Raw genomic sequence first — 144,179 nt, 5'->3', positions numbered from 1 at the left:
TTTAGGAACATTTCAATCCTATTTTCTTTTATGTACATGTACGCACCCAAGTGTGCACATACACACACACGCATGTACATAGAAGATAAGGGTGAGCTCATAAAACGTAACTTCTAAATTATTGAGGTGGTAATCTTTTATCTCTAAAATCCAGACATTCGATTCAGGCAGAGCACAGTATTTTTCTCTTGCTCTAATCCTCTGTTTTTGTCGGGGAGGGAGAAGGAGTCATAGAGGAGGACAACCAAGAAGATTTAAAGATTTTCCCCAAGGGCTATATTTAGATGATAAATAGCTTTTACAAAGCTGCACATTTTGATGAGTTAAGTGTAAATTCATTAGAAACCTATGTACTTACTTTCCTCTAAAATTTACATGGACATAAAAATATCTCTCAACCTCCAATTTTCTTTTTTTTTTTTTCTTCTTGCCTCAGTTTTTCTATTTTTATTTATTTACTTATTTATTTATTTTTATTGTTGGGGATTCGTTGAGGGTACAATAAGCCAGGTTACACTGATTGCAATTGTTAGGTAAAGTCCCTCTTGCAATCATGTCTTGCCCCCATAAAGTGTGACACACAACAAGGCCCCACCCCCCTCCCTCCGTCCCTCTTTCTGCTTTCCTCCCCCATAACCTTAATTGTCATTAATTGTCCTCATATCAAAATTGAGTACATAGGATTTATGCTTCTCCATTCTTGTGATGCTTTACTAAGAATAATGTCTTCCACTTCCATCCAGGTTAATACGAAGGATGTAAAGTCTCCATCAACCTCCAATTTTCAATGACGGAGGGTGAGAAGAGGAGATAGATGGTGCTTAGTGCTCATGCTCTGCCATTTACTATATTCAGACAGATGGATGTTTTCAAACATGGGCTTTGCAAATTTGACCAAAATATGATTTTAATAAAAAGCAATGTATGAATTTTGAATAATTCCTCAACACAAATTTACAAAACAAAAATCTTACTTCGATTACTTACCAGAATGAAAATGTGTCCCACTTAGGACCAATTGTGCTTATGGGAATGAGCAAAACCAAAGTTATCAAGGTCATCTTCATAGTGACTTGACATCATTTCCAGAAATTGAATACTTTTAATTGAAAAATAACAGGCAGGCAACAGAATTTGTATCAGTATTTGCCACTTCTGAATACCTGCAATTCTTTCAATTAAATGACAAGAGGGAAGAAAATAGAAACATACATATGTTAATAATAAAATTGTAGAAAAACAAGCATGATGGATTTTGTGAATTTACATTTGGAGAGTTTTTAAGATGTGGCCAGCAGCCCTACATACACTTATTCTGACAAAGTTCATATGTTTTACAATGAGCATTATCAAGGTCGGCAGGGCTAAATTATGCCCAGCTGACCCCTCCCCCATTCCTAGACATGTTATTTTCTTATACCCTAAAAATAAAAAGCATGGTTATTAAAGGGCTCTCACATCACAGAAGAATCTTTGGAAGATTTGTTAGACTGTGTAAATTAATGTCTTTTAAAACTGTCTACTGGAGGGCAGCACCTGTGGCTCAAAGGAGTAGGGCGCTGGCCCCATATACCAGAGGTGGCAGGTTCAAAACCGGCCCCGTGCCAAAAACTGTCTACTGGACCCTGACATTTAGATGAACAACTCATCATGTCCAGAGCTGGCTTCCAAACTGTGAACTTCTCGTCAGTTTTCCTTCCTACCAACTATATCTTTTGGCCATCGAGGCTTACGAATTTGGATCTTAACCTTTTCATTCACCACATCCAATTTGCTGTCACCTATTTATTAGCTTCTCCTTCTAATTTTTTCTCAGATCTACCCCTCTCTTTCCTAAAATCCAGGTAAACTTTAATGAAATGACCTTTCATTTTTGTCTCCCACCTACAGGAGGCATACTACACATCACTTCCTGAGTAATCATGCTCATCAGCCAATTTAATCAGATTCTTCTCTTCAACGAAAATAACACTTAGGATTTGTGAAATGCTTCATAATCCACAAAGCACTTTTGCATTAATTAATTCATCTCATCTTCACAGCAAGCCTGTGAGGTGGGCAGAACAGGTATTAATATTTTTATTTTGTAAATGAGGAAGCACAAACTTGGAGAGGGAGCGCCTTGCCTGAGACCATGTAGACAGCTACCAACTGGAGTCAGGAGTCCAACTTAAGTCTTTTGACTCTGAGCCCAGAGCAATTTTCATTACAACACTCAGTCTACCATGACAGACATTGCCTAAATATCCAAATTACTTAAATGCCCTCCAAGCCTTTAGTAATCTAGTCCAAATTTGCATTATAACTTCATCTTCCATGACTACCTTGTAGAAAACTTCTTATCCAATCATATTAATTTACCTACTATCCATGAACTTGCTGGGCACTTTTTACTCCTACTGTAACATTTTAATCTAAAATCTTCCTCTAGCCAGTCTACCTATCTCCTTTTAAAATATAATTCACTTTAGACTTCACCAGGCTCTGGTTTGGGATAACTTCCTTCCCCATGGCGGGACACCTGGCTTTGGATTTTGCCTTCCGGCGCCTACAAGGCGGTGGAGGTGATGGGCCAGGAGGGCTGCAGGGCCAGGCTGGGTGACCCTTGGACCTAGCTAAGCTGCCAAGGCCCTCCTGGAAGGCCAGGAATGGACCCGGGATTGTGCCAGGATCTGAGGTGTAGGGCATTCCCCCATGGTATATGTTCTGTGGGGCTATGGTGTACTTGTGGACCTCAGGTTGGAGTGGGGCTAGCACTCAGCCCAGACCTGGAGCACAGAGCCATTTCAAGGGGGCCTCCCCTGAGCCCTGAACTCCCCTTTTCCCCCTGCCATGAAGCCGGAGCAAGCCCTGAGGAATCCCCAGACATCAAAGCTCTTCAAACAGAACTCCAACAGTTTGCCAAGCTCCGGAAGCAGAATTTGATCACCCTGGGGTAGACTCAGGCTAATGTGGGGCTCACCCTGGGAGTTCTCTTTCTGAAGGCATTCAGCCAAACCACTATCTGTGGTTTTGAGGCTCAGCAGCTCAGTTCAAGAATGTGTGAGCTGTGGCCCCGGCTACAGAAGTGAGTGGAGGAAACGGACAACAATGAAAATCTTCAGGAGATACGCAGAGACCCTCGTGCAGGCCAGAAAGAGAAACAGAATGAGCATCGAGAACGAGGGAGAGGTGACCTGGAGAACTTGTCCTGAGTGCCAGAGACCCTCCCAGCAGCAGACCAGCCACATGGCCCAGCAGCTTGGGCTGGAGAAGGATGTGGTTGACTGCGGTTCTGTAACCAGTGTTGGAAGGGCAAAGCGATCAAGCAGTGACTATTCACAACCGGAGGAGTTTGAGGCTGCTGGGGCTCCATTCCCAGGAGGACCAGTGTCCTCTCCTCTGGGCTCCTCTGGGAGCCCTCACTTTACCACACTGTACCCCTTGGTCCCTTCCTCCATCTCTGTCACCACTCCGGGCTCTCCCATGCATTCAAACCGAGGTGCCTGCCCTTCTAGGAATGGACAGGGGCAGGAAAAGAGGAGAAGTTAGGGAAGGAGATCCTGGAGTTTTCTACCAGGGTTTTGGGAATTAAGTTCTTTAATCACTAAGGAAGGAACTGAGACCGTAAAAGATGGGGACAGGAAGTTTTGAGGGAGCTGGTTGAAAGGAAGGTGAATTTCAATTATGCTCTGGATGTTAATCCCCACATCACTCATCATTTTGTTCTCTAATTAAGAAGCTGGGACACCACCAGGCGCAGCGGCTCAGCCTGTAACCCTAGCACTCTGGAGGCCGAGGTGGGTGGATCACTTGAGCTCAGGAGTTCAAGACCAGCCTGAACAATAACAAGATTGTCTCTGCTAAAAATAGAAAAACTGAGGCAAGAGGATGGCTTGAGCCCAAGAACTTGAGGTTGCTGTGAACTATAATGCCACCACACTCTAGTCAGGGTGACGGAGTGAGACTCTGTCTCAAAAAAAAAGAAAAGAAAGAAAGAAAAGAAAAGCCTAAGACAGAGTAGATTAAATAAATGAATAAATAAATAAAATGTAATTCACTTTAACTTTTGACATTTCATTAGCTGTCAATAATTTTCACTTTTAAACTCAACCTCTTTTTTAACTTCAAATCTGTATGTATAACCTATGTTCCTTCTTAAATTGTTGCCTTTTTAAACTCTCAATTTGACCCTTTATGCATTTTTGTCCAATCTACCCATACAGATTGTAATTTCTTGAGAGCAGAGCCTACGTCTTTGTTTGCCTTTCAGAATCTAACAAATGCAGTTTAAGAGATGTTGAGTAAACATTTGTATGCATTTAATTCATTTTGGTTGAGTTTTGTTAACAGATGGCTTTTATATTTGAAATTTTCATTTTGGCTTTATAAGAAGAGATCAGATACAGGTATCTTGACTGCTCCCAAGTGGTGCTTTCAATTTAATTTCATATATAGTACTTTAAAAATGTTTACTCACCTTAAATATTATATACTACTAATTATCAGCAAAAGAGTAATTTAAAATAAAGTAACCTTTTTTTCTTGGGTTATTTTAGAAGTCAGTTTTTTTATTGGACGCTATTTTCTGATTAGATGTAAACAGAGATGGTGTTCGCTGACTCTATGTTAGATAATCATTTGAAGCAGATATGTGTCATTAATCAATAATTACTAAATAGGCTGGGAAGATATGACAACAAACTAAATGAAAAGAACATAGACTTAAACTTTGTTTTTTCCTTTATACATATACACATTTGTATATGTGCTGCCGAAGCGAGCACTACGTATACACATTTACGTACATGTAAATCATCTTGAGGTAATTTCTAGCACAGCATAAATATGATAAAGTTTAGCATTTCAATTTGCCACTCAGTATAATTTTCTTTTCTTATTGTTTAAAAATACAGTGACAAAATTTTTTGAAATGCATCTTCTGAAAAGCCAACCATACTAATCTTGGTTTATTTTGCGATTATTCAGCCCTTAGTTCACTTTCAAAGTTACAACACCATCATTTGTATATCCAGAATAGTATTTAAATAACATTCTCTTGTCTACCTTTATGCACATATGGAGTATATTTATAATAGTGTTTTAACATCCTTGTCTACTATTCCTTCATCTATGTCATTTCTGGATCTATTTATATAGATTGATTTTTCTCCTCATGCTTCTTTGCACACATGATAATTTTTTCTTGGGTGCCAGACATTACACATTTCACACTGTTGGGTACTGGAGATTTTTGTGTACCTTAACTATTTAAAGACTTTGTTCTCAGATCCAGTCTTGGAATTAATTCAATCCTTTTAATAGCTTTGTTAGGTGGATCCAGACAGCCATTCAACTAGGTCTATTTTGGCCCTAATTCTGAAAACTTTGGTGCCACAGGAATCAGATGGTCTTTCCACTGTGGCTGATGGGAATACAAACTGTTTTTAGCCCTCTGTGAACTCTTGTTTGCTCTTGTCCAATAGTTCTTTTCTCCAGCCTGAGTGGTTTCTTCATAAGTATGTAACAGTCAATACTCAGATGAAGTCTAGAATGTGAACCTTTTTTTTTTTTTTTTGTAGAGACAGAGTCTCACTGTACCACCCTCGGTAGAGTGCCGTGGCGTCACACGGCTCACAGCAACCTCTAACTCCTGGGCTTACGCGATTCTCTTGCCTCAGCCTCCTGAGCTGCTGGGACTACAGGCGCCCGCCACAACGCCCGGCTATTTTTTTGTTGCAGTTTGGCCGGGGCTGGGCTTGAACCCATCACCCTCGGTATATGGGGCCGGCGTCCTGCTCACTGAGCTACAGGCGCTGCCCTAGAATGTGAACCTTTTACAGATCTCCAGAGTTCTTTCTATAAATAGTCCTCTTCAGTACTCTGTCTTGTGAATTCTAGCCACCTTGGCCTTCTTGAACTTGGAACTCTTGTCTTTTCAACACAGGGAGACTGCTGGGCTCTGCTTGGGCACCCCTCCTTCCTGAGAAGCAGCCTGGAGGCTGAGTGATTGAAGAGCTCACTTTCTTGCCCTTCCTGCAGAGGTCACTGTCCTGAACGGACTGTTGTTTCATGTCTCAAATCATTGCTGTGTATATCTTGTCTGGTTCTTAGTTGTTTATAGCAGGAAGGTAAGTCCAGTCCTTGTTACTCTCATCTTGACTGGAAGTTCTTACATAGCACTATGAAGGTAAAATTTGCCCTGGAGGTCAGAGTGAAAATGAGTTTTTCTTGTTCAGAATTGCCAAAGAACAAAAAATAAATAAATAAAAGAAAGAAAGAAAATTTACCCTTTCTAAAATAAGCCCTCCAGCAAAGGTATTCAGTTCAAAGCAGAAAAAAAAAAAAAAAAACCCAAAACATTGACTCTTTGAGAGCAAACTTTTTAGCTTATACACATGAGAAGTTAATTAAACATTGCAAAGTTAATTTACCTATCCCATTTCAAAATCACTTCAGTTTCTTAAAGGTTACTAAAAACATTGTTTCAATAGCCATAAATAGCGTCTGATCTACCACTAAAATAATGTATAAGTTGTGTTTTCACTTCTGTCATATGGCAGCAAAAACAAACAAACAAACAAACAAAAATAGTATGACTGCAATGCAATCTGCACACAGAGAGAAAGAGACAGAAAAAGAGGAAGAGGAATGAAACAAACAGAAACATTGGCCTGAGCAAGCTGGTAATTTTTTTTCTTGCATGCCCCACTTTGTATTGGTAAGACCAGATAATGAGTAGCACTTTTTCTTTGAAATAATTCATTAATCAGAGAAATGATCCTTGCTAGTGTTTAGATGTTTTACTTAATTTGGTACCTCTGGCCTGCTGCCCCACTCGTGCCAAAATTATTATTTCTCACCCAGCAGGTGATAAATAACAACTTCAGTCGTGATTAATACCATGAATCCTTCAACCTGACTAATGCAAAAAAATCTTGAGACCTACAGAACAAGTGGGTGATAATTGTTGTGAGAACTGTTGAAGCTCAGCTTAGTTTGTGAGGGAAGAAATCCATAGGAAATGAAGCGTTTGCTAGCAGTCCAGCTGATCCTAAGAGGCTTCATTAAGCCCATCATTCACCATCCACCATTTGAATATCAGCGCTAGGTTTTCTCTCTCTCAACACTAACTTTTAAGTATCTTTGGAGAAAAGAAACCACTAACTCATTTTTGCATACACTTAAATATTTACTGAATGGATGAATGACTGAATAATAAATGAGAAAACAAAATTTTTGCCCAAGTACTAGGCATTATAACATGGGTCATTTGAGAGCTACATATGGTAACCTCTTGTGATTTCTCTAATAATGCAATTGTGCACAAATGTAGTTTTGCTAAAATCCATAGCAAAATTAGCATTCTCTGCTGGCAAAAACAAAACTATTAGCAATGGCCAGTAACTAAAGCCACATGGTGCCATCAATTTAGTTATGATCACTTAACACTACATACCAGGGGAGTATACAAGTGGTTCTCAATCAGGCAGATGGTAAGGGGACTGGGTGTTGTTTGAAAAAGCTTCCCAGGATATTCTTTGCCTACTAATTGGGAAACTGCTTTAAATGGTACTCTATTTTAAGGCACAAGTCAATGGATTTATAATAGTGGTCAACCAGTTGAATATTGCCTATAGATACGTTTATTTGGCAAGTGAATTCTAATTCTATTTTATTTTACTGCTATTAGGTAGAGGGATGCATACTCTCATTGGCACAGCCCCCATTATCCCTTTTTGTCTTTTTCTTTTTTTTTTTTTTGAGACAGAGTGTCAAGCTGTCACTCTGGGTAGAGTACCATGGCATCATAACTCACAGCAACCTCCAACTGGGGCTCAAGTGATGCTCTTGCCTCAGTTTTTTCTTTTTTTCTTTTCTTTTCTTTCTTTTTTTTAGTAGAGATGAGGGCCTCACTTTTGCTCAGGCTGGTCTCAAACTTGTGAGCTCAAGCAATCCACCAGCCTTGGCCTCCCAGAGTGCTAGGATTACAGGCGTGAGCCACCATACCTGGTCTTTCTCAATTGTTACATGTCTGGCTTCTGAATTGAATTTGTGGTCTCTGGCTGAGTGGAGAGGTACTAAGCAGTAACAACAAAGGTTGGGGAGGGGTGTGAAATAAGAACTTGGATAGAGCCAGATGACTATGTCCAAAGATTTTGAAGAATTACAAATTATCTAAGCACCATCTTCTTCAGTTAAAAAATATTCTATCTTCAACCACAAACAATGTCTGGTGTGACATCAATATCATTTGAAAACTGCACAATGCTTTAAGACAGATGGAAACACAAAAAAGGGGAATATACTCCAGTCTGGATCACAGCATACCTCTAAAGAATAATTTTAGCCAGCATTTGAAGTAAGTGGAACAAGACCACTTTCCTTCATTAACCAAATAATCTCATAATTCTTAATAAAAAGTGAAGAACCTTGAATTAGAATTCTAGGTTATTGATTTATTACTGATTTTTCTGTTTAAATTAAGTGGCAATAGAAAAGCTAAATAAATGAATAACCAAAAATTGAATTGGTAGTCAAAAATCTACTCCTTCCCAAAAGCTTTGAAGGACAACTACTATTTTATATAAATTTCAGTGAAGAAAGTATCACCCAAATCATTTCTTTTAATCAATTCAATGAGGTATAATTTATATGCAACAAAATGCAGTTTGCTGAGTTTTAACAAATGCATACATCTTATTAACAACATCAAAATAATTTTTCCATTACCTCCAAAAGTGCTCCTTTGTGTTCAATCCAAAGAAAAACTACAAATCTGATTGTAGACAATCATTGATCTGCTGTCACTGTAACATTTTCTATTCTGAATTTTTTTTTTTTTTTTGTAGAGACAGAGTCTCACTTTACCACCCTCAGTAGAGTGCCATGATGTCACAGGACTCACAGCAACCTCGAGCACTTGGGCTTCCGTGATTCTCCTGCCTCAGCCTGCCGAGCAGCTGGGACTACAGGCGCCCACCACAACGCCCGGCTATTTTTTGGTTGCAGTTCAGCCGGGGCTGGGTTTGAACCCGCCACCCTTGGTATATGGGATCAGCGCCCTACTCACTGAGCCACAGGCGCCACCCTCTATTCTGAAATTTTATACATGAATAGAGTAGTTATTTTCATGTCTGCCTTCTTACTCTCAGCATATATAATGGTTTTGAGAGTCACCCAGGTTGTTGCAAGTAACAAGAGTTTGTGCCTTTTTATTGAGTAGTATTCTATTGTTTAAATGTACCATGATTTATTATTCAATGGACTTTTGGATTTTTTTTCTAATTCTGGGCTGTGAATTAAGCTTCTGCGAACATTCAGGCATTAATTTCTGCATAGTCATGGCTTCATTCCTCTGGGAAAATACTTAGGAGGGAGGCTGATACAGCAGCTCATACACTCTAGGAGGCTGAGATGGGAGGATCCCTTGAGATCAGCAGTTTGAAACGACCCTAAGAGTGAGACCTCATCTCTACTAAAACTAGAAAAAAATTAGCTGAGTGTTGTTGTGGGAGCCTGTAGTCCTAGCTACTCAGGAGGCTGAGGCAGGAGGATCACTTGGATACAGGAATGTGAGGTTCCTGTGAGCTAGGCCGATGCGATGGCACTCTATCCTGGGCAACAGAGTGACTCTGTCTCCAAAAAAACAAACAACAAAAAAAGAAATGTAGAAGTGGAATTACTAAATCATATAGTAAATGCATATTTTAGAAACTGCCCATTTTCAAAAGTACTTGCACACCAAAAGTGTATAAGAATTTCAGTTGTTCCATATCCTTGCCAACACTTGGTATTATTAAATTTTTCAATTTTAGCCATTTTAACAGATGTATAGTAATATCTTATTTTTAATTTACATTTCTCTGATAACTAATGGAATTAAGCTTCTTTTCAGGTATTTATTTGCCATTTATATATTTTCTTTTGTATAATGTCTACGTAAATCTTTTGTCACTTTTTAGCCTGGGTTGTTTCTGATTAATTTCTAAGAGTGCTTTGTTGTTCTTGATACAAGACCTTTAATCAGATGTATTATTGCAAAAATGTTATCCTAGTCTGTGGTAAGCATTTTTGTTTTATGACACATCTTTGTTTTGTTGTTGTTGTCGTTTTGTTTTTGAGGCAGAGTCTCTCTCTGTTGCCCTCAGTAGAGTGCCATGGCATCATAGCTCGCAGCAACCTCAAACTCTTGAGCTAAAGAGATCCTCTTGCCTCAGCCTCCCGAGTAGCTGAGACTACAGGAGCCCACCACAATGCTCAGCTATTTTTTAGAGATGGGAGTCTCACTCTTGCTCAGGCTGGTCTCAAACTCCTGAGCTCAAGCAATCCACCCTTCTTGGCCTCTCACAATGCTAGGATTACAGGCATGAGCCAGTGCGCCCGGTCATTGTTACACATCTTTGGAAGAGCAGAACTTTTTAATTTTGATTAAGTCCAGTTTTCCAATATTTTTCTTTTTTCATAAGTGCTTTCTGTGTCCTACCTAGAAAATCTTTGCCTACTCCAAGGTCACAGAGATTTTTTTTTGCCAATGTTTTCTTCTAGAAGCTTTAGAATTTTAACTTACACATTTAGATTTATAACACATTTTGAGTTAATATTTTTGTATGGTTGAGATAAGAGTTGGAGTTTATTTTTTACATAATGGTATCAAGTTGTTCCAGGACCATCTGCCTAACAGTCTATCTATCCTCCCACCCCCAACTGCCTTGGAATTATCTAGAGCAGTGGTTCTCAACCTGTGAGTCGTAACCCCTTTGTAACAATGAAAATACATGGCGGCATTAGGAAGGTTGAGAACCACTGGGAGTTTATTCATTTTCTCTATTGTGTTCCTGTGTTCCATGACATTTCAGATTTCATTTATTAATTGCTTGTCCATTTCCCATTTTAATGATTTCCACTTTTTATTAAAATATTTCCTTCATAGTACTTAATTGGAGCTTAACTATTCTTTTTCTAGATTCTAGAAAAAGTTGAGATCACTGATTGTCAACTGTTCTTTTCTTTAAATATGAACATTTAAAGCTGTAATTTTGCCTCTAAGCACTGCTTTAGTTGAGTCACACAAACTGGGGTATACAGTTGACTCTTGAACAACACAGTTTTAAACTGTGCAAGTACAATTATATGTAGATTTTCTTTCATCTCTGCTAGCCCTGAGATGGCAAGACAAACCCCTCCTACTCTTCCTCAGCCTATTCAACATAGAAGACAAAGAAGATATTATGATGATCCACTTCCACGTAATGAAATGTACATTTTTCCTATGACTTTCTTGATAACATTTTTTCTCTAGCTAACACTATTGTAAAAATACAGTATACACATAACACATTGGTAAGGTTCTGCTCCAAAATTTTGGGAGAGTCAAAAGTTATATGCAAATTTTTGACTGTGCATTGAACAACCTCCACCTTGTTCGTGGGTAAATGGTGTTGTATTTTCATTACTTATAAATTCAAAATATTTTCTTTCTTTTGTGATTTCATCTTTGACCCTGGGCTATTTTGAAGTGTATTGTTTAATTTCTACATAGTTAGGGACTTGGGACTTTCCATGACCTAACTTCACTCAACTATTTGTTGAACATAGTACTCAATAAGTAAACTAGTTCCAGGAGATAAGGGGCTGTGAATTGGCAGCAGTTCTTCATCCAGAGGATTTACTTGGCTCAGTCTCTGGCAAACTAATGGTGTTTATTGAATGAATGAAAATAAGCACTTAGGGAGATGTAAACACAAAACTTGATTAGAGCTTAACTATCAAGAGTATTAGGCTAGTGATGAAGTAAGAAATACCACATGGATATTGAAGAATTTGCTAAAACAATGCTTCTTAGGCTGTTCCATGAGAAATTCAGCACTCCTAAATTCTCCAAGGGAACAGATAATGGAAGCCTAATCAGTTGGAAACAAATGTTTAGCATCATATAGTCACATGACACCAATGAACGACATAGTAGATCTATTTAATACATAATAGGAATATGTTATTGTTTATACAATTACAGCTTTATATTCAGAAATATGTCCTAGATTGTTAATTCAATTTCCAGTCTATTTAAAACATTAACTATAATGCTGGAGGTGGCAGGTTTAAACTGTATTTTTAATACAGCCCCAGCCAAAAAAACTGCAAAAAAATAAAACATCAACTATTATCATGATAAATAGTTGGCTAAAGAGTGATCTTTTCTATTTAAAAGCCTAAACATTAAGAAAAATTCATTAATTGACTTAATTTCATCAGCTTTGGCTTTTCACTTTGAGATTCTGTGTGTGGGAAACACAGAGATTCTCTTATATGTTTTTCTTCATAGCATTTTCAACTTGTCTTTCTGTTCCTCTGTTTGTTGTGACAGTTCCAAATAATAGCCTTAATTTAAGTACATAACTTGTTTCAATAGGAACAATCAGACCAGGAATTCAAACTAAATATGTACAATAAAAAGGTAAAAATAGCAATATTCTTAACATTCTATCTTTATCTCTAGTTTTATCAGAGTGAAACAGCACACTGATGAAACTTGGTAAACCAACATGTCTGATTTAATGCCAAATCATTAGTTTTTCTGGTCTAAGTTATAACATAGAGTATTTTGTCTACATTATTGTTTTTAAAACAACTTTTGTTTAGTTGTAAGCCCTATGCAGTGAAAAACAATAAAGAACTAATCCTCCAGGATTACCCTGTTTCCCCGAAAATAAGACATCCTCCAAAAATAAGACCTACTTACAGGAAAGATAAGACGTCCCCTGAAAATAAGACCTAGCGCATCTTTGGGAGCACACCTTAAAATAAGACACTGTCTTATTTTCAGGGAAACAGGGTAGTACTGTGAGTGATATTTCCTTTGAATGTATGATTAAACCAAAATAAAATAATTACATGATCAATATTAACAAAATATACATGTTATTTGGGAGCAAAGAAATACCAAGTACCCTGTCCTCTCAGGAACACACATATTTCAACTCAATAACTGTTAATATTTCATATATTAAATATTTGGGCTTAAAAACCAGAAAAGTACTGAATAGTGTTCAACATTCCAAATTTAGGACACTGCTTTCAAAAGTCAATATAAATTAATCCATGACCTAATTTAGTAGCTTAGTAATCTGGCCTATTTGGTATAGTTTTCAAAATACTTGCAAATGCAAAGTGTTTGTTGGTTTGTTTGGATTTTTTTGTTATTGTTTTGCTTTGTTTTTTGAGATAGACTCCTATTGTGCTGCCCCGGCTAGGTATGGTGGCATCATCATAGCTCAAATTCCTGGGCTCACACAATCCTCCTGCCTCAGCCTCCTGAGTAGCTGGGACCACTATAGGCATGTACCACCACACCAGCTAATTTTTCCATTTTTAATACAGACAGTGTCTTGCTCTTGCTCAGGCTGATTTCAAACACCTGGCCTCAAGCAAGCCTCCTGCCTTGACCTTCAAGAGTGCTAGAACCATAGGCATAACACTATAACAGCCTATTATTCTGTTTTTAAGATATTGTCTTTAACAATTCCTGATAGGAGTTAAGAGGGAGAAGCACTGTTCTTATTTTAAATTATATGCTACACTGCAATTATTTGCAAATTGATAATTCATGTAACAAGAAATACTATAACTTACTATAACTGAAGTTACTTTAACATTTGTGGACAAAATTTCACATTGGAATCTAGTAAGATAAATATGGCGTTTTTAATCAGTAAATTCATAAATAAGGTTTTGGGACAACTGGCTAACCATTTGTATAAATAAGTTAATAAACATATACACAAATAATAAAGCCTAATCCTCAATGCCGTATTTTTTGCCTCAAGATAATTACAGATATGACTAACCTAGCACACAAATCAGAAGGCTATAATGGAAAGACTGGTATATGTTAATACATTTTAAAAGTTTAAATTACTAAATATATTAGAAAAATAATTTTCTAGAGAAAATAAAGTCAAAAAACAAATGAAAACTGAAGACAAATATCCACAAGTACTTAAAAAAATAAGGGTTAATTTATTTGTGATACAAGAACACATGTAAATCATTAAGGGAAAGAAATGATCTGATTGACAATGGACAAAACCAGAAATTACAAATAACAAAAAACCATATATGTTCAACCTCATTTTATGTAGTTCAAAATATAAAATCAAAGAGTAATGAGATACCGTTTTACACTTAGATTACCAATATTTAAATGTTTCATGGTGAAATACAGTTTCGTGGGGTGATGTGACTTAGCTATGTGACCATCAACAAATTGCTTCCTCTATCTGTGCCCCCTTAGCTTGCTCATCTCTAAAATGGAGATACTACATCACAGGTTTTTTTATGAAAGATAAATTATTTATTATCTGTAAACAGCATAGAATAATGCCTCATACACTGTCTTCATTAAATAAATGTGCCTTTTAGAAGAGTAATTTGACAATATACACTTTAAAACTTATCAAAACTAATGGGCAGCGCCTGTGGCTCAGTGGGTAGGACACCAGCCCCATACACCGAGGATGGCGGGTTCAAACCTGGCCTCAGCCAGCTAAAATAGCAGTGGCAACTGCAACAAAAAAATAGCCAGGCATTGTGGTGGGCGCCTGTAGTCCCAGCTACTTGGGAGGCAAGAGAACTGCTTAAGCCCAAGAGTTGGAGGTTGCTGTGAGCTGTGATGCCATGGCACTCTGCTGAGGTTGACATATGACATTCTGTCTCAAAAAATATATAAATAAAAATAAAAGGCCTTCACTTTTACTCCATTCAGTATGATATTGACTATGGATTTATTGAAATAACAGAAGATGTTAACAAATGGAAGAACATACCATGCTCAGGGCTGGGAAGCATCAACATTGTTAATGACTACCCAAAGTGATCTACAGATTTAATATAATCCCCATGAAAGTACCAATGTCATACTTTGAAGAACTTAAAAAGATAGCACTCTGTTTCATACGGAACCAGGAAAAAACCCAAATAGCTAATGCAATTCTAAGAAACAAAAATAATTCTGGACGCATCATGTTTCCACACTTCCACAGGTTATACTACAAGTCTATGGTGATCCAAACAGCTTACTTCTAGAAGCAAGCATGGGAAAAACTATTGGTGATAACAGCCTGGGAAAAGATTTTATGAAGAAGATCCCCTTGGCAACTGCAGCATAACCAAAAATAAATAAATTGGACATGACCAAGCTAAAAAGCTTCTGCATAGCTAAAGGCAAAACAACTAAAGCTAAAAGACAATCTTAGAGTGGGAGAAGATATTTGCATACTACGAATCTGACAAAGGGCTGGTAACTAGAATCTACAAAGAACTCTAATCAACAAGAAAACAACAAACAATCCCATTTTTAACTTGGCAAGAAACTTTAACAAAATCTTCTCTGAAGAGAAAGAACAAACATGAAAAAATGCTCATCATCCCTACTCACCAGAGAAATGCAAATCAAAACCACCCTGAGATATCACCTAACTCCAGTGAGAATAGCTCACATCACAAAGTCCCAAAGCTGCAGATGCTGATGCAGATGTGGAGAGAAGGGAACACTTTTAGACTGCTGGTAGGATTGCAAATTAATACAGTCTCTATGGAAAGAAGTATACAGAACCTTCAAAGAGCTAAAAGTAAACTTTCCTTTCGATCCCACAATCCCATTACTAGGTATCTACCCAGAAGAAATAAAATCATTTTATCATAAGGACATTTGCAGCTCAATTCACAATCACCAAGATATGGAATTAACCCAAGTGCCCATCAACTCAAGAATGGATTAATAAGCTGTGGTATATGTACACCATGGAATACTATTCAGCCATAAGAAAGATGGAAACTTTACATTTTTTGTATTAACTTGGATGGAGTTGAAGAACATTCTTCTTAGTAAAGTATCACAAGAATGGAAAAGTGAGCATCAAATGTGTACAATACCTAATATGAAACAAAAAGATAAACAACTATATGCTCACATAAGAGAAAAACACAATTAAATTCAAGAGGGGAGGGGGAAGGATAAAAGGGGTAGAGAGGATGAGGGAGGAGGATTGGTAAGCTTTCACCTAATGGGCACGATGTAGCAGTATTCAGCACACCCCCTGGGGGAAGGGTTCAACTACAACTTGAACTTTACCTCAGAAACGCAAAGAATGTAACCTAATCATTTGTGTCCTCATATTAATCTGAGATTTTTAAAAAGTAAAATGCACATGCCCTTTGGCTAAAAATTCCCACCATTAAGAATCTACCCTTTAGGAAGTGCACGTAGCTCAGTGGAAAAGGTGTAGGCCACATATACTGAGAATGCTGGGTTCCAACCCATCCCGCGCCAGCTAAAACAACAATGACAACTGCAACAAGAACAACAACAAAAAAATAGGCGGGCATTATGGTGGGCGCCTGTAGTCCCAGCTACTTGGGAGGCTGAGGCAGGAGAATTGCTTAAGCCCAAGAGTTGGAGGTTGCTGTGAGTTGTGATGCTACAGCACTCTACCAAAGACGACACGGTAAGACTCTGTCTCAAAAAGAGAAAAAAACAAGAATCTGCCCTTCAGAAATATTTACATAAATATTTAAAAATATATATTCAAGAATGATTATTATAATATATATAGCATAAACCATCTAAATGTGGTATTTATTATAATAAGGGCTGATTCAGGGGTCCTCAAACTACGGACCGCTGGCCATGAGGCGGTGTGATTGTATTTGTTCCCATTTTGTTTTTTTACTTCAAAATAAGATATGTGCAGTGTGCACAGGAATTTGTTCAGTTTTTTTTTTTTTAAACTATAGTCCGGCCCTCCAACGGTCTGAGGGACAGTGAACTGGCCCCCTGTTTAAAAAGTTTGAGGACCTCTGATTGGAACATTATATAGTCATAACCATAAAAAATGTCAAAAGAATATGTCTGTAACAACAATGAAAACAAGAAAAAGGGCTACCAAAGATGCAAAAATTTTGAAGACTCCTGATTTAAAAAGCACATAGATGGTATAAGATCTACATAGATAGAATTAAGTTTGGAGCAAACCAAGTAGTAGCAGAAAGTTATCATAAAAATGGTAACTCCACAGGTCAGTGGCACCTTAGACAAAGTGCATGACAGGATCCTAGGCATCCAAACGATGACTCAGGTGTCAACAACAGTTATTTGCTTTCAAGATGCTGTAGGGAGCAAAAACCTGGGATTAGTGGGACAGTGGAGGGCCCAAGTAACAACTAAGCCCAGGCAGGATAAGGAACATCATCATAAGGAACACAAGACCAATTGCCATCAAACTATTCAGACAATAAGAAGCAGGTGAAGTAACGTAACTAGCATCCACAGAGAAATGTAATTTTCAAAAGTAAAGAAAGATAAGTAGACAACTAAGAATTGTCAAACATATAAAGAAAACTAAGCCCATTGAGAAAGACCCCAAACTCAACAAATTATCATCCACAAAAAAAAAGTGAATTATGCAACCAAAGAAAAATTTGAAATACTATTTTCAGAGATTCATGAGTATACTGTACCCATGAAACAGAAATAAATAGAAATCTTGGAAACTAAAAACAATTGGTTTGGGTTTTTTTTTGGGGGGGGGGCGTTGTTTGTTTGAGATAGTATCTTGGTCTGTTGCCTGGACTAGAGTACAGTGGTGTCATCATAGCTCACAGCAACATCAAACTCCTGGGCTCAAGTGATCCTTTTGCCTTAGCCTCCCAATCTCCCCACTATTATAGCTAGAACCACAGGCAGGTGCCACCAGGCCCAACTAATTTTTCTATTTCTTTGTAAAGACAAGGTCTCACTCTTGCTCGGGCTAGTCTTGAACAACTGATCTCAAGCAATTTTCTAGCCTCAGCCTCTCAAAGTGCAAAGATTACAGGCATGAGTCACCATGCCCAGCTGAGTGTAATAAAAAATATTAATATTTCACTTTCAGCTTTAGTTAAGATCAGGTAATAGGAATTAGATTTACTCTTCCAGGATCGAATGGGAGGTCTAGGTTGAGTGCTTTGAGGTTTCTCCATACTTCCTTCCAGAAAGGGTGTAATAGTTTGCAGTCCCACCAGCAGTGTAAAAGTGTTCCCTTCTCTCCACATCCACGCCAGCATCTGCAGTTTTGAGATTTTGTGATGTGGGCCATTCTCACTGGGGTTAGATGATATCTCAGGGTTGTTTTGATTTGCATTTCTCTAATATATAGAGATGATGAACATTTTTTCATGTGTTTGCATCTACCCAGAAGGAAAGAAATCCTTTTATCATAAGGACACTTGTACTAGACTGTTTATTGCAGCTCAATTTACAATCGCCAAAATGTGGAAACAGCCTAAATGCCCACCAACCCAGGAATGGATTAACAAGCTGTGGTATATGTATACCATGGAATACTATTCAGCCATTAAAAAAAATGGAGACTTTACATCCTTCGTATTAACCTGGATGGAAGTGGAAGACATTATTCTTAGTAAAGCATCACAAGAATGGAGAAGCAAAAATCCTATGTACTCAATCTTGATATGAGGACAATTAATGACAATTAAGGTTATGGGGGGGAGAGCAGAAAGAGGGATGGAGGGAGGGGGGTGGGGCCTTAGTGTGTGTCACACTTTATGGGGGCAAGACATGATTGCAAGAGGCACTTTACCTAACAATTGCAATCAGTGTAACTGGCTTATTGTACCCTCAATGAATCCCCAACAATAAAAAAAAAAAAAAAGGAAAAAAAAAAAAAAGATTTACTCTTCCACCTGAAACACCTAAAAATCCAGACAAAATATATGAAACAATGATTCAAGACATTGGACATTAGGCAACAAAAGGCAGGGATCTCTTGAGAGATGAGAAAAAAAGTGAATCCTATGATTACCCCTGGATTCCTACTTTAAGTTTGTAACTATATTAGTAGAGGTTCTCTAGAGAAACAGAGCTAACTAGATAGATGATAGATAGATAGATGAGACTTATTATGGTAATTATAGAGGTTTAAAAGTCCTGTAAGTCTCCTGTAAGCTCAAGAACCAAGAAAGCCAGGGGTATAATTCAGTCAGAGTCTGGGCAGGTGAGGGTAGGGGTAGTGATGTAAGTCCCAGAATCCAAAGGCCTGAGACAAACTCTGAAGTCTGAGGGCAGGAAAAAATGGATACACTGGCTCGAGAAAAAGAGGCTAATACAACCTGTCTCCACATTTTTTGTCATCCAGGCCCTCCAGAGATTGAATGATGCCCACACATTGGTGAGGGTGGATCTTTTTTACTCAGTCTACTGATTCAAAGGCTAATCTCTTCTAGAAATGTCCTCACAGACACAACCAGAAATATTTTACTAGGTATCTGGGTATCCCCTTAACCCAGTCAAGTTGACACAAAATTAACTGTCACAGAAGGACAGGGCACACAGAAAAAGAACTAAAGTAAGGCCTGATTACCTCCCTAAGTTAAAGAAATAGAGGGAAAAGTCCACAGAAAACAAAGGCAGCTAGAGTTTCCAGGGCACAGTAGTGAGGATAAAAGAGAACGCCATAGATCTGCAGAGGATCCTTGCTGGAGAATCAGTGTTTAACAGGATTTTGGTCAGTGTATGTGAATGAGAAAACCAGCTGAGGCCAAAAGAAAAACACCTGAAAGAATTAAAGAGAGCAATACTGAGAGGTCACACATAGGCAAGAATGATCCCTATTTTCACCAGTGAAATTGAAAAATCTCATAATTCACAAGGTATTACATAGAATACAGAAAGTTCCAAGTTTACAATGGTTCAACTTACGATTGTTCAGCTTTACGATGATGTGAAAATGATAAACATTTATTACACTCCTTGACTTAAGATGGGGTTACATCCTGATAAATCAATCGTAAGTTGAAAAATACGAGCAGTGCAAAATGCACTTTCAACTTAGGATATTTTCAATTTATAATGGGCTTATTGTTATTTAACACCATCCTATGTCAGGAGCATTGGTATTCAAAAAATTCTTGTCTCAGAAGAGAAAACAGCCCTAGACTAAATGTTGTTCTGTTCCTACAAATTTAAAGAACAAAAACCAAAAGGATCAAAGTGTTTCTAGAAATTTAACTGCATTTCAGAATAAAGCTCAAGAATATATACAGGAATAGAAAAATATACAGCCTTCCCTCCCGAATTCACAATGTCTGGCATAAAATCAAAATTTACCAAGCAAGCAAAGAAACAAGAAAATATAATTTGTAATAAGGAGAAAAATCAACTAACAGAAACAACTCAGAATAGAATAGACAGAAATGTAACAATAATCACACGAAGACATTACAACCATTGTTATAACTATACCCAAATGTTTAAAACCTAAGAGAAAAGGTCAAACATATTAGAAACACAAAACTTACTGAAAAAAAATCAAATTTCTAGAGGTAAAAACTATAATGTCTGAGATGAAGAAAATACAAAATGGGATCAGTAGCAAATGAGATACTGCAAAAGATAAGATAGGTGAACTTAAAGACACAGTAATAGAAATTATTCAAAATAAAATACAGCCAAGAATGGGAACTCACAAGGCAGGAGTTTGGTGATCACATGCTGTAGAGTCATTCCCAAGAGTTATCATCTGGAGTGTTTCTTCAGTACTCTAAAAGATTCTGAAACCATTTAATTCCTATAAATTCCTTTCTGATTCACTTTCTAGAGTGAATTCTAATAGGATTTTGGTTTCCTTTTTAATATTTTAGAAGAAAGTCTATTTAAATAGAGTCACCATAAATTGTTCATTAAAAAAAGAAAAAAATTCCTGAATAGAACATAGGAGCTAGGTAAGCAGAGACTGGTTTTTGTAGGACTTAAAAAAAAAACAAAAACAAACAAACAAAACAACCTTTTATAAACACTATGCAGTTGCTAATTACACTTTTCTCAATACATCTGACATCAGATTCTCAGTGTCTTCCTCCACAAATCTCAACAAATAATAAACCAAATGTGCTTTGGAATTTTATAGTGTTCTTTGCTGGTTGAGATTACTTCTGATACATAACTTTAAAGGTCTCAGTTGATAAAGTAGGCAAAACTTAAAAGGGTAACACTAAAATATTTCGCTCAGCATCCTACAATGTTTCCAGTGACCTGTTCTCTAACTCAAAGATCTACCATAATCATGGGTTAAAATAAACAAGCCACAGGGCTTAGGAGTAACTTCTCATGGAAGACAATAAGATCTTCTAATTTTAATGTCCCATGAATGACAGGAATCCAAAACTGAAACCTGACTTAAACATATTGAGATTAACAATGCCTTAAACAAAGCACAAAAAGCTCAAATCACAAAGAAAAAAAAAAACGATCATTTTGACTATATTAAAATTAAGAACTTCTGTACATCCAAAGACATCATAAGGGAGTGAAAAGACAAACCACAGACTAAAAGGAGATATTTATAACATAACCAACAAGGGATTAATATCTATAATACAAATAGAACTCCCATGAATCACTAATAGACAAACAACCCAACAGAAAAATAGGCAAAGTCCTTATGAATAGCTACTTCTCTCTTCCTCACACACACACAAAAAGAAAATAGCCAATTAATATAAAAAATATGCTCAGTTAAATGGTAATCTGGAAAATACAAATTAAAACCATATTTGAAAAATAATTCCAAATGTTGGCAAAGATATAAATATGTGTGTAAATTGGCACAAACATTTAGAAAAACAATTTACAGTTATCTACTAAAATTAAATACACACATACCTAATAAAACCCACCAATTATACTCTTAAGTACATACCCAGGAAAAACTTTTGCACATTTGACCCAGGAGCTATGTAATAGGATTGTTTATAAGCAGCTATTTTTATATTATAATAGCAAAACTCTTTTGACACAATTCCAATGTCCACCAACAAGAGAAAAGAGAATAAAATGTTACATTTGCATATTACAGAATACTATACTAAAATTTAACCAGTGAGAGTTTTAAAATGTAGTATCATGAGAAAGAAGCAAAACACAGAATATTTACAACGTGATCTCATTTATATAAAGATCAAAAACAGGAAAAGATTGAGTCATGAGAATGGTTAACACAAAATTCAAGATAATGGCAATCTCCTGTAATAGGGTAAACAGCTAGGATTAGATGAAATTGGTTAAGTGTCCTGGGAAGGTCTGCTAAAATACATATTCTATTTTTTTTTTTTTTACTTAGGTATAGAAATTACCTGTATAACAACAAAATATTAAGAAGAAAGCATTTTTGTATATATTTAAAAAAGCAGACTTATATGAACTTATATGCAACACATATTATTAATAAGGCGTATTTAAAAAATGTGGGCATAGCCTGGCCCTGGGTTGGTAAATGTTGAAGAATGAGATAATGGCTCATAGGTACGTGCACGTTTTTTTATTATTTTCTATACTTTTGGGTATGTTTGAAAATTTTTGTAATAAATTCTTTTTTTAATTTAGTACTTTTAATTATAAATATGTATTTCTTATCTCATGAAAAGAAATAACCAAAATTAGAGCAGAATTAAATGAAATTGAAAACAAAAGGATTATACACCAAATCAATAAATCTAAAAGTTGGTTTTTTGAAAAGGTCAATAAAATAGATAAACCTCTGGCTAACCTAACAAGGAAAAAAAGAGTAAAATCTCTAATTTCATCAATCAGAAATGGTAAAAACAAAATAACAACAGACTCCTCAGAAATTAAAAAAATCCTTAATGTAGCCGGGCGTTGTGGCAGGTGCCTGTAGTCCCAGCTGCTCGGGAGGCTGGAGGCAGGAGAATCGCTGAAGCCCAAGAGCTAGAGGTTGCTGTGAGTCCTGTGACATCATGGCACTCTACTGAAGGCGATAAAGTGAGACTCTGTCTCTAAAAAAAAAATCCTTAATGAATATTACAAGAAATTCTATTCTCAGAAATAGGAAAATCTGAAGGAAATAGTCCAATATTTGGAAGCACGCCACCTTCCTAGACTTAGCCAAGTGGAAATGTTGAACAAGCCTATATCAAGTTCTCAAAGAGCATCAACTATACAAAATCTCCCTAAAAAGAAAAGCCCAGGACCAGATAGCTTCATGTCAGAATTCTACCAAACCTTTAAAGAGGAACTAGTACCTATATAACTTAACCTTTTCCACAATATACAAAAAGAAAGAATACTACCCAACACATTCTATGAAGCAAACATCACCTTGATCCCCAATCCAGGAAAAGAACCAACAAAAAAAGAAATTCAAATTATAGACCAATATCACTAATGAATACTGATGCAAAAATATTCAACAAGATCCTGGGAAACATGCAGCACCTGTGGCTCAAAGGAGTAGGGCGCCGGCTCCATATACCGGAGGTGGCGGGTTCAAACCAGGCCCCAGCCAAAAACTGTAAAAAAAAAAAAAAAGATCCTAGCAAACAGAATCCAGCAACACATCAAACAAATCACACACCATGACTAAGGTGGGTTTTACCCCAGGGTCTCAAGGCTGGTTCAATATACGTAAATCTATACATATAATTCAGCACATAAACAAATTAAAAAACAAAGACCATATGACTCTCTCAATTGATGCAGAAAAAGCTTTCATGACCTTTCATGATCAGAACACTTAGGAAAATTGGTACAGAAGGGACTGTTCTTAAACTGATAGAGGCCATCTACAGCAAACCCACAGCCAATATCGTATGGAATGGAGTTAAATTGAAATCATTTCCACTCAGATCAGGAACCAAGCAAGGTTGCCCATTGTCTTCTCTGCCTTTTAACATTGTAATGGAAGTCTTAGCCACTGCAATTAGGGAAGAAAAGGCGATCAAGGGTATCCATATAGGGTCAGAAGAGATCAAACTTTCACTCTTTGCAGATAATATAATTGCATATCTGGAAAACACCAGGGATTCTACTATAAAACTCTTAGAAGTGATCAAGGAATACAGCAGCATCTCAGGTTACAAAATCAACACTCATAAATCGGTAGCCTTTATATATGTCAACAATGGTCAAGCTGAAAAAATAGTCAAGGACTCTATTCTGTTCACAGTCGTGCCAAAGAAGATGAAATATTTGGGAGTTTATCTAACAAAGGACATGAAAGATCTCTATAAAGAGAACTATAAAACTCTAAGAAAAGAAATAGCTGAAGATGTTAACAAATGGAAAAACATATCATGCTCATGGCTGTGAAGAATCAACATTGTTAAAATGTCCATACTACCCAAAGCAATATACAATTGTAATGCAATCCCTATTAAAGCTCCACTGTCACACTTTAAAGATCTCAAAAAAGAATGCTTTGTTTTATACTGAATCAGAAAAAACCTCGAATAGCCAAGACATTACTCAGAAATAAAAACAATGCAGGAGGAATCACGCTACCAGACCTCAGATTATAAATCGATAGTGATCAAAACAGCATGGTACTGGCACAAAAACAGAGATGTAGATGCATGGAACAGAATAGAGAACCAAGAGATGAACTCAGCTACTTACTGTTATTTGATCTTTGACAAGCCAATTAAAAGCATTCAGTGGGAAAAAGATTCCCTATTTAACAAATGGTACTAGCTAGCAAACTGTGGAAGACTGAAACTGCACCCACATTTTTCACCATTAACTAAGATAGACTCTCACTGGATTAAATATTTAAACTTAAGACATGAAACTATAAAAATACTAGAAGAAAGTGCAGGGAAACACTTGAAGAAATCAGTCTGGGAGAATATTTTATGAGGAGAACCCCCCGGGCAATTGAAGCAGCTTCAAAAATACACTACTGGGACCTGATCAAACTAAAAAGCTTCTGCACAGCCAAGAACACAGTAAATAAAGCCAGCAGACAGCCCTCAGAATGGGAGAAGATATTTGCAGGTCATATCTCCAATGAAGGTTTCATAACCAGAATCCACAGAGAATTCAAATGTATTAGCAAGAAAAGAACAAGTGATCCCATCTCAGGGTGGGCAAAAGACTTGAAGAGAAACTTCTCTGAAGAAGACAGGCACACAGCCTACAGACATATGAAAAAATATTCATCATCCTAATCATCAGAGAAATGCAAATCAAAACTACTTTGAGATATCATCTAACTCCAGTAAGATTAGCCCATATCACAAAATCCCAAGACCAGAGATGTTGGTGTGGATGTGGAGAAAAGGGAACACTTCTACACTGCTGGTAGGAATGCAAACGAATACATTCCTTTTGGAAAGATATATGGAGAACACTCAGAGATCTAAAAATAGATCTGCCATTCAATCCTGTAATTCCTCTGCTGGGCATATACCCAGAAGACCAAAAAACACAACATAACAAAGATTTTTGTACCAGAATGTTTATTGCAGCCCAATTTATAATTGCTAAGTCATGGAAAAAGCCCAAATGCCCATCGATCCATGAATGGATTAATAAATTGTGGTATATGTACACCATGGAATATTATGCAGCCTTAAAGAAAGATGGAGACTTTACCTCTTTCATGTTTACATGGATGGAGCTGGAACATATTCTTCTTAGTAAAGTATCTCAAGAATGGAAGAAAAAGTACCCAATGTACTCAGCCCTACTATGAAACTAATTTGGGGCTTTCACATGAAAGCTATAACCCAGTTACAACCTAAGAATAGGGGGAAGGGGGAAAGGGAGGGGAGGGAGAGGGGTGGTGGGTGAAGGGAGGGGGATTGGTGGGATTATACCTGTGGTGCATCTTACAGGGGTATTTGCGAAACTTGGTAAATGTAGAATGTAAATGTCTTGCCACAGTAACTGAGATAATGCCAGGAAGGCTATGTTAACCATTGTGATGAAAAAGTGTCAAATGGTCTATGAAGCGAGTGTATGATGCCCCATGATCATATCAATGTACACAGCTATGATTTAATAAAATAAATAAATAAATAAAATTAAAAAAAAAGCTTCCATGTTGAAAAAAAAAAGAATGGAAGAAAAAGTATCCAATGTACTCAGCCCTACTATGAAACCAATTTATAGCTTTCATATGAAAGCTATAACCCAATTATAGCCCAAGAAGAAGGGGAAAGGGGAGGGGGGAGGATAGGTGAAGGGAGGGTAACTGGTGGGACCACACCTACAGTGCATCTTACAAGGGTACATGTGAAATATTTTAACATAATAACTAAGAAAATGCCTTGAAGGCTGTTAACCAGTTTGAAAAAATAAAAATAAAATAATAAAGTCTATAATCCCACTTGGAAAAAAAAGAAAGATAAAAAGAACATTGCTCCCATCCTTACAATAACAACAAACACCAGACGATCTGTAAACTCACCTCAGTTCTTGAACCCAACCCTGGGTTAGAGCCAACTAATCCTAAATTAAAGGAGAGAAGGGGCATGAGCACTTGCTTGCTAGATAACAGTAAGAAAAATGAGCTAAAATTTTTAACTAATTGCTAAAAGCTAATTGTGAGCTAACAACAGACTATAATAACCCTGGAGAACACAGATACAAGAGGAATTCGTACTCATTCAAAGTCTCTTCTCCAAGGACCTCAAGGAAGTTCATCAAAAAACAAATAGAGACCTTGCAGGAATCCTAAGAAAGTAACCTTTGTGATCCTTTGAAAAGAAGAAAAGGGGCGGCGCCTGTGGCTCAGTCAGTAAGGCACCGGCCCCATATACCGAGGGTGGCGGGTTCAAACCCGGCCCCGGCCAAACTGCAACCAAAAAATAGCCGGGCGTTGTGGCAGGCGCCTGTAGTCCCAGCTACTTGGGAGGCTGAGGCAAGAGAATCACTTAAGCCCAGGAGTTGGAGGTTGCTGTGAGCTGTGTGAGGCCACAGCACCCTACCGAGGGCCATAAAGTGAAACTCTGTCTCTACAAAAAAAAAAAAAAAAAAATGAAAAGAAGAAAAGTAGAAACTGCAGGGAAGACTCAATGACCCCACTCAGATCTCCCCTCTCTCTTACCTGGAACAAACAGTGCCAAGGAAAATAACGTGCAACCATAAGCAAAAAACAAACAAAGAAAAACCTTTAAACTCATCACACACCATACATCAGAATTAACACAACATGGGTCATAGACCTAATAAGAGCGAAAATAAGACTTCCAAAAAAAAGAATAGGAAAAAACTTAAAAGATCATCATCAAAAGTTAAAGCTTCTCTTGCAAAGACACCACTGAGAAATGAAAAGACAAGCCCCACACTGAGAGTAAAGCAAATGATATCACTTGAACATGAGCTATGATTAAAGATACATATTGTAAACTCTGGCCTCTACAAAAAAAATTAAGCGGTATAATAATATGCCAATAGTGGAGACAGAAGGGGCTCATTAAAAAAAAAATCAAAAGAGTAAGGGTTGAAGAAACCAAGAACAAGAAGAACGATCAGGAAACACCTGGCAAGATGCTGCATTTTAGTCCATTTATATCAATAATTACGTTAAATGTAAATGCCTTAAAACACACTACTAAAAAGACAGATTGCCAGATAATGTAAGACCCAATATGAAGCTGTTTAAAACCCATGTTAAATAAAAGGATATTATGTAGGCTAAAAGTAAAATAAGATACATAAAACTCACAAATGTTAATCTAAACATTGAGCAGTAGCTAAAATAACTAAATTAATATCACATAATTTTAATTTTTTTTTATTATTTGTAAGGGTCTTGCTATATTGCTCAGATTGGTCTTGAACTCCTGGCCACAAGTGATGTTGTTCTCTCAGCCTCCCAAAGGGCAAGGGCTAAAGGTGTGGTCCATCACATCCAGCCAATATCAGGCAAGTAACTTTAAAACAAGAAATATTATCAGGGATAAAGGATAGTACATTTCAAATGACTTGAATAATTTTAAATCTACTAAAGAAATTAAAATTTGAGTTTAAAATCTTCCAACAATGAAGCTTCCTGGCCTAGATGGCTATACGGGTAAATTCCACCAAACATTTAAGGAAGATGTAATACCAAATCTAAAGTCTTTCCAAATGTACAAAAGAACCCTTTCTGACTCATTTAATGAGGCCAGGATTAACCTGATACAGGCATTACAAGAAAACTGGAAACTGGACATTTATCATGACTATGAACACAAAAATCCTGAACAAAATATCAAGAAATTAAGTCCAACAACATAAAAAATATATATCATGACTACATGGGGTTGACCCCAGGAAATCAAAAGTGATTTAACATCTGAAAATCAGTTAACATTAATTCATCATTTCCAAAGAATAAAATTTTAAAACCTATGATCATCTCAATAGATGCAGAAAAAGCCTTTGATTAAATACAGTATCTATTCATGAACTTAAAAACAAACAAACAACTCTCAGCAAACCAGGAATAGAGGAAAACTTCCTAAATCTAATACAGATATATCTAAAAAAAACCCCTACATTCACGATGAATGATGAAGACTGAATACCTTCCCCCTAAGATCATAAACAAGGCAAGGATACTACTCATTACTCCTGTTCAACACCATTCTGGGCTACCAGTCAGTGCAATAAAGCAAAATAAAAACAAAAATGAAATAAAAAACATAAACATTGGAAAAGATAAAATAAAACTATCTCTATTCATAGAAAACATGATTGTTCAAGTAAAAATCCCAGAGATCTATTACAGTCCTAACACAAATTCAATCACCATAATTTAATAAAAAGGCAAAAAAATTAAAAATAGAAATCTGATCCCAATTCTTAGGAATTTAAAAATATAAAATGAAAACATTTATAGCAGTCTAGATATCATCAAAACTTTTAAATATTTTCTTTTTAGAATCAATCAAATTTATAAATTGTTTCTTATCTAAACATAAATGGATGAGACATACTACAAAGTAGTTGACCAAAAAGCCATGGGTTATTATAATTTAAATAAACTGTAAATTCAAAAAAATTGTACCATCTTAAATTTTACTGTAGAAGGCAGTATCTTGACATACCTCAATATAGCAACCATATTATTAAATGATATACACACATTAGGAAAAATACTATTCATCATGTTCATTAAAAAAGCATCAAGCATATTATTAGTAAATCTCACAGATTGACATGTTTTATAATTTCTATTTTTCTTTATTTAGAATACCTAATGAATACTATAGCTTCTTATCCCATATTCAAATCAATTAAAAAGTAACAAGTTGGATTTCAAAAAGGTTTCGTAGAAGATACAATCGAAACTAAATAATGCACATCATTCAAAAGTCATCAATCATCAAATAGTAGACATCAAATGTAGACTAAATCTGTACAGATTTGTATTTTCTTACATGCAAAACTGTCATTCCACAAAACTAGTCATGATTTAAATTTTTTAAAAAAGGGTGCATGCTACTTATTTAAAATTTACAGTAAGTACTTCGGCAACAAAATATTTGTTAGCAAACTTTTCAGTAATAATTTTTAACTACTGTGACTTGGCTTTATGAACCCTAATTTAAAAAATAAAGATATAAAAAATGAATCACCAAAATTGATGTCAAAGTTTATATTTTCTAATGTATTCTGTTTTGAGTAATTTACCTCAACACTAGAAAGAAACAAGCCCTCTCTGAGAGTGATCCATTCACAGTAAGTCTTAAGAGTAAATATGTCAACTTAGAATAAACAACCAGTCTCCAGTGTTCCTCATATTAAGATAAGAATACAGTCAGTTGTAATCATTAAGATTAAAATACCACAATCCACTTTGATGAAGTATATTTATATCCAAAAATCTCTAAGAAAAATCTAAATTGTGTTTTCAGAAGTATAAATTGTACAATTAAATATGATGGTAATAGGAAAAGTACATCATTATATACAAAACAAGCACACAAAGATACGTACAAAAACCTGTCATAAAAATCGTGTAAAAAATACAGGTAACTGAGGATTTTCATTTCAATAATACACATTACAAAATTAGTTCAGGAAAGTTAATAATAGCACTATAGCCCAAAATGAGCACCCAAATTTCATATGGGATTTAGAGTAAGGATAACCTGTCTTTTATATGACATAAATCTGTAATTTTAAAAAAGAAAAAAAAGGCACAGTGATTAAAAGCCAAACTGATGCTGGACTATGTAGGATTCAATGCCAACTTATACATATTAACTCTATGACCTTGGGCATCCTTTTTTTGTCTCCACTTCTTCACCTGTAACCTGGGGATAATAGTGTGTTGTTGTTGCTGTTATTATTTAGTTTTTATTTCATAATTAGATAAACTTTAACTGTGCAATCCAGTAAAAGGTGGAAGAGAATAAAGAAAATATAGAACCCAAAGAACTGCAGTGAGAATACAAAGATTATAGGATATTGAGAATAAATGGGGTAGAGGGGAGCTCTCCTGAGCCACAGAGGGAATAATCTGCTGGTTAAGATAAAACACAAGTCAAATTTTTTAGAGTTGCTAACAGTAGGCAATGGTGACCTTCTTGCTGATCTTGGCATTCCTGGACCTAAAGTGCTCCATGGCTTCCACAATATCCATACTCTCTTTGATCTTGCCAAAGATCACATACTCACCATCCAACCACTCGAACTCATCAGTGCAGATGAAAACCTGGGAACCATTTGTGTTGGGCCAAGCACTGACCATGGACAAAATGCCAGGACCTATATGCCTCAGGATGAAGTTCTTACCATCAAATTCCTCCCCACAGATGGAACTTGCTGCCAGTGCCACTACATGGCATGTGTAGTTACCTTTGTCACATAACCCCTGGAATAATTCTGTGAAAGTAGGAACCCTTATAACAGAATCCTTTCTCTCCCATGCTCAGAAAGTTTTCAGCTATCTTTGGAACTTTGTCTGCAAACATCTCATAGAAGACATGGCCCAAGTCCTTGCTATAAATGGCAGGTGGTATCTGCAAAGCCACAGTGTTTTTATAGGATTAAATAAAATTTAAAATTCCTGGTAAATAACAAAAAATAAATAGATAAATAAAAGTACTATTATTCTAAACATGTTTTTAAAAAAGATTTTTTTTACATCTGATTCTTTATAGTATCTTCAGTTTTCTGATATATGAAACATCAGAAAATCTGAAGACACAACATATAATCCTGTTTATATGTAAATTCTCATTGCTACTTCTGTGAAAACTATCCTCCCTTCCCCACAAAGGGAAGAAAAGCATTATTAAAATGTTCTTGTCTCAAAAAAATAAGGTCCCTCAGTCTGTGCCTTTATCAAATGTAAATCATAGCTGCTTTAATGAAATGTTTTCTAATTCAATTAAGTTGAGATACAAAGAATGTTGTTAAGTGTTAACTCTATATCTGGATTTAACCACCTTAAAATCATATACGTTTCCCAAGTGCACACTTGTTGAGAACATTTCCCCCATTATAGTTTCACCATGTACATAGCAAAGGAATCTTGGAGTATAGAAAGCAAATTACTTGCCTCAGAAAAGATAACTTTATTCCACACGTGTAAAGCTCAATGAGCAGCTTTCAGTACGATCAAAAGAAAATAAATATAAGAGCCATGCAGTACTTTAAGCTTTATTTTTATATGCATACATGCTTCAAGGAAACAAAAATTTCAAGATATAGAATACAACATATCAAGTGAAAAAATCTGGAATTATTTTAATGTGAACACGAAACAATAATATAAAGTACATATAAAGGATACATTATATAATTTGTTTTCAGGTTTCAAAAAGCAGTGATTTGGTTTTAAAATTTTGATACAATATCTGTTATAACATTGAAGTAACATATTTCAAAAGTTAGATTTTTAAAAAATAACTTAATTAACACGTAAGTCTAAGACAACCTGCCTTTACCACGATCTTCAAAATAGTGCTGTTCAATTCTTCTACAGAAAGCAAGGAGGTTGCTATAGTTTTTTACCTTCTCAGAAAGTTCATCATTGGTCAACTGTGTGGTAAGAATGGTGTATAGATGGCCAAATACCAGTGCATCAAGTTCAGTAGGCCTAAAACAAAAGTAGAAATGAGAGTCATTTGAGCAGAATTTAACTTTTTGGTAGAAAACACAGTGGGCTCTCTCTACCCACAGGTTCTGCATCTGCAAGGTTCAACCAACCTGGGGTTAAAAATATTTTAAAAAATTAAAAATAATAATTCAAAAAACAATATGAATTTTAAAAACACAGTGTAACAACTATTTTCATAGCATCTAGAGATGATTTAAAGCATACAAGAAGATGTGCGGAGGTTACATGCAAATACAATGCTATGCCATTTTATATGAGGCTTGAGCATCTGGGAATTTGGGTATCTGCAGGCACTTTGAAACCAATTCCCCCTAGATACCAAGAGATAACCATATATTCCTTTAAGAAACATTTTATTATCAATTTGAAAGAGAAAAGCTATGTAAGAAAAAAATTCTACCACAACTTGAGATAATTTATTTTGTCTCAACTTGGAGTTTCTATTATAAGAAAAAAAAATTTAAGTACAATTTGCTACTTGTATGATTTGTTTTTGGAAGTAACAATAATATTTAAATGTGTTAAAATAATAGAAATATAATAGATTGTGTTCGTTTTATTCATTACTTTACTCACTAAATAAACATTGCAAGCCTCCAGTGTGCCTGGAACTATACCCGATGCTAGAGACATAAGAACCAGAAAGATAGCCTAAGACAAGGGCACACAACATAAATTACCATAATACAATTTATTAAGTGTTTTAATAGATACGTAGACAAAATACTGTCAAAACTCAGAGGATTTCCTCTGTGGTGCTGCAACCAAAAAATGATAACCAATCATCTAACCACATATCAACAACATGATGTAATTTCAATTGTACCACTTGTAGAGTAACTTAGATTTCTGAAGAAAACATGATCATAAAGCATAAAAGTAGGGTCAAATCTTATAAAATTTTCTAGGTTTTAATCATACATTATTAACAGAAAAATGCAATTTACCTCACCACTAGTGGTCTATAAAGGGGGCATCACCAATATAAATTATATTAAAATAACTATCAATGCAATATTACTAAAAGGAGAAAATACCATCATAATTACAAACTAATTATTACTGTTAGTTCTCAGTGATAAACAAGTTCTAGGAAAACATGTGTTAGCCCACCTAAAGTGAAAATATATGTTGCAATAATCTGGTCTGGCAGAATAGATTTGGGGATCAGTCAAATCTAAATTTGAATCCCAATTGTGCCACTTACTGGCTATGTGGTCTTGGTCATTACTGATGAATAATCGCATTGAGTTGCACAGCTTTAATACCACCTCCATTCCACTAAATCCCAAATATTTATCTCTGGTCCTAGTCTCTCAGCTGAGCTCTAGATCCACACATTCAAATGCCTACATAACATCTCCACTTCAATGTTAAGTATCTCAAACCTGCTTGTCCCTTAATCTTCCCAAAATAAAAGGCACCACTATTAACCCAGCAGTTCACACCAAAAATCTAGGAGTCACCCTTGAGTCCTCTTTCTTTTACCCACCCATAAACACTATCAAGTCTGGTGAGACACTACTTCCAAATAATGCTGTAAATACCACTTATCTCTCTCTCTCCATTATCATCTCCTATTCTGAGCTACATCATCTCTCACCCAAACTACAGTAATAGCCTCCTAATGTGCCTTCCTGCTTCTCTACGCTGGAATGACCAATATCACCAGATCATACCACCCCAGGTATAAAATATACCAATGGATTTTCATTTCACTTACACTAAAATGACAAACTCCTTACTCTAAGTATAGGAAGCCTAGATGGTCTGGTTCCTGCCTACCTCTTCAAACTCATTTCCCACCATTCTCAACATGCAACCCAAACTGTTCTTGCTTCTTTAATTTGAACACAACAAAACTCAAGTCAGTCCCGAGGCTTTCACAGCAACTATTTTTACTGTCTAAATGCCTTCCACTGGCTTCACATTGCTGGCTCCTTCTTGCAGCCCACAGTAAAGTTGTAAGAAATCTCAAGTGTCCTTAGACTCTGTGATGATAATCTTATCATCACAGATGAGTCAATAACAAATGGATCCCTGTAAAAAACCAAGGATGTATAGGGGATAAATGTAGAACTGAGGTACTTTGCAAGAAGTACTATAAACACTAACTCTTTCAAATTCCTAAACATATTTTTTAAAACATACATCTTATCTTACCACTTCATGGTTTATTCTCCTAACTTTGTTTAATGCCAGCTACCCTTGCTTCTTGTATTATACTAGAGCCAAAAAAAGGTGAATGATACATATCCCCTGATGCAACTTCCCACAGTGTAGATGGCCATCCTTTATCAATAAATGAAGGCTCTGAATTAGTTCAAGCATAAAAGTAGGCTCAAATTACAGTGCTTCAGAAGTACTACTGAAGTGGTCAAAATGTTACTTGCTGTAACTATATACCCACATAACTCCAAAAGTGTTGAATTATACATGGGCATGAGCAAATAAAAATTGATCTGATGTTACATAAAGACAGCAACTTTGTTGCAAGTTACTTTAGAACACCAACAGAAAGAAGAATTATAGATTGAATCAAACTAAGCACATATAGTCACACACTGCTTATCAGTGGGAATAAATTCTGAGAGATGCACAGTTAGATGATTTCATTGCTGTGAGAACATTATAGAGTGTACTAGCACATACCTAGATGGAATGGTTTACTACATACCCAGGCTATCTAGTATATCCTATTGCTACTGGGTTATAAACCTGTACAGTAAGTCACTGTATAGAATACCGCGAGCAACTGTAATATAATAGTAAATATTTGTATATCTAAACATCTAAATATTAAAAAGGTACAATAAAAGAAGGTATCATAATGTTATGAGACCACTGCTATATATACAGTCCACCGTGGATAAAAAGTTATTTAGTGCATTACTATGTGTATGCATGTATATGTGTGTTTACATACACTCTTAATATGCTCTTGAAGCATATTTTTGTAATCCTTACAAATTTCAGCAACTATACTGGCTCTGATATATATAAATTACCAACACCAACAATTCTTTCATTTAAAAATGTATACCTATGGTATAGTTGTACAATTGTATGCCTTTGTTAAAACTGATAGAACTAAACATTTAAAAGAGACCATTTTACTACATATAAATTATATATCAACAAACCTGTTTAAGTCACGATCTTAATTAAATTATCTTCCTATACTACATGAAGAGGAAACATAACATTCCACCTTTTAATTATCTTGCTATACCATGTAAAGAGAAAACATAGCTTTACATCTGTCTGCTTACCAAATAGTTTGTGGATTATATAATTTGGACATATAAATAGCAATTCCTCCCTTCTAACAGCTCTAAGATATGTCATATATATTGTTGCATTTATCGGTATAGACTTATTTTTAAAAAAATTCCAAGGTGACAAATATATCTTTAAAGTCTTAAGAAATGTGGGGCAGTGAGAGCAAGATGGTGGCCGAGTAACAGCTTCCCTGCAACTGGGCACCATGAGTCTGGGGAGATAAGACTCCAGGCATCTCTGGCTGGTGGGATCTGCCTATAATTATTCCTTTGAGGACACAGGGAGTCAGTGAGAGACTTCTGGACCCCAAGAGGAGGACAAAAACAGTGGAAAACTGGCAAGTGGTTGTGTGTGTTTGATCGGTATAATCCCGCCAGCAGCAGTAAGTACAGCAGCAATGAGACTGCAAACTGGAAAGGCCTTACCTGTGAACTGTTTTGGTGTCTTTGGACTTGGCACTCAGTTGAACTGCCATGGGGAGAGCTTGTGCAGGAGTGCAGACAACTTTGGGCATTGTCCAGGGCTCCAGACTGAGCTGCTGAGCTGGACGGACCTAACAGTATTCAGCTGTCGGCCGCAGAGACCCATTGTGAGAGAACTGCCCCAGCAAGCTCCGCCCTCAGGGTCGCAGAGCAAAGAAAAGGCGGGAGCTAGTAATCTAGTGATTGAACAGCCTAAAGGTGGGGACTGAGCCTCCTTATAGCCTTAACCTTCAGGGGCAGAGTGAGATGGGTTTTGGCACACTGAGTAAGTGGATAGCCACTTCACCAGGGATCCCAGCGACAAGCACTTTCTTGGGAAAGCTTCTGTTTAGCAAAGTTTAGAAGTTTAAAGTGCCTTTTAAGAGGGCTGAAGAGAGATTTAGGGTCTCCACCCTGTAGGGTTTGAGAAATCAGCGGAGGCTTCCAGTCATATCAGCATTGTGATTAACATCACATACCCCAGAAGACCACCTGTTCCCGAGACAATATTCAACAAGATATATATACTGCTTTGCTTTTGGCTGTTTTTTGGGTTGTCGTTGTTTTTTTTTGTTGTTGTTGTTATTGTTTTGTTTTTTACTTTCAACCTTTTCCCTACAGATTTTTTCTTTTCTTTTTCCATTTTTCTAGTTTAAATACAATTTCCCATTGCTGCCTTTCTCAATAATAAGAACTTCATTTTTGCTAGTGTTTCTACCTCTACTATTTGGTTTTTCACCCAATTTTATCCTGTAAAGTTTTCTGTTTGCTTGTTTCGGTTTGAATTATAGCATTTTTGTCTTTCCTCTCTACTTGGTAGAGGTGTGGTACTGTGTCCAATCACGTTAGCAAAGAGCTGCTGACCTCAAGGGAACCACCCAAACTGGCACCCCCAGAGGTTGGGGATTTTTAAGGTTGTGTCAAAGTACCCTACTGTACACCTATATTGTTCTGTCTCCCTCTTTCTGTGCCTCTCTTCTTTTTGTCAATATTCCCTTTTACCCACCTCCTCTCCTTTCTCTATTTTCGTTCTTTCTTTTATCCCTTCTTGCTCTTCAACCTTCTCACCCTTCTGGTTCTGTACCAAAAGGACACATCGAAACACTAGTCCACAGGCATGTGAACTTAAAGAGCAAGAGGAAGTGAAAGGAAAATTAGGGCAAGGAAACAGATAAAAGTAATGACTCATTAGAAAGAGTCAGCAGAAACCTTCAGGCAAGAACCAGCCCAGAGCAACCCCTCCAAGGGACCATGAGGTAGCTACTGCAGAGGATTCCACCTATAAAAATTGTTAGGAATGACAGAAAGGGAATTTAGAATACACATGATGAAAACAAGGAAGGAAATGATGGAAACAATAAAAGAAGCTGCTAATAAAGTGGAAAATAACCAAAAGGAAATCCAAAAACACAATCAAATAAGAGATAAACGATATGAAGAATATAGAAAGGATGTAGCAGAGCTGAAGGAACTGAAGCAGTCAATTAGGGAACTTAAAGATGCAGTAGAAAGTATCAGCAACAGGTTAGACCATGCAGAAGAAAGAATTTCAGAGGTACAGGACAAAGTTCTGGAGATAACTCAGATAGTTAAAGGGGCAGAAAAGAAGAAAGAGAAATAGAATGTTCACTGACAGAATTATGGAACTTTATGAAGCGTTCCAACATCGAGTTATAGGAATCCCAGTAGGGGAAGAAAAATGCCCCAGAGGAATGAAAGCCATACTAGAGAATATTATAAATGAAAATTTGCCAAATATCACCAAAGATTCTGACACACTCCTTTCAGAGAGATATCAGACCCCAGGCCGCCTCAACTCTAACCAAGGTTCTCCAAGACACATTGTGATGAACATGTCCAAAGTCAAGACAAAAGAAAAGATTCTTCAAGCTGCCAGGAGTAAGCGCCAGTTGACCTGCAGGGGTAAATCCATCAGGGTGACTGCAGATTTCTATAATGAAACTTTCCAAGCAAGAAGACAATGGGCATCTACCTTTAATCTACTTAAACAGAACAATTTCCAGCCCAGAATTTCATATCCTTCTAAGCTAAGCTTTAAAATTGATGGAGAAATCAAATCATTTATGGATATAAAAACATTGAGGAAATTCGCCACAACAAGACCAGCTCTACAGGAAATACTTCAACCTGTTCTACACACCGACCATCACAATGCATCAACAACTAAGTAAGAACTCAGCAATTAAAGGACAGAACCTAGCCTCCACACTGATGCAAAAGATAAAACTAAGCAATGGACTCTCACAAAATAAGATGAATAGATTACTACCACACTTATCAATTATCTCAATAAGTGTTAATGGCTTGAATTCCCAAATGAAAAGGCACAGATTGGCTGACTGGATTAAAAAACACACGCCATCCATTTGCTGTCTGCAGGAAACACACCTGGCTTCAACAGAATAATTAAAACTCCGAGTCAAGGGTTGCAAGACAATTTTTCAGGCAAATGGAACTCAGAAGAAAAGAGGAGTTGCAATCTTAATTTCAGATACATGTGGATTTAAAGCAACTAAAGTCAAAAAAGACAAAGATGGTCACTTTATATTGGTCAAGGGAAAAATACAACAAGAAGATGTTTCAATTCTAAATATTTATGCACCCAATTTAAATGCGCCCAGATCCTTGAAACAGACCTTTTTCAGTATGAGCAATATGATATCTGATAATACCACAATAACAGGGGACTTTAACACACCTCTTACACACCTGGACAGATACTCTAAAGAGAAATTAAACAAAGATATAAAAGATTTAAATGAGACCGTAGAACAACTGTGCTTGATAGATGCATATAGAACACTACATCCCAAAAATAAAGAATACACATTCTTCTCATCACGCCATGGAACAATCTCCAAAATTGATTATATCCTGGTACACAAAACAAATATCAACAGAACAAAAAGAATTGAAATTTTACCTTGTATCTTCTCAGACCATAAGGCACTAAAGGTAGAACTCAACTCTAACAAAAATGCTCGACCCCACCCAAAGACATGGAAATTAAACAATCTTCTGTTGAATAACAGATGGGTGCAGGAAGAAATAAAACAGGAAATCATTAACTTCCTTGAGCATAACAACAATGAAGACACAAGCTACCAAAAACCTATGGGATACTGCAAAAGCAGTTTTGAGAGGAAAATTCATCGCTTTAGAAGCCTACATTCGAAAAACTGAAAGAGAGCATATCAACAATCTCACATGAGATCTTATGGAATTGGAAAAAGAAGAACAATCTAAGCCTAAACTCAGTAGAAGAAAAGAAATATCCAAAATCAAATCAGAGATCAATGAAATTGAAAACAAAAGAATCATTCAGAAAATTAATGAAACAAGGAGATGGTTTTTTGAAAAAATAAATAAAATAGATAAACCATCGGCCAGACTAACGAGGAATAGAAAAGTAAAATCTCTAGTAACCTCAATCAGAAATGATAAAGGGGAAATAACAACTGATCCCACAGAGATACAAGAGATCATCTCTGAATACTACCAGAAACTCTATGCCCAGAAATTTGACAATGTGAAGGAAATGGATAAATATTTGGAATCACACCCTCTCCCTAGACTTAGCCAGGAAAAAATAGAGCTCCTGAACAGACCAATTTCAAGCACCGAGATCAACGAAACAATAAAAAATCTTCCAACCAAAAAATGCCCTGGTCCAGATGCCTTCACACCAGAATTCTATCAAACCTTCAAGGAAGAGCTTATCCTGTACTGCAGAAATTATTCCAAAAAACTGAGGAAGAAGAAATCTTCCCCAACACATTCTATGAAGCAAACATCACCCTGATACCAAAACCAAGAAAAGACCCAAACAAAAAGGAGAATTTCAGACCAATCTCACTCATGGATATAGATGCAAAAATCCTCAACAAAATCCTAGCCAATAGATTACAGCTTATCATCAAAAAAGTCATTCATCATGATCAAGTAGGCTTCATCCCAGGGATGCAAGGCTGGTTTAACATACGCAAGTCCATAAACGTTATCCACCATATTGACAGAGGCAAAAATAAAGATCACATGATCCTCTCAATAGATGCAGAAAAAGCATTTGATAAAATACAGCATCCTTTTCTAATTAGAACATTGAAGAGTATAGGCAGAGGTGGCACATTTCTAAAACTGATTGAAGCTATCTATGACAAACCTACAGCCAATATTTTACTGAATGGAGTAAAACTAAAAGCTTTTCCTCTTAGAACTGGAACCAGACAAGGTTGTCCTCTGTCACCTTTACTATTCAATGTAGTGCTGGAAGTTCTAGCCAATACAATTAGGCAAGACAAGGAAATAAAGGGAATCCAAATGGGAGCAGAGGAGGTCAAACTCTCCCTCTTTGCTGACGACATGATCTCATACTTAGAGAAGCCCAAAGACTCAACCACAAGACTCCTAGAAGTCATCAAAAAATACAGTAATGTTTCAGGATATAAAATCAATGTCCACAAGTCAGTAGCCTTTGTATACACCAATAACAGTCAAGATGAGAAGCTAATTAAGGACACAACTCCCTTCACCATAGTCTCAAAGAAAATGAAATACCTAGGAATATACCTAACGAAGGAGGTGAAGGACCTCTATAAAGAAAACTATGAAATCCTCAGAAAGGAAATAGCAGAGGATATTAACAAATGGAAGAACATACCATGCTCATGGATGGGAAGAATCAACATTGTTAAAATGTCCATACTTCCCAAAGCAATCTACTTATTCAATGCCATTCCTATCAAAATACCAACATCGTACTTTCAAGATTAGGAAAAAATGATTCTGCGTTTTGTATGGAACCAGAAAAAACCCCGTATAGCTAAGGCAGTTCTTAGTAACAAAAATAAAGCTGGGGGTATCAGCATACCAGATTTTAGTCTGTACTACAAAGCCATAGTGCTCAAGACAGCATGGTACTGGCACAAAAACAGAGACATAGACACTTGGAATCGAATTGAAAACCAAGAAATGAAACTAACATCTTACAACCACCTAATCTTCGATACACCAAACAAGAACATACCTTGGGGGAAAGACTCCCTATTCAATAAATGGTGTTGGGAGAACTGGATGTCTACATGTAAAAGACTGAAACTGGACCTACACCTTTCCCCACTCACAAAAATTGATTCAAGATGGATAAAGGACTTAAATTTAAGGCATGAAACAATGAAAATCCTCCAAGAAAGCATAGGAAAAACACTGGAAGATATTGTCCTGGGGAAAGACTTCATGAAGAAGACTGCCATGGCAATTGCAACAACAACAAAAATAAACAAATGGGATTTCATTAAACTGAAAAGCTTCTGTACAGATACGGAGACAATAACCAAAGCAAAGAGACAACCTACACAACGGGAAAGGATATTTGCATATTTTCAGTCAGACAAAAGCTTGATAACTCAGACCTATAGAGAACTCAAATTAATCCACATGAAAAAAGCCAACAATCCTATATATCAATGGGCAAGAGACATGAATAGAACTTTGTCTAAAGATGACAGACGAATGGCTAACAAACACATGAAAAAATGTTCATCATCTCTATATATTAGAGAAATGCAAATCAAAACAACCCTGAGATATCATCTAACCCCAGTGAGAATGGCCCACATCTCAAAATCTCAAAACTGCAGATGCTGGCGTGGATGTGGAGAGAACGGAACACTTTTACACTGCTGGTGGGACTGCAAACTAGTACAACCTTTTTGGAAGGAAGTATGGAGAAACCTCAAAGCACTCAAGCTAGACCTCCCATTTGATCCTGCAATCCCATTACTGGGCATCTACCCAGAAGGAAAAAAATCCTTTTATCATAAGGACACTTGTACTAGACTGTTTATTGCAGCTCAATTTACAATCGCCAAAATGTGGAAACAGCCTAAATGCCCACCAACCCAGGAATGGATTAACAAGCTGTGGTATATGTATACCATGGAATACTATTCAGCCATTAAGAAAAATGGAGACTTTACATCCTTCGAATTAACCTGGATGGAAGTGAAAGACATTATTCTTAGTAAAGCATTACAAGAATGGAGAAGCATGAATCCTATGTACTCAATTTTGATATGAGGACAATTAATGGCAATTAAGGTTATGGGAGGGGGGAAGCAGAAAGAGGGACAGAGGGAGGGGGGTGGGGCCTTGTTGTGTGTCACACTTTATGGAGGCAAGACATGATTGCAAGAGGGACTTTACCTAACAACTGCAATCAGTGTAACCTGGCTTATTGTACCCTCAATGAATCCCCAACAATAAAAAAAACAAAAAACAAACAAAAAAAAGAAGTTACACAATAAAAAAAAAAAAAGAGAGAAACTCTAACAGCAATTTGATTTCCTCCAGCTCCATAATAATCGGAGATTTCAACACTCCTTTGGCAGTGCTGGATGGATCCTCCAATAAGAAGCCGAGCAAAAAAATTTTAGATTTAAACCTAACCATCCAACATTTGGATTTAGCAGACATCTACAGAACATTTCATCCGAACTAAACTGAATACACATACTTCTCCTCAGCCCACGGAACATACTCCAAAATCAATCACATCTTAGTTCACAAGTCTAACCTCAGTAAATTTAAAAAAATAGATATTATTCCTTGCATCCTCTCGGACCACTATGGAATAAAAGTTGAACTCAGTAATAACAGGAATCTGCATACTCATACAAAAAGATGGAAGTTAAATAACCTTATGCTGAATGATAGCTTGGGTCAGAGATGAGATTAAGAAGGAAATCGCCAAATTTTTGGAACAAAATGACAATGAAGACACGAATTATCAGAACCGCTGGGATACCATAAAGGCAGTCCTAAGAGGGAAATTTATAGCACTCCAAGCCTTCCTCAAGAGAATGGAAAGAAAGGAAGTTAACAACTTAATGGGACATCTCAAGCAACTGGAAAAGGAAGAACATTCCAACCCCAAACCCAGTAGAAGAAAAGAAATAAACAAAATTAGAGCAGAATTAAATGAAATTGAAAACAAAAGAATTATACAACAGATCAATAAATCAAAAAGTTGGTTTTTTGACAAGGTCAATAGAATAGATAAACCTTTGGCTAACCTAAGCAGGAAAAAAAGAGTAAAATCTTTAATCTTATCAATCAGAAATGGCAAAGATGAAATAACAACAGACTCCTCAGAAATTCAAAAAATCCTTAATGAATATTACAAGAAACTTTATTCTCAGAAATATGAAAAATCTAAAGGAAATTGACCAATACCTGGAAGCACATCACCTTCCAAGACTTAGCCAGAATCAAGAGAAAATGTTGAACATGCCGATATCAAATTCTGAAATAGCATCAACCATACGAGATCTCCCTAAAAAAAAAAAAAGCCTGGGAGGAGATGGCTTCATGTCAGAATTCTACCAAACCTTTAAAGACGAACTAGTACCTATATTATTCAACCTGTTCCAAAATGTAGAAAAAGAAGGAAGACTACCCAACACGTTCTATAAAGCAAACATCACCCTGATCCCCAACCCAGGAAAAGACCCAACAAGAAAAGAAAATTATAGACCAATATCACTAATGAATATAGATGCAAAAATATTCAACAAGATCCTAACAAACAGAATCCAGCAACATGTCAAACAAATTATACATCATGACCAAGTCAGTTTTATTCCAGGATCTCAAGGCTGGTTTAATAAATGTAAATCCATAAGTATAATTCAGCACATAAACAAATTAAAAAACAGAGACCATATGATTCTCTCAATTGATGCAGAAAAAGCTTTTGATAATATCTAGCATCCCTTCATGATCAGAACACTTAAGAAAACTGGTATAGAAGGGACATTTCTGAAACTGATAGAGTCCATCTATAGCAAACCCACAGCCAATATCATACTGAATGGAGTTAAACTGAAATCATTTCCACTCAGATCAGGAACTAGACAAGGCTGCCCGTTGCCTCCACTGCTCTTTAACATTGTGATGGAAGTTTTAGCCATCGCAATTAGGGAAGAAAAGGCGATCAAGGGTATCCATATAGGGTCAGAAGAGATCAAACTTTCGCTCTTCGCAGACGATATGATTGTATATCTGGAAAACACCAGGGATTCTACTACAAAACTCTTAGAAGTGATCAAGGAATACAACAGCGTCTCAGGTTACAAAATCAACACTCATAAATCGGTAGCCTTTATATATACCAACAATAGTCAAACTGAAAAAACAGTTAAGGACTCTATTCCGTTCACAGTAGTGCCAAAGAAGATGAAATATTTGGAAGTTTATCTAACAAAAGACGTGAAAGATCTCTATAAAGAGAACTATGAAACTCTAAGAAAAGAAATAGCTGAAGATGTTAACAAATGGAAGAACATACCATGCTCATGGCTGTGAAGAATCAACATTGTTAAAATGCCTATACTTCCCAAAGCAATCTACCTATTCAGTGCCATTCCTATTAAAATACCAACATTGTACTTTCAAGATTTGGAAAAAATGATTCTGCATTTTGGAACCCCATATAGCTAAGGCAGTTCTTAATAATCAAAATAAAGCTGGGGGCATCAGCATACCAGATTTTAGTCTGTACTACAAAGCCATAGTGGTCAAGACAGCATAGTACTGGCACAGTAATAGAGACATAGACACTTGGAATCGAATAGAAAACTAGGAAATGAAACTAATATCTTACAACCACCTAATCTTTGATAAACCAAACAAGAACATACCTTGGGGGAAAGATTCCCTATTCAATAAATGGTGTTGGGAGAACTGGATATTGACATGTAAAAGACTGAAACTGGACCCACACCTTTCCCCACTCACAAAAATTGATTCAAGATGGATAAAGGACTTCAATTTAAGGGATGAAACAATAAAAATCCTCCAAGAAAGCATAGGAAAAACACTGGAAGATATTGGCCTGGGGAAAGACTTCATGAAGAAGACTGCCATGGCAATTGCAACAACAACAAAAATAAACAAATGGAACTTCATTAAACTGAAAAGCTTCTGTACAGCTAAGGAGACAACAACCAAAGCAAATAGACAACCTACACAATGGGAAAGGATATTTGCATATTTTCAATCAGACAGAAGCTTGATAACTGGATCTATAGAGAACTCAAATTAATCCACATGAGAAAAGCCAACAATCCCAGATATCAATGGGCAAGAGACATGAATAGAACCTTCTCTAAAGAAGACAGACGAATGGCTAACAAACATGAAAAAATGTTCATCACCCCTATATATTAGAGAAATGCAAATCAAAAGCACCCTGACATACCATCTAACCCTAGCGAGAATGGCCCACATCACAAAATCTCAAAAATGCAGATGCTGGCGTGGATGTGGAGAGAACGGAACACTTTTACACTGCTGGTGGGATTGCAAACTAGTACAACCTTTTTGGAAGGAAGAATGGAGAAACCTCAAAGCACTCAACCTAGACCTACCATTTGATCCTGCAATCCCATTACTGGGCATCTACCCAGAAGGAAAAAAATCCTTTTATCATAAGGACACTTGTACTAGACTGTTTATTGCAGCTCAATTTACAATCGCCAAAATGTGGAAACAGCCTAAATGCCCACCAACCCAGGAATGGATTAACAAGCTCTGGTATATGTATACCATGGAATACTATTCAGCCATTAAAAAAAAATGGAGACTTTACATCCTTAGTATTAACCTGGATGGAAGTGGAAGACATTATTCTTAGTAAAGCATCACAAGAATGGAGAAGCATGAATCCTACGTACTCAATTTTGATATGAGGACAATTAATGACAATTAAGGTCATGGTGGGGGTGGGGGAAGGGGAGAGCAGAGAGAAAAAGGAGGAGGGGTGGGGTAAGGAAGAGCAGAGAGAGGGAAAGAGGGAGGGGGTGTGGTCTTGGTGTGTGCCACAGCCTTTGGGGGCAAGACATGATTGCAAGAGGGACTTTACCTAACAAATGCAATCAGTGTAACCTGGCTTATTATACCCTCGATAAATCCCCAACAACAACAAAAAAAATTTTATGCCTTCTTATCTTATATCGTCATTCTTTCTACATTTCTGTTGATTATCTTCTGTTTTTTCATTTGAATATTAAAGCAAAACGGTACTAGAAAATGTTAACATCCTAATTTTTTCCACTTAAAATTTTTCTGGCACTGATCTTTTGTGTTTATTCATCATTACTTCAGATTTCTTTCTTTCTTGTACCTTTTTACAGTATCATCTAATTTTAAAATATTTAGTCCAGATGTTTCCTAATTTCTCTTTCCCAATATTCTGTTAACTTTTAATCTCTTCACACTACTAGAAATAATCTACATATCCCTTCTTTATATGCCAACCACTGATCTTTAGGACTGTCACACAAATGTTTACATCAAGCCTTTTGTTTCTTGGTCTTCTTTCCCCAATTATTATTCTTGCTGTAAGAGCTTCCTTAATTACCTTTTTGCTTCAGTTTCTTTCACAAGTTCTCGCATCGTCACCAGCAGTTAAGCTAGGAGGAAAGTTGTTTCTAATTTTAGGGAGTAAGGAGAAGGAGAATACACAGAGAAATTAAAGTATTCAGGGCCTCTAACTTAGATTCCAATACTATATAGCTTGATTTAAGCTGGGACTCACAGGGGTCTTCAAACTGCGGCCCGCGGGCCACATGAGGTGGTGTGATTGTAATTTGTTCCCGTCTTGTTTTTTTACTTCAAAATAAGATATGTGTAGTGTGCATAGGAATTTGTTCACAGTTGTTTTTTTTTATTTATTTTTTTTTTTAACTATAGTCTGGTCCTCCAATGGTCTGAGGGACAGTGAACTGGCCCCCCGTTTAAAAAGTCTGAGGACCCCTGCATGGTATAGTGCCTTACAAAGTGATGATACCTACTATATAATGGAATGAAAAATTTTGCCACAATAAAGAGAAAATACAAATTACTTTTTCCTAAATGTACTTTATTTGTACTTTAATATTACATGACTGGGTAAAACTAATTTTTTTTTATTAAATCATAGCTGTGTACAATAATACATTTATGGGGTACAGTATGCTGGTTTTATATACAATTAGAAATACTTATAACAAACTGGTTAACTAGTCTTTTAAAATTAAATCTATTCTAGTCTTCAATCATACTTATTTGCCAGGGAAAAATGTTTATCTGCGTAAGTATTACATAAGGTAAAATTACTTAAAAAATTTACATATTCTCAAAAGCAAGCCTTTGGTTTGTGACTATTTCTAAGTTAGAATTTTCATTATAAGTTTATAATTATGCCCTGAGAAGCAAAATAAGTTAGATCTACTCTCCTGGCCTCCTGTAAAGACAATGTGCAAACTAACTGGTAAAACAGAGTAAGTCTGAACAATAAAATACACCCCTTCTGAGCTTTTCAACTCCTAAGAATCCCTGTATGAGGGAATAAAAGGGTAGTAACTACATAACACTAACATTTGGTTACATTTCTTTTATGTTAGAGACTAAACAAATAGCCTCTGCATATCAAACAGCTCTGGAAACAAGAACATAATTATGGAAGGCTTATCTACTAGGATTTCATGGTTTGAACTGTATGATCTTTCCTCTTTAAAGATTAACAGAGCCCAAATTTTATTTGAATATCAGTTACATATAATTCACATTATTCATGCTATGAAGTAATGTAACTTAAATATTTTCAAGCTATCATCATAGTCATTTTTACTACAAATATTAATATCTTTACCAAAAGATGTTTGATATGGCTGTAGATAACAAATGCTTATGAAGATATAATAAATAATAGCAAATAATGCCTTTTAGAAATTATCAATCTAAAAAGCAAACAATTTTTATTAAAAAGCCAAGAAAAAGACTTTTTAGCTAAACAAACCACTAAGATTAAAATGCTAATTTAAGCCGATCTTATACTGAATCACAGAATAGATTGATTCTGATATATTAGAAAATTAGAATTTTTTTTTCTTTTTTTGAGACAGAGCTTCAAGCTGTCGCCCTGGGTAGAGTGCTGTGGCATCATAGATCACAGCAACCTCTAACTCCTGGGCTCAAATGATTCTCTTGCTTCAGCCTCCCATATAGCTGGGACTACAGGCGCCTGCCACAACACCTAGCCATTTTTTGGTCGTAGCTGACTTGTTTGGCAGGTCCAGGTTGGATTCGAACCCGCCAGCTCTGGTGTGTGTGGCTGGTGCCTTAGCTGCTTGAGCTATAGGTGCCGAGCCAGAAAAATTATAATTTTTAATAAATGAAAATTCATTATTTAACCAGAGTCTATTCAAAATTGCAAAACAAATCTGTCAATGAAACATGAGCTACTCAATTTACATATGTGCATATGTAATGATATCCTTTGATTTCTATGCTTTATATAGTTTTTATTACCATTTAAAAGATAAGTTCAAAACAGTGCTTTCCAATATAATAATATTTTTTATTGTTTAGTTTTGTTGACTTTCTGTTTCCCATGGTATCACCCTACACAGACTACTATAGTTTCACTAATAGCATCTTCATGCTGTTATAGTACTGTAAAAGTTTTAGAATTTTGTTAAGATTTTGAAGTTACATATCTAAAACCTTCAACTATCTCTATTAACAGCCTTTATCATATCTAATAATAATGACTGACTTATGTAACTACCTTTAAGAGAAATTCTCAGTGACAAAGACCAAATTTTAGAAATTTTACTTTCCCAGAGCCTTGCTTTCTGTGTTTGACAGCCAAAAAGTGTTAAATAAATTGCTCAATGAGTACAAAAATTTTATAAATAACTAAATCTTTTCATAAATATTTTTTGAAAATGCAATTCCTTTATGATAAAAGAAATTTGCAACCTAACAATACAGGGGAAAAGCTAACTTAAGAAAATAAAATTTCTTACTGTTTATTGAAGAAATATGGTTGTGTTCCCAGTCTTTGTGAAAGAGCTTGACAGCATTGGTCTACATCTTCTAAAACCTATCACAGCCAATATGGACCACAAAGAAAAACACTCAAATTAGCAAAACAATCAAGAGTATCTAAAAATTTATATCACAGCTTACAACAAAAATATAAATATAGGTTACTATATTTATATTTTATATTATATTTAAATCAGACTACAGACCATAAATAACACTTTCTATATAAGAAATAGAAAATTTGAGAATAAATTTCCTTTAAATATGTTTAAGTTAATTATAAGAACTTTGTCAAGAACAAAAACATTATCCTGAACCTATTTATTCAAATGACTTTGCAGATAAAAAAAAATTCGCTTCATAAGGACAACACTGCTGACCTACCAGGAGTAAAAGCATTTGAATTGTTTTCCCACTAGTGGAGAAGGACTTTATTTACTCTTTCTCTATTCATTTACTTAATCCCCCCTTGTGGCCAATGACACACATCAGTGAAATAGCTGGCCAAGATTAAGGGTAGCCATAGAAAAGACAGACATTAATTAACTTGATCTTAGTGGACGAGACATGTATTTTACAATTTTGCCACTTTAGTAAATTTAAAACCAAAGAAAAGTAAATATATTAAGTACTTATATTTAACAGGGTTTCTTCTTTAATAAGCCCGATGTTGTAGAACCGTATTTATTGACATAAAAGATGCCCACAATGCATTGAAAAATGGGGAGAGAAATCAGGTTATATAGTGGCAGGCATAATATGATCCCACTTAAGGAATGTTCTCCAAATGGTTAAAAGTAGCAATTGCTAGGTGGTGGGATTTTAGGCAAGTTTTACTTACTTTTTACACTTTTCTGAATTATAATATTTGCTTTACCTTCAGGATGTATGATTTTCAAAAGAAATAAAATTCCTTCATGTCAGAGAAAATAACAGCAAATGTTTTGCTAATGTTACGAAACATCAACATAAAGAAGGAATTTTTAAGGCATAAAAGTTGAGGGTTTTGTGAAGTTCAACATGAACTTACCTGGTCCAGAGTCTTGTTACTCCAACCAATAGCTTTCATCTTACGTTTGATTTCCCACTGTTTCTGATAGGCCAAAATATGATTCAGAGGCCAAGGGTAAGGAGATCCATACCTAGCATGAGTAATCTAAAACAAAAAAATTTCATTAAAAATAGGATCCTTCCTAAAAACAATGTCTGGTTTTACATATAGAACTCTAAAAGAAATATATTTTCAAAGAACATAAATAGAGTAATCTGAGAAAAATACACAGCTTGCAACCTAAAAAATTAAAATCTTAAACTGTACCCTTTAAAAATATGTAAACTTTTATGTACTTTGCAACCAGTTATATCAAACAATGACACATAGCTTCCTTAAAATGTATGTGCAAGCAAAATTAAAGTAAGTGGAAAAACTGTATCACTAATGGTATAAACCACAATGTTTCATTTATGAGCAGGGACTTTAGATTCTGAGCAAAAGTGTTTTCTCATTAAATTTTAATTAAGATAAATGCTACAGAACCACTCACCTCCCCTACTGTAGCTTCATCGCACCACTGAAGATACAACTAGGAACAAAAGAACAGTCACTAAAACTTTAGAATACCAAAGAGAAAAAGGATGAGAAAGTTATTTCTCACCATAGTAATTTTTTGTAAACCAATTTTGTAAGTCACATGTGTGAGGGTTTGTGTTCCTTAGCTACTACTAAACTTAATGGTGGAACCTTGTAAAAATATTTCTTATTCACACAATATATCTCTAAATACCATTAAGTAAACTTCAAAAGGCCAAAGTAAAATAATGAGCAAGCTAGAATCACTCCTTTTTTACAGACGGAAAAAATAAAGGAAAATGTCAGATAATCTGTTCAAAGATAATGATGAAATAATTTGAGGAACTATCCTGGCCCCAGAATTACTTGACCATTTTCCCATTTCTTAATAACTTTAAAATAACCCATAGGAAAGAATATATATTGTGAGAGGAAAAAAATTATTTTTTAACCCATATTATCTGGTATTCTACCTCTGCAGTCAACAGCATATTGTTGACTAATTCCATGTAAGCTTTCATTTCTGCTTTTTGGACTTCATCCAGCCCATCACTAAGAGAATGGCCCTAAAGGGAATTTAAAAAAATTTTAAATAACATCATATTAAATATACAAAAACTTTCAGTTATCTTAATACCAAGTACTATAACATGTAACTATCCAATGGATTAATTCCCAAAATGCCTCCCCAAACAAAATTATTCTATATAAAAGCATATTTAATACTCTGTATCATTACAAAATATTAATAAGTAGTATTTATTATATAAATGCATTTCCAAGAAACCAAACTGCATTATCAATTATTCCACAAAAGCAAAAAAAAGATGGAATACTGTTTATAAAAGTACAGCCACTAATTTTAAAATTCGAATACACTGTAGTAATTAGTAGAGACATGAAATGGTACTTCCTTTAGTTCAATCTGGCAGTCTATTGCAAGATTTTAAAAATGCATACCCTATGACATCCCCAAATCACTCTTAGAAATTTATTCTAAGGAGACAGACAAGTGTACAAGTGTTTACATACAAAAAAATGTACCCTAGCACTCTGAGATAGCAAAAAACTGGCCACAATCTATGCTCATTAGTAAAGACTTGAGAAAATAAAATTATAATATAATATATCCAATATTACAGAATACTATACAATTTAAAAGGATGACATATATCTATATACCTACAAGTATTAAGAGAAGAATTTCGAACATATTAATAATTTGAAAAGGTAGGTTGTGAAATAACACATACTAATATAATTGATTTTCATGTAAAGTCCAGAAAGATGTTTCCCAAAACATTAATGGTTATTGTTCCTTGATAACTATTATAATCTAAACTGAATAAATGAAAAGTAGAATCTTTCAAATAGATAAACTAAATGTATTAACTTCTGACTATAACTTCTATCTCCTTTCTTAAAAATCAAATGGATAGTTCATAACAACCTACCAGTTTTCACTTATGACCAAAATTCTCATAAGCATAAGTTAGAAAATTATCTACCATTTTGTAAAGATCAAACTACCTCTTTTGTCCTTGGCTTACATCATGAAAAATACCAACCTATACTGCAGAATATTTTCTAGTAGTTTGTATTGGCATTTTATAAAACTAGGTTAAAATCAATGTAAATGTTAAGATACACTAAAGAATGATGAATGACTTACTTACCAGTAAGTGTGATTAAATGCATTTAATATATATATATATTTTTTACCTTAGCTTTAACAAATTGGACTATTGGACCAAGTTCTGATACTACTTGATTTCCCACATGAATAAAAGGTACTTTACCTATTGAGGGGGAAAAAATGTGTAAAAACACTTTCAGTAAAGTTTGTGCTAATAAAAAAATAAATTAACACAAAATGATGTTCTAATACTATGTACAGATATTTCATAAAACTATAACTTTTGAAAATTACAGTCAGATACGTATGTTAAATCCCATAAATTTTTAAACACTGATTACTAACCAATTTTAAAACAAAAGGAAAAGGAACAAATAGATTCATTTCTAGAGTATTCGTTTGGATATAATAGTAGATCACAATATTTTCTTTCAGAGCTAACATTAATAAATCACTATACAATAGTAAACACTAATTTTCCAAATTACATGAACCAAGGTAGGACACTGGTTCATGACCACTGATAAATTTTAAAGAAATTGACCGGGCTTTCTCTTCAGAGTACAAAGAAAACACTACTTTGTAAACTCATTTAAGAAGTCTTCTTTTTATATCTCCTAATTTTAAATCTTTGATACCCGTTAAACTCAATATTTTAAACACATCATGTTTTTCACACAAAATATCAAGAATTAAGAGAATTAACAATCTTTGAAGGTACACTCCTTGGTGAGTTATAATGCAAAGTGTGTTCCCAACACATGTAGGAAAAAAGAACTGGCTTCTCTAAATACATGTCACATTAACAAATACAGTATTTCATTTTAATAAATACCAATACTTAATGAAATTATCACAGGTGAGAGAACAAAATAGTTTCTAAATAGCAAGAAGGTCTACGCCAAATTCTAAAACATGAAACTTGCTGTCAGACCTAGTTCAAATAGAGTTCACACTAACAGCAGGCTTCTTCCTGCGCCTTTTCAATAGTTTCACTCCTCTCTGACTCAGTCAGCCTGGGGGTAATGGATGAGGTGCACAGTACTAACAATAGCTTCATCTGCATGGACAGGATAACATGCATTACAAAGAAAAAGCAGGCCTTTTGGAATACCACAACTCTCTGGATGTATTTAGAAGACATTTCCCTGTCACCAATTCTGCATTCCTTCCTTCTTATTCGGGTAAACATTAGGCCATATTGTTTTTTAACTTGGAATAAAATCTTTGTAACTACTATACTACTAGAATTAGTTTGGGTCCTTTGAGATAAAATGATCTGAGAATGAAAACTATTTAGTGCTTTAACTAAAAGTATTTGGGGTTATAGTACATCTAGAGCAAAGTGTACTCATTTTCAATAACTAGCGTCAAGTTCTTAGAAAAAAAGTTTGTATTTTCTTAAAAATATCTTGAGCATTGTAGATTCTAAAGCAGAGAAGTCTGGGTAGTCAATCAAGTATTCATCTTATATGTATATCCCTAGATATAAAGAAATATATAAAAATCAGGGCAAAAGTTAGAAGTGAATAATATTTTTCTCACTAGCCTGACTTATAATGGAGCCAATGTTCTATTATTACAGGTATCAGGCGAAAGCAAAATGGGACAGTTATTCTCTGGCACCAATCAATGGTCAAAAAAGAAAACCAAGGCCTCTGTTTTTCTTTTTAAGTGAATAATCACATTTAGAACTTTTATTTCTAAAGAAAGCAAGACCATGTTACCAAGTAAGTATACAGATTCAGAGAATGTGAGAAATACAAAGGACCTTGGATCACCTAATTAAGCCACCTCATATTGCAGAAAAAGTCAATGAGGCTCCGAAAGAGAAGTAAAATTTTCCAAGGAAATAGTTAATGTGTGACCAAGTCACAGAAAGAATAAAGATTTCCTAATACATAGCCAAGCGGTCTTCTATTCCATGTTCTCTGCTTTAAAAAATCTACCACGAGAAACAAGCAAAGAAAAAGCATTTCCCCAATCATCACAAATCATTTGATGAAAGAGAATACTAATTTGAGATATGATAAAATTTAAATATCTTAGAGAAAGTATGTTTTGTTTTGTTTTGTTTTTTTAATGACAGAGTCTCACTTTGTCACCCTGGGTAGAGTTCACAGCAATCTCAAATTCTTGGGTTCAAGCGATTCTCTTGCCTCAGCCTTCCAAGTAGCTGGGACTACAGGTACCCACCACAATGACCAGCCAGTTTTAGAGGCAGGGTCTCGCTCTTGCTCAGGCTGGTCTTGAACTCCTAAGCTCAAGCAATCCACCTGCCTCAGTCTCCCAGAGCGCTAGGATAACAGGCGTGAGCCACCGCAACCTCCCCCAAAGTATGATTTTCATCTACCTGAGGAGAATCCTCCTTATGAAAAGAATGTATGTATGTATTGTATGTCTCTAACATCTCCATGTTAGTCTTTCATAGTCTATAAAAAGTTGTCAGAAAACCAACTAAGTAATAGCTGATTTTATTTCTAAGTATAGAAATTTGGGGAACCAAGTACATGAACTACTTTGACTTTTCATTGCTAATTTTAGTATTAGATTATTAACCTTTGTGTATGTAAATACACAAACTCTTTTTATGTGACTATACAGAGAAAAAAGATGTACAGAATGCAATTTGGTTCATTAAAATTCAATGTGTAAATAAAAATCAGCACAAAGATGAGTCAATAAATGGCCTCCAAGAATCATAAATCTAGAAATCGCTTTATAAAAGTATTTTCTAAATATATTTATAAACCTATAAATATAGATATATCCATACAGTATTCAATCTGTATGAGGAGGGTGTCTTCACACTTTTTGACAATTACTACTCTTAAGAATTTAAGGTGACAAAAATGTTTACTACAAGTCATTCCAAAGTTATCATCACATCACAATGAAAAGATAGATAACTGTCTCCCTAAAAAGCAATGTAACATACTTACACCCATCAGTTATAATTAACAATTTATTCAAAGAGCGTTTCCATGTATTATTGTTGCTATCACAAAACCATAATTATAATAACCCATGCCAATTATACTTTATTTATCAGCTTTGTGATACCATATTTTGATATTAAAAATTATTTGCATCATATTTAAAACAGGACTTTTGTATACTAATGTCTAGAATAATACTGATTATAAAAAATATTAGAAAGGGTAAAATTTTAAAAGTGTTTTTTCAGATTTGTTAATATAAAGCATTAGAAAAAAGAAATCATTAGAAACCAAAACATTCAGTAACAACTTTAACTAATAGCTAATGACAAATTAATTATTCTACAATCTCTCTTTTTCTGCCTTAATATAATTTACAGAAATGTGTTAAATAATGAATGAGTTCATTATTAACTGAAATTTGGCAAAGTTTTATGTAAGTAAAACTGGAGAAATCTTGAGATCATGTATTTCCTTAACATTTACTGTTTAAAACAATTCCTACAACACATGAGCAACATTTCTGACTACAGTTAAGCTGAATAGATATGCCAGCCCAAAACTGTCAAGTTTGCAATTGTTACCTTATAAAACTATGGAAAATTCCTCAAAACGTAAACAAAAAAATCAGATATTTTTAACATGTAGGTACAAACTGGGTTATCACTGCTGCAATTTTATCAATCCAGAATATGTGTATTAACAGAGAAGGAAAAAAACACACTTACCAGATGGAGACATATATTCTGCATTTGCCCTACAAACTACTTTGATAGGCAGATTACACATTTGCAAAAAGGCCTGTAAATCAAGAGACATACAATAAGCCTTGTGAAAGCATATGCATATTTGAACAGAACTTTTTATTCATTTCTTTATTACCAAACAAAAATATTTGATTTTCACTACTTAAAAATCAATATGATTTAGACACCAGTAAACATATGAAGCATGCGTATATACTTAAGGAAGAACATGTAAATTATCCACACTTACTTTACTATTTTCTTTTTTTGATAATCACTAATATTTAAATTTTTTTTCTTTTTTCTTTTTATTAAATCATAGCTGTGTACATTAGTGCAATCAAGGAGTACAATGTGCTGGTTTCATATACAATCTGAAATATTCTCTTCAAACTGTTTAATATTAGTCCAAATTTTATAAGCTTCTGATTGTTTAATTCCACTACTCTCCACAGGATCATCATCTTTCTCACCTTAGGGGAAAACTCAAAATGTTATTTTTGCTACTTCAAAGTTTTCTCCAACAACATTCTATATATTCTAACATGCAACTTCTATGCTCACTAATTCACTTTTTAAAGACTTATATGCACTATGTTTACAATAACAAAAATTTCATAAGCAATTTCAATGTCTGATGATAATGGGATGGGATAAATCATTACAGGAGATCTAAACTATAAAATTAATGTTATACAGTCGATTTAAAAACCTGCTTTGAAGAAATTTTATGACAGGAAAAACTATTAGGTAAAAAATTAGATTTGCATCACTATATCATATTAATTCATTTTTAAATGTTTTTAAGACCTTGGTAAACTCTATACTAAACCCACTTTTTTTTTTTTTTAATAATACTCCATGCTTACTCCCTTGTTCTCTTTTCTGACTTCTTGGCTTCTTCTCCATTCACAAAATTTACTTATGTTTCCATAAAATCATTCAATTATTCAATTGGGAGGTCATAAATTACGATGGTTCTTATTACCACATACAATTTGAAAAATAAATCTTTTATTCTGAAACTGACGTAACTACTAAAAATGTAAGGATCTTCCAGTCAAATGTAAGTTGAGATAAACTAATAAATGAATGAAGCTATTACTTATCATCTATAACCCAACAGAGATTTCTTATAGGTTCATTACAATTCCTTCAGTTCTATATTAGCAATCAGTTTTAAAACTCTTGTTAAGTAGTAAGAGTACTGAATAGTGATTATTATCTCGTACAAAGAACTCAATTTACCCAAAAGCATGTCAATTCTCTTCTTCAAACCTGTCTTTCCAAAACTCCATTCCTCTAGGAGTGCTCCCCTCTAAAAGTAAATCCCACGTGAGTCTGATCCCTCCCTACTCATACCCTCTGATCCCTACAATGCTCTGTAATTTATGTGACTATGCCTGATTTCCCCAAGCAAATGGAATCTCTTGGAAAGCCAAAAAGTAGATTCTAATTTTTTTGTGAAATTTAATTTTGCACCCCCCAAATTACATTTCCCCCACAACTAACCTGAGATAGTGCATTACTTATAATAAGCATTCCATGTTGTTTACTGATTGGACCAACCAAAGCTCCCAAGGGTTTATCATGTAGAAGTTATTAGTCATCCCCACAACATGTTCTCCCCTTTCCTCACAACAGTAGAACCGATGGATTATATCTGCACACATGGCTGCCAGAAATAAAAACTTTTATTTCCCAGTCTCCCTTTATAACTGGGTGTGGCCAATGTCTAAATTATGACAAATGGGACGAAACGTTCTCAGTAATTACTTTAAAAGGAGAAATGGTATCTCCTCTTTTTTTTCTTCCCTGCTGACTATAATATAAAAGGGATGACTACAGCTACAGCAGCCAAATCAACTATGAAGCAGAAGCTGAGTACTGGAAATGGTAGGGCAACACGGGTAGAAAGAAGCCTAGATTCCTGATAATCATGCAGTCACCAAACTTAGATTACCCACGTTAACAAGAGAAAAAAATAAACTATCTTTTTAAGACACTACAATTTCAAGTTTCTGTCATTCACAGCTAAACTTAATAATCTTAACTAATTCACCCACAGCTACTATTTCTAAGTTTAAACTCCATCTCATCCAACCAAAGTTGACTCCTCTGTGTCTGTTTAAGGGAAAACTAATAGTCCTCTACATACTGTAACCTGTGATCCTAATTAATATTAAGAACTAATATAGAGTTACTTGTTTGCTGAGCAACTCTATTGATAAAATTATCAGACAAATGTATTAACTTGTGAAAACTAAGGACTAAGGAATGAATAAATTAGAATTACAGTCAATAGATATATATTCATTCTTTGAATATAAATTCACTGGCCGCTATTACTGCACTAATTGCGAGCTTCTTGACTACCCAAAAAGACAGGCTAGGGCAGTGATTCTCAAACTTCGGCATGCATCAAAATATGTAGAAAAGAAGAACTGGAGAAAATAAATATAAACAGTTCTTTCAAAAGTCATGGATCAGAAGAAAAAAAAGAAGGGAGTGGAAAAGTCAACTCCTGTCTATTACATATGTTATCTACATCAATGGAGAAACTGGAGCTCATTAAAGCACAAAGAGAAAAAAAAAAGCCTGGATATAGGCTAAAATTACAAGAAACAGGTGGAAAACTGATAGACAAAATCCATGAGTAGGTAAAAAATGGGGTGGAATAAGAGCACAGGTGGAAGGACCTCTTTTGTCAGGAAACAGGAATCTTTTTTTCATTGTAATGCAAGGGGTGGTAGAAAATCAGTTATGATCACAAACTGGTAAGAGAGAAGGGTGAAAAAATAAGTAAGTGCTTACATTCTGGGAAATGGGAGGAGAAATCATTTGCTAAGAATGAGATGGTAAGAGACAATTAAGGTCTTCAATATAGCAAAAAGTTTGAAAGAATTGTTTAGTATATCTTCCCAGAGGTTTGAATAGTATTCTATTGTTAACAGTTATCATACTATATGAAATAGTAAATATGGTATATTTTGCTAAACTATGTGCATAGAAGTAACTATACTAATCAACATTTCAAAATGCTGTATTTTTACTAAAAAAAGGATTAAGTACATCCTATCAAACAATGCTGGCCAATATGGTAGCTAGCCACTAGTCTCATATGGCTATTTAACTAAAATTTAATTAATTAAAATTGAATAAAATTTTAAATTCAGTTCCCCAGGCACACTAGCCACATTTCAAGTTCTCCACAGACACACGTGGCTTGGCTACTATATTTACTGGACAACACAGATACAAAACATTTTCATCATCACATATGATGTCTATTGGATGTCTATCAGACAGAATGGACCTGTACCAATGGTAATTAGTACATAAAAGAAATGTTACCAAGAGAGGCTGATGTTATCTGAAAATGATTAGACTAAATACTGTAAATACAATCTACATAGCAATAGTGTCCAAAAACCCTACAAGTTATCAACTTTTAATAGTAGTGATACATTAAACACTACAATATTTCCAATTTCAGAGAACTAATTTTGGGTTAACTTGTTTATCAACTGATAAAATGATCAGGCAAATGCATTAACATGTGAAAACCAAGAACAGGGAATTTAAAAAAAAACTACAGCCAATATAATCATTCTTTGATTAAACTTACCGAGTACCTATGCATATGACAGAGAATATTTTAAACACACATATGCACATGCACCCACATAGAACATAATAGGTAGTAACTGATTTCTAAGACCCTGAAATTTAACAACCTTGATGTAGTTTCAATATATTTAATAAATTAATTGAATTTGTAATGTCTAAAAACTCGTTGAAGGAGTAAGGTGTCAGGATGTTTTTTAACTTCAACAAAAATTCAAACAAAAAGATAACAGCAGATCATCAATAACTGGTTAAACATGAAAGACTGAACTATAAAGACCAGTGAAGAAACAGAAAAGTTGTAAACCCAGAAAGAAACAAAGAATTCCAGAGGAGTCAACAAAAGCAGAGCAGAGACATGAACCCATTTTTTGAAGATGGAAAGCAGACTTAGCCGAGTAGAGGAAGCTGAAACCTAAGATCTTGAGAAGAAAGCCAATGTATTTGTATCACAAAAACTAAGAAAATTTCAAAATTGAAGGAAACAAGAAGCAAAGAAAGCAGAGGTGAGATACATGACTGCAAATAGAAGTGCTGGGTATGGCTCGGCGCTGGTAGCACAGTGGTTTAGGCACCAGCCACATACGCTGAGGGTGGTGGGTTTGAACCAGGCCCAGGCCAGCTAAACAACTGCAACAAAAGAAAAATAACCTCTCCTGCTGGCTGAGGCAAGAGAACCATTTAAGCCCAAGAGTTGGAGGTTGCTGTAAGCTGTGACACCGTGGCACTCTACCAAGGGCAACATAATGAGACTCTGTCTCAAAAAAAGAAAAAGAAAGAAAAAAAGAAGTGCTGGGTGAAAGTCTATTTAAGTATCAGATAACCAGCCCTTCCCTAGTTTAGTGGGAAATAGAGGTTTATTCTTTGGAGAAACTGAACCAGAGAGGCTCCTGACTCAGGGACTCAAGAACAGGCAGAAGGCATGGGGTCAGGCATAACACTGAAAAGAGGAAACATAATGGCAAAAAACATACTGACGAAAGAGATCCCCAGCAACGCTCTCTCTCTCTCAGCTCTCAAACACAGGATATCCCCCCAGGACCTCTCTGGAGAAATATCTATTTCTCTATCTACTGGGAGTGAGAGTAGGGATGATGACTAACAAAAATGGCAGCTGGATGTGTAATCAGTAAGCCTACAGTGATATCCACTGTCAAAAAAGCCCCTCATGTCTCCATCAACTTTTTAGTGCCTCATTCAGAATAAATTATTAGCAGAGATTAATAATTGAGGAATGCCTCAAATATATAGAGCCAAAATAAACCACAGAAAAAGGAATTGGAAGGAAATGAAAATCCAGAGAGCAGGAGACAATTTCAAATAAAATTATGACGGCCAGTATTTATTGAGCACTTATGTCAGGTACTTGCATAAGAACTTTACCTATAAAATAGGTATAACAAATATTCCTATTTAAGGAAAGAAAACAGAAGCCTGGAGAGTTTAAGTAATATGATCAAGGCATATAGGAAGGAAGAGAGAGAAATGAAGGAAAGAAGGGTGTGAGTAAAGAAGAAGGGAAGGAAAAGAAAAATAGGGAGGAAAGAAAAAGGAAGGCTGTTATGAGCCTATACAACTGGCAGATAATAATTATCAGCTGAATAAATGAATGAACATATGAAAATTTAAACTATAAAACTGTCTAGTTCTAATCACATGTGAATTTTTGAAAATGAAGCAACAGAAATTTCTGATAATAAAAGCATAGGGAAAAAAGGCTGTTAAGTGAAAATTCAAAACACAATTTATATTCAACCACTGGTTGGGGTATAAATCAATGTGACCTTCTTAGGGCACTTTGGTAAGGTCTACCAAAATTCTAAATGTACATGTGCTTTGGCTCCAAAATCTTATTGCTACAAATATATAATCATATCTGTATAAAATTAAACAAGATATATGTAAAGATATTCACATCTAAAACCTATTTATAAAGGCAAAATAATTATAACAATAGCTTAATGCTCAATGATAAGAGACAATTATTAAGTACATTGTGGGAGTCATGAGGGAATATTTGTACCCTTGAAAGAATGAGGTTGCTCCTCAACTGGACTTCTTACACTAAATCTCCAAAGACAATTTTTATCTGGAATCTCCTATAAGGGCTACTGAATGACATAAAAGATTGTATACCAAATGCAGAATTGCTTTTTGCATGGCTGTTTCTTCTAAAAGCATAGAGCAAAACATTAAAACATAGTCCAAAAAGGTCTGCAAAAGGCTAATTAATTTGGTCCACCATGTAGCGTCACCATGTGCTAACTTGTCAGAATGATACAGCTTTGAATATTTAGAAAAATTAATTCAGGCTACTTGCAGTTTTGGCAGGCCAAGGAGGAAGGACTGCTTGAGGTGAGGAGTTCAAGATGAGCCTAGCAAGAGCAAGACACCATCTCTACAAAACGTAGAAAAATCAGCCAGATGTAGTAGTGCACCTCTTTAGTTCCACCTACTCAGGAGGCTAAGACACAGGATAGCTTGAGCCCAGGAATTTGAGGTTGCTGTGAGCTAGGATGATGCCTCTGCACTCTTGCCGGGTGACAGAGTGAGACCCTGTTGAAAAAGGGGGAGGAGGCAAAGGAAGGGACTACAAACAGGTGTACAGAGATCGGACTGTTGAGAATAGAGCCATGGAAGCAAGAGAACAAGTTATGAGGTTTTTCTTTTTTTTTTTTTTTTGGTTTTTGGCCAGGGCTAAGTTTGAACCCACCACCTCCGGCATATGGGACCGGCGCCCTACTCCTTGAGCCACAGGCACCACCCAAGTTATGAGGTTTTGCTAATGATCTACACAAGAAACAGTAGTGACCCAGACCAGGGAAGGAGTGACAGAAGTGGTTAGGAAGTCCAATTCTGGCTGTACTTTTCAGGGAAGGCAAAGATGATTGGCCGATAACTTAATGTAGATATAGGAAAAAGAATGCCATTCTGACATAAATAACTAAAAAGATGTAACTGCTATTACCAAGATAGGAAAAACTAGGATATCAGGTTTTGGTGAGAGGAGAGGGCTCAGGAGTCTTTAGAAGTCTTCTCTAATTATTATTTCCCTGTTACACTTCTGACAGGAAATGAATAGCAGGCAACTCACCTCTTTTTCAAAGGCCTAGAGTTAGTTGTTGAGGGGATAGCTATATGTTCTGAAAGCCAGATAAGCTGGTTCTGTTGAAAATTTGAAGCCCCATGATCATATCAATGTATACAGTTATGATTTAATAAAAATATATATATATATATTATTGAACAAAAAACACTAAATAAAAAAAAAAAAAAGAAAATTTGAAGCCAAATCTTCAAAGCTGCCCCACTCCTTTTGCAGACGTAACTGACAGAAGTGCCTACAAGTTGAGATATTCTTAGTCAGCACTTGCCTGCACTTATGTTACTATCAAGGGGTACTATCAAAGAGAAGAGTTACAGATATTATGCTGAATAAAATTATAATCAAGGACAATTTTTTGGTCTTTTCTATTTCCTTTATTTATAGCCTGCCATATTTAAAATTTGAAAAGTCAATGTAATTTCTTTGTTAAATAAGGTTTTAAGATGCGAAGAAATAGCCTAGTGTGGTGGCTCATGCCTGTCCTCCCAAGTACTCAGGAGGTAGAAGTGCAGGCAAGAGGATCACATGAGCCCACACATGAGCCCAGGAGTTCAAGGCTGCAGTGAGCTATGCTCAGACCACTGCACTCCAGCCTGGGTGAAAGAGCAAGAATCTATCTCTTAAAAAATAAAATAAAATTTTTAAAATTTTTAAAAAGAAGCTAAGAAGCCATCCCATAAGAGCAGTTATTATCTTCTACAAACTTGCTGAGGAGTAACACATGAAGGAGCCACTTAGCTAGAATCCTTTAAAATCTCAGCAATTATAGGCCAATCTTCAGGACACCAAAAACAAGCACATAGGTCTTTTAAGGTCTTATAAGTAATATAAGCAGGTAAACGGAACAGTATTAATGAGAAAATTAAATACAAAACAAAACATCTCTAATACAAATCTAGACAAATTTCAAGTCTTTGTCCTCAAACATACTAACAATACCCCAGAAAGAAATCTGAAGGAAAATAAGTATAATTAAAAACAAAAAAAGTCATCCATTTCTTTTATAGAAAACAATAAATACGACGTTTTCTGACAGGATTAAGGAAAGAAAATTTAAAACATTAAAAACTTTAAATTATCAAATACATTTTGCTTTAATTGTATTAAGTTTAAAAAAAAAAAAAGGCAATATTCTGTTCGGAAATTGGTGACAAGGGTTCACCTGGTTGCATGAAAACACAATCAGCCAACAGTAGGCCTGCCCTGGTCAGTACTCTTGCACAAAGATGATGCTACCTCCCTGAAACTTCTGTCCTACCTAGAATAATGCTCACTTTCTGCTATTAAGTCATAAACTTCACCACTCATGACTAGGCAGCCATGACTACATTCCTACCCCTGAACTGCCACTGGTTAAATACCCCAGCAAAACCTAAGAGATCTTCACAGAGTACAGATTTAAGAAGTTTACTGTGCATGATGAGACTGAATATACACTTGAAAAAAGGGAATCCTCTGCATCTATCTGTCTTTAGAGTCAATATGGAACAATAAGGAACTAACAGGGCAGAAGCCTCCTAGTGAGGGATCTCTGGGTAGAGTGTTGGTGACTGTTAGCTTGAGAAAGTCCTTTTACCTCATAAGCTTTCTCATTTCTAAAATGAAGACAATTTATTAGGCACATTAAGGTGCTACATGTAAAACACTATACACACCATCTGATACAGAGTAGTTCAATAAACAGGGTATAAATATTTCTAGTAATAGTCTTTATAATAACCATTTGTCCATCTGTAAAGTAAGATTATTTTAACCTTGGTGACTTCAAAAGAAAGCTGGCTTCCTTTATTTTATTACTTTTTAATGTGTCCTTATGAGAAAAACACAATTATTACTCAATGTCATTTAATTGTATTTACTTCTACAAAATTAAAACAGCAAAATTATACACTAAGAAAAAAATCTCTACTTAAGCTGGAATGGTGGCTCTGGCCTATAGTGCCAGCTACTCAAAAGACTGAGGCAAGAGGACTGCTTAAGCCCAGAGTTCGAGACTAGCCTAAGCAATATAGCAATACCCTATCTCTTAAAAAGAAAAATCTAGATTTTTTTAAAAAAGAAATAACCAAAAGCACTTTTAAAAAGTATAATGTAAACATGAATGTATGGTTTATATATTATCAATACATATAATTACATAAAATCTTTTCTAATAAAGCAGAAACAAGTGAATAGTTATTTTGATATTGACATAAATGTTTACCTTATAATTTTTCAAAGTCATACACATTGATAAAACTGATAAATTGGCTGACAAAATATCGCCCCCCTCCGGAATATAAGCTCCCTTAGTATATACAGACCATGTCTATCTTGTTCAACTACTTTAATCCTTGGCTTACAACAGGTTCTTGATAAACATTTGCTCAAAGTCATAGGTTATTCATAATAATAAATACAAGCATACCCAAGTTCACAGACAAACAGTAAGCTGAAGATTAATATTTTGTTATTTCTTGGGTCCAAAGCTCATTATTTTAAAAAGTTAGATGTAACTCCTGTTAAATTCAGACTGATTTTTAAAAATCAATAAGCAAATATTGCATTAGAAAACCACAACAGGAATTCAACTAGAAGGAAAATAATTACCTAAGCAGAAATCAGAAACCACAATTCAATAAGCATAAAAAGCTTTAAATAGAGGAAATTTGTTACCAACACTGTGAAATGTTACTTGAGAGCACAAATAAAGTCTTATTATGTCACTTCAGAGAATAGGACCTTAATACAACTCTGACCTGAAAATTACTCCTCGAATATCTGACTCAATTTTAGATACATTAACAATATCTGACAGCAATAGGAAAAAAAAAAATCATGTTCTGAAAGTGACAAAAAAGACAACCAGAACAGAAAAAGACAAAAGCTTTCCCTATAAGAATTATATATAAATAAAATAGAGTTGTAGGGTCAAAAATAAGAAAAAAGTTATAAAGCTGTCAGAGGCATAGAAAGAATACTTGTATCCCAAGAACCTAACACAATACTAGTTACATAGCTGGTGTTCAACTGGGAAGTGAAGAAAAGAAAAACTCCTTTTTTTGAGACCTTTAATAAATATTTTAAAGTATTGTTATTTATAGACAAGAAATATTCTTAATTGAGAAAAGTAACAAAAAAAATTTAAACACTTAGGATAAGCTAAATAGTAGATGGCAGGGACACAGAATATATTCATTTCATTTTAATTAACTAATAATAACTAAATATTGAATATTTACCAAGAAACAGTACCAACGATCTTCTTTCCTCTTCTTTATTCCAAAAACATTTGTCATACAAGTTAAATAAATAGCAATACTCTCTTTAACTGCACATAGGCAATAAAATCAGCATTATTTGCCAATAAAAATATACTTCAAAATTTTAAAGAACTGTCCTTAATAAGTCTTTAAAAGATTGGATGTTTTACACTGATTAATTAATACCATGGAATTCAGGGAGTTATAAATGACTTCTAAATATATGTAAGCCACATTAACAAAATTATTCAAATTTTAGACAGGTAACAATCCACATTCAGTTCAAACAGGTAAAGCTATCCTTAGATAGCAGACCTCATGTTTCTCTCTTTAGAACAAAACTTGTATTCACTTCATAATCAAATTTGAAATATATATTCACTAAGGACTGTTCTGAAGCATACAATGCCATTTCAGGGCACAAGATAAAAATAGTTCTGAATTTTAATTCATATCCTGTTTCAGCAAGACACAAAGGAAAATCTGTCACAACTGAAGAATTATTTTCCACCTTACCGAAGAGGCATGTTTTAAAATTAAAAACCATGAACAAATCTATCTAAAAAATAATTCATTTTTATATCAAACAGCTGCAGACCCGTAATTGAAATAATGTATCTAAGATTACAAATGAAAATTGTTAGGTATCATTCTTGAAGTGACAGATTAAGTTCCTAATCTAGTTACGGTAATAGCCGTATTTGTAGTTTAACATAAATTAAGACCTTAATTATATTTGTGACTATTTTAAACAAAATAACAAATTCCTTTGTACCTGTGAACGTAATTTATAGCAAAGCCAGGTTCATTTTCCAAACCAATCTATTTCACACTGCACAAATACTCTGGTATAATGGTATAATGTAATTCTTGTTGTAGAATGTTCAAACAGTAGATTCACTAAAAGCACAGAAGAGGTTTGAAGATAAATGAAGATGCTATTCATTCAAGGATAATTTCATCTTAGAACTATATGAAGGATGTTTCACTCATGCAGGGTAGTGAATGGCCTCAAATTTAAGTGTATTTTCAGCTCAAATATAATGCTGCTAGATCGATTATGTTGATATTGTATATCTAATAATAAAGAATTCTAGCCTTTTTCTATTTAAAAAATGGGCTGCTGTTTTTTCATCTTACTACTGTCGTTATTGCTGTTTAACAGCAACACATTTTAAAATCCTGCTTGCTCTTTACTTCTTAAACAAGAAAAGTATGCAGTTGGTATTCTAACGATAATCTCTCAGAACAATAGCCGTGTAAATTTCTGCTAAGTTAAACACGTTTATGAGTAAAACATTACCCCTTTATAACTATTTTCCATTATTTTACTAATTACTAAAATGGCAACACTAATAACCACCTTATTCAATTGTGAATATATTTCATTTTCACAAATCCTACAAGAGTAATTTAAATGTTTTATATACACCATACCATTTGTGTGCTGAGGGACTAATATTAACACTGAGATTTTTTTAATCTGCTAAACTGCTTGCAATTTAAGTTCACAGTTATCTTTATAAAGATCACATTTTTTTTTTTTTTTTGGTAGAGACAGAGTCTCACTTTATGGCCCTCGGTAGAGTGCTGTGGCATCACACAGCTCACAGCAACCTCCAACTCCTGGGCTTAAGCGATTCTCTTGCCTCAGCCTCCCGAGTAGCTGGGACTACAGGCGCCAGCCACAACGCCCGGCTATTTTTTGGTTGCAGTTTGGCCAGGGCCGGGTTTGAACCCGCCACCCTCAGCATATGAGGCCGGCGCCCCACCGACTGAGCCACAGGCGCCGCCCTAAAGATCACATTTTATATATTTAAATCGTTCCAGGCATTATACGTATAAATCACCAAAATGCTTTAATACTACTGGCATATACATTCTAAGACAATCAATCTGAAGAATTTAAACTCAGTGTTATCAAATATACATCTATAGCCTCTATTTTGCTTGTTTAGAATACTAAAAACGATTTCACAAGCCCCTTATCTAATAAATGTTTACTAAATTCTCTTTATCCCTTCGTTTTCCTTTCCTTCTCCTAACCCTGACAATGAATACAGAAGCCTCATTTTGGAGAGGACAAAGTGAGAGGGATATATAAACTTGAAAAACCTAAAATTTTATACTTTATGAAATGTTTAAAACGTTATATCCATTTTTTAAAAATTGTATTCTACTAACTCTTTATTAAAATATAACCACTGAGATAACGCCAGAAAGGCTATGTTAACCACTGTGATAAAAATGTGTCAAATGGTTTATGAAGCGAGTGTATGATGCCCCATGATCATATCAATGTATACAGTTATGATTTAATAAAAAAAAAATATATATATATAACCACTGGGGCTCGGCACCTGAGGCTCAGCAGCTAGGGCGCCAGCCACATACACTGGAGCTGGCGGGTCTGAACCCAGCCCAAGCCTGCCAAACAACAATGACAACTATAACCAAAAAATAGCTGGGCGTTGTGGCGGGTGCCTGTAGTCCCAGCTATTTGGGAGGCTGAGGTAAGAGAATTGCTTAAACCCAAGAGTTTGAGAGGTTGCTATGAGCTATGATGCCATAGCACTCTACCAAGGGCACCACAATGAAACTCTGTCTCAAAAACAAAACAAAACATATATAACCATTGGTATTATCCTATTTGTATTTACATCAAGTTTAAATGGACAGTTTAAAATTATATACAACCCTGAACAACCAGTTTAAAGCAAAAATGCACCCAAACAAACTGAAAATTCAAAATCATTTCCTCTAAAATTCTGCAAGTAAGCTGTCTACTGTGGCCATTTGAATGACATGACAAGTTTACAACAACTATATTTTCATATTTACAGTTGTTTGCCCAATGTAACGATCAACCTGCAGCCTGAAAGGAAAATACTCCTCTCTCCTGCTCATTCCCTAACACTACATTAGGACATTATCATTTAACTGCTAATTAGTATATCCACCTAAAAAGCATCATTTGCTAAAAGGAAAAAGCAAGGGTCACCTAAGCATCAGAGGATCTGACATGTTAGTATTCACAACCCAGCATTAATGGGGCCTATTTTTTTTAATGAAATAATCTATTCAACAGAAAGGAAATAAGTTTTTTTTTCTGTTGTCTTTCCTTTTCAGTTTTACAGACAAAGTATTTATTCATAAAGGGTAGGAAATAATAAAAATACTAAATGAAGCAAGGATATTGCCTTAACCTGAGCTTCAATGTTATTCTTCTTTGAAGTAAAAAGTAAGCAAAAAGTTAAGATTACTTTTTCATGCAGTATTCTATAACAGCAATCATCAGTTTGAGACAAACTCTCTAAAAAATAAATTCCGATTTTGGACGGTGCCTGTGGCTCAAGAAGTAGTGTGCTGGCCCCATATGCCAGAGGTGGCGGGTTCAAACCCGGCCCCGGCCAAAAACTGCAACAACAACAACAAAAATAAATAAATAAAATAAATAAATTCAAATTTTTAAATATCTAGAGTAAGTCATACTTACTCTAGTATGTAGAGTAAGGAAAACTAGTTTCTTTTTAAATTGGCTTCATACATAACAAATGAAATTCTTTCTACAACTTACTAAACAGTAACATTTTATTATATAAAGACATTCACAAAATACATACATAAATCTTTGAAGTCAAAATAGGCACGAATTCTGCACTCATCATCATCTTGCATTCCTATCACTTTCATAATAGCATAGAAGATTACCTTTATCACATCTCAAAGATACAAAAGCTGAGACAAGTTTATCTTTCATACCTTAATATAAACTATAAATCATAAGATATAATTTGCTTATATTAGAAATATTAGAAACACTTTGTAATTAAATGTCTTCTACTTGGGTTAAAGTTCAAAGATCTATATCACTGACTAGATGGATATGCAGCAAATCCCTGAGTTTGCATTCTAGCTCTGCCAAAAACTATTTATGTATTACATAGTAATTTGGGGTTCACCTCTCTCTCATCTTCCTATTCTGTGGGAAATGGGAATAATAACATAATAGTACCTAACTCACAGGGTTGTTGTGTGAAAGGATTATCTCTGATGCCAACCTCATATAGTATCTGCCCCATACTGTTGTAATAAGGATTAAATGAGTTAACAATTAAGCACTCAGCACAGTGACAAGCACATGTGGCACTCAGAGAATGCTATTGTTTTATCTTCCACAATTTGTGGGCTCTATGGCCTTGGGCAGAGCCTTTGAGTTTCAGTTTCCACATCTTTAAAATGACAGTAACAACAGCCCCCTGCAATAGGGTTGTGGTGACAATTGAACACAACACTCCATATAAAAGCTCTCTGTCCTGTCTTACACAATAAAAGCATTCAATAAAGATTAATTTTAAAACAAATCTTACTCAGTATTATTAAAATAACATTGTTTGAATCAAAGCATTGAATATTAACTTTCTTAGATTAAAAAAATTAATGTTCACACAAATACGTACAAAAAATTCTTTTTTTTTTTTTTACAAAAAATTCTTAAACATAACATTTATTTTCAATTACTTCATTTTCTTTTAGGCATTATGACGCCTGTAAGTTTCCATTCCTCTTGCTGACATTGATAACGTGTATTTCTGTCAAAGAATCATGAAAGACAGAAATAAAAACCAACATGTATTGCATATTCACAACATACCAGGAACTTTTCTAAGTGCTTTATAAATGTTAAACATATTCAATCCTCACAACAACCCAATAGGATAGCTTATCTTTTACAGATGAGCAAACTTGGAACAAAAAGTTCTATTTATGGTATACTGTACTACAAACAGAGACCTATTGCCCATTTCATTTGTGGAATCTGCTATGAAAGATAGCATATACTGAATCAGTAGACATGAATTTCTTAAAACAAAATAAAATATATTTTTGCGGAGTGCCGTGGTGTCACAGCTCATAGTAACCTCAAATTCCTGGGATTGGCGCTGCCCAGACCTCCATAACAGCTGCGCTGCGACCCCTGACCCACGACCCGAGCCCACCAAGCCTCCACATGCCCTGACCAGGAAAAGCGGGAACTGCACAATTCTGCATCCTCCCTCCTGTACCCTCCCCGCCTCCACACCGGCCTGCTCATCTGGCAGGGACTCTGGTAGCCGTGTGCCCTCTGGAGCCATCCCTGCCTCTGCGCAGAGCCCATCTCCTGGCGAGAAACTGCTGTAGCCTTGGGCTCTCTGTGCCAAAGTCATTAGGTGCCAGGCATTCCCAGAACCGTGTGCGCCACCTCCTGCCCTGTTGCTCGATCCGGGTGTGTCACGCTCGGCTGGGTCGGCCACAGAAGAACTACACAGGGTCACTCTCTACTAAGATCCAGCAACAATAGAGTGATCCCACTGGGGTCTAACCTTGAAGAGACACCTCCCCAACTCTGAGGACAGCCAGAGGCAACAGTGAAAAACAATAAAGAGATGAAATTAAGACAAAAACTCTGGCAATATGAATAATCAGAGTAGATCAACTCCCCCAAAAATCAATGGGACAGAGACAGCACAAGATCCCTTCCACAAACAAATAGCTGAGATGTCACAAATCGAATTCAGAATCTGGATAGCAAATAAGATCGAATTAGAATTCCAAGCAGTAACCCAAAAGATGTCTCAAGAATTCAACAAATTCAAAGACCAAATGACCAAAGATTTTTACACATTGAGACAAGAAGTTGCAGCCCTCAAAGATCTGAGAAACACAGCAGAATCACTCAGTAACAGAATGGAGCAAGCAAAAGAAAGGATTTCTGACATTGAAGACAAAGCTTTCGAACACTCTCAAACACTCAAAGAGGAAGAGAAAGGGAGGGCAAAAACAGATCACTCTCTCAGAGAGCTCTGGGATAATTTGAAAAAAAAAATCAGTATTCATCTCATAGGGATCCCTGAAAGCAAAGAAGTGGCTTCACAGGGCAGAGTCTCTTCTCCATGAGATTATGAAGGAGAACTTTCTAAACATGCCAAGAGATTCTAAAATTCAGATAGCAGACAGTTTCAGAACTCCAGCACGACTCAACCCATATAAGACTCCCCCAGACACATCATAACCAATTTCACTAAAGTTAATATGAAGGAGAAAATTCTGAAAGCAGCCAGACAAAAGAAAACCATCAACTACAAGGGCAAGAATATTAGAATAACTGCAGATCTCTCTGCTGAAACCTTGCAAGCTAGAAGAGGATGGTCATCGACTTTTAATCTCCTAAAACAAAATAAGATTCAACCCAGGATCCTGTACCCAGCTAAACTGGATTTCATTTATAATGGAGAAATTAAATACTTCAATGAGATTCACATGTTGAAGAAATTTGCCATAACTAAACCAGCTCTCCAGGATATTCTCAGACCTATCCTCCATAAAGACCAGCGTAATCCTCCACCACAAAAGTAAACCCACCCAGAAAATTTTGATCAAATTCGAACTACCACAGTCACAAAAGGATTAAAAATGTCCACTAGACCCTCGAAAGGTTTATCAATATTCTCAATTAATGTGAATGGTTTAAATTGTCCTCTAAAGAGGCACAGGTTGGCTGACAGGATACAAAAACTCAAGCCAGATATCTGCTGCATACAAGTATCACATCTTACATTAAAAGACAAATATAGACTTAAGGTGAAGGGATGGTCATCTATACTCCAGGCAAATGGAAAGCAGAAAAAAGCAGGTGCTGAAATCCTATTCGCACATGCAACAGGCTTTAAACCAACCAAAATAAGGAAGGATAAGGACGGACACTTCATATTTGTTTAAAGTAATAATGAGATTTCAATTATTAATATTTATGCACCCAACCAGAATGCACCTCGATTTTATAAGAGAAACTCTAACAGACATGAGCTACTTGATTTCCTCCAGTTCCATAGTAGTTGGAGATTTTACTACCCCTTTAGCAGTGGTGGATAGAGCCTCCAAAAAGAAGCTAAGCAAAGAAATTTTAGATTTAAACTTAAACATTCAACATCAGGACTTAGCAGACAGCTACAGAACATTTCATCCAAACATAACTGAATACACAGTCTTCTCATCAGCCCATGGAACATACTCCAAAATCGACCAAATCCTAGGCCACAAATCTAACCTCAGCAAATTTTAAAAAATAGAAATTATTCCTTGCACCTTCTCAGACCATCATGGAATAAAAGTTGAACTCAATAACAACAGGAATCTGCATACCCATACAAAAACATGGAAGCTAAACAACCTTATGCTGAAGGACAGATGGGTTACATACAAGACTAAGAAGGAAATCACCAAATTTTTGGAACAAAACAACAATCAAGACACAAATTACCAGAACGTCCGGGATACTGCAAAGGCAGTCCTAAGAGGGAAATTTATAGCACTGCAAGCCTTCCTCAAGAAAACGGAAAGAGAGGAAGTTAATAACTTAATGAGACGTCTCAAGCAACTAAAGAAGGAAGAACATTCCAACCCCAAACCCAGCAGAAGAAAAGAAATAACCAAAATCAGAGCAGAATTAAATGAAATTGAAAACAAAAGAATTATACAACAGATCAATAAATCCAAAAGTTGGTTTTTTGAAAAGATCAATAAAATAGATAAAGCTTTGGCCAATCAAACCAGGAAAAAAAGAGTAAAATCTCTAATTTCATCAATCAGAAATGGTAACGATGAAATAACAGACCCCTCCAAAATTCAAAAAATCCTTAACAAATACTACAAGAAACTCTTCACTCAGAAATATGGAAATCTAAAAGAAATCGACCAATACCTGGAAGTACACCACCTACCAAGACGTAGCCAGAATGAAGTGGAAATGTTGAACAGGCCTATATCAAGTTCTGAAATAGCATCAACTATACAAAATCTCCCTAAAAAGAAAAGCCCAGGACCAGATGGCTTTACGTCAGAATTCTACCAAACCTTTAAAGAAGAACTAGTACCTATACTACTAAACCTTTTCCAAAATATAGAAAAAGAAGGAATATTACCCAACACATTCTACACATCACCTTGATCCCCAAACCAGGGAAAGACCCAACAAGAAAAGAAAATTATAGACCAATATCACTAATGAATATTGATGCTAAAAAACTCAATAAGATCCTAACAAACAGAATCCAACAACACATCAAAAAAATTATACACCATGACCAAGAGGGATTTATCCCAGGATCTCAAGGCTGGTTCAATATACATAAATCTATAAATGTAATTCAGCACATAAACTAAAAAATAAGGACCATATGATCCTTTCAATTGATGCAGAAAAAGCTTTTGATAATATCCAGCATCCCTTCATGATCAGAACAATTAAAATAACTGGAATAGAAGGGACATTTCTTAAACTAATAGAGGCCATCTATCGCAAACCCACAGCCAATATCGTATTGAATGGAGTTAAATTGAAATCATTTCCACTTAGATCAGGAACCAGGCAAGGTTGCCCATTGTCTCCATTGCTCTTTAACTTTGTAATGGAAGTTTTAGCCATTGCAATTAGAGAAGAAAAGGCGATCAAGGGTATCCACATAGGGTCAGAAGAGATCAAACTTTCACTCTTCGCAGATGATATGATCGTATATCTGGAAAACACTAGGGACTCTACTACAAAACTTCTAGAAGTGATCAAGGAATACAGCAATGTCTCAGGCTACAAAATCAACACCCATAAATCTGTAGCCTCTATATGTACCAACAACAACCAAGTGGAAAAAACCATCAAGGACTCTATTCCTTTCACGGTAGTGCCAAAGAAGATGAAATATTTGGGAGTATACCTAACAAAGGACGTGAAAGATCTCTACAAAGAGAACTATGAAACTTTAAGAAAAGAAATAGCTGCAGATGTTAACAAATGGAAAAACATACCATGCTCATGGCTGGGAAGAATCAACATTGTTAAAATGTCTATACTACCCAAAGCAATATCTAATTTTAATGCAATTCCTATTAAAGCTCCATTGTCATATTTTAAAGATCTTGATAAAATAATACTTCGTTTTATATGGAATCAGAAAAAACCTCGAATAGCCAAACCATTACTCAGAAATAAAAACACAGCAGGAGGAATCACACTACCAGACCTGAGACTGTACTATAAATCGATAGTGATCAAAACAGCATGGTATTGGCACAAAAACAGAGAAGTAGATGTCTGGAACAGAATAGAGAACCAAGAGATGAATCCAGCTACTTACTGTTATTTGATCTTTGACAAGCCAATTAAAAACATTCAGTGGGGAAAAGATTCCCTATTTAACAAATGGTGCTGGGTGAACTGGCTGGCAACCTGTAGAAGATTGAAACTCGACCCACACCTTTCACCATTAACTAAGATAGACTCTCACTGGATAAAAGATTTAAACTTAAGACATGAAACTATAAAAATACTTGAAGAAAGTTCAGGAAAAACTCGTGAAGGAATCGGCCTGGGTGAATATTTTATGAGGAGGACTCCCCAGGCAATTGAAACAGTATCAAAAATACACTACTGGGACCTGATCACATTAAAAAGCTTCTGCACAGCCAAGAACATAGTAAGTAAAGCAAGCAGACAGGCCTCAGAATGGGAGAAAATATTTGCAGGTTATACCTCCGATAAAGGTCTAATAACCAGAATCCACAGAGAACTCAAACGTATTAGCAAGAAAAGAACACGTGATCTCATCTCAGGGTGGGCAAGGGACTTGAAGAGAAACTTCTCTGAAGAAGACAGAAGCACGATCAACAAACACATGAAAAAAAGCTCATCATCCTTAATCATCAGAGAAATGCAAATCACAACTACTTTGAGATATCACCTAACCCCAGTAAGAACAGCCCACATAACAAAATCCCCAAACCAGAGATGTTGGCGTGGATGCAGAGAAAAGGGCACACTTCTACACTGCTGGTGGGAATGCACACTAATACGTTCCTTCTGGAAGGATGTTTGGAGAATACTTAGAGACCTAAAAATAGACCTGCCATTCGATCCTATAATTCCTTTACTAGATTTATGCCCAGAAGACCAAAAATCACAATATAACAAAGAAATCTGTACCAGAATGTTTATTGCAGCCCAATTCATAATTGCTAAGTCATGGAAGAAGCCGAAGTGCCCATCAACCCACGAATGGACTAGCAAATTGTGGTACATGTATACCATGGAATATTATGCAGCCTTAAAGAAAGATGGAGACTTTACCTCTTTCATGTTTACATGGATGGAGCTGGAACATATTCTTCTTAGCAAAGTATCTCAGGAATGGAAGAAAAAGTATCCAATGTATTCAGCCCTACTATGAAGCTAAATTATAGCTTTCACATGAAGGCTATAACCCAACTATAGCACAAGACTATGAGGAAAGGGCCAAGGAAGGGGAAAGGGTGGGGAGCTTAGAGAGGAGGAAGGTTAATGGGTGGGGCCACACCTACGGTGCATCTTAGAATGGGTACAGGCAAAACTTACTAAAGGCAGAATACAAATGTCTCCATACAATAACTAAGAAAATGCCATGAAGGCTACGTTGAACAGTTTGATGAGAATATTTCAGATTGTATATGAAACCAGCACATTGTACCCCTTGATTGCACTAATGTATACAGCTATGATTTAACAATAAAAAATAAATAAAATAAAAATAATTAATTAAAAAATTTTTTTTGCAGAAAACTTGGGAGAGTTCTTAAATATTTTTTTAATATTGTATTTCTAAACTTACACTAATACAATAGCCACCATCTACATGTGACTACTGAGCATATAAAATGTGGCTAGTATAAATTGAAATGAACTGTTAAGTGTAAAATACACATCTGTTTCTGACTTTAATATGAAAAAAATATAAAATATCACATTAAGCTGGATGTGATGGCTCACACCTATGATCAAAGCACTTTGAGAGGCTGAAGCAAGAGGATACCTAAAGGCTTGAGGTCAGGAGTTCAAGGCCAGCCTTAGACCCCATGTCTACAAAAGAATTAAAAAACCAGGTTGTAATCCTTGTAATCCCAGCTACTGGGGAGGCAGGAGGAGCGCTTCAGCACAAGCGTTTGAGGTTGCAGTGAGCCTTGATGATGCCACTGCACTCTAGACCAGAGAACATACTGAAACATTGTCTCAAAAACAAACAAGAACAAATTTTAAAAATTCACATAACTTTTATATGATTTAACATTAAATGATAATATATGGATATACTGAGTTAAATAAAATTAATTTTGGATATACTGGGTTAAACTAAAATTAGTTTTGTTTTTTTTTTTACTTTTTTTTAAATGAAACTACTAGAAAATTTTAAATTACATACACGGCCAACATTGGGTATATATTAGACAGTCGGTTTAGGGGCAGGAGCAGAGTGATTTTCTACAGAATAATTTTCTGTTACTTTTTCCAATCAATATAAGCTTAAGTCTGTCAAAGTAGAAGTATAGCATGGAAGATTCTCATTCTCATTCTGTGTGTGTGAGTATGTGTGTGTGCACATGTGTGCATCTATAATATTGAACATACACACACAGAGTTCATGGGACCAGAGAAACAAGCTACACTAATACTTCACTATACTTCACACACAGGATCATTTTATGACCAAGCAAACACTTCAAGTAATAGTAATACTCTATGGATGAGAGAAGGAAAGCAAATGTAAGAGGAAATAACAGGCATAAGAAAAAAACTGATTTTCTTTTAAACTGAAATTATAAAGGTTCCTTTACTCAGAAAAGCTCTAACCACTTAAGTTTCAGGATTATAATAAATACCAAGTCTATGTGCTGAGTAAAATTTAAATTTCCTGATGGCTTAACTGGGAGACGATTAACATATCTGATGCTTAATATCTGGCATCTTGAAGAAAATATCCAGTTTATAGATGCCTGTCATATTGTTTTGATCAATTTTATACATCAAACGTGAGACCTTTAACTGATTCTTCTAAATGGATGCCGGTCCACTATATAAGAGAAAATTACTCCATAAAGTTTACATCAGATATCTGGAAAAGTCACATTTATAGTCATGGCTACTATCAGCTGTCAAGCCAAAGAATATTGAAGAAAACCAAGAATTTTTAATATATGCTGGTTAATTTATCATCTAAGTGACATATGTAGGATGAAAAAATTGAAATGGTTAAGTAAAGTTCTACATGTTAAAAGCTCCTTTTTATTTTTAATTGCAACTATGACTTTAGAGTAAGAAAGCAAGTTAATAGAAATCATAATAATAGAATTGATAGAGTATACAATAAGATTTCTTTTTTTTCCCTTCCCCAGATTATTTAAAAAAATTTTTTTTTGTTGTTGTTGTTGTTTTTTTTTGGGGGGGTGAGGTTGAGACAGGGTCTCACTCTATAGTCTGGGTAGAATACCATGGCCGCAGCCTAGCTCACAGCAACCTCAAACTCCTGGGCTTAAGCGGATGATCCTCCTGCCTCAGCCTCTTGAATAGCTGGGCCTACAATAGGCATGTGCTACCGCACCTGGCTAATTTTTCTATTTTTAGTAGAGGTAGAATCTTGCTTTGTTCAGGCTGGTCTTGAACTCCTGAGCTCCACGGGTTCTCCCACCTTGACCTCCTAGAGTCATAGGATTACAGGTGTGAGCCACACATTGGGCCCTAAATGTTTTTGTTTTTTTTTAATGGTAACATATTGATACCTTAGTTTGTCCTGGAAACTGGATTAAACCATCTCAGAGTTTCTCAACCTAGAAATAGAATATTTGGGGCTGAATAACACTTTATAGTGGAGGGACTGACCTGTGCATTATAGGATTTTTAGCAGTATCTGTGGTGTCTACCCAGTGGATCCCAACAGTTTTGATAAGCAAAATTTCTAATACTATAAAATGTCCCTCCCCGGTTGAGAACCACTGGTCTATTCTTACTCGAAATACATTTCTATTCAGTAAAAATTACTTCAGTACTTCTTGAAGTACCATTATTTAGTGTTAGGGAATCTTCCTAGGGTATGCCCAGATAGTATTAGCAGCGAGATCAGTAAATCTAGTCATATGCAGAATAGCCTGGGTATGTTTTTATGTTAGTGTGTACAATGGAATGTTTTCTATTCTATAGCTCTTGACAGACCCTGAAGAGTTATCAACAAAATAGCAATTAAAAATGGGTTAAGTGCTTCAACTAAAATATTCACTATGCCTTGAAGTTGTCTTTATAGTCTTTCCAAAGATATAAAGATGGAAAATACTATTTTATACACAGTAAATAATTTACCTGTGCTGTCAGTTATTAGGCAAGATTACTTTCATCACACATATAAACCATTCATACAACAAACATTTTCCAGTTACATTCTATATGCTAATGTTACTAATACAATGTTATTAGTATTTGAAAACTAAATTTAAATTCTACCTCCCTCACAAAAAAAAAAAAACATTTAAAAGTGGTTTAACAAATAGCAATATAACCTTCCTATTAATTGACCAAAAATTTTTACTTATCAAGTTTTTAAGAACATTTACCAGTTACATTCTATATGCTAATGTTACTAATACAATGTTATTAGTATAAGAACTAGTTATAATAATAGTATCTAAAGTCAAAGTAAAGATAAATAAATAATGTATATTCTTGGTAAAAAATATTAAATAAATCTAAAAGTAAGAAACTTAAAGGACTTAGATACTCATACTAATAAATATTGTTCAAACACATTTACTCCCATGTTATTTTTCCTTCCTCGCCTTAAATAAAACAAAGATATGCTGAATAACATACTATCATACTGTGATACTGAATGACAATATCAGACACTATTATTAAGCCCTGAGGACATAAAGTTGAATAAAAAGTATAAAAGATGACCTAAAAGTAAGTGCTTGGCCTTATGCCTAGAATACAACAAAATCTCAATAAACATTTATGTTCCTTTCCTAGCCTTTCATTCTGTCCTCAAGAAGCTCACAGTCTCACCTCCAATAAATGCTACATATCTTATATTGCACTTTTGAGTTACTTTTTTGGGCGATACACAACTAAACCTTTGTAATTCAAACTATATAAGCTAACCAAGTAAACAACAGCTAAATATGTAGAATGTTTGAATAACTATAATTCCATATCCTACATAAATGTATCTTTTTCCAAGCAAACTATCTCCAAGTATCCTATTCTTCCTAGAGTTTATGGGGACACTAATCTTGTTTGGATTACACATTGTGATATACAAGTTGAAGAGCTATTGCATTCCACAAATGGTTTGGGGGATAATAAGTGCTTGTGTAATCAATAAATAATTTAAGGAGTGGCTAGAGAAGAACTTATCTGCTTCAAGATTACTAAGTGGATTGATGCTAGAATGAGTACAATGAGCAAAATGATGCATAAAAATGTTATATAAATCATCACAAAGAAATAAGAAAATACTTGAGTCCACAAATGAACATATCACACCAAACATTCACTACCACCATATCTAGCCAAAAACAAAACTGCTAAAACATAGACTGCACCTAGCACATAAAAAATTATCATTTTAAAAAATGATTATTATGTTTACAGTATATACTGATAAATAACTGAATGATATTGCATCATAAAATTACACTTCAGAGAGAAGCAATGTTATATTAATAATGGTAAATCACATGGAAAAAAATCTAAACACATAGTATAAGACTTTCTAGAGGGGGAAAAAACTGCAACTCAAAACAATGCAAATCATCTAGTGGTGGAAAAAATATTACATTATTTACATAGTTACCTGCACAGCAAGAGAAGCAGCATTGTCAGAAAGCAAAATTTGTTCCCCTATAGAAATACAAGGAAAGGTCGGAGTCATAAGTGTAACTGTTCAGCAAGTAAAATATAATATTGTTATTTAAAAAATTATTTCTTTTTGTAAAAAGGAAAGGTATAGCCTATCACTAAAGTATAAATTCTGTATCAATGCTTTTGGGTAATCAGAATTTTGGTTAGTCATTGTGTGTAAATAATAATAAGATAGGAATATTTCCTCAAAAACTACTTAATCATTTATTGCATTTTATGAGCCATATGTAATTAAAATTACTCATTTAAAATCAAATTCATTTTTCAAGTTTTCAAGAAATATCCCTCTTCTTTTCATTAAAATTAAGTAAAATAGTACGTGCTCAAACCTCTGTAGTTAAAAGTGAAAGAATTCACAATCATATAAAACCAGCTTGTAGTTAATATTGCACAGTGTGTCTAGGTCTGTCACACAAAAGAAAGATGACAAGTTTTCTGCAATAAAAATTCCGTGCTTAGAAGACTAGGGCTGCTGCCTATTAGTCTTCATTACTTTGCAGTCTTCTGACAACTGTAGCAGGCTGCTGAGCCCCAAATGGGGTCCATAATGTGATCTGATGATATATGAAGAGCTGCTAAAGGGAGCCTGAACCATCCTAGCCTATACATTTTAACAGTTCCTTTTTACTGAGAGCCCCCTTTACCAGAGGACTTCAAAAATCTGCTGTCTCAGCTATTGGAGCAGTAATTCTGCCAACTGCTCCTGCAACCACATCATTTTACACAGCCTACAGCAGCCAATATAATGAGTCAATAATAAACTAAGGACCTTATAGGCCATGAATAGTGTGGGTTTACACTGGCAGATGCAAGTTTAGGTAAAACCTCCTAGACAAATTAGACAAGGGAATCCCTTCTTTAGGTTTAAAGTTCTCTTTGCAGTAAATTATGTTTTTGAGGGATTATTTGGCAATAAATGTATTTTGATACAAAGCCATTTTAATTGTAAACAAGAACCTACCTTTCAGTTGCTGATACAATGTAGCATTTTCAGGCCAAGGTTCTGTAGCTTCAGAAACAAGACATGATAATTAGGCACACAAGGTAAAACATATCAATAACCAACCAAATTAATAAGGAAGTACACTTGCCTAGAGCATTTAAAGTCAATTGCTAAGGTTACCTTAAATATAGCAACTAATCACACCATTTTAGATTCTATGGTAAGCTGTGTAAACAGGTTAAGATAACTTGTTTAAAATACATGTTTGGTTTATTGTTTGGGAATAGTTTGTCTTTTTATATTTTTTATATTGTTTATAGAGAGAAAATAGATATCTTGCCCAGTCAAAAATGAGAACTTAAAAGTAGTCTATATGTTACAATTCCCTTTAGCGTCCTTCAAACACAGACATGTCCAAATATTATTTGTACTTATAAAAAGATACTACTGTTTGAGTCATACAAAAAAAGATAGTGAAACAGTATTTATATTTTACCATAAACTTTTAAAAAAGTAAAACTTCTAACATATTATATGAAATAATCAAATATATTTGCATCAGGCTATCCACCTTCCTTATAGACTGGTAGTATTTAAAAATACAGAGGAATACTATTGTATTCTAGAACATTTCATTGCCTTGACCCCCCCTCTCCCACCACACACACACACACACACACACACACACACAAATAATTAAAGCAAAGTAGCATGAGGAAGCATTAAGTACCTATTAGGTAAAATAAAGCCAGTAAAGCTAATCTTAGGCCTGAAGTGAAACTTGACCTTGACCCTTAATCTCTCATCTAGAGAAAACTCTAGCTACAAAGAGAGTATCAGTAACCTATCAGTGCTTGGGGAAAGCACTAGACTTGAATTTTCTCAAATCAATTGCACTTAAGAAGCAATGCCTCCACTAACCTAATATACAAGATAACAGGATCTCATTTGTGGGATTCTTCTTTGTAAAAGACACAAAACGTCAGAATCACCAATTCTAATACATAGTATAGTTAACTATACTTACCATCAGCAAGAAAGTAAATTAGCTGTAAGAGACTTGATAGTAATTGATATTTGTTATTGTGTTTAGACTACTATAATCTCTGTGACATGGCAACAAATAATTTTTAATATATAATTCTGGCTATTTTTAAAAATAAATTTATACAAGTGAAATATTTTTTCTTAAGACTGAGCATTTAAAATGCACTAAAACAGTGCCTGGGCTGGTGAAGATAAATTCCTTAATTTGCTTTTGCTTTAGAATAAAAACAAAAACACTGTAGTATTATAAATTACAAGTGTTCCTTTTGGTTTGGTCTAGTTTTAGCTACACAAAATTATACTTAGAGATAATACCAAGAAATCATCAAGTAAATAAAGAACCACACATAGTTTTGCATGTTGTTACCTACAATATTACATGTATTAGTAAAGGCTACTGAATTTCAATGCACATACAAAAATAAAATAAAATGTTTTACTGTAAACTTTTTAAGAAGTAAAATTTCAATAAGAAAAAATTAACCTGCATAATAGTTTTTAAAATAAAAGTCAGAGAAACAAAAACAAGCTAACATAAGCAAATTAGGATAAATTGTATGGTCAGCACACCACTGCTCATATCAACACTAGAAACAATACAATGAGGTTCATTTGTTATAAGAGCCTAAATCATCAATGATTCAATTATGTGGATTATATTAATCTTATTAAACCAATGAAGCATAGGAGCAAAATTCACAAGAATTTCAAACAATAAATACTGAAACTAAGTGCCTTAATGGCATAGATATGTCATATGAATCTGGGTGTTCTAGATCGTACCATGTTTTGCATATAGTTAGTGTTCATTAATTGTGTATAAAAAGAAAGAAAAGGGATGTATGATTAAACTTACCATCTCATTCCCTAAACATTCTGGCTAGTCAAAAATTTACTAAATATTAAAGTACAAAATGTTCAGTTATATATTTTAGTAATTTTAACTTTTGGCTAGCTATATTTCATATACATATTAGATATGCATTATAATTCTTTAGATAATGGAATAACATGCACTTAGCATTAAGTATATGCTGAATATAATCTAACCATTCTGATAAATCACAAGCTACTTCACTACTCTGTAATATAACAGAATTCTTACATGAACAGCAATTTATGTGTTCAGCAATTTCAGTTAAAAATTAATTCATCACCCCCATGAATTTTCCAATCTAATCCAACAGACGTATTGAAAGAAAGTAATAGAAATGTTGCAACATATTACTTGACTGAAATAAGACTAAAGAAGTAGCCAAAATCTCCATTATTAAGAACTTAACTCTGGAAACTGGGCCAAAATGGATAAATGTTTTGCTTTACACAAGATATAAACTATGTTTCAACTCAGAAATTACTATTAAAAACAATTCTCAGAAAGTAACTGTATTAAGACATCTAATGTATTCTTCAAAAATAGAACCTATGATTTAAAAAGAGTAGGCAAGTATACGGATATAAATCTATACAGCCATGTTATTTAGCAGCTAGGAAATGCATGGGTCTATAGAAAAAAAACAGTAAGAGTATGCAAGGAAATGACCAGCTGTCTATCTTACCCACAAGCAGCTCAGAGTACACAAATATCACCAATTTAAGTGCATCACCAATGCAACCAAGCTCACATAATTACATTTAAAACATAGCATGGGAAAAAAACAATCACTAGTGTTATTTCATAAGAATGCTAAAAGTAAAAATTTGGCCAGGCTCAATAGCTCACACCTATAAGCTCTCTGGAAAGCCAAGACAGGAGGACTACTTGAGGCCAGGAATTCAAGACTAGCCTAACTAAAAACAAGACATTATCTCTACAAAAAAAAAAACAGAAAAATTAGCCAGATATGGGGGCACGCATGTGTAGTCTCACCTACTCATACTACTTGGGAGGCTGAAGCAGGAGAATCACTTAACCGCAGGAATTTGAGGTTGTGGTGTCAAATGATGTCACTGTACTCTAGCCCAACTAAGAGAACACGATCCTATCTTCCCCCCACCACCCCCCAAAAAATAGAATGCCAAAAGAAGTGAAAATCCTAAACTAGGTGGCATGTCAACAGATCTATAAATCAACCGTGTAGGCTATCATCCTAGGAAATGAGCTCTATTAATTGTCCTCACAAGTAAATCTATGAATCATAAATATTATTATCCACACAAATAATACAAAGCCTATTTCTTGGTTTGAGTATTATTAATTAAAACCTTTTATTGAGATTATCTCACATGAACGACAAAGTCCAAAAAGATACCTTCTTCACCACTCTTCTCTTTCCCAAGGTCAAGCAAGTCAATACACACCCCTTGTCCCTGACCATGTGTAAAAGACAAGGAGACACCATGGCACTCAACCCAGGGCAACAGAGAGAGACTCTTGTCATAAATCAATCAATCAATCAATCAATAAATATTTAAAGCACGAAACTGACAATACACATTTTATAAAATTGTAGTGTTTAAAAAGAAAAATCCTTTTAAAACAATAACAAAATATTTTTATTTCTTCCAAGTTTTTCTTCAGCTCACCTGAAATGTTTTAGAACACAATCTACTCCAATAGTAAACAAAATTTCATGACTCACCTACTTTACCTATTTTCAGTTTCTGTTATCAAAAGCATTCTCCCTAATGTAAATTGCCATTTTAAATAAGCCTTAAGAAAGAACTAGCCAGACGGTGCCTGTGGCTCAAAGGGGTAGAACGCCGGTTCCATATGCCGGAGGTGGCGGATTCAAACCCAGCCCCAGCCAAAAACTGCAAAGAAAAAAAAAAAAAGAAAGGACTAGCCTTAGAATAAATATAGTAGGTAAGATTGAAAGTTTCTAAAGAAGAAGTTGGTAAGAAGTAGAGGTTAAGGTATTATCAGCATATCGTAAGTAAACGTTAAGCTTAAGACACAACAACTATCAGAGCCCTTGGAATAAAGATCAGAATCCTCAACATGGCCTACAAGGATCCACTTGCCCGTTCAAGTTACCTTCTCACCTCTCTATTGCATGCATACACACACACACACACACACACACTTGCCCTTTCAAGTTACCTTCTCACCTCTATTGCATGGATACATACACAAACTCACACACACACACACACACACTTGCCCTTTCAAGTTACCTTCTCACCTCTCTATTGCATACATACACACACTCTCACACACACACACACACTTGCCCTTTCAAGTTACCTTCTCACTTCTCTATTGCATACATACACACACTCTCACACACACACTTGTCCTTTCAAGTTACCTTCTCACCTCTCTACGGCATGCATACATACACACTCACACACACTTGTCCTTTCAAGTTACCTTCTCACCTCTATTGCATGCATACATTCACACACACACATACACACATACACACTTGCCCTTTCAAGTTACCTTCTCACTTCTCTATTGCATGTATACATACACACACTCTCACACACATACACACACACACTTGCCCTTTCAAGTTACCTTCTCACCTCTCTATTGCATGCATACACACACACACACACACTTGCCCTTTCAAGTTACCTTCTCACCTCTCTCTCTCTGTACTCTAGCCACTCTGCCCTTCATCCAGCTTCTGAATGTACCATCCTCCTTGCTCTGACATCACTTGTGCTATTTCCTCTGGCTGGAACAATCTTCTCCTCCCATTGCATTGTCACATCTTTGCTCAAACATCACTTCCATAAGGAGAGGCAGTTTCATGGCCTTTAAAACATGTGCAAGCACATGTGGCAGGCACTTAGAAGGACCCCATGCTTGGTTTAATGTTCTGCTGTCTCAGTCTTGAAAGTCTTAATTTTTGAACAAGGGGCCTCACATTTTTATTTTGTACTGGACCCTATAAATTTTATAGCTGGTCCCAGGGATACTTCACCAACCTCCTCAAATAGTTCAAATAACTCTCTTCACAAGCTCTTATAGCATGTACGTCCCTTTGTACCAGCGATCACAGTCAACATTTTTACATCAATTTCATGCCCAAATTTTGCTTACCACTCCATCTCTAGCAAGTATCACAGAACAGGCAATCAGTAAACGTTTGCTGAATAAAAACCTGTTTTCATTATTACCACTATCAATATTGTTGTTATCAGTGTGTACATTTAGGCCAAGAATGCAGCAGGGAGGATAAGGAAACACACTGCATGGCAAAACATGAAAAATAAACTTTACCCAGATGACTTCACTACTACAACAAACAACACAATTCTAAAAATATTAAACACCTGCCTAAAAATAAGTGGATTTGGACTTTTTTTTTTTTTTGTAGAGACAGAGTCTCATCTGATCGCCCTCGGTAGAGTGCCGTGGCGTCACACAGCTCACAGCAACCTCCAAATCCTTGGGCTTAGGCGATTCTCTTGCCTCAGCCTCCCAAGTAGCTGGGACTACAGGCACCAGCCACAAGGCCCGGCTATTTTTTTGTTGCAGTTTGGCCGGGGCTGGGTTTGAACCCGCCACCCTCGGCATATGGGGCCAGCGCCCTACCCGCTGAGCCACAGGCGCCACCCTGGACTTATTTTTTAATTCTATACTTTCTATTTTAGTATATATTAGCTCAGCAATTAACAATCGTATGATTTCTAAATCTATATGGGCCTGCATGTTTAAATATTTTATTGATAAGGACATAAATTTTTTTTTTTTTTTTGCAGTTTTTGGCCAGGGCTGGATTTGAACCCACCACCTCCGGCATATGGGGCCGGTGCCCTACTCCTTTGAGTCACACGCGCTGCCCAGAACATGAAATTTTTTTAAATGGTGATTCTGGGTCAGAGTCATAGAATGTGGAAAGGAGAATGATGCGATGGCTTGTCAGACAGTTGAGGTCCTTGACTCTGAGGCTTAGGAGTGGTACTACAATACCTGATGATAACTATCAAACAACATATACAAAGAGATTTTCAGTTTTAAGGTTAGTGCATATTTAAGAAATACATAGGTAATTTAGATATTTTCTTCCTGTATCTCAAAGGATTATCTTGCATACTAGAGGGTGCACACATCCCACCCTACATTGGAGAACACTGCTCCAATTAAATATTTCTTGGAAGTTTTAGCATGGAATGCAGCCACTCATGTACTCATGAACAGAGAAGAGTCCTCTCTCCTGGTGAAATCACCTTTTTCTGACTAATGACAAAACTTGGGGAAGAACATACATAAATTAGTGAGGAAGATGGGGATCCTTGCCTACCTACCTACGTGTATCTAACTAACTAGACCTTTATATCCAACCAGACTGCTTCAAATTTCCCCCTATGCTTCATATTTTCTCACCCTCATGACTTTGCTCAAATTGTTCCCCTCAGTCTAACATACTTCTTCACTGTCACATATTCAAATTCCACAACTTTTTTTTTTTTTTTTTGAGACAAGAGTCTCACTATGTCGCCCTTGGTCGAATGCCATGGCATCACAGCTCATAGCAGCCTCCAACTCTTGGGCTTAAGCAATTCTCTTGCCTCAACCTCCCAACTAGCTGGGACTACAGGTGCCCACCACAAAACTCAGCTATTTTTTGTTACAATTGTCGTTGTTTAGCTGGCCAAGGCCGGGTTCGACCCTCCACCCTCGGTGTATGTGGTTGGCACTGTAACCACTGTGCTATGGGCACCGAGCCCCTATAACTTTTTTAAAACCAAGTTTAAATGCTACCTCATCAAGAAGGCTTTTGTAACTAATTAAATCTAATTTGTCCTTTATACTGTCCATAACAGTATCTACTTGTCTTATTGTATATATTATTTTCTGCTCTACTATACTGTTATGTCAATATCTTATCTCTTCCTAGGAGATAAGTTTCTAGAATGTGAAAAATTCCTAGGACTTGAGGTTATTTATTAAAATCTTGGCTTTTCAATTGCTCCAAACTAAAAATAGCTTTTATAATAAATAATATGCCAAAATACGAAATTAGAAGTAATCAAGTTTTAAATTTTTGTTTTTATTATAAGAATTCTAAGTTAAAATTATTAACCTTTAAGAAATTAATTCATGGTAAAACTACTATATCATTTTCCTACCAAAGGAGTAACTTGTTTTAAGATAATCTTAGTGACCTACATTAATTCACTCTTTAAAATTAGAATTACTATTCTAATAGTGCTAACAAAATATGTATTAAATTTTTATTGTTTTTATAGAGAAACATATTCCTATTTTACAGATATAAATAATACCTAGAAATAAAGCAAATGCCAGAGCACTTCATAACTAAATGCATATCTGATTATTGTTATTAAAGTCCAGTTAGCCAGTTGTGGTGACTCACACCTGTAATCCCAGCACTTTGGGGAGTGGGGGGGATTGAGACAAGAAGATCATTTGACAGGAGTTCAAGACCAGCCTGGGCAACATGGCAAGACTGCACCTCTACAAAAAATGAAAAAAGTTGGGCGGCACCTGTGGCTCAAAGGGGTAGGGCGCCAGCCCCATATGCCGGAGGTGGTGGGTTCAACCCCAGCGCTGGCCAAAAAAAAAAAAAAAAATGAAAAAAGTTAACTGGGAGAGGCAGTGTGTGTCTGTAGTCCTAACTATTAGGGAAGCTGAGTAAAAAGGATCATTTGAGCTCAGTAGTTTGGGGTTACAGTAAGCTATGATCACACCACTGCACTCCAGCTCAAGTGACACAGCAAGACCCTGTCTCTTTAAAAAAAAAAAAAAAAAAGTCTAGTTTAGTCCTTTATTTACTTCCCAATTTTTCCCAGGCCCTGATTATTTTACATTTAGTGTCTTCTTTACCAGGAGCAAAAAAAGGCCTACATTTCAGTCTTTAGTGGGTATCGGAGAGTATTTTTTTATCTAAATGAATATTTCTTAAATTTTTTAAAAACTCCTTCTGTTCTTGTGTTTGAGAAGAACAAAGTAAAATTTAAAAGAGGACACATATTCTTGAACTTTTCAAAACCATAAGGTAAAATAAATAATGCATAAATAGTACCAGAAATACACATGATAAACCAATACTCATAACCCCCCAAAACACATATTTGCTTCTCATTCATTTTAATTGTCTTTATGCTACCTGATTGTTAAGCTTTATCAACCAATCCAACAGAACCAAAAATAAAATCAATACTCTTTAGTTTTTTATGGGCTAGCAGTCACTTCACTAACAATCACAAAACTAATCCATTGTGATTGTTAGTGAAATGACTGCTGACTAGCACTCGTTCACATACGTATACTCCTAAGTCTCTTACAGATTTTACATGGTACTTGCAGTATGCTTTTACGCTTTCAGGTTAGGTGATGAGTCTTTCCAGTGTCAGATCACCTATTTATTCTATTCAATGCAGAATATTACACAGTATGAAAGTGCTATGACCTAATAATTAAGTCTAATTCCAGAGTCCGTCTCTTGACAATCTAATATAAAAGAAACAAGAGAAGGGCCATGAAAAAAGGTGCCTTCTATTGTTGCTTTCTTTTTTGTTTTGTTTTTTTCAAGTTCTGCGTTCTTAATGTACAACATGATTCCTCTGGCATATGAATATAGGTGAAGACATAATTTGTAGAATAATAGGCACTAATATTACATGCTGCTTCAGTTGTGTCGTATTTCCAATCCATCAAATTGATTAATGCTATAATAACTGTACACAAACCTATCATTTGTGCATTAATGAAGTCCAACTCAGTTTATCCTTAGGCAACTAAATTCCAAAAGCTCATAGATGTCATCTCTTCAGCCCAGCAAGACTATTTAGACATTGTTATATAAAAGGAGTAAGAAACACGTGTAGTCTATCTCCAAATTTGGATGGCTTCCTGCCAAAGGTGTAAATTGCAAATACTAACATAACCAAATGCTCCAAGAACATTTGGCAGCTCTTAAATACAGACGAGTTACTGCAAGACACAAAGAAGGAAATAAATCTGCTAATTTGTTATAAATATATTGATATATAATTATATTTGTTATAATATACTGATTAGCTCAGTGATAGCAACATAGAAACCACATTCAAATCCCATCAATTTTAGTCAATTATAATATGAAGGTTTCATTTTAAATAGAATTTTAAGATATTCAGTCTTAAAATATGATGATGTGGGACTTTATCAAAACTGAAATTTTAAGGACAATATATTAAAGTCAATAGCAATTCAACCTGTAAAGTATAGTACAAATCAAAGATAACACTACATGCTGGATAATAATAATCATAAAATGATTAAACAGTAATTCCCCTGAGGTAGTATTTCCTAGGGAATATTTAATATCATACAGGACGTGTAAACAGGAATTCCACAAAAGGAGTTTAAGAGGCCAGGTGCAGTGGCTCATGCCTGTAATCCTAGCACTCTGAGAGGCTGGGGCAGGAGGACTTCTTGCGCTCGAGTTCACAACCAGCCTGAGCAAGAAGACAACCCGATGTCTACTAAAAATTCGCTGAATGTTGTGACCGGCACCTGTAGGCCCAGCTACTCAGCGGGCCAAGGCAGGAGAATCACTTGAATCCAGGAGGGTGAAGCTAGGCTGTGAGCTAGGCTGATGCCACAGCACTCTAGCTTGGGTAACAGAGTCAGACTTTGTCTCAAAAAAAAAGTTTAAAACCATTCTCCCATCACCTCAATACTCAAGAGATCAATGTTCAGGTCAGAAAGTGGTTCATGTTGGAGAATGGAGAAGCACAATTCACACGACATTTCTCTAAATCTAAATAAAAAAAACAGGCAGGCAGCACTGTGGTAAGGCTACTTAAAGAATGTGCTAAAATTTGTGACCAGTTTGAGCCAGAGAGAGACCCCCATCTCTCAAACAGCCAGGCATTGTGGTGGGCATCTGTATTCCCAGCTACTTGGGAGGCTGAGGCAAGAGATTCACTTGAGCCCAAGAGTTTGAGGTTGCCTGTGAGCTGTGACACCACGGCACTCTACTGAGGGTGACAAGGTAAGACTCTGTCTCAAAAAAAGAGAGAATATATAACACGCAAGTAGATACAAAGATTAAAGGCTACCTTCGATTAAAATAAGACCCCTGTGGGATAAAGCAAACATTCTAGGGCAAACTAGAGAAGTATAAGACACAAAAGAATTCCCAGACTCTGGAAGAATCTTCCAGAACAAGATTCAGGCCAAAACTATTCTCTTGGCTATAAATTATCAGAAATGCTTAAAGAGAAGAAACTTACTGACTGGCATCAGAGCCCACTGTATAGCCTTTATTGCTTGTTGCACACAGGCTGAGTACACTTTATCTGAAAGGCTTGGAACCATTTTTAAATTTTGATTTGGGGGGAGAAGGGAGGCTTCTGGAATATTTACATCATATACTTACCTGCTCAGCCTCCCTCATCAGAAAATCCAGAATTCAAAATGCTCCAAGAACATTCATTCCCTTTGAATACCATGTCAGCATTCAAAAGGTTTCTGATTTTGTAGCATTTCAGATTTCAAATTCTCAGATTAGGGATACTCAACCTATGGAAATATGTATATTAAACTACACATATTTCTCATTTCAGAAAGTAAATTTAGCCACATTCTACATATTGGTTTTACCATTTACTCAATAAATATTCATTGTATATAATGTGCCATGCACTATTCTAAGCACTAAAGATACGATTAGAAAGAAAATCAAGTAACTTCCCTTAAGGCACTCATATATTAGAGGGACTATGTGGCCCGTTTCTATCTATGTTACCTTTATAATGTCTAAAAGCTCTAACAAATACCAGAGTCTACTTCATTATGACAATAAATATTATTTGGTATACCTATAACAAGGCTTGATTCTGTTTGGGCTACAAGGACTAAGAAAAAAGTTATACACCAAAGTGTATCATCTCCAAAATGCCAAATGAAAGCCATTTACTGAACCACAGAAGTAATTCAAATAATATTCCACAGGTCACTCATCAATATTTCCAACCACCTATATATATTTAGAACTGATAAACAAAAGATTAAAATAACTCAAAGTGAGTCACATGAATGAATAATGCAGCAGAATTACTATCCAGGGTAGTTGGAAGCAGAAGAGTAGAATGTCCCCGCTCCCCATGACCAAAGTTGAAGCCCAAATAAAACTACAGAATAATAAGAATCTATCTCCTTCTGATCAAACAATAACTAGACTTCTATCTAAGCAGATAATGGTGATGGTAACACCAGCAATTAAGATTCTCAAAACTCATACAGCTTCTATCTAGAAAAATGACAATATAACTCAACTTTTTAATGGACAAAGGATATAAACAGACATTTCTCCAAAGGAGATATACAAATGGCCAACAAGCACAAAAAAAGACACTCAACATCATTAGTCATTAGGGAAATGAAATAAAAACCACAATGAGATACCACTTAATACCTACCAGGAAGACCATAATCAAGAAGACAGACAATAACATCTGTTTAAAGAATGTAGAGAAATCAGAATTCTCATAATTGTTGGTGGGACAATGCAAAGTTAGGCAATTTCTCAAAACGTTAAACCCAGAATTACCATTTGATTCAGCAACTCCACTCCCAGGTATTACTCAGGAGAAAAGAAAACACATCAACACAAAGACACATACACAAATGTTCATAACACCATTAGTCACAACAGTCAAACAGAAGCAACTCAAATGTTCATTAATTGTGAATGGACATGCAAAATGTGGTACATCCATACAATGGAATACTATTTGGCAATAAGCAAGAACCAAGTACTGACACATGCTACAACACAGATACTGACACATGCTACGACACGGATACTGACACATGCTACAACATGGATTACTTCTGGCTCTACAGTCAATGAACACACTACCGAAGCTAGCCTTTTCCAGAGCTCACAGATAAACATTCTTGGGTAATAATTACTGGAACTAAAGCAGTTCTCAACGTTTAGTGTTCAAGAATTACCTGAGGAACTTGATAAAGTTGTGTATTTCAAAAACTCAGAGATCTGGAGACTGTCCAGATGAGAGATCAAGAATCACACTTCCAGCAAGCATTCTCAGTAAATCTGATGCACATGGTCTGTGAACACCACAAAAAAGGACTATCCTAGAGACATCAATGGCAGTTGAGGTAAGATTGAGTTCTTTTTATCTTTTTCATTCATTTGGCTCTGAGAAAGTGGTAGTAAGGATGTATATAGATTAATTTTATCCAAAATTATTGAGCATCCTATTCTATTTAAGTATTTGTAGACATGACTTAAAACCATGTTGTAAAATATATCTGAGGAGCATGTTGCAATGTTCAAAAACAAGCCTTTAAGATTAATGAACTCAGGCCAGACTTATTTTGGAACCAAAGTGGTTGCATGATAGTTTTTCCATTAGATGTAATCAATATGAAAATAAAAATAAGTTAGTAATTACGAGGTTTGAACATAGGCCATCCGATCCTATCTACAGGAAACTGGAAATCAATTTTAAAATGTTACTCAAGGTTAAATTTCATAAAACTAAGACACTTCTACAGAATGAACAACAAGGGTCAAGAAAAAATCACAGCATCAACAAGCCAATAATTCAGGCTAAAATAAATACAAACCAAATTAAAAACCTTTCATTCTTTCTTAGTAAATATGTATGTGCCATGTTCTCAAATAGTTATATTTAGACTACCCCATTATAAAAACAATCATCATAGCTGGGTGTAGTGGCACACTCCCATAGTCCCAGGAGGCTGAGGCAGGAGGATCTCTTGAGCCCAGAAGTTTAAGGGCAGCTTAAGCCAACATAGAAGACCCCATCTCGAAAAACAATCTACCATTTTTTACTAACTTCCAATAAAAAGCAGGTCAACTACATATGATTATTATGAACTAATAGATAAGAACCTTGTAGTTAGAACTCAAAATTTGAATTCTTTTTTAAAATGGTAGTCAGAAAATTCACAAAAAAGGAAGCACCAATGCCATTCTGACCTTTTCTCAGAAACATAAATGAACATGAGATCAATGGCAGAACATACAAAAACAGCTGGTCAGAAGCGCAATATCTGGCAAAAAAAAAAAAAAAACAAGAGGTAAGAAAACAGCCCTACACAACTATCAGATGTTAACAATGTCATCTTTCAAGGTGCAATAGTTGAATGGTTCTCTAAATCTAACTTTAGAGGTGGAAACAGATATCTCCAAACTAAGGAGCAGTTCTCCCTAGTACTCTTAACCAAATATAATTCATTATGAATAACATAACCTATTTTATTAAGCATCTAGTATGTGATTTCTATTCTAAGTACTTTACATATACTCACTATCTCTCATCAAGCTAGGTAACCAAAAAACTCTCTATTCTTCCTTTGCTCCTCCCAGCTAGCTGAGAAACAAATGATCCCCTTCAGAGGATCTGACATATTATTACACCTCTTTTGCCAAGATTCTCGAAGAATAAAAAACAAGAAATAAGATGACATACCCTTACCATTACAAAATTCCTTCATGAATATGAGAACACGGTAGAAAATCCTCAAAGATTCCTCCCCAAAAATATTAAAGGTATCATTTAAGTGAACAAACAGGTCATTAAATGTACTAGGAACTATAATAAAAAGACAAAAATGAATACAAAACTGTCATTGCTCTCTAGGATCTAATTTTTCTGAGGAGGTGAGGGAAAAGAAGAGAAGTGAGAAGAGGAGATGGCTGACATACACATAACTATTTACAAATAACTACTTATAATACAGTAAGTGACTACATCAATAGGAAAAAAACATAGGTCTTAAAGTCAGACATATGTAGTGCTTGGGTTTCCCTCTCAATTCTATAACTTTTAGTGATCTCAGCCAACTTGCTCAACTTTTTCATACCTCAATCACCTCACTGTAAAAGAGGAAAACATTAACTCTCTTATAAGGTTGTTACAAGAATAAAATTAGATAAAATTATGTTAAATGCCCTATTAATCAATAAGTTATAACATACACATTAAACCAGAAATGTGTATAAAGCCCTATAGGAATACTTTTGAAGAAACAACTAAATCTTTCCAGGAAATAAAGGAAAGAATTCACAAGATGAAATTCAATTGATCAAAAGAATAATCAGACTGTATGCCAGAAAGAAGGTGAAGGGCAGGGAAAGCACTTTAGATGTTTACTGAAAACATAACACCTTTAATTCAGTTTGAAGAAAGGTAGGTAAAATATTTAGCAAAGGCTTCCAGAACTAGCTGTCTCTGTGCAGATTTCTGTCATAGGATATACCTTTATATTGAAATTACCTATTTCAATGGATATATTCAGCATAAGATTTTAAGTTCCACAAAAGAACTATATTACTCGTTTTTGTAACCCCAGCATGGCAGAGCACCTAGCACAAATCAGAAGGTACTCAACAAATACATATATTCTTCAGAAAATACAAGCAGGGTTGGGCATGGTGGCTCACGCCTGTAATCCCAATACCCTGGGAGGCTGAGGCAGGTAGATTGCTTGAGTTCAGGAGTTTAAGATCAGCATGAGCAAAAGTGAGACGCCATTTCTAGAAAAGCTGGGCAGCACCTGTGGCTCAGTGAGTAGGGCGCCGGCCCCATATACCGAGGGTGGTGGGTTCCAACCCAGCTCCGGCCAAACTGCAACAAAAAAATAGCCGGGCGTTGTGGCAGGCACCTGTAATCCCAGCTACTCGGGAGGCTGAGGCAAGAGGATCGCCTAAGCCCAAGAACTAGAAGTTGCTGTGACACCATGGTACTCTACCAAGGGTGACAAAGTGAGACTCTGTCTTCCAAAAAAATAATAATAATAATAATTAAAATAATAAAAAAAAAAAAATTTAAAAAAAGAGAAAAACTAGCCAGGCATCATAGCAAGTGCCTGTAGTCCCAAGTACTCAGGAGGCTGAGGCAGTAGGATCTCTTGCAGCCTAGAGCTTGAGGTAGCTGTTAGCTATGATACCATGGCACTCTACCCAGGGTGACAGAGTGAGATAATTAATTGTAAAATACAATATCACCATTCCACACCACTCTACCCACCCCACCTCCTATCCACTCCCATGCTGTTTTAGAACCTCTATTCAGTCATAAATTGGCCTACTCAGTAGCCAGTTGTAATTAAAACAAGTTAGCAAAGCCCTCTGTACCAGTAATATTACTATCTTGGGAACTGTGGCAGTTCACATTTCTCAAAGATAGCCACAATACCTCCTCCTGTCTCACAAACTCTTCTAGAACCATACTTCTTCATCAAGACATGAAATCTAATCTAATTCCCTTGAATCCAGCAGGCTTACAAATCTGTTGTGACCAATAGAACATGATGGAAGCGATGTTGCATGATTTCCAAGGCTAGGTCACAAAAGGTCTGACCTTCTTTCTACCTTGTCAGTTTGGACACTTACTTTTGGAGAACTGAGTCACCATGCAAAAAAAGTCTGACTACCTTCAAGCTAGCAGACTCTGAGAAAACCAAGTCACATGAGAAGCCAAATGTAAGCATTCCAAAGGACAACCCTAGCTGAGGTCTTTGCCAGAATCAATTGTCCGACATGTATGTAAGATGCTTCCAGATGTTTCCAGCCCTTAACTGCTGGATTACTGTCAGTCTTTGAGCCTTAGCAGCTGAAGACCCCAGACATGGTGAGACAGAGACAAACTCTCGTATGCCCTGTCTGAATTCCTGACCCAGAGGACCTAGGAACATGATAAAATGGCTGTTAAACACTCCTAAATATGGGGTGGTTAGTTCCACTGCAACTGCAACTAAATCCAGAGTTGTAAAACTTACTATTTATTATATATTTATCATTAAAGATAAAATTAAATGTTGATTCATCTGATACTTCATAGAACTTCCTATTCATTCAAATCAGTTATCAAACTGACTCCTGACCATATTATATTCACAAATTCTACTTTACTGCTTTAGAAATAGCTATTGCAATTACCATTTTCTCTCTAGTCAGTTTCATTTCATTAACCCATTATCCTGAAATTTTATCTTCCTGATATCTTACTCTATCTTCAACTTGCTTACCAATATCACCATAACTCCCCAGCCTCTTGTCCCCAGAATTTGGTACTCTGTTGACAATGATGGCTTACATTCATCACTAAAAACTAATCTGTATGGGAAAGTCTAGCAGTGTGATCTAGAGTAAATAGACAACCCACAAAATGGAAAAACATATTTGCACGCCATACATCTGATACAGGACTAATAACTAGAATCTACAAAGAACTTAAGCAAATCAGCAAGAAACAACCAAACTGCCCCATTAAAGAGTAGGCAAAAAACAAGAACAGAAACTTTTCAAACAAAGATAAAGTAATGGCCAACAAACTCATGAAAAAATGTCCAACATCTCTAATCATTAGGGAATGCCAATCAAAACCACAATAAGATATCACTTAACTCCAATGAGACTGATTTGTATTAAAAAGTCCCAAAACAACAGATGCTGGCATGGATACAGAGAGAAAAAGGAACTCTTATACACTGTTGGTGGGACTGCAAACCAGTGCAACTTCTATGGAAAATTGTATGAAGATACCTACCTCACAGAACTGAAATAGACCTACCACTTGTCCAGCAAGCACATTGCTGGATATATACCCAAAGGAAAAAAGATAATTTTATAAAAAGGATATTTGCCCTTGAATGTTATTCCAGCACAACCCACAATCTCAAAGACATGGAAACAACCCAAGTGCCCAACAATACATGAATGGAGTAATAAAATGTGGTATATGCATACTACGGAGTGCTACTCAGTCAGAAAAAAAAAAAAAAAGCAACTTAGCATCTTTATGGCAACCTGGATGGAACTGGAAACCATTCTTCTAAGTGAAACATCACACAATGGAGAAACAAACGCCATGTATTCAATACCAAATCGGAATTAATCGATCAACACTTAAGTGCACATATGGAAGGAAATCTCAGCGAAAATCAAGCTGGGGGCGATGAGTGAATTCACACCAGGGTACAATGCACACTATCTGGGTGAAGGGCATGCTTACATGTATAACTTTGACTGACTCTATACAGAAACAAAGTATGTAAACAAAACATATATACCCTCTAATATTCTGAAACTTTTAAAAAGGGGAAAAGATTAAAAAACGTTGATCTGAATGGCAATTGCTACATTCTATAGAGACTGAGAAAAAAAGGAGAATACAGAAGAAAAACGACAACTCTAACTAAATTCAAATCTTATTATGCCTGTTTGTAAAAGGCAAACCAGTATAATCATTTACTTATGATGCAAAGATAATCCATAACAGTAAATAATGAAATCATACCCTGTCTTTAATCTGTATTATGATTTCTCAAACACATTTCCCTTTCTAAATATTTATTTTAAAATTATTTTACATTCTCGAAATAGTCACCAAATTATAGTATGAGAAAATCAGTACAACTACATGGCAAAAAGAAGAAATCCATTTGGGGAGAAAATACATCAAGAATAATTCACAATGTCAAATGAAGAACAAATATCAATCACCACTTAAGCAGTTAACTTTAAGTAACTAGTTCTTATTTGCTAGCCAAATTAGAATCTTAAATTGATGAACAGTAATAATAAAAATAAAAGTGATAATGTCTCATGAAAAAGTAAACAGCAAATTTTATTTCTCATTATTTCTTTAGACATGACCTTTTTTAAATTTATAAAATGAAAAAGTTAGGAACAAATAATTTACAATACCAAAACATTTCCTATAACATAATAAAGTCTAACAATCAAAAGAAATGGAGGTCAACAAAAGGCTAACTCTTTAAATAATCAGCTGCCAATATAACTTTACAAAAATAAACACTGGAGTAATATTGGCCTCTTAAGTGTTAAAAAAATGATACATTTATTTGTATACAGTTGTACTTAATGGTCTAGGATGACCAGATTATAATATATAACTCCGTGGAGGGAAACGCCATTATAATAAAGACACTGTATTTGCTGGGATAAATATACACATCAAAAGTCTTTCTGGCAGTTTAAATTATAAAGAAACTTATTTGGCTTATAGAAATTCTTAGACATAAAACTATATAATCAGCACAAAAACACAGCTAAGTGTATAAGCACAATGAAACGCATTTTATGGTTTCTATTTTGCTAACACAGTTACAGTTAATGAGAACTGTCATGACAAAATGATTGTTTTTATGAAAAGAACCTTCTTTTTACAAACCAATCAAATTTCATTTTTATTACTGATGTAAAAAAGTTCTAAACCATGATTCATTTATAGAGTGTACAAAAATAAGAAAAGTGTTCAAGAGTAGACGAAAGGATCATTTACAAAGCAATAAAAAATTAAAGCATGCATTTCTCTTACTGGCAAGACAAATACTTCTCTTCTACATATAAATGTCTATAGCTAGATTTGCTGAATATTATAAATTCTCTTTGAACAAAATATGAGAAGCCTGAGTTTTCACTATCTCATCTCTATTTGAGGTATTCAGTCCATCTGATAAATACTTACCAAGAAATTTCAAAACTGTTTGAAAACTATTAAGAAGTTTGATGATGTTTCTTTCAATTTTCAAATGTGGAAAGCTTGAGCTAACATGAATAACTCAAAAATCTTCACAGAAATAAGACTGACAAATTCTATGAAGCACCTATAAGCAAAGTCTTTTAAGTTAGAAACAAAAATCATGTAATTTGGGCATATGAAATGTTAATAAAGCATTTAAGAAAAACTATGACCGATTTCAAGATCAGAAAACAAGGCCTGCATAGAATCTTAACATTATATCAAAGTTTTCAAAGGTCAACAAAACAGTGCTTCTAAGAATTCAGTTTCCAACCTATTCATGAAAACACTATGATAAAATTATGGGACACACTGCTGTCAATAAACTACATTTTGCCTCTAATCTGAAGAATAACCTATTTTGTCTTTGTTTGCTTCCCTATCTGCCTCTTCAATGTCAACTTCACACTTACCAAGATGATAAGCACCACTACATAAAACTGTTTATATAACTAATATGAATGAAAAATAATTCTCTGGCAAACAATGTAACCTAATCAACTGGACCTTCATATTAATCTGAAATAAAATAATAATTCTCTGAAATATGATGGCCAGTTCATAAACTTTTCAATAATTCCTCAGTACCTTCCTTAACACTGAAGAATCCTCAGAATACTGAGTACAAATAACTAATATTTTAATTTTCAGTTTAATGCATTGTATTTTCTTCAGTTATCTGTTGCAATTATCATTATTAAACATTCTGATATGCAGATGTAAAAGTCTTTGCTGCCATTCATTCTGAGCAACAGCATCACTTCTATTTTACAAAAACCTTTTTTAACCTATATTTTCCACTTCTTTCAGCCTTTAAAACCCTTCTGAATACTATTAATTCTGATACCCTTTAGAATACTACTCATGTGAGAAGAAATGGAATGGAAAACACTATTACTGACATAAAAACAAATTTTTTAAAACATGCCTGTTTTGATCACACTTAAAGATGCCTACATATGGATTCCATGTAACTCAGCAAAACTACTTTCCTAGTTCATGCTATAAATTAATCCCACTGCTATAATGAAGTTATTAATAAATTTAAATAATTAACACCCAAATGCCCATAATGAGATCAATGGAATAGTCTATTTTTTTTTATCCTTTACATAGTGGTTTACTGAGCTTCTAAATAAAGAACAGAACAGATATTGTCCTTATTTCAAAAGATTAACAAATTACAATGTGATGAAATTAGCCATGTACTTAAAATATAGCAAGACATTGGTGAAGTAGTAATTCAGAAAAGACGGTATAAGAGTAAATAAATATTAAGAATACTTTGGGCTTTTTCTGCTGTCCCAGAATGGGTCAACAGATGTTGAAGCTAACATTCTCAAAGGACCACTTACTAGAAGGTAAAAGGTTCTTGGGCAATAAAAGTAATAACATCTAACCCCAGTGAGAATGGCCCATATCACAAAATCTCAAAACTGCAGATGCTGGCGTGGATGTGGAGAGAAGGGAACACTTTTACACTGCTGGTGGGACTGCAAACTAGTACAACCTTTCTGGAAGGAAGTATGGAGAAACCTCAAAGCACTCAACCTAGACCTCCCATTCGATCCTGCAATCCCATTACTGGGCATCTACCCAGAAGGAAAAAAATCCTTTTATCATAAGGACACTTGTACTAGACTGTTTATTGCAGCTCAATTTACAATCGCCAAAATGTGGAAACAGCCTAAATGCCCACCAACCCAGGAATGGATTAACAAGCTGTGGTATATGTATACCATGGAATACTATTCAGCCATTAAAAAAAATGGAGACTTTACATCCTTCATATTAACCTGGATGGAAGTGGAAGACATTATTCTTAGTAAAGCATCACAAAAATGGAGAAGCATGAATCCTATGTACTCAATCTTGATACGAGGACAATTAATGACAATTACGGTTATGGGGGGGGAAGCAGAAAGAGGGATGGAGGGAGGAGGGTGGGGCCTTAGTGTGTGTCACACTTTATGGGGGCAAGACATGATTGCAAGAGGGACTTTACCTAACAATTGCAATCAGTGTAACTGGCTTATTGTACCCTCAATGAATCCCCAACAATAAAAAAAAAAAAAAAAAGAGAGAGAAAAAAAAAAGAAAAATAGAAAAAACTAGCTAGGCGCCTATAGTCCCAGCTACTCAGGTGGCTGTGGCAAGAGGATTGCTTGAGCCCAAGATTTTGAAAACAATTCAATACCCAGGACTATTTTTACCCTCCTTTTAAAATTCTTACCCAGGACTATTTAATCCACTTTTTTTTTTTTTCCCACTTTTTGGCCAGGCCAGGTTTGAACCTACCACCTCCAATATATGGGGCCGGCATCCTACCCCTTTGAGCCACAGGCACCACCCTATTTAATCCACTTTTTAAAATTCTAAATTCAACATATCATCATCTATCCAAGGTATTCATTCAAAAGAATAATTTATCACTCCTTTCCATGTTGCTGAGTTAAACTGACAATTCAAAATCCTCTTCCACTTTAAAACATTTACCTCAAGAAATTACTGGAAAGACACACAAATATGTATACATGGTGTACAACAGACAGAAATCAGATATACCTGTGCTGGCTTTGGGGACACATCAACTTGGCTAGACTGAACAACACTTGCCCAAACTCCCATTCTATAATACTCTGTCTCTACATAGTAGAGGGCTACACAGTATATTTTCAGGCAGGTGCCAGGAAGACAGAAGAGAGGCAATAGCCATTTTGTAGCATACAAACACCTTCTCCCAAGTATTCTAACATTAATCTAGGTACGGCTGTGAAGGGATTGTACTGATATAATTAAAGTCCCTACTTGTTTAACTTTACATTAATCAAAAGGGAGATTATCCTGAGTGGCCTGATTTTATCAGTTGAAAATTCTTTAAAAGAAAGTGTCAGTAAGTCCTCTATGAGATCGGACATTACAAGCAGCCCCAGGTCCTGTGGTTTTTACTTTGTCCTGAGTCTCACGCTCCTGCCTGCCTGCATATGTACTTTGTATTTGCTTAGCCAGCCCCCCACAAATAGCATAATCCAGTTCTCTATGTGTGCGTACACATGTGCACATAGTGTGTGAGAGAGAGAAAGGCTTTTGCTTCTGCTTCTGTAGTTGAACTGACTGATAGATACAACTCCCTAAATACCAATCAGAGTAAGACTACATAAGGAAATTATGGCTTCTTCATTATAATGAAACACTATATATAACCGTTTAAAAATGATGTATAATTACATTCACAGACATGAAAAAAGATACCAATGTATTATATGACAATAGGTTACAAAGAAAGCCTGCATACTACATATGTTAATTTTTTTAATTCAGAGAAAAAGAGCTTTGTTTACCAAAGTTTTAATGATGAGGATGGGACTTTAAAGCCTTACTCTGGGTGGTGTGATTTCTGGTGATTTTTACTTTACACTTCGTTGGATTGTTTCCTTTTTCTTTCTTTTTTTTTTTTTTTTGCAGACAGAGTCTCACTCATTTGCCCTGGGGTTGAGTGCCATGGCATCATAGCTCACAGCAACACCAAACTCTTGGGCTCAAAAGATTCAGCCTCACAATTAGCTGGGACTACAGGTGCCCACCACAATGCCCGGCTATTTTTTAAAGATGGGGTCTTGTTCTTGCTTAGGCTGGTCTCAAACTCCTGAGCTCAAGCAATCCGCCACCTCAGCCTCCCGGAGTGCTGGCATTACAGGCGTGAGCCACCCTTCTGCCCGGCCCTTCTGGACTGTTTTCATTTCCTATAATGGCCATATATAATTATTAATATTATTAGGAAAAACCACAATAAACTTTTCTCATTTGACAGGAAAATATGTCAGGTAGACTTACTTTAAATGGTTGAAATGGGCCAGGCATGGTCCACTAAGGATCACTGAACCCAGGAGTTTGAGGCTGCTGTGAGTTAGGCTGACACCACAGCACTCAAGCCTGGGCGATAGAGTGAGATGGTCTCAAAATAAATAAATAAATGGTTAAAATGGTGACCAGAGTCTTAAAGCACTTGGTGACCACCCAAGTAGCAATTTCAGGCAGAAGGCAAATGTACCAAGGACAGACACTAGAAATACTTTACTACAGTTCAAGGCAAGGAATGATAAGGAATAAGTCTACAGAGAGTGAGACAAAATTAAGGAGGATTTTCTATACCTCCTACTTACAATGGGAAACCAGTGAAACTTTTAAAACAAGAGAAGTCACATCAACATTTAGGAAAATAAAAGCAACCAAAGAAAACCACTAAGGCTCGCAGTGTAGAGACTCTAAAACCAATTCAGAAACCATTACAGTAATCCAACCAATATGGACAAGCCTTGAACTAAGGTAACAGTAGTAGAGATGAACAGAATAAGTCACACTAAGGAGTAAGAACTGGGCTGGGTTTAGTAGCTCATGCCTATAATCCTAGCACTGAGGAAGGCCCAGGTAGGAGGATCACTTGAGGTCAGGAGTTCGAGACCAATTCTGAGCAAAAGTGAAAGCTTACCAAAAAAGAAAGAAAATAGTCAGGCATGGTGGTACATGACTATATTCCCAGCTACTCAGGAGGCTGAGGCAGAAGGACTACTTGAGCCCAGGAGTCTGGGGTTGCAAGGAACTGTGATGGTGACACTGTACTCTACCCAGAGAGAAAAAGTGAGTCTCTGTCTCAAAATAAAACAAACTAACAAAAAGAGTAGGAACTGAGAAAACTTAGTGGGGAATACTTGGTAGTAAAGAGAGAAAAGTGACTCACCTAAACCAGCGGTTCTCAACTGTGGCCCTTTAATACAGTTCCTGTGTCGCGACCCACAGGAACTGTATTAAAGGGCCATGGTATTAGGAAGGTTGAGAACCACTGACCTAAACTGAGAAAATCAGAGAAGGCTTTCAAAAAGAGGTCCTTATAAATAAGACTCTAAAAGAAAGCACTTCAAAAGTGCTAAATAGATAGACAGATGCCAGATATCTTAAATGTTTCCAAATGTTTCCATTTGTGTTAGCACATGTCCACAGGAAGGATAATAAGCGAAATACTAAATATACTAAAAATTAGAGCTGTCAATTACAAAAACACATTCACAATTACTTATTAAGTTCTTTTTTTTTTTTTTTTTTGAGACAGAGTCTTACTATGTCGCCCTCAGTAGAGTGCCAAGCATCACAACTCACAGCAACCTCCAACTCTTGAGCTTAAGTGATTCTCTTGCCTCAGCCTCCCAGGTAACTGGAACTGCAGGCGGGCGCCATAGCACCCGGCTATTTTTTGGTTGCAGTTGTCATCACTGTTTAGCCCGTATGGATCAGACTCGAACCCACCAGCCCCAGTGTATGTGGCTGGCACCCTACTCACAGAGCCACAGGCACTAAATCACTTATTAAGTTTTAAAAGAACTATTTAGATATCTTTCTAACCTCTTGAGGTTGACCTCATCCAAGAAAATCACAGTGCTACCAGAAACACAATACTGTATTACGAAAAGTTGTTTGAGTCATATATAGTCACAGACAAGTCAAACACAGGGTTTCAGATGCTCCTGCCATGGTTTTAATGCCCCCTCCAAATTTAATTGCCATTGTGCCAGTATCAGAAGGTGGAACTGTTAAGAGGCCAGAAGGGCTCCACCCTTGTGAATAGATTACAGTTGTTATCTCAAAAGTAGGGTAAGTAAAAAAACAAGTTTGGCCCTCCATGTCTCTGTATCTCACCCTGGCTAGTGCACCCTTCTGGCTTCTGGGTTAATGCAGTACACAAAGGCCCTCTGGATGCTGGCACCTTGGAACTGGACTCCCTCTGGAACTGTGAGAAATACATTTATTTTCTTTATAAATTATCTAGTCTGTGGTATTCTGTTATAGTAACACGAAACAGATCATGATAGTCTCCCTTTTTTGCTTCTTGACAAAATACAATCTTTTAAATTTTTTAAATTACAACTGTTTAAATCACAAAAATAAAATTGGCTCACTACAATAATTCTAACAATTCAGAAATACAGTTCTTCTACTCTCCACCAAAACCCTATCTCTCCTTTCCTGAAATTACTAGTTGAAATTTTGAATCTTCTTCCAAAAGTTTTTCTTTGTATATATACTCATTTATTTAATGAGTTCATGTAAGATATATATTATTTTGTAACTTCCTTTTACTTAATATAATCATAGCTTTCAAGTCACTGTATCTAACAGGTACACCTCTTCATTTTTAGTATCTATAAAAATGTGAGCATAACCATTCTGACAAATTTTTTTCTTTAACAAATAATAATTGTGTCTATAGGAATAATGCAATGTTTTGATCTATGTTTACACTGTAGAAAGGTTAAATCGAGCTAATTAACATAGCATCATTTTTTTATGGTGAGAATATTAAAAATCTACTCCTTAGGCTGGGCGCAGTGGTTCATGCCTATAATCCCAGCACTTGGAAAGCCGAGGAGGTGAACTGCCTGAGTTCAAGTCAATCAAGGTTCAAGACTAGCCGGAGCCAGAGCCAGACCCCCGTCTGTAAAAAACAGCCAGGCTCTGTGACAGGCGCTTGTAGTCCCAGCTACTTGGGAGGCTGAGGCAAGTGGATCACTTGAACCCAAGAGTTTGAGGAGGCTGTGAACTAAGATACCATAGCACTCTACTGAAGGAGACCAAGTGAGACTCTGTCTCAAAAAAACAAATAAATAAATAAATAAACAAAAATCTACTCATTTAGCAATTTCTACAATACTCTGGTCACCATGCAGTGCAAGAGATCACTAAAACTTATTCCTCCAGTCTAAATGAAATTTTGTTCCCTTTGTCTCCCCCTTTCACCATCCTTCTCTTCTTCCTCATAGACCCCCAGCAGCTTCGGGTCACCACCTTTCTACTATTTCTATAAGATAAACTTTCTTAGATTTCAAATACTGTAAGTGAAATCACATGGTATTTGTCTTTCTGTGCCTTGCTTATTTCACTTAGCATAACATCCTCCAGGTCTATCCATGTTGAACAACAAAATTTTCTCCTTAAGTGTATATATTGTTTCATTGTGTATATATACCACATTTTCCTTATCCATTCACCTGTCATTGGACACTTAAGTTGTTTCCATATCTTGATTATTGTGAATAGTGTTACAATGGGGCAGCGCCTATGGCTCAGTGAGTAGGGCGCCGGCCCCATATGCCCAGGGTGGCGGGTTCAAACACAGCCCCGGCTAAACTGCAACAGAAAATAGCTGGGCGTTGTGGCGGGCGCCTGTAGTCCTAGCTGCTTGGGAGGCTGAGGCAAGAGAATTGCGTAAGCCCATGAGCTAGAGGTTGCTGTGAGCCGTGTGACGCCACGGCACTCTACTGAGGGCGGTACAGTGAGACTCTGTCTCTACAAAAAAATAAAAAAAAAAAAAAAGAAGAAGGGCAGATATCTCTTCAACATACTGACTTACAATTCCTTTGTATACACACCCAAAAGTGGGATTGCTGGATTGCTGTCTCATAATTTGATATACATTTACGACATTTCTAGTTTTTTGCTGCTACAAATAATGTTACGATTAATAGCACTGAATATTTCTTTAAGTACTGGTCCTGATGTATCTATCAGAAAAATCCCCAGAGAGTTTCTGGGTCAAAGGGTGGCATTTTAATAAATATTGCTATATCAAGTTCCTGAAAAGTAACATAACTTACAGATCCACCAATAGTTTGAGGGTAACTGTTTTTTCCATGTCTTTGTTAGGACTAGAAATTATCACTTTTTTTTGTTTGTTCTAAAATTTTCAGATTAATATTATATCATTTTTAATCATTGAAGTGGGACAAGTACGCTACATTGGTAGTGATGGAAAGCATCTTGTCACCTGTCACTGTCCACTTGCATTTACTCTTTTGTGAAGTGCCTGTTCAGATCCTTTGCCCTTGATTCTGTTGAGTTTTCTTTTTTTTTTTAATTTGTAGAAATTTACTTATGGTGCCTTTTATCATACAAAGCTTCTAAATTTTTTCTACACTCAAATCTGCCAATTTTTTCTCTTACAGATTATGAATTCTATTTCTTGCTTAGGCCTCGTCTGCTATCCAAGATTACTAAAATGATTTCATATATTTTCTCCTAATTATTTTATTACAATTTGGTTTTTGTTATTTTACATTTAGATCTTTAACCCACATAGAATTTATTCATGTGGTATTCAGATGTGGAAGCACCATTTAATCAATTAACCGTCTTTAAATGCTTTGTCCTAGAGTAACACATCACTACAAATAGCTAAGACAACAGAGATAAAATGCCTAGAAATTCTTAAACTTCATTAACTGAGGCAATATTCCGAACTTATCAAAAGTTGATTAAAGGACATTCATCATTTTCTCTTTAAAAGATATCACACATTAGGACATATGCATACAATATACCAATATCAGCATATACTGTAAAATTATTTTTTAACAGAGTAGTAATCTAAATTAAATATCTAACTATCCAAGATTGATTTCGTTTTCAACATAAATGGTAAAAACAGAAATGTTCAATGTTTGAAATCTCAAGATTCAGGTGACAAATATTTATTGAACATCAACTGACAGGGGCTCAAGATACAATGGGAAATAACACAAGTAGGATCCCAGCTTTCACAAAACTTGGAATCTTGTGGCAGCTTCTGTCGTTCCTTGAAAGCAATGTATTTAAGTGGAAAAGGAAAAACGAAACATACGTTCACACAAATACAACTCAGTGAAAAACATTCTGGCCAATTTTATAATACATTCTATACTTCTCTAGACGTCTCATTTCCAAAATATTATCTTCTTATTTCAAATGTACCTATTTATCCGGGTGGCTGTCTTATTTCTGGACTCAAGTTGAAAACACTGCTAGGGAGTTATGATTTAACTCCGTTAACCTACAGCTGTAAATACCTATGCATAGTTTCATCTTCTCAACAATATTTAGTAAGAACCTCAATAAGTGAAATTATAAATCTATTTACAACAGCCCTGTTCAATCCATAAAATCAAAGATATTTTTTTAAAGTACATGTACCTTTTAAAATACTTCAATGAATCCTTGAGAGTTTGCAAATGGCAGTATTGTGTCACTTGGAAAGGAAACAAGAACTCTGCTGGTCCCTCAATAACAACAGGTAGCAAGTCGTTAGTGACAGTCACCTTAAACTAGAAGTACCACGACCAAGAGACTGCCCCACTCTTAGACTGAAGCCTTCAAATGCCTGGTCCATGTGGCCACGCCCCCCACCTCCATCCCAACTCACGGCTTCTCACACCTCCCAAATCCCTCCCACGAGGGAGCTAGACCAAGCACCGCCCAGGGGAAGCAGACAGGACTCTCTCCCGCGGGATGACCTTGGCCAAGGGTCTCCTCAGTTTTCCCATCCGTAAAATGAGAATGGCATTCTGTGCCCGCCTCCAGCGTGGGTTCAGCATCTAACCACGCAAGGCTGACGAAAATCTCCAGCCCTAGACGCCACGATGCTCCCAGCTGCCCGGCGAGACCCCGCACCAGTCAACAGCCAGTGGCCACGCGCTCTACCTGCTATCTGGGAGACGAAAGCTTCCGCCACTAGAGACATGTCGGCTGGGGGGCTCCGCGCCCGGGGGCGTGCTCCACGTAGCCCTCAGCGTCCTTCTCCGCAAGCCCCGCAGTTCCTGACAACTAACGAGCTTACTTTAGCTGCGGCTAGGACTCGCAAAGCCCACCCCCGCGGCAGCGAGGATCCCAAGGTTACCGCCAGGCCGAGCCAGGAACTTCCGGCGCAGCTGACAGTGGCGCGCGAGCACTTCCGCTCGCCCCGCCCCCGCGCCCTATTGGCGGGCTGGGCCCCGCTGGTCCCTGGCTCCACCCGCTGCGAGTAAAGTAGCGGGTAATCCCAGGTACCCAACTGTGTCTGACTAGGGCAGAGATCCGGAGACAGGGAAGTTTTAGTGTCCCTTCTGTTCGCCAGAATTCTGTAAGCAAGTAATAATTTAAATGCCTTCTAGACAGCAGGCACTTAAAAATACATATCTGTACATAAGCAGAATCAAAGTAGACCCTATCTCTCGCCACATACAAAAATCAAATCAAAATGAATTAAAGATTTAAATACTGAAAGTATGAAACTACTAAAAGAAAATTTTTCCCTCCAAGAGAAACGCTTCAAGACAATGGTCTGGGCAAAGACGTCTTAAGCAATACCCTTAAATACAGGTACTCAAAGCAAAAATGGACAAATAGGCATCACATCAAGCTAAAAAGCTTCTGCATAGCAAACACTCGACAAAGTGAACAAACTACAGAATGGGGGAAAAAATATTTGCAAGCTACCTATCTGACAAGGGATTAATAACATAAAGAGCTCCAACAACTCGATAGGAAAAAATCAAATAATTTGATTAAAAAATAGGGAAAGGATCTGAATAGACATCTTTCAAAAGATGTACAAATAGCCAACAGGTGTATGAAAAATGCTCAACATCATTAATCATCAAATAAATGCAAATCAAAACTACAGTAAGATATCCTGTCATCCCAGTTCAAATAGCTTTCATCAAAAAGGCAATAACAATGCTGGCTCCCTCATTTTTTTCTATTGATAGAAACATAAATTAGTGCAACCACTATGGAGAACCATATGGAGGCTCCTCAAAAAACTAAAAATGGAACTGCCATGTGACCCAGCAATTCTACTGGTGAATATATACCCAAAGGAAAGGAAATAAGTATATCAAAAAGATAATCTGGGCGGGGCCTTTAGCTCAGTGGGTAGGGTGCCAGCCAGATATGCCCAGGCTGGAGGGGTTCAAACCTGGACCCGGGCCAGCTAAACCACAATGACAACTGCAACCAAATTAAAAAAAAAAAAAAATAGGCGAAGATTGTGGTGGGCGACTGTAGTCCCAGCTACGTGGGAGGCTGAGGCAAGAGAATCACTTAAGCCCAAGAGTTTGAAGTTGCTGTGAGCTGTAACACCGCAGCACTCTATTAAGGGTGACATAATGACACTCTGTCTCAAAAAAAAAAAAATAAGAATAATCTGCACTCCCATGTTTATTGCAGCACTATTCACAATAGCCATTTAGAATCAACCTGTGTCCATAAACAGATGGATAGATAAAGAAATTGTGGTATACATACACAATAGCATATTATATAGACACAAAAAAGAGTGGAATCCTGCCAGTTCCAACAATATGGGTGAAACTAGAGACTATTACGTTAAGTGAAATCCTTAAGCCAAGCAAAGAAAGACTAACCTTGCATGTTCTCATTCATGTATGAGAGCCAAATGTTAAAAATTGATCTCATGGAAACAGAGAGTAGAATGATGTTCACCGGAGGCTGAGAATGATAGCAGGGAGGAAGGGATAAAGGGGGATGGTTAATTAGTGCGAAAATATAGTTAGATAGAATGGACAACCAACAATAAGTTAAGATATACTTTAAAATAACTAAAAGAGTGGAATTGAAATGTTTCTAACACAAAGTAATGATAAATGCCTGAGGTGATGGATACCCCATTAACCTTGATTTGATTAATTTGTATTGTATGTGTGTGTCAAAACACTACATATATCCTATAAAGACATCTATTGTGTGCCCATAATAATTAAAAAGAAAAAAAGAAAAGCAGTGAACATCCATGTCATAGAAACTGACAGACCTAAAATTGTTTCTTTCAAAGTTAAAGAATTTTTAGAATGGGTATACATTTGTAAATAAACTGAAAACAATTCAGTATGTTATTTTCCTTATTATATTAACAGAGACTTTCCTTCTGATCACAATTTTGTTACTTTCAATTTTATGTTTGTTTCTAAATTTTGGTCATTTTACAATATACATTATTATAAATGGAATATAATACTAAATAATGTAATGAGATGCTGACAAACTGAAAAGAGAAATACAGGAAAACATGATAGAGGCAAATGAATAAGGACACTCTCAAGGGAAATAAGTTGTTTTCACAATAAAGTGGCAAGCTGTTTGATTTTATTTTCTTATCTCCATTGTCCTCCTACCTTTTAACAAAAAGAAATTAAGTGAATAAAACTGGTATATGTCTGCTGCATAAAATATACATATGGTATTCTATTTTATTTTGTCTTCTCAACAACCCATTAAGATGATATTGTTATAGTCATATTATGGAAAAGAAAACAGGCTAGAGAGTTTAAACTGCCTGCCAAGGGACTCCACTGAAGCCCAGATTCAAAGCCACATGAATTTTCTCTATTCTACTACGCTGCTGGGTTAATTAGTACATGGACAGACATTAATGTTTAACTATTTCTTTATCCAAACATGCTTGCCAAAAAGAAAGAGGCTTGAGCAGCACCTGAGCTGAAAAATACTTTGTCCTTCAACTCCATACACCTGAAATAAAGCTCAGCTTAGAGAATAAGGTACTAGAGTATCTTATATGTTTCACACACTTCTCACCTTTGGAGAGTGAGAAAGGAAGAGGAGGGGACACCAAAGCCCATAAGTGACTTTTCTTCCTCATCCTAACAAAAGATGTGAAGGACCTCTACAAAGAAAATTACAAAACCCTAAGAAAAGAAATAGCAAAAGATATTTAAAAATGGAATGACTTCTTAAATTATACAGTTGAAGAAAATCATACGCATTCCAGATTTAGTAAAAGATTACAAGTGGAACAGACTTCAGAGATCATCTAGTAAATAAAAGACCCCTTTGATGAGAAACAGGTTCAGAGAGGTGTATTGACTCATTTTAAATCACACAGGAAATTAAAAAATCAGATAGCTTAGGAAGTTTTTGCAAAGCAAACCTGATATTTTAAGAATTACTGTGCATGACACTTAAAAAGCTATTCTTTCTATCTGTAGATCTCTGAACCTCTATTATAGTTTGTATATTTCTACTTCTTTAACTAGTGTATTAATGTCCTGGGGCTGCTACACAGATCATTGGGTGGCTTAAAACAACAGAAATTTATTCTCACAATTCTGGAGGCTAGAAGTCTGAAACCACAGCATCAGCCAGGCCATGCTTTCTCTGAAGGCTCTATAAAAGAATCCTTCCCTGCCTCTTCATAGTTTCTGTGGGTTGCCAGCAATCCTTGGCATACCTTGTCTTATAGATACATCCATCCAATCTCTACCTCCATCATTACATGACGTTCTTCTTGTTTCTCTGTATGTCCAAATCTTCCTTTTTCTCAAAGAGCACCAGTCACTGAATTAAAGCCCACCCTAACCCAGTACATCCTTATCTTAACTTGATTTCATTTGCTAAGATCCTATTTTTCAAATAAGTCACATTCAGACAGCAGAAGTTAAGATGGGAACATACCATTTGGGGAGGACACAATTCTACCCACTACACTAGGTAACAAGTTTTTTAAGGATATGTTTTATCAATATTTGTATCCCTACCAGCAACTGGAAAGCTTGTTAAACTAAATTTAAAGTTAGCCAATAACATAAATGGGCATGAACACAGCAGTGTCTTAGGAAGCAGTGTTTTTCCTTTGAATTCAGAGTTAACAAGCAGCTGTGGATGGTAGAAATAGAAGGAAAAGACTAGGTGTTTCTTGTTTATGCAGAGAGAGGTAACACTAATGGTAAAGATTACTCCATGCCCAATTTTCTTCTTGTCCCATAGGTGATACTGACCAAGAGAAATTTGCTCTTCCAAGTTTTTTGGTATCCAAACAAAAGCTATCTGGCCAGTCACAGTGGCTCTCACCTATAAACCTAATAGTTTGGGAAGCCAAGGCGGGAGGATCACTTTAGGCAAAGAGTTCAGGACCAGCCTAAAGGCTGGACCAGGCTAAAAAAGTTAGCCAGGCATGGTGGCACATACCTGTAGTTCTAGGCACTGGGGAACTAAAACAGGAGAATCACTTGAGCCAAGGAGTTTAAGCTTTCAGTGATCTATGGCAAAGCCACTGCACTCTTACCCAGGCAAAAGTGGGAGACCCTGTCTCAAAAAACAAACAAACAACAAAAAAAACTTTCCATTTCTGTCTGTCCTCTATATTGGAAAATTACATGTAACTTTGTAAAGAGGAAGACCTGTCTGACTTCAAGTTCTATTACCGACATTGGAATGTTACCTTTATAAAGCTGAAGACACAATGTTTTCACTACTTTTTGACAGATTTGGAGTTTTTAAGATTTCTTCATATCATAGAGCCTGTGTAGGAATTTGAGCCAAAGTCCTTAAAGTACTGAAGATTTGACTTGGGAAATTAAAATCAGATAAGTACAAAGAGTAGAGGTGAGCCCCAAACTGGAAAAGACTGGCAAGAGCCAAGAACTGAGAGAGAGAGAGACAGAGCAAGATCAGAGACAAAGTATAAAGTGTCTTCTCACTTTCATGACTTAAATCATGGTATATGGGTGAACTGGGCTGGTTCAAAGGTACTGGGTTAGGACTGACACCAATCTTTGATATTATAGCAAGTGTTTTAGCCATTAGGACAGCTATAACAAAATGCCCCAGTCTGCATAGGGGAGAAAATTCTTGTTCACAGTTCTAGAAATTTCTTATTCATAGTTCTAGAGACCAGGAAGTCCAAGATCAAGGTGCCAGAAGATTTAATGCTTTGTGAGGGCTTGTTCTGCAGAGATGGCACCTTCTACGTGTCCTTACAAAGGAAAAGGGCTGAAGGAGCAAATTATTATTTTTTTTATTATTATTAAATCATAACTGTATACATTGATATGATCATGGGGCATCATACACTCGCTTCATAAACCATTTGACACATTTTTATCACAGTGGTTAACATAGCCTTTCCGGCGTTATCTCAGTTACTGTGCCAAAACATTTACATTCTACATTTACCAAGTTTCGCAAATACCCCTGTAATATGCACCACAGGTGTGATCCCACCGATTCCCCTCCCTCCACCCACCCCCCCCCTTTCCCACTTCCCCCTATTGTTAAGTTGTAGCTGGGTTATAGCTTTCATGTGAGAGTCCCAAATTAGTTTCATAGTAGGGCTGTGTACATTGGGTACTTTTTCTTCCATTCTTGGGATACTTTACTAAGAAGAATATGTTCCAGCTCCATCCATGTAAACGTGAAAGAGGTAAAGTCTCCATCTTTCTTTAAGGCTGCATAGTATTCCATGGTATACATATACCACAATTTATTAATCCATTCGTGGATCGATGGGCACTTGGACTTTTTCCATGACTTAGCTATTATGAATTGGGCTGCAATAAACATTCTGGTACAAATATCTTTGTTATGTTGTGATTTTTGGTCTTCTGGGTATATGTCCAGCAGAGGAATTACAGGATTGAATGGCAGATCTATTTTTAGATCTCTGAGTGTTCTCCATATATCATTCCAAAAGGAATGTATTAATTTGCATTCCCACCAGCAGTGCAGAAGTGTTCCCTTTTCTCCGCATCCACGCCAACATCTCTGGTCTTGAGATTTTGTGATATAGGCTAGTCTCGTTGGAGTTAGATGATATCTCAAAGTAGTTTTGATTTGCATTTCTCTGATGATTAAAGATGATGAGCATTTTTTCATATGTCTGAAGTCCGTGCGCCTGTCTTCTTCAGAGAAGTTTCTCTTCAAATCCCTTGCCCAGCCTGCGATGGGATCCCTTGTTTTTTTCTTGCTGATGCGTTTGAGTTCTCTGTGGATTCTGGTTATTAAACCTTTGTCAGAGTTATACCCTGCAAATATCTTCTCCCATTCTGAGGGCTGTCTGCTTGCTCTGCTTACTGTATTCTTAGCTGTGCAGAAGCTTTTTAGTTTGATCAAGTCCCAGTAGTGTATTTTTGAAGCTGCTTCAATTGCCCGGGGGGTTCTCCTCATGAAATACTCACCCAGACCAATTTCTTCAAGGGTTTTCCCTGCATTCTCCTCTAGTATTTTTATAGTTTCATGTCTTAAGTTTAAATCTTTAATCCAATGAGAGTCTATCTTAGTTAATGGTGAAAGGTGTGGGTCCAATTTCAGTCTTCTGCAGGTTGCCAGCCAGTTCACCCAGCACCATTTGTTAAATAGGGAATCTTTTCCCCACTGAATGTTTTTAATTGGCTTGTCAAAAATCAAATAGCGGTAAGTAGCTGGATTCATCTCTTGGTTCTCTATTCTGTTCCAGATATCTTCTTCTCTGTTTTTGTGCCAATACCATGCTGTTTTGATCACTATCGATTTGTAGTAAAGTCTGAGGTCTGGTAGTGTGATTCCTCCTGTTTTGTTTTTATTTCTGAGTAATGTCTTGGCTATTCGAGGTTTTTTCTGATTCCATATAAAACGAAGTAAAGTTTTTTCAAGATCTTTAAAATATGACAGTGGAGCTTTAATAGGGAGTGCGTTGAAATTATATATTGCTTTGGGTAGTATGGACATTTTGATAATGTTGATTCTTCCCAGCCATGAGCATGGTATGTTTTTCCATTTGTTAACATTTTCAGCTATTTCTTTTCTTAGAGTTTCATAGTTCTCTTTATAGAGATCTTTCACGTCTTTTGTTAGGTAAATTCCCAAATATTTCATCTTCTTTGGCACTACTATGAATGGGATAGAGTCCTTAACTTCTTTTTCAATTTGACTGTTGTTGGTGTATATAAAGGCTACCGATTTATGAATGTTGATTTTGTAACCTGAGACGCTGCTGTATTCCTTGATCACTTCTAGGAGTTTTGTAGTAGAGTCCCTAGTGTTTTCCAGATACACAATCATATCATCTGCGAAGAGCGAGAGTTTGATCTCTTCTGACCCTATATGGATACCCTTGATCGCCTTTTCTTCCCTAATTGCAGTGGCTAAAACTTCCATTACAATGTTGAAAAGCAATGGAGACAATGGGCAGCCTTCTCTGGTTCCTGATCTGAGTGGAAATGATTCCAATTTAACTCCATTCAATATGATATTGGCTGTGAGTTTGCTGTAGATAGCCTCTATCAGTTTAAGAAAAGTCCCTTCTAGACCAATTTTCTTGAGTGTTCTGATCATGAAGGGATGCTGGATATTATCAAAAGCTTTTTCTGCATCAATTGAGAGAATCATATGGTCTTTGTTTTTTAATTTGTTTATGTGCTGAATTACATTTATAGATTTACGTATATTGAACCAGCCTTGAGACCCTGGGATAAAACCAACTTGGTCATGATGTATAATTTGTTTGATGTGTTGCTGGATTCTGTTTGTTAGGATCTTGTTGAATATTTTTGCATCTATATTCATTAGTGATATTGGTCTATAATTTTCTTTTCTTGTTGGGTCTTTTCCTGGTTTGGGGATCAGGGTGATGTTTGCTTCATAGAACGTGTTGGGTAGTCTTCCTTCTTTTTCTACATTTTGGAACAGGTTGAGTAATATAGGTACTAATTCCTCTTTAAAGGTTTGGTAGAATTCTGACGTGAAACCATCTGGTCCTGGGCTTTTCTTTTTAGGGAGGTTTTGTATAGTTGATGCTATTTCTGAACTTGATATGGGTCTGTTCAACATTTCCACTTGATTCTGGTTAAGTCTTGGAAGGTGGTGTGCTTCCAAGTATCGGTCTATTTCCTTCAGATTTTCATATTTCTGAGAATAAAGTTTCTTGTGATATTCATTAAGGATTTTTTGGATTTCTGATGAGTCTGTGGTTATTTCGTCTTTGTTGTTTCTGATTGATGATATTAGAGATTTTACTCTTTTTTTCCTGATTAGGTTGGCCAGAGGTTTATCTATTTTATTGACCTTTTCAAAAAACCAGCTTTTTGATTTATTGATCTGTTGTATTATTCTTTTGTTTTCAATTTCATTTAATTCTGCTCTAATTTTGGTTATTTCTTTTCTTCTACTGAGTTTGGGGTTGGAATGTTCTTCCTTTTCCAGTTGCGTGAGATGTCCCATTAAGTTGTTAACTTCCTCTCTTTCCGTTCTCTTGAGGAAGGCTTGCAGTGCTATAAATTTCCCTCTTAGAACTGCCTTTTCAGTGTCCCAGAGGTTCTGATAGTTTGTGTCTTCATTGTCGTTTTGTTCCAAAAAATTGGCGATTTCTTTCTTAATCTCATCTCTGACCCAGCTATCATTCAGCATAAGGTTATTTAACTTCCATGTTTTTGTATGGGTATGCAGATTCCTGTTGTTACTCAATTCAAGTTTTATTCCATGATGGTCCGAGAAGATGCATGGAATAATTTCTATCCCTTTAAATTTACTGAGGTTAGACTTGTGACCTAAAATGTGGTCAATTTTGGAGTAAGTTCCGTGGGCTGGTGAGAAGTATGTGTATTCAGTTTTGTTGGGATGAAATGTTCTGTAGATGTCTGCTAAATCTAAATATTGGATGGTTAGGTTTAAATCTAAGATTTCTTTGTTCAGCTTCTTTCTGGAGGATCGATCCAACACTGCCAAGGGAGTGTTGAAATCTCCGATGATTATGGAGCTGGAGGAAATCAAGTTACTCATGTCTGTTAGAGTTTCTCTTATAAATTGAGGTGCATTCTGGTTGGGTGCATAGATATTAATAATTGAGATCTCGTCATATTGAGTATTACCCTTAACAAATATGAAGTGACCATTCTTGTCCTTCCTTACTTTTGATGGTTTAAAGCCTACTGTATCTGCAAATAAAATTGCAACACCTGCTTTTTTCTGATTACCATTTGCCTGAAATATGGATGACCATCCTTTCACCCTGAGTCTGTATTTGTCTTTTAAGTTGAGATGTGACTCTTGTATGCAACAAATATCTGGCTTGAGTTTTTGTATCCAGTCAGCTAACCTATGCCTCTTTAGAGGACAGTTTAAGCCATTCACATTGATGGAGAGTATTGATAAGTCTGGTGGAATTTTGGGTATCGAGTTTTTCAAAGGTCCAGTGGACATTTTTAATCCTTTCGCCAGTGTGGAAGTTGGAGTTTGATCCGAAGTTTCTGAGTGAGTTTACTTTTGTGGTATAGGATTGGGTTGGTCATTGTGGAGTATAGGTATGAGAACATCCTGAAGAGCTGGTTTACTTATGGCAAATTTTTCCAACATATGAATGTCATTGAAGTATTTAATTTCTCCATCATAGATGAAACTCAGTTTAGCTGGATACAAGATCCTGGGTTGAAAGTTTTTTTGCTTTAGGAGATTAAAAGTTGATGACCAGCCTCTTCTGGCTTGAAAAGTTTCAGCAGAGAGATCTGCAGTTATTCTAATATTCTTAGCTTTGTATGTTATAGTTTTCTTTCGCCGGGCTGCTTTGAGAATCTTCTCTTTCATGTTAACTTTAGTGAAGCTAATTATGATATGTCTGGGGGATGACTTATTGGGTTTGAATCGTGCTGGGGTTCTGAAGCTGTCTGCTATCTGAATTTCAGATTCTCTAGGCATGTCTGGAAAATTTTCTTTCATAATTTCATGCAGAAGGGCCTCTGTGCCCTCGGAGGCCACTTCATCGTTCTCAGAAATTCCTATAATCCTTATGTTGCTTTTTTTCGAATTATCTGAGAGTTCTCTGAGTGAGTGATCCGTGTTTGCTCTCCATTTCTCTTCCTCTTTGAGAGATTGGGAGCGTTCGAAGACTTTATCTTCAATGTCAGAAATCCTTTCTTCTGCTTGCTCCATTCTGTTACTGAGAGATTCTACTGTATTTTTCATATCTTTGAGGGCTGTAAGTTCTTGCTTCAGTGTGTCTAAGTCTTTGGTGGTTTTGTCTTTAAATTCGTTAAATTCTTGAGACAATTTTTGAATTTCTCCTCGAATTCCTAATTCCATTTTATTAATCTTGTCTGCAATCCAAATTCTGAATTCGATTTCTGACATCTCAGCCAGTTGTTTATGAATGGGATCTTCAATCACATCTGCCGTATCTTTTCTTGGGGGGGTTGATCTATTCTGGTTATTCATGTTACCAGAGTTTTTCCGCTGATTCCGCCCCATGGTTATTTTACTCCCTTTGGTTTTTCCCCTGGAGTTTTATCGAGGGCCCGTACAGTGTTGTGGCCTGAGAAACTGGGGCCCTGTCTGGTGTGGTGGAGCAAAGTGGTTCTGTCTTGTTTTCAGCTGGTTTCTGTTCGATCCTATTGCAACTTCTACTCTGGCTTGAAGTCTCAGCTGTGTGGAAAAATCAGCAATTAAGTCACCCCGCCTGCCCACCTCTGGCCCCAGTTGGAAAAGGAGAATCAAACCTTCCTACAATCGCACACCCATGGCACCGCCTGGAAAGTCCTCAGTCTATTAGCCCAGTTCAAAAGGTCCAAATCAACTATCTCAATCGGCACTTGTCTTGGGTGGGAGAGTTCAAGAGGTCTCTGGGAACTGGATCACAGGTGCCTGGTAACTCCTCTGACACGGCTCACCCCAGTGCAGCGTGGAGTCAGGAGGAGCCACCCAGCAAACAGAGCAGTCTGGGAAGGTTGACGTCTCCTTCCCCACTTTGCCCCTCCATCGGACCCAGTCACTGGTATCTCTGCAGATGGCTAACCCAGTTGCCTGCAGTGAACAGACACTCCAGGGGTTTGCACCTGCCTGAATCACAAGGAAGTCTGCCAGGCCCCCGCAGACTGCTGCTATCTAGCAGGAGGAGATGGGGCCTGACATCTTTGAGTGTTTGATGCAGGTGATGGGAAGGAGGTGTTCACTCAGGCTTAGCCCCATCCCTGATGGATGCTGCTAACAGAACAGAACAGAACAGAACAGACAATTTTGCGGGGTTCTGTCTCTGTTCCTGTCGAAATCACCTACAGAAGACGGGCTGTTTTGAGTTCAAACGTCTTTGCTGCTGGAGATTTGCATCCGAACACCTCTCTGGGTTGGCCCCGCCCTGGAAGCTTCCCGGGTTTGTGAGCGGTGTCAGGAAATCCCCCGCTCACCGGTGGCCTCCTCTGGTTGCCCAGGGAGACAGGGGGTGTGGCCTCAGAATATCCAGAAGTGAGCGTTCTGCCGTTAAAGAAAAAACGGCTGTTGATCTACCTCCAGGGAACTGCTGCTCTGGTGTGGGCGCTCAGGCGACCCTTTTCTCCTCTGTCCCGCGCCCCAGAGTCAGCACTGAGCAGCCGCAGTTTGTGCTGGGTCCACACCCCTCAAGAGATCCCCCAAGAATCAGAACTCTTGGGGGATGGGTCCCCAGACCTTGATTGGGAGTGGGGGGGGAAGCTAGATTTTCATTCAGTTTTACGCAACACTACGGCCCGGGGAGGGCTCCTGCACTGCACCACAGGGAAGTGCCACCAAGGCTTGATTTCCCCTCAGCAGCGTGCCCTCTCCTCGCTCACGTGTCCCAGAGTCAGTGCTGACCTGACGCAGCTCAGGCACTGTGCACTCCCCTCGAGAAATCACCCAAGGATCCGAACTCCTGGGGTATAGGCCCTCAGACCCAGAGTGAGAGTAGGGGCTCTCAGCTCTCAGCGGGGAAGCTAGAGTCTTATTCAGTCTTGTGCCCCGTAATGTTGCCTGGGGAAGGTTGGTGCACTGCACCGCAGGGAACTGCCACGAGGCGTGACTCCCCCTCAGCCCGGTGCCCTCTCCTCACTCACGTGCCTCAGAGTCAATGCTGACCAGTCGCAACTCGGGGACTGTCCACTCCCCTTGAGAAATCACCCAAGGATCCGAACTCCTGGGGGACAGGCCTCCAGACCTCAGTGGGCGGGAGGGGAGCGCCGGAAGGGTTGCCGGCGAAGGATTCCCAAAGTTTTATTCAGTTTTATGCCTGGCAGGAGAACACCACGACACCCCAGTAGGGGAGGTAGGTCCAGTTTTTAGAAGGTCTCTCCCGTGGAGTGTAGTGGGAGGGCCTTTAATTTCTGCCGCTTGTTTAATTGTGGGGCTCTTGAGCAGGTCTCATGGGGGAGGGGGACTCCCGTCCGCTTGGTGGTGGATTTTGTACCTTTTGTTTGCGTCCTTGTGATCACAACTTGCCTCAGCGGTGTTGATGTGCGTTCTTCAACCTTCTCTCTTGGTGAGGCTCAAGTCCACCAGGATACTTACTAAATTCCTGTCCCTTAACTCTCCTTCTGGACAGGAGCCGCTGTTGAAAGCTGGCTTCAGTCCGCCATCTTGTCTCCCTCTCTGAAGGAGCAAATTAACTCCCTCAGACCCCTTTTATAAGGGTACTAATCATACACACAAGGGCAGAGCTCTCAGAACCTGATCGTCTCCCAACTGCCCCATCTCTTAATTATATCACATTGATGATTAAGTTTCAACATATGCATTTTGGGGGACACAAATATTCAGACCATTCTAGAAAGCTTTTTAGAAAAAAACAAACAACAACATAAATAAATAAATAAACAGAGCTCAACTCAGGGCACAGTCTATACTTACTCAGTCCTTCTCCATTTTAGCCAGGGAAACAGAACCAACAGCACCATATGGAGTCACTTTTTCTCCCTGACTTGACTGATGGTTCTTTTGCTTCCCACACAGACAAATTGAGGTGGGAAAGACTCTGTGATGTGGGAGGTCTTTATTACTAAAAGTTAAATCCAATAAAATGCAGATGTCTTGATGGTGCCCACAAATAAACTGTCTTTGTAATAAATAGCCAACTGGAGAAAATATATTTATGCATCTGTCTAAGAAGGATTGACATATAAACTCAAGATCTATTTAAAACCACCACGATTTTCATAACTAGCAACTGGAAACATCCTAACTAAAAAATATTAGAAATACAAGAAAACAAGACACTAAAATTTTTGAGAATGAGATTACAAAACAAAAGTGCTAGGAAATCCATATGTTACTAAAAGGACAATCATACAATGTTTAAATTAAAATATTAATGCATGACAATAATGCATTGTTTACCCTAATGAAAGCAGGGTAAAACTATTATAGAATATTTTAATGACAATGGTATTGTTTACCCTTATGAAAGCAGGGCAAAACTATTATAGAATATTTTCATGACAATCGTATTGTTTACCCTAATGAAAGCAGGGTGAAACTATTATAGAATATTTTCATGCCCCTAATCTAGATTTTATGTTACTGTATCAAACAGTTAAAAAAAAAAACAGTTATCATGAAGAATATATATTAAGTTTAAAATACTAAGGCATTTTATCTGTATTTCATTTTTCTCTGACAGAATGCAAATATTTTTAACGTAAATATTTTATTTTTAAAAAGACTCCTGCAAGGGAAATTCCTTGGATTTCCTTAAAAATTATACTATTTATTTGACAATGATATGTAAATTTGGGGCTTTTTATCAAATTAGCCTCTCCCCCATCAACAGAATTAACTATGGTTAATTCAAACCTAAATAGAGTGTTAATACAAATAAAAACACCAAGGTAAGCATATTATGCCCCCGAGCTTTATGTTAATTTCAAAGGAATGGAATTGTAGACTACTATAAGCAATCTAAAATATAAGGTTTACAAAGCTATTTTTCAAATGTACATAAATCTGACAGAGTTTTATCCTTATACTGTATCTGTCAATTCCTTCCCTCCCTTGTTAATTCCTAAGAAATCATACCAATCAAGACTATTAAATTCTTTTTTCTTTTTTTTTGCAGTTTTGGCTGGGGCCGGGCTTGAACCTGCCACCCCCAGTATATGGGGCCTACCCTACTCCTTGAGCCACAGGCACCACCCTAAGACTATTAAATTCCTGTCTTTGTCTCACTTTCTGATATTATCCTCTTGTATTTTAGGCCTATGGTTTATTGATCACACCTTGAGAAATATCTGCATTATTGATTAAAAATATTAACTGGTTTTTGTAAGGAATTAAAATGGTAAATTTCAAACATATTTTTTCAAATTGGGCCTATACACTGCCTCACTTCGTAGCTTTACATTATTATTGGGAGCTAAGTCTTTCTGCTACGTCTACCGACAGTCCTCTTCACTGTGATGATAAATATTTTATCTATAGTTGTAAGAGCTGTGTTAAGATGTTTTTAGTTGCTACTTATAAAAATACAACTAAAGGCAATGTAACCTGGTTCTTTGTACCCTCAATGAATCCTCAACAATAAAATATACATATATATATACCTAAACACAGCTTAAGCAAGTTTAAGTTTATTGCCTCATAGTGATAGAAAAGAGATGAGGTAATTCACAGAATGAAATGAAATAAAGAGCTCTAGGAACCAAGAGCTTAGTGTTCCAGCTCTCTCTCTCTCTATGTCTCCATCTCTTGTTTCTGTTCAGCTTTACATTTTTTAAGGTGAAGATATACCATCTCCCAGGTGGCAGGAAAAATAGCTGCTGGCAGCACCAATTAGACATTCTCCAGGCATGGCAACTCCAAGTGTAAAGAAAGTTACTGTCTTCCAACTTCCATATGCTGTATTATCCCAATAAAGAATTATAATTAGCCGGGGATTGTGGCAGGCACCTGTAGTCCCAGCTAGTGGGGAGGCTGAGGCAAGAGAATCACCTACACCCAAGAGCTGGAGGTTGCTGTGAGCTGTGAGACCATGGCACAATATTGAGGGTGACAGAGTAAGACTCTGTCTCAAAAAAAAAAAGAATTACAATTGTCCTTGCTTGGAGGTTCTTACCTCTGGATTAAATACTTTGTCCAAGTGAATGGAAATGGGGCCTGTGGCAAGAAGGGAAATGGAAGAAAATGTGCTTGACAGCCAAAACCATAGTACCATTGTCCACAATAAGAAGAGAGCTATACTGTGGCTACCACTTAAAAAAAAAAAAAAACTTATACAAGTCATTTAAAGTCTTTAATATTTTCATTTCTATAAAAGTGGTGGTACACTTTATGGGGGCAAGACATGATTGCAAGAGGGACTTTACCTAACAATTGCAATCAGTGTAACCTGGCTTATTGTACCCTCAATGAATCCCCAACAATAAAAAAAAAAAAAAAGTGGTGGTAAAATGTAATGGTGCATTAATACAGCCCCTAGAGTGAAAAGGGGCAAGAAGAATTCAGATGAGGACTAAGGAAGCCTTCAATAAAAGTATTATATTTTATTTATTTATTTACTTATTTAAGACTAAGTCTCATTCAGTCACCCTGGGTAGGGTGCCCTGGCATCATAGCTCACATCAACCTCAAATTCTTGGGTTCAAGTGATCCTCTTGCCTCAGCCTCCCAAGTAGCTGGGACCTCAAGCAACTGCCACAATGCCTGGCTAGTTTTTCCTTTGCTAGTAGAGAGGGGGTCTTGCTTTTGCTCAGACTGATCTCCAACTCCTGAGCTCAAGCAATACACCTGTCTCAGCCTCCGAAAGTGCTAGGATTATAGGAGTGAACCACCATGCCCAGTTTTAAAGTATTATATTTATGTGAAAGTAACTACTTTTTTGTTATGCTAATTCAACACTATAGAAGTAAATCCAATCACTATAGCAGTAAATTCATAGGTTTTCAAAACATAACAAAAAACCGACATAACTGTTTCATTTCTTACTTATTATTCTTCCAGACCTGGCTAACAAGGATGTACTCTTTCTGAAGCTGCAATTAATATATGTATGAAGTCCAGGAATAGCACAGAAATCGTGAATGATGCATTGTTAAGTAAAACAGCAGAATGCAGCATGTATTTCATTGTGAATACAACTATGCGAAGATATGTATATGCAAAAAACTGGATGAGACTCCTCAAGTATGATAAAGCTGTTGTATCAAGGCAGGATGAGATTTAGATTTTCTTTCCTTTTGCTGTCTTCTAAATTTTCTGTCATATTTTTATGACAGTTTTACCATTTTAAAAAACGTTATTTTTATCACACTGGGTAGAACTTCTTTAAAGGTAAGTAAGATGGCCAGTACGCTGGCCTGTCTCCATATAGGTCTTGCATAAGAGAGATTATACTGTGAGAACCCACCTCAAAACAGCTCCCTGTTCCATGGCAGAGATTTACTCCTCTGGTATTAATGGGAGAGCATGTGCAGACAGAACAACATCCAAAACCAAGATACATTATTGTTTGATTATATACCCTTACTTAGGACTACATACAGATGGGGACACAGCTCAATGTGAGATTTCTATTGTTGAATCCTGAATAAACTGTTAAGCAGGGAGAAACCAGCAAACTTGGTAGACCAGTTGTAATACTCTTGCTTTTTCTGATCTGATATTTATTTGTTTATTTATTTTTGCAATTTTTGGCCAGGGCCAGGTTTGAACATGCCACCTCCGATATATGGGGCCAGCTCCCTACTCCTTTGAGCCACAGGTACCACCCTGATCTGATATCTGATTTTTTAAAATCAGAATTGTCCTATTTTACCTTATAACCCTTAAACAAGGCTGAAGGGATGGCAATGACAATTGAGGAGCTCTGAAGCAAGTGTGTTGACAAATAACTGGTAAAGAAAGAAGCCTTAGACAGAAAAAATTTGGAAGGAGAAATAGGTCACCTCTGAAGAAAAGCCAGCATCTGGAAGGTAGTGCCAAATCGCATAGCTATCACCATTTTCTTTTCCTTCTTTCAAATCAGAACCTATATTAGAGCATGATATGGACCTGTTCGCTCATTCCTCAGGCAATTATTGGATCCCATTTGGAAGTGCTGGGTCCCCAACTATAACCTGGGGAGAATTCAATGAACAAAATTCATTTTCTGCTCTCTAGGAGTTTCCCATCCAGTTGAAGAAATAGTTGAGCAAAGAGGCCATTTCAACACAGTGTGATATGTGCTATTGAAAGAGTGTCCAAACCCACTCAAAGCCACAGGCAACATAAGCTAATAAATGTTTTCAATGGCTGTGTTGTGATACAGCTCTTCAGTGTAAGTCAAATGCCTTTGCCCAGATACCAAATGCCTTTCTGAAATTTGGATATCTAAAGTATAACTGCCTGGGATGCTAGGAAGTGCATCTTCAGTAGCCTAAACCTCATTAAATAGCTTAGCCTTCCCGGGTATAATGATCAACCTTATTCTGGCACTTGCTTCAATCTCACAGTCTCTCAAAGGCACAACATGGTTCTGCTCATGGCAAGTCTTTATTTTTTCTTTTCTAGATAAAATGAAAAATTACACCATATTCGTCTTTGAAAATTATCCAAAGCAATTATTTTAAGTTGTGAGTGAGTGTGAAATACTTGGCATCTTGCTGGCTTCCTTTTTCATTTTTTAACAGTATCCCAGAAATTAAACACAAGAATTCGAAAGGAATAGAAACAATAATAAGCAGTATTTGCCAATCACAGCAATCATTTCCATTATTTTTTCTGGATTTTTTTTCTTTTTTTTTTTTTTTTTTTAGAGACAATCTCACTTTATGGCCCTCGGTAGAGTGCTATGGCGTCACAGCTCACAGCAACCTCCAACTCCTGGGCTTAAGCGATTCTCTTGCCTCAGCCTCCTGAGCAGCTGGGACTACAGATGCCCGCCAGAACACCCGGCTATTTTTTTGTTGCAGTTTGGCCGGGGCTGGATTCAAATCCGCCACCCCCGGTATATGGGGCCAGCACCCTACCCACTGAGCCACAGGCACCGCCCTCTCGATTTTTTTTAATTGACTGAATATCCTCTCTTCCCTATTGAGCCCAGTTGGCCATGAATCCACATGAAATGTATCTAGATCTTCTATTTAGTTTCACCTATATTTTACTGTAAGTGAAGAACCTCTAATTCCAAGCATAAAAAGTTGCATCTGCCTCTGCTTGTTTAAAGTTGTATTTATAATACCATTAGCACCGTCAGACTACTACTCTTCTTCCAGAAAATAAGATATTGTATGTGGAGCACTCAAAGCACATTAGTTTCAATCTAAGGCTAAAGTATTAAAAACTCAAATAAACTTAGGAAGGGATAAGAGAATTCAATTTCTCTACAGGATTCTCCCATCCAGTTTTTTCCAGAAGATTTGTAATTAACCCTTCACATGGCTGAGAAAAGATAAACAGCTTATATATCTAGGTGAGCACATGCGTAAACACGAATACGGAAAACAGTGTCTTGAACTCAGAGTTAACAAAGAAAATAACTAAGACAATAAATTCTAAAAAATAATAATAAATGTATTTCAATCTCTAACAATTTAAAGATTATATAAGTAGCCTATATAATTTTTCTTTTGGTGAACTAAGACTATGTCTTCTAAATTGTCCATTATCATGTTAAAATATATCATTAACAGCAAAACCTAGGATTTTACGAAAAGATTGGCATACTAGAAACACTTTACCCTTACCAGCCCTTCCAGATTATGTTGTAGTAAGAAAATACATTAAAGAAAATGTAAGTTGGATTAAAAAGCACTATAACAGGTCAAAAATTAAAATTAAATATCATAGCCTTCTCAGTGGTTATTAAATTTCAATTCCTGAGTATTAAAGTATTTGCTCCTTATAGTGATGTCCTAATTTATCTAATTGCTTTTAACATGTATTTTGAATAATTTTAGATTTATAGAAAAGTGGTAAAAATTCTACTGAGAGTTCTTGTATATACTTCACTCAGTTTTCTCTAATGTTAATATCTAATAGTTAAATGCAATATTTTATTTTATACAAATGCAAAATGATATTTGCAAATATATTTATAAAATGTGTGTGTATTTGTAAATGCAAAATAGAATGCAGAAAAATTATTGAAACCAGGGAATTAACATGGATATAATAGAATTGTCTAATCTTTAAAGCTTGTTCTAACTTCTCTGGTTTTTCCACTAATTTCCTTTTCTGATCCTGAACTCTCATTGCAGTTCGTTGTCCAGTGTCTAGTCTGCACTCGGTGACAGTTTCTCTTTCTTTTATCTTTGTCTTCCACGACATTGATACTTTTAATAAGTACTAGTGAGTTCTTCTGTAGCGTGTCTCTGGTCGGACTTTAGTCCTCTAATTTTAGTATTCATAGATGGTTCTTGCCTGCAACAATGATTATTTTGGTGTTTGCCTATTGATAATTTTCTATTTTCATCATTCCTTCTATATTTATCAATTAGAATTCTATCCTAAAGAAGATCTGTGCCTTCTCCCCCCTTTTATTATAATTCATATTTATACCAGTACAGATTTATGAATGTTTATTTTATTATAATCAAAAGCTATTTTTTTTCTCAGATATATTCAGAATGGTCTATTGGTCCATCTTTCAAGTTGACTTCACCATCCTATCAAAACACCCCTATTGCTGGGCACAGTGGCTCATGCATGCAATCCTAGCACTCTGGGAGGCCAAGGCGAGTGGATTGCTGAGCTCATGAGTTCGAGACCAGCCTAAGCCAGAGTGAGACCTCTGTCTCTAAAAATAGCCAGGCATTGTGGTGGGTGCCTGTAGTCCCAGCTACAAGGCAAGAGAATAGAGGCAAGGCAAGAGAATAACTTGGGCCAAGAGTTTGAGGTTGCTGTGAGCTATGACGCCAGGGTGACACATCTACCCAGAGTGACAAAGTGAGACTTTATCTTCAAAAAAAAAAAAAAAAAAGCCCCTAAAAAAATGTTTTTTGAGGGCGGTGCCTGTGGCTCAGTGAGTAGGGCGCTGGTCCCATATGCCAGAGGTGGCGGGTTCAAACCCAGCCCCGGCCAAAAACCACAAAAAAAAAAAAAATGTTTTTTGAGCATTTCCTTATTTTATGTCCCTAGAAAATGATCTATGTTCAAGTTTTACTTTTCCTGTCCCAGCCACAGAATCAACCATTTTTCAAGTAGCCCTGATTTCTTTGAGTGAAGAATGACATGTAGAAACCAAGATCTCATTGTTAGGTATGCCCAGTGCTACCAGGTGGTCATTGCCTCCAGGCCCTCTCAGCAGATAGACAGAAAATATGTGTTAACATTACCACACCCCACACACACATCTGCCTTTATTTCTAGAACTGTCCATGTGTATGTGTGCATAAAACCATGAATTTATACTGATACTTCCAATTTTAATCTAACACCACAAAGTTCATTCTAGTCTTCCCTTATTTCCTGACTTGCAATTTTTTTCTCAGGCAGTAGGAACCTGGTTCTAATTATCCACAATGTATTTTCTTATTTGGTCAGTCATAGTACACACATAAAGTACTCTCAGAATTACAAAGCCATCTCCCCCAGAAGAAACAAATTTGCTAACAAGAGTACAATATTTCTGTGCAGGACTTTTGTCTTTAGTCTTTCAATTTATAATCAAAGTATTATTTCCAAGGTTACTCAGGTTAGTTCTTCCCCCCAGCCCCACTTCAGTGTGATTACGTGATTCCTTTAATACACCTGAGTTCATTTCTCACTCTTCATATTGCATTTGGGGTTCTCCCTACATCCTGGCTGATTTGAATTATTTATTGGGGAGGGGTTGGAACGTTCCCATGGTCCTGAGAGTCACAGCTATACAGATGGACCTACACAGGGAGGGGTCACTGCCCCTCATCTTGCTACGGTCCTTTCTACCCCATTCGCATCCACTCCCTGTGAGTAATCAATCTCATTATTTCTGGATTATCCTTCCTACATTCTTTCACCCACTCATCATTAGGCAAACACCAAAATGAAGTACCTTATCTTCTCCAGTGTTTTCCTTTTTTTATAGTTTTTGTTTTTCAGTGTTATCCTGACTTTTCTTACAGGTTTGTTTTTCAACATGAACTTTATGTCAACTTATAGAGCGCCATAAAAAAAAAAAGGCTTCTTGGTATTTTTATTGGAATTGTATTAAATCTACAAATTGATTTAAGAAGAACTGACATCTTTATAATGGTGACTCATCCTATCCGAGAACAGAGGGTGTCTTTCTGTTTGCTCAAGTCTACTTTTCTGGCTTTCAAGAGTGTCTTAAGTAGTTCACATCTAGGTTTTTCACATTTTTTATTATGTTTATTCCTGAGTATTTGATCTTTTTTACTTCTATTAAATGAAATTTTCTCTAACTTTATGGACTGGAACTGGTTATTGTTTGTATATAAAAAGGCTGTTTTTAACATCATGCCTTACATTTTAAATGTTAAATAATAACTCTGGTAACTAAATTGGGGTTGCTTTTGTGAATTTTTTTTTTAAAGGACATTAACAGTGGTTTCTCCTCATTTCTCCTAATCTAGAATCTACAGGACATTGTGTGTGCTTGACAGGTCTCAAGGAGGGGTTCCTTCCCCTATCGTCTCTGTCAGCAAAAATAATGCAAAATGACAGAGTTCTATTTGAGTGAAGCCCTTACTTAAGATTTCTAAAAATAAGAAAGCCAAAATCCTAACCAAAGCGGCCCATCCTTGAGGGAAGTAAGAAAGTGCTGCATTTTGTGGAAAGTATAGACATATTGAATTGAAGGTGCCAGCAAAATATACAAGTGGAAATGTTCCGTAGGCATTTTGAGAAGTAGAAGTAGAGCTAGAAAAGATATTAGGGATTGATTTTTTTAAGTCCAAATATGAGTGATAATTGAACGAGGAAATAGAATGTGATCCCTAAGGAAGAGGATATAGAGAAGGAATATAAAGGCCTAAATCTTGGCTAACGCCCAGGCTTAGGACACCAAGAGGAGGTAGGAACATCAGAATAAGGGGCAATCACAGAGGCCAGGAAAGAAGAAATTTCTAGAGAGAAAAAATGAAGCCTGAGTCAATGCCAGTTAATGCACATAGTTCTAGTGTTTTCGGAAATGTGGTCCCCAGAGTTTTGGTTCCTTCAAGATGATAATGTATATTATTCAAAAAAAGTTACAGGGGTCAAAAAGTTTGGAAAATATTAGATTAATCCAGTTTAAGCAGTTATTTTTTTAATTATGGGAGTTCTTGGAGATATTAACATGCTTCTGTGAATCGTGAATTTCCATAAGCAAGATGGCATGGAGATTTCAACAAACTTCTTTAACCAATTCACAAAAGGTTCTTTTTTTTTGAGACAGAGTCTCGCTTTGTTACCCTGGGTAGAGTGCTGTAGCGTCACAACTCACAGCAACCTCAAACTCTTGGGCTTAAGCTATTCTCCTGCCTTAGCCTCCCAAGTAGGTAGGACTATAGGCACCCGCCACAACGCCCAGCTATTTTTTGTGTGTGTGGTTTTTTTTGGTTGTAGTTGTCATTGTTGTGCGGCAGGATCAAACTCGCCAGCTCTGGTGTATGTGGCTGGTACCCTAGCCGCTGAGCTACAGGTGCTGAGCCCACAAAAGGTTCTTTGAACTTTTTTCTGTAAGGATTTCTCAGTACAAAATGTATCTTGTAACACTCTTAGGACATTTTAGAACTCTCTATAAACTAATTGATCTTAGCCTTCTCTCTGCCCTCAAAGTCAGACACAGAAGCTAGGAATTTTATTTTTATTTTATAGGAAGCAGCATTTTCTAACTCTGGAAGGCTGTTGATACTCAGGGTTGTCACAGCACAACCCCAGCTGAACAGCATGCTGAGAATTTCTCTAAAGCAAGCAATGGTGAGCTGGAAACTGAGATGGAGACCAGAGGGTATCCCGAGGAAGACAGGGGTCTGCATGGAGGGTAGGGGAGAACAATAAGAAGCTGAGTCAAAAGCTCCAGAGCATTGTATTTGGAATCTCAAATGCAATCAGTTTCCAAGAGCTCTGACCTAGGAGGCTAGAAAAGACCCTATCAGGCCAGGCCGTGTGGCTCATACTCTGGCAGGCCGAGGTGGGTAGATCCTTTGAGCTCAGAAGTTTGAGACCAGCCTGAGAAAGATCAAGACCTGGTCTCTACTAAAAATAGAAAAATTAGCTGGGCCTTGTGGCAGGTACCTGTAGTCCTAGCTATGTGGGAGGCTGAGGCAGGAGGATCACTTGAGCCCAGGAGTTTGAGGTTGCTATAAACTATGATGATGCCATAACACCCTAACCAGGGACAACAGAGAAACAAAGAAAGAAAGAAAGGAGGGAGGGAGGGAGGGAAGGAAGGAAGGAAGGAAGGAAGGAAGGAAGGAAGGAAGGAAGGAAGGAAGGAAGGAAGGAAGGAAGGAAGGAAGGAAGGAAGGAGAAAAGGAAAAGGGAAAAATCCCTGTAATTCTGAGAAGCAGACCCTTAACCCTGGAGTGCAGCAGCAGGAGCAGCTGTTCCTGACTAAGTCTGCAGATGGGCTACAGCGTGGCAGGCACTTAGGGCAGGAACAGGGCTGACTGGAATTCTATCTCCCAAATAGAAAATTCTAAACTTGAAAGTAAAAACCTTCTAGGAAATTCCAAACAAAATTTTCTAAAATGAAAAGTCAGTCATCAAAAGATACTTTATCAGAAAGAAAAGAAAAGAAAGAAAAAGTGCTTTTCTTCATAAATACCTTTAAAATAAATTGTACTGGCCATGGAAGCCCTGGGATCTAGCATTCACTGAAAAAGAAGTATATTGTCTGGAAAAAGAAGTATTTTGTGTGATGAAAATACCTTGTAGAAAGTTAAAGGAAATGGCAATCATTTGATTACCCAACATGAGTTAAGAGTCTTCATTTTTAAAGTCCTAAGGGCCTGGCATAGTCTAGAGATAAATGTATGTATAAAATATAGTCAGTTGCATCAGTGCTTGCCTCATGAAACTCCACCCAGCTTTCGGCCCTAAATTTGCTCAAGTTCTGAGCAACTCCTAACCAACCCTGACATCATATTGGAAACCCTGTTCCCATCAGTATTTAGGGAATGAGTCTTGTCATTCTAAGTCTGGTATCCAGGGCACCCAGTTCAAACCCTGAACTGTCTTCCCTGTCCCCTCGCTTCTTCATTCATGCCTAATCTGTATTACAGGAGTTCTTTCCCAATTTATGTTGTAACCCATTTCTCTCCTAGGTGTACACCCTCCCCCTCCAGCTCAAGTCCTCTTCACTAGGGTCTTGTTGGTTACCCCAGTCCTTGTTGGTCACCCCAACCCCACTGTCACTCCTGCACTCCACCTGGTGGCTGGCGTCTTGAATCGAACTGAACAGAATTCCACAACTGCTATTCTTTTTTTTTTTTTTTGTAGAGACAGAGTCTCACTTTATGGCCCTCGGTAGAGTGCTGTGGCATCACACAGCTCACAGCAACCTCCAACTCCTGGGCTTAAGCGATTCTCTTGCCTCTGCCTCCCGAGTAGCTGGGACTACAGGCGCCCGCCACAACGCCCAGCTATTTTTTGGTTGCAGTTCAGCCGGGGCCGGGTTTGAACCCGCCACCCTCGGTATATGGGGCTGGCGCCTTACCGACTGAGCCACAGGCGCCGCCCCACAACTGCTATTCTTTAAACATTTTACTTAAATTATCACCACTTCCTGGAGATTAGTGCCACTCACCCAGATTATCTGACATTTTAATATGACTGTTAAGTGAATAGGATGGGAATTCATACCAGTCCTTTGACCACTATGATTTGGAGTGCTAACAACTCTCCCAATCACTAGTCTTACCCCAACTTGTGCCCACCTCTCTCCCTGTTCCTAACAACCTGCTGGGAGTGGGTATAAAAGCACCCTTAAAAATTTTAATGATTTGTTCTTTTCTTATTTTTAATTTCTTCTTTTAAGTCTATAAGTGTATACAAATTTTGTGATATCTAACCAATACTTCTATTAATTGGAGTTCTTGAGATCTATTTGTGTTGTTGCATCTGCTAACTTTCACGGTAATAATAATAGTAGACTATTGGTATTAGTAATATAATAGTAGATTATTTCTGTGTGTATTTTGTAAATTTTAATCTGTGTAGCTTGCTCTATGGAGCTTATGTATAGCTAGGGTTAAGGATACACACATATGCCTCCAGAAAGGTTTGGCATTTGCTTCCATCAAGCACTCTGGAGGTATTACCAGCCTAGTCATGACTATTTTTTTTTAGTGATTAATTTCTCGGTGTGGGGGAGTTCCCAGGCTCCTATAAGTAGTATAAATTTGAATGATAAGTCCATATGAGGGCTTGTGGTTATGAATTTTAAGAGGATATGATTTTGGTTCACTCAGAGCACAGGTGAAATCAAGCTTTCTTGTTTCCCTTTGTTGGTATGTAAACTATTGCTGGCCAGCCCTTTCTCTGAGAGTATAACCTTTTAGGGGCTCCAGTATTAAGTGAAGATTATAACCTGTCACTGGCCCAAGTCTCTCATGCTCTTGCCTGGAATAGTAAACCCAAGGCTTTAGGCTAACAAGACCAACAAACTCCCGAGGGCAGCCATAGCATTACCTTCCACCAAAACATTTTAGTTTTCAATTCCCTCTTCATTTTAGGTATATGAAACATGTTTTATTTTACCCTGAATTTATAAGTGTTTTGTAATGGGAAAGTTTTTTGGGGTTCTCTAATCTATAACTTTTCTGGAAATAGAAAAATGTGTCTTTTTTTTTTGAGACAGAGTCTCACTCTGTCGCCCTCAGTAGAGTGCTGTGGCATCACAGCTCACAGCAACCTCAAACTCTTGGGCTTAAGAGATTCTCTTGCCTCAGCCTCCCAAGTAGCTGGGACTACAGGCGCCCACCACAATACCCAGCTATTTTTTTGTTGCAGTTGTCATTGTTGTTGTTTAGTAGGCCTGGGCCAGGTTCAAACCAGCCTGCCTCAGTGTATGTGGCCGGCAGCCTAACCACTGGGCTACAGGTGTCTCGGTTGTCTTTTTAATAATGAAAGATCAACTGATAACTCCATCAGTATGATTATGTTCATTTACTATTTTTGTGTAACAGAGTATCTGCAAGAGAAATAATAAAAAGCCTTACTAAAGAATGTTTCAGAGGGCAGTGCCTGTGGCTCAACAGAGTAGGGCGCTGGCCCCATATACTGGAGGTGGTGGGTTCAAACCCAGCCCCGGCCAAAAAAAAAAAAGAAGAAGAAGAATGTTTCAGAGAACATCTCACTATAGTTTATGTATCTGTTATAAATCAGAAGGCCTAGATATAATTTCTGCTATATGAAATAATAAGGATCATTCATTTGCTATTATTTCTTTCCATTGTCTTTGTATATCCAGTAGCACCCCAGTTTGGACCATTTCTCATGTCAGGACTTATGAAATAGACTCTTAATTGATTTTCCAGTTTCCATACTCACCCAACTCCAAATCATGCACAAATAAATCACCAGATTAATCTTGCTAAACATTGCTCTTGCAGTAACATGTTTCCTACGTGTCTGACACTTTCATACACACCTTAAACATTTACTAATTATCCCCCGTGCTCCTTGTTAATTCTGTTTTGCTCATAATTTTCCTGTCATCTGGGATCCCTTCTTCCTTCTCTCAGCCTTTTCAATTCCCACCCATTCTTAAAGGTTCTGCTTAAATCTTCCATCTTGAAAAGTTCTCTCACCTGCTCTGCTGGAAGCAATCTTGGCCTCTTCAGTACACTGCTCCTGTTTAGTATCAGAAATATCCATTTAACATCTGTCATAGTGAATACAGAAAATTCCCAATTTACAAACAGGTTATGTTCCAAAAGCATCTTTGCAAATGGGCAGTTTGAAATGCTAAATATTACCTCCCTCAGAAGTCAGAGTATAAATGCCGGATAAATTTTAAAGCTAGTTTGAAAAAGTTTATTCAGCCCTTAATGAAACCGAACCAGAGTACTAAGAGTCCCAGTTCAGGAATCTGTGGATCAAATTTTATACTGTCCAGGAAAGAGCAAAAAGATGACTATAAATGTATTCTCCCCTTTTGATAAAACAATAATTTCCATGCTTGAGCAAATTTCTACTTAATCCAACAAATATCCGTTGAGTAATTATTAGGTGCTGGGTGCTATGTGAGGTGTCATAGAAATACAGTGAGCAGGACAAACACATCTCTTGGCCTCATGGCAGGACTTGATCCTCCCCCACCTCACTGAAGCCTTCTCCTAGGACCCAGATTTTCTGACCTGGGGATGGGGTTATTGGAAGTAGTGCCATTCACCAAAGTACGAATTATCAGAGAGAAAAGATAGTTTCATTGGGATTTTTTATGTATATGTGATGAAGCTAGCAATAGAAGTTGTTTCTGCTTTTCTTATATTTGTTTGGGAGGGTACAGAAAGATGGTGTATTGGGGAGAAAAAATGAGTATTCTATTTGGAACTTTTTGGCATCTTTGGGGGACACCAGGTAGAGATCTCTAGTGTGAAAACAGTAAAGGAGCACTGTCCTAGACCTTATGGGGAGAAGTGACCTAACCAGAGCGATAGGCTTAGAGGTGATCAAGGTAATCTTTCTCATCAGGGCTATGGATAAGATCATTTTTGTTGGTATGAGTTGCTTGAAGGTTTACTTTTTAAAGTGCTAAATCAGGCTTGGTGCTTGTAGCACAGCGGTTATGGCGCCAGCCACATACACTGAGGCTGGTGGGTTCAAACCCGGCCCTGGCAAGATAAACAACAATGACAACTGCAACAAAAAGTAGCCTCATGCCATGGTACTCTACCGAGGGCAACATAGTGAGACTGTCTCAAAAAAAAAAAAAAAAGTGCTAAATCAACTCAATGGTCCTGTATATCTTTTTTCCTTGAAGCCATTGGGTATCAACAACTAGTTTGTTTCCTTAGGCCAAGAAACTTCCTGATACAGCTTTAGGTTCCATAAAAATTTGCGCAGTGTATGGATTCAATAAGTATTTGTTGATTGTTCTACTCCGTCAATGTTACATTCTGAGACCCGTCAATAATTTCCCTAGGGTTAATAAAAGTAATTGTAAACAGTGGGATAGTCTGATGTGCCACAGGTTGGCTAAATATAGCAATAATAGCTACCATATTTGCTAAAATAACAGCTAAGCTGCTGTACATAATTTGGGATTAAAGCCTCATTAAATAATAATACGATTCTTTCCAGCCAAACTGCCCTACTCATTATTCCATGACAGACCTTGACTTATTCCAGCTCCTGTGTTTCTTGGGGACTCCATTTTATCTCACCCTATAAAATGTTAACCTCTCTTAAAGTCTCCTCTGTAAAGCCCTTCTAAACACCCTGCCCCTAGGTTATCATTCCCACTCCTTATTGCATTGCTCTATTGCCTTAATTTTTTTTTTATCTAATCCGTCTTCCAAGCCAGACTGAGCAAGAATCTTTTAAACTTTTTAGTATCCCCTTGACTAGCACAACATGATAAAAATAATAGTTACTCCATAACTCTTTGTTGTTGACGATAATTGAAGGGTAAGCACCAAATAAGTCATAAGATCATAGACAGAGTTGGAAGAAAACTTTGGGAATTCAGTGATCCACGCCTCATGCCTAACAGACATTATATGTCAGTCCCCAAATTGACCACATACATAACCTAATTGAAGTTTCCTAACTGGGTGTCTCCAGCCAACTGCTGGAACAAAGTCCTCTGGTGATGAAGCAGGTCAGAAAAACGAGTCTAACTCGACCTTCTTATTTTAAATAGGAAGAAGGATTGTTTCAAAGAACTGAAATTCTTTTTCCTAGGTCACACAATTGGTTGATGATACAGTTTAGAAACCTAGTTTATGAACCCTGACCTTGAAGGTTCTTACACAATACCGAAGTATTTGGAGACTGGCATCTCAGCTACGTTACCTGAATAAAAGACATACACATACATACTTGGCAACTTTCCCTTTCTGCTTTCAGTAATCATTTTTTGAGTTCAAAATCTTTTTAATAATTGAACTAGACAGTGACTGGATAAAAATTGTTCCTTGGGTTAACCAAAATAACTTTGTACTTAAAAATGTTCTTGGGTATTACCACGGAGGTTCGACTCCAAAGGCCAAAAGGAGTAAAGTAGGAAAAAAATGTCTAAAACTGCTTCAACTATTCTCTCCTTGCGACCAAGACCCATGAGGGAAAGTGGGCTATCAATTACTAAATCCTCCATAATAGTTCTTTCATGTAGCTACGGTTTCTTTGATGTTGTGAAATTATCATAGTTCATTTTGTTTTGAATATTCTACATAGAATTCAATCGATTATCTTGACGTGTAGGTTGATTTAAAAATAGAGTATGCTGTAATACACCCTCAAAAAGAGTTTGTTAAGTAATTGAGATCTGGTAATGGGTATAGTCATTGTCAAAATAAAAAGCTATTCATTTCAGATCTATGTATACTTTTTAAAATTTGGGGGTGCTATTTCAATGGTTAAAATGCCATTTCATACAGAAATTAGCTTTTTTGCTTTCCCCTTTCCTCCATGTTTTAAACTAACAAAAAGAAGAAGTATAAATTTTACTTTCAGACAATTTATTCAGCCTTGCTATTGTTTGATCTCCAGAGACTAAATTTACATTTTGAAAAAAAAAATATGATGTACAAATGTGCATACTGTACTCACCCAGCATATCATAGATACTGTATAATAACATCTGGGAATATTAAACTTGGCCTTTACTGGCAACCCAATTGGCATCTTTAGTTGACAGTGCAGATGCTTTATACTGATGTGTTTTGGAAATATTTGAAGTATTCTCAAGACAGTATTCTGAGGTTTCTGCAGTGGTCCACTTTAGTCTTTTGAAGTTCTCTATACAATAGGATACATACATAGATTTTCCAAAACATGCTTTAGTGGGAAAAAAAAGAAAAGTTCAAGTTGGCAATAGACAAAGCTTCCCTTAGTCTTCTGTACCTAATTCCTTTCTGGCACTATTGTTTTGGCAGTTAGTGAGCCTTGTGAGACCGGTCTGATAAAAATGTTCCTCTTTCCAGACAGCTTTGTAGATTCTAAATCATTTTAGTGCCTTGTAGTTATGAAATACGCATATTTCTAAAGTATAGATGTACAATTTTAATTTTGCCTCTGAGCACGGGATGTTTCAGCTGTGCGTTATGCACAGGGTGACGCCCAGGATGGTAGTCACTGTCCGTGTGTGCAGAAATGCTGATGAGCCCCATGTACAGGCCTGAGTCCCTCCACAGTGTTCACACTGGGCATTGTTCTTTAATTCAAAGCCTCAGCTGCTTCTTATGGGGCCTGCTCCTGTTTGCACTGCTGGCTCCTACTTGAGTACAGTGTGGCTTTTTGTTTAAAGAAACTGCTTTAACCATCTGTAGGGAGTGCTCGCCAGGGGCCCACGACTATGCCACAGGCTTAGAACACAGACTTCAAAACATTTCTGAAGCAGACTTTACAGCTCCGTATTTCAGGGTGATGTAGAAAGCACGCAGGCTGTAGAGACACATATTCTTGGATATAATTCCCCGGTCCATTACTTACCAGCTACGAGTCTTTAGATAAGAACTCGCTTTGACTCTCAGTTTTCCTTCCTCTGTGATGGAGACAGCAATACCTTCTTAATTAGGCTGGGCTGGGGATTCAGTGAGGATGTGCACAGAACACTTTTCGCAGTGCCAGACCCCTGTTAGGGGGTGCGATTGCCATTCTCTGAACTCTCTTGGATTAACCAGTGTTAAAGTGCACATTGCTTCAATTCTTTTTTTAATGTAAAATATGCACAACATAAAATTTACCATTTTGATCATATTTAAGGGAATAGTCCAGTGGCAAGTAGTTCATGTTTTTGTCCCAACATCACCAACATCCATCTACACAACTTTTTCATTTATCCAAACGGAAACTCCCTACCCACTCAACATTGACCTCCAATTTCCCCCTCATCTCAGCCCCTGGTAACCACCCTTCTACTTTTTGTCTTTATGAATTTGACCTCTCTAGGTATCTCATACAAGTGGAATTACATGATATTTGTACTTTTTCTTCAATTCTTATAAAGTGACTATAATTCAGGGCTTAATTATTGATGGTCTTGTTTTGGCATTAAATTTAATATTGTCACATTTATAGAACATACGTTAGAGTCTAACCCCGCCTGCCTGTATGTGTATCATCTTACTATCCTCCCAGTGGAATATTAGGCTGCATCATGATGGTGATGATAATGATAATGATGCTGTATCCTCCACTATTATCTCACCAGCATTCTCCTTTGTGTCCTTTGGAGCAGTAATTTCACTGTTAGCAAGGTCCTCTCATCTCTTGTCTCTTCACAAAATTTGCCTCACCTTTTGTCTATGAAGACCTTGAGAACTTTCTATGCCTGGGCAACCCGCTGCAGCCCTCCATCTTCCATAGTCAATGATCCCAGAGGCAATATTGGCATTCTTCTAACATTTCTTTTTTCTTTAATTAAATCATAGCTGTGTACATTAATGCAGTCATGGGGTACAGTGTGCTGGTTTTATACACAATTTGAAATGTTTTCATCAAACCGGTTAACATGGCCTTCATGGCATTTTCTTAGTTATTGTGTTAACACATTTATATTCTATAGTTAGTAAGTTTCACATGTACCCTTGTAAGCTGCACCGTAGGTATGGTCCCACCAATTACTCTCCCTCCACCCATCCTCCCCCCTTCCCCTTTCCCCATATTCTTGGGCTATAATTGGGTTATTGCTTTCATATGAAAGCTATAAATTAGTAGGGCTTAGTACATTGGATATTTTTTCTCTCATTCTTGAGATACTTTGCTAAGAAGAGTATGTTCTGTTTTTTAAAAGCATTGCTCTTTGATTTTTTTTTTTTCCCAGAGACAGTCTCACTTTGTCGCCCTCGGTAGAGTGCCATGGTGTCACACAGCTCACAGCAACCTCCAACTCCTGGGCTTAGGTAATTCTCTTGCCTCAGCCTCCCGAGTAGCTGGGGCCACAGGCACCTGCCACAACGCTTTTTGTTGCAGTTTGGCCGGGGCTGAGTTCAAACCCGCCACCCTCAGTATATGGGGCCGGCACCCTACCCACTAAACCACAGGTGCCGCCCTGCTCTTTGATCTTAATGCAAAACCTCTTTATGCTTTAGGTCTCTTATAAACTGAAATTAGCTAACAAGATTTTCTAAGGCACAGGATGCTCAGTATAAGAGAGAAATGTGAATGATGGTGCATTTAGGATGGAGTTACTATTAATTAAAATAGGACCACAAAGGTGGTTTGAGATAGAAGAGAATAACAGGAACTGTGTGTGGGTATTTTAAATTTGTGATGCTCAGATGCTCATTAGACATCTGAGAGGGTGTGGCAGGTAGGCAGTTTTGGGATCAGGATAGAGGTAAAGAAATTTTAAATTCGTTCGCCTGTAGATGGTATTTAAAATCATGAAATGAATGAGGTCATGTAGGGTAAGAGTGTTAGATAGGAAACAGAAGAGGCCCCCAAACTGGGCACTTCAACATTTCCAGGTCAGCCCAAAGAAACTTAAAAAGAAAGGCAAAAAATAGCAGGGGGAAAACCACTTAGAACGGTATTGTGGAAGACTGGAAAGCAAAGTGTTTTGAGGAAGAAGGTCATCAATTGTCAAATGCTGCTGATGAGTTGAGTCAGAAGCTCATTTGTGTCATTATTTACAAAAGTATTATTGCAAAATGGATGTAAAATTATAAGAAGCCGGTCCTTCTGGCTGGTTCAGAGAGTGAACTATGCAAATATTATGTAATTTTTGGGACACATGAAGGGCCCACTTGATGTTTGTAATCTTGAATTTACAATAATCAACATAGTTGATTTTGTCTTGTCTTATTCAATGGCACAGATAAATTTGTATTGAAAGGAGAATGGGATTTCATCAGGGTTTTGGTTTCTCCAGGAGAGTAAGGTAGAAGGAGAAGGGACAGAGCATTAAGAGTGTAGCCAGGAATCAGTTACAAAGAATGATTACATAATTTGCCAAAACTCAACAAATGTAAACTTCATGTCTGTGCATTTCTTCATATATAAGTCTTACACCAAAAGAAGAAAACTGTAAAGAAATAGTGGCCTTGGTATGCATGCTAAAGTATTTAGGAAGAATGTAGGGATGTCTGTAATTTACCGTGAAATGCATTTTTTTTTTTTTTTGAGACAGAGCCTCAAGCTGTCACCCTCGGTGCAGTGCTGTGGCATCACTGCTCAAAGCAACCTCCAACTCCTGGGCTCAAGCAATTTTCCTGCCTCCGCCTCCCAAGTAGCTGGGACTACAGGCACCTGCCACAACATCCGGCTATTTTTTGGTTGCAGCCGTCATTGTTGTTTGGCAGGCCCAGGCTGGATTTGAACCTGCCAGCTTAGGTGTATGTGGCTGGTGCCTTAGCTGCTTGAGCCACAGGTGCCGAGCCGAAATGCATTTTTTTTAAATGATGAATTGATAGATGGATAGAGAAATGGCTAAAGGGATAAATACACGATAAAACTTAATGGTAGATGGTAGGTGAATACATGAGTAGTCACTATAGTTCTTTCCATTTTGCTGTTTGAAAATTTTTGTAATAAATATTGGAAGACTTATTGCCTTAAATTTTTTTGTGACTATTTATTCTGTCTTCCCAATCTGATTATTAGGTCGAGAAGGACAGACGCAGTTGTATCTGGAAGCTTAACTAGTCTATACTTCTTGTTTTGCAGATGAGGAAACTGAGATCTGAAGATGCTGAGAGAATTTATCAAGACCGGATGGCATTTTAGGGGCATATTTGACTCAATACTTAGTTTCTTCCCATTAGAGTAGGGGCAAGCAAAGTCTGTAACTTATTCCTAGAAGATCCATGGAAGAGCTTCTGGAAGGCCCACAAAACTCCAAATACTGAATGTAAAATTTTGAGTATACATAGCTTTCAAAAGATTCTTTAGTGGTCTATGATTCTAGAGAAGATGTTCCTGTCTCTTTAAAAAATTACCAGGACAAATTTTGTTTCTATTTCATTCCTTGAACATACTGAAAACAGTGTTAAGACATTCAAGAAATATTTTTAAACTGATAATGTTTTACTGATAATCAGTGCCCAATTAATATTTTAAAACTGATTAGTGATAATGTTAAGAAGGCTGTTGGTAGTTCGAGATAAATTGCAAGAATGTGTATAATGTAAGACATTCAAGCCTTTGATAGCCTTTAATTATTGTTGAGCTTGTTCTATATAATGTTGTAGGATTCACATAAAGCTGGCTAAGTTGTGAATAAATATTTTTCTTTTTATTTTCTACTTCTTTGACATTCAGAGATCACTGGGCTGCTTAGCAAAATTCATCCAAACCTTTCCCCTGGTAATTTCCAAACAAAATACTTTATTATGTAACATCCTTCAGATTCAGACTGTATGTTATCTTGCCTTAAGTATGTGACTGGTAAGGGGTTGCCTCTGAGTATAGAGTTAAGCTTGTGCACTCCAGCCTCATCCTCTGCTCCATCTCCCAGAGCCTTAGCTTTTTTTCTAACCTATAAATTAGACTTAAGACCTGAAGTATACTAAAAGGTTACATTGGTATTAAGTAAATTAATGTTTTAAAATCATTTGTAAAATATGAGACAGATGATAAAACATATAATGTTATATTTGGTCAAGTCAAGGAGAAAACATTTATATAGTGTGCATACTTTAAGAGACCAAATATACTATAAATTATTGAAGAAATGAACAAACGATTTGGCAGGGCTTCTAACATTTAGGGAAAAATATTTCATGGCTCATAGGAGTACTTTCCAGTGACTCTTCCACATACATGTGCCTGAGTTTGCCATCCCTCTGTATTTCTTTTTTTTTTTTTTGTAGAGACAGAGTCTCACTTTATGGCCCTCGGTAGAGTGCCGTGGCATCGCACAGCTCACAGCAACCTCCAACTCCTGGGCTTAAGCGATTCTCTTGCCTCAGCCTCCCGAGTAGCTGGGACTATAAGCGCCCGCCACAACGCCCGGCTATTTTTTGGTTGCAGTTTGGCCGGAGCCGGGTTTGAAGCCGCCACCCTCGGTATATGGGGCCGGCGCCTTACCGACTGAGCCACAGGTGCCGCCCCCCCTCTGTATTTCTTAATTCTTGAGTCAGCCAATGACTAACATATGTTAAGTTAATAACACAAAAGTTTATACACACTAACATCAACAGGTTTCTCCTGAATCTCCCAAAGACAAACTGAATAGATATGTCAGCACAGCTAAAATAGGACTGTCTGTAAATCTGCTTGGGTTGTCAAAAGAAAGA

At 36.5% G+C, this 144,179-nt stretch overlaps 1 protein-coding gene and 1 pseudogene across 1 annotated transcript; one reads left to right on the top strand and one right to left on the bottom strand.

Moving 5' to 3' along the window:
* The first annotated feature begins 2,648 nt into the window (after positions 1-2,648).
* LOC128589728 (POU domain, class 5, transcription factor 1-like) lies at positions 2,649-3,531 on the top strand (annotated as a pseudogene).
* Positions 3,532-31,415: 27,884 nt separating this feature from the next.
* MTX2 (metaxin 2) lies at positions 31,416-109,309 on the bottom strand. Its single transcript, XM_053597541.1, has 10 exons — positions 109,093-109,309; positions 81,106-81,153; positions 80,077-80,123; positions 55,400-55,472; positions 51,819-51,895; positions 50,570-50,662; positions 50,071-50,109; positions 49,557-49,682; positions 48,505-48,581; positions 31,416-31,868 (listed from the first exon to the last, which is right to left on the bottom strand). Exons 1-10 carry the CDS (start codon positions 109,130-109,132, stop codon positions 31,697-31,699), a joined length of 792 nt encoding a protein of 263 aa, XP_053453516.1. The 5' UTR covers positions 109,133-109,309; the 3' UTR covers positions 31,416-31,696.
* Between the last annotated feature and the right edge of the window lie 34,870 nt (positions 109,310-144,179).

Source organism: Nycticebus coucang, chromosome 7, assembly GCF_027406575.1.
Source record: "Nycticebus coucang isolate mNycCou1 chromosome 7, mNycCou1.pri, whole genome shotgun sequence".
Classification (NCBI taxonomy): Eukaryota; Metazoa; Chordata; class Mammalia; order Primates; family Lorisidae; genus Nycticebus; species Nycticebus coucang.
The sequence above is the reverse complement of the archived record's forward strand: the minus strand, read 5'-3'. Positions and strand labels throughout refer to the sequence as shown.

Coding starts and splice junctions, on each gene's coding strand:
- MTX2 (XM_053597541.1), bottom strand. CDS start 109,132: ATGTCTCTAGTGGCGGAAGCTTTCGTCTCCCAGATAGCAG. Junction 50,110..50,569: donor ATATGCTGTTGACTGCAGAG/GTAGAATACCAG, acceptor TTTTGTTCCTAG/TTGTATCTTCAGTGGTGCGA. Junction 49,683..50,070: donor ATGAAGCTACAGTAGGGGAG/GTGAGTGGTTCT, acceptor TTTTTGTTTTAG/ATTACTCATGCTAGGTATGG.